General features: G+C 38.9%; 2 protein-coding genes across 4 annotated transcripts; both read left to right on the top strand.

The window, feature by feature from the left end:
- The first annotated feature begins 25,570 nt into the window (after positions 1-25,570).
- Positions 25,571-57,501, top strand: SCEL (sciellin). The gene is made up of 9 exons (XM_049815666.1): positions 25,571-25,647; positions 28,341-28,458; positions 29,103-29,165; positions 29,479-29,550; positions 34,966-35,034; positions 36,866-36,931; positions 41,585-41,656; positions 41,875-41,949; positions 57,384-57,501. The coding sequence occupies exons 1-9, from the start codon at positions 25,605-25,607 to the stop codon at positions 57,499-57,501; spliced, it is 696 nt and encodes a 231-aa protein (XP_049671623.1). The 5' UTR covers positions 25,571-25,604.
- Positions 57,502-78,397: 20,896 nt separating this feature from the next.
- On the top strand, positions 78,398-132,211 carry SLAIN1 (SLAIN motif family member 1). Of its 3 annotated transcripts, XM_049815923.1 has the most exons (8): positions 78,398-78,979; positions 82,230-82,369; positions 109,741-109,890; positions 111,815-111,964; positions 114,209-114,547; positions 124,686-124,850; positions 126,778-127,078; positions 131,164-132,211. In XM_049815923.1, exons 1-8 carry the CDS (start codon positions 78,471-78,473, stop codon positions 131,237-131,239), a joined length of 1,830 nt encoding a protein of 609 aa, XP_049671880.1. In that variant the 5' UTR covers positions 78,398-78,470; the 3' UTR covers positions 131,240-132,211. The 3 variants fall into 3 exon arrangements, with proteins under 3 accessions (XP_049671880.1, XP_049671881.1, XP_049671882.1); XM_049815924.1 differs by lacking the exon at positions 109,741-109,890; XM_049815925.1 differs by lacking the exons at positions 78,398-78,979; positions 82,230-82,369; positions 109,741-109,890 and adding an exon at positions 110,598-110,685.
- The last annotated feature ends 11,968 nt before the right edge of the window (positions 132,212-144,179 follow it).

The following is a 144,179-nucleotide window of genomic DNA, read 5'->3' as shown; positions in this document are numbered from 1 at the left end:
CAGAAAGCAGCCTCTGAGGAGGATAGGGTCTCTCCGTGGGGTCTATGGGAAAGTCCCACCCATCTTGGAACAGCTACTCTTGCTTGGATCATGGTAAGGTCAGGGGCTATTCTATTCTCTGCAGTTGCCTCATCAGATGAAGACTGTCTGAGTCTTTATATTAGTTCAGGCAGAGTGGGACCGAGACAGTGTCCTTCCAAGGGAATGGAAGGCAGGACTTTGTTACAGGAGAAGAAAAGTACTGACAGTATCTAAACCCAACTATAAATTAGTGCAACCAGAATAAATGATTTTTTGAAAGTATGTGAAGCCTCAAGATTACCTGATATAATTAAAATTAGTACATTCACCTCTAAGTAATTATTTGTAATAATACGTGTAGTTTTTCTTACCCTGTCGTCCTTCGAGGAACTGCTCTTGGCAAAATAAAAACATATTTCCTTGGAGGATTGTATTTATGTAAATACTTAATAGATTGTGATTAAATTAAATTAGCACCATGTATCCTCTTCAGACTCGTGTATACTGTCCTGTTCTGTGATCTTTGGGCTAATGAGTAGCTGGATGAAAATATTTGTTTTTTGAGAGAGTGTGGAAAATTAAATCAATTATTACAGTTAAAAGTGAGGGGGAACCTGACTTTGATATTTGTAACATTTCAATGCCAATATCATATTTTGAATCACTCTTTTCTATTGCAAAGGTTGGTAAGAAAGAAGGGCACTTTTGCTTTAAATGCTTTCCATTATAGAGTTATGGACACACTGGATTACACCTACATCCAGGCCAGTTAATTTTTTCTGAGAGAGACCAGAGCCGGATGCCTCAGAGGAAGGTGCAAGGACCTGCAGGCAGAAGTAAGGGCACTGCTCACCCTCTAGCATGGAGATAATAAAGCTGTTCATGCAGCTTGAGCAGCCTCCTGAAGATTCATCTTGTTCTGCCAGAAATAATTAATAAACCTTCACAGATATTTCTGTCTATTGTACTGAATGATTCTGAAATACAGCAGAAGCTCTCAAGCCTGATTCTTCCTTGAAGCTTCAGCGTAACAAAATGTAATAGCCGCTGTGACGTGGAGGCACTGCGTGGGGCTGGGAGGCAGAGACAGCAATAGCTACGGCAGACCCCAGCCCAAGACCCGTAACAGTTCATACCTGGACTCGCCTAAGCAGGTCTACTGAAAATCCCCATCTACTGATAGAAGTAAGCAGATACTTGTGTCTGTTACAAGGGAGTAATCTAACCCGGTGCATTTGGTGCTGTTTTGTGAGCGTTTCAGAACCTGCATCTGTCCTTAGTCCCAACTTTCTCCCTGGACTTACGGGGAGAATTTATAGAGGTCTCAACAAGAACGTTTGAGCAGTTCAGGGAAGGTCAGACATAGCCAGAGGATGCAGTGAGGTGTCTGCCACTTACACTGGCATGCAAAGCTCTGAGTCAGGTCATCCCTGCCTGCCTTAAATGGTGCAGGGAGTCAGAGACCCCTGAATATGGAGTCACCTGAAATTCCCTTTCCCTTTGCGCAGTCGCCCAGGAGTGGTCAATACAACAATACTGAGGGCAGGGGATGGATGTCTTACATCTGGTTTGCAGGTGCCTTATTCTGAGCTCTATCCCTCTGGAATCAGAAACAGATGGGCATCTGCCATTGTTACTTCGAAATACTGACTAAGGACCACTCCATTAAACACAAATTGAGGAGAAAGTAACACAAGGGACATGTGGCCACCTTGTGTTCAGACACGTGCATTAGCAGCCCAGGGGCCAAAGCTGGGATGACTCCTGTTTGTATGACACACTGCTCATGACAACTATAAGAGAAAGCTTGTCATCTGGAACATTAATTTTGTACATGACCATATTTAAGCTCAGTAAACTAATATTTATTTTTTACAAACATAAAATTTACTCTGGAATTAAAATATATAAGGTAGTCATTAAAGTTTCCCTCATCTGTACACTATCTATGATGTCTGCTTCTACTGTGTGGTCATATATTTGCCTGAATGCATATTCTGTGCCTTGTTGAATAAATCAAAGCTGTTATGTATTTTACCTTTCATAGTACTACTGCTTATGAAACACTGTGCCTGTGTATTCAGATTCGCTTGGATGTTCATCACAGAGCAACACCTTTACTACTTACATAAAACTGCAAGTGATTAAATACTCTTTGCCTCAGTAGGAGCATTGCAATAGAATATGCCTCTTTATTACGTTCATCTCCTTTGCTTCTAATACAAATTTATATTTACATTTCAACAGCCTCCTGTATATGAATTTCAGTTTTGGGGCTTATACTATTCTTTCTTTCGCAAACTTTTTAATAGACATCTCTGTTGCAACAGAAGAATGAAAATAAATCAGTACATTTTAGTAATTACAATAAATTAATTAGAAGGCAGAAGCTGAGATAGTTTACATTTCATTGACTTTATAATTATAGAGTTGCCAATGTATGGATGATTACCTCCTTCCTTCTTGTTCATTATTAAACGAAGAGTTCAAGGAAGTCCTTAATCTTTTCTACCTACCATGGTTGTCAGAGACAAGATGCGGCAAGGATGGAAGAAAAAGAGGAAGGAAACAGGTTAGCGCTGTCCCACGAAGAAAAGATGCACCTAATTACAGAGTGAGCATGGGCTGCTTTTCAGAGTTATTAATTCTGACTTCGTCTTCCCTTTGGGGAAGGAGCAATTTATATAGTATACATACAGCTTGGGGAGAAAAGAAACTGTCATTCATCACAAGACGAAGGAAGGTCTATGCCTTAGATGGTTGAAGCTGCTAGTGATGTATCCCAGGGCTTAATACTGAGGCCAGTACTGTTCACCATCTTCATTAATGACCTGGACGAAAGAGCAGAGTGCACTTTCAGCAGGTTCACGGATGACACAAAACTGTGCAGACCGGTTGATGTATCAGCTGGCTGTGCAGCCATTCAGAGGGACCTTGACAAGCTGGAGAACAGGGCAGAGAGGAATCTCATCAACTTCAACAAGGATAAAGGCAAAGTCTTACATCTGGGGAGGAATAACCCCAGGCATCGGTGCATGCTGGGGGCCCACTGGCTTTAAGGTGGCTTTGCTGAGAAGGTCCTTGGAGTGGAAGATATCCAGGAGGTGAACAACAAGATGACCATGAGCCAGCAATGCACCCTTATGGCAAAAAAAGCCAGCAGCCTCCTGGGCTATGTTAGTAAGAGCATTGCCAGCAGGTCAAGGGGGGTGATCCTTCTTCTCTTCAGCATTACTGAGACCGCATGTAGAGTACTGTGTCCAGTTCTGGACTACCCAGTACAAGAAAGATACGGACTTACTGGAGCAAGTCCAGCGCAGGGTCACAAAGATGATTAAGGGACAGGAGCACTTTTCATAACAGGAGAGGCTGAGAGAGCTCAGCCTGGAGAAGAGAAGGGTCAGGCGGATCTCATCAAGGGAGGGAATGAAGAAGAGGCAGCCAGATTTTTCTCAGTAGTGCCCACTGACAGGAAAAGAGGCAATGGACACGAATTAAGAATAATGAAATTCCATCTGAACACAAAAAGCCACTTCTTTATGGTGGGGTGGTCAAGCACTGAAACAGGTTGTCCAGAGAGGTTGTGGAGTCTCCATTCTTGTAGATATTCAAAGCCCAACCGGACATCATCCTGGGCAACATACTCTAGCTGATCGTTCTTGAGCAGGGGCGTTGGACTACATGATCTTAAGAAGTCCCTTCCAACCTCATAAATTCTGTGATTCTGTGATTCTATGAATTGATCCTACTATTTGATTAAAGTCTGTGTTGTAGGTTAACCCCAGTATGCATCTAAAAAGCACGTAGTCACTTGCCTACTCCTCCCATGGTGGAATGGGGGAGAGAATCTGAAGGGTAAAAGTGAGAAACCTCATGGATTGAGACAAATACAGTTTAATAGGTAAAGCAAAAGCTGCGTGCACAAGCAAAGCGAAACAAGGAATTCATTCACCACTTCCCATGGGCAGGCAGGTGTTCAGCCATCTCCAGGGAAGCAGGGCTCCATCACGTGTAACGGTTACTTCGGGAGACAAACCCTGTCCCTCTGAACATCCCCCATTCCTTCTTCTTCCCCCAGCTTTATATAATGAGCATGATATCATATGGTCTGGGATATCCCTTTGGTCAGTTGGGGTCAGCTGTCCCGGCTGTGTCCCTTCCCAACCTCTTGTGCCCCCCCAGCCTCCTCGCTGGTGGGATGGGGGGAGGAGCAGAAAAGGCCTTGGCTCTGTGTAAGCCCAGCTCAGCAGTAACGAAAACATCCCTGTGTTATCAACACTTTTTTCAGCACAAATCCAAAACACAGCCCCATGCTAGGTGCTGTGAAGGAAATTTACTCTCTCCCAGGCAAAACTAGTACAGTCTGTCTTCAAGGGTAGTGGTGGAGAAACATAAAAAAGTACCTCTTTTTATCTTTTGAGTTGTTGACTACTTTGGAGATCAGATTAATTCCTTAACATGTAAAGTGATAATGATTCCTGGCACTCAAATCCCATCCTCAAGTTTTGCCCTTCCCAGTAATGACTGAAAGATATTAAAGACCACTAATATGAAAAAAAGTGTTGAGATCATAAGAAGTTCTTCCATACAGAAAAGAAGATATATGGGTAATAATTGGCAAATTACCCACATCACCCAATTATGTTTTTAATAGCTTTTCCAATATATGTATGTGTAGAGATTTGTGCAATGTGTGATTTGTAGATGAGGGGAGAGTTAATGCAGTACTTGAGTAACTTAGGACATACTCTGAAAGGCCATAGTTGGTTGCTTCTGTGTGTTGGCAAGTCCTTTCAATTGAAATCCTGGGGACACTTCTCTTGTATTAAAAAATCTATAGCTGTTAGGACAGGGAGAATACTCTAGTGAAGGGATGTCACTAGTAACAATAAGACTGAATTTACAGAGAAGTTAAAATATTGATTTTGAGGTGTGAACTGTCACTTTGTTTCAGTAGTTGCTAAATCAAGATGCTAGCTTTAAGAGCAGTTTTCCTGACTGGCGTAAACCGCCTAACAGCACACTACAGCTACAGGGTGGTCTTGCCCTACCCTGTGTCTTTCTTTTTTGCTGTATGCTTTGCTTCAGTTCTTTTGATTGTGAGACTTGCGGTGAATAGGATCAGTTTATTGACCTGACTGAGGCAGTCTAAGGGACTGGTGGGAGGACACAGAAAAGGGCAGGACAGGGAAAGCAGAAGCGTTCCTTTTGGTGGGAATGTGGTAATAAATCGGTTTAAACCGATAATGAAACCGCGCCCTTGCTGTTCCTGCAAAACCTATTGTCAACATCCATTTACTGGATCACTGCACTGTACAGTGACAAAGATACTGATTCGTGACAATGTTTGTGGTGTTTTGTGAACGGGTAGTCTCTGCAGTTACACCTGTGACTGTTTAGCAGGCTGACTTTACAAAACCCTGAGAAAAATTGTAGTAAGACCTTACAGCTGAACTTGGCCTTCTGCATGAACCTCCGATGGTTGCTTTTTTGTGGCATTTTCGTCGAATCTCTCAGCTCCCTTGTTTGCAGCTGACCAACATCCTTCCTCGTCCTGTGCCTTTGCCTTTATTTGTTCATTTTGCAGCATAATTCAGATGTTAATCTGTCCCAGTCACAAGCCACGTGGAAGGAATAGTTGACATGCCACACATTGTTCATGACACGGTTCTCATGCAACATCACTGCTCATCCTGTCTCTCTTCATTTGATTGCAGTTTTTCTAAAATGTAAGATTTCTGGGGAAAAAGCTGTTCTATTTTTAATATAAACACTTCTATCATTGCTGTAAAAAAAATAGGAAACATTAATCTTCATATGCAAGGATACAATTCTCAAAACTCTTCAGGAACACATCTCCGCAGGATTTGCATTGTCAATATACGAGATTAGACTTATCCTTGACCTTCTAGATCCTTTTCTGCTTGCTTCCATTTTCTCTTTGACACCTTCCTACATCATTTTGCTTTCAGTTCCTCTTCAGTACTTTGCTACCTACTTCCAAATTTCAGTTGCCATCTGCTCTGCTTCTTCCAAATAGTGGCATTTGCAAGTCACATTCCCTCTCTGCTCTTTCCAAGAACTAAGTTTTGGTCTAGCTAACAATGATTTTTGTGTGTGTCATAGTGCTCTCTCATTACCTTTGGAAGGGGGAATTTAAAAGATGTGTTTCCTCAAATAACTAAACATTAGACCTTTTGGTGCTGAATGTTTCTATTATACAGAATGTCAGATAGCGCTGTAAGCACTGTAGTGTAAACATAGAATCATAGAATGATTTAGGTTGGAAAAGACCTTCAAGATCATCAAGTCCAACTGTCGACCATGCCCACTAAACCATGTCCTGAAGTGCCTTGTCTATGCGCTTTTTGAATACCTCCAGGGATGGTGACTCAACCACTTCCCTGGGCAGCCTGTTGCAATGTCTGACAACCCTTTCAGTAACTAAATTTTTCCTAATATCCAACATAACCTGCCTTGCCACAACTTGAGGCCATTTCCTCATGTCCTATCTCCACCCACCTGACAGAAGAGACCAGCACCCACCTCACTACAACCCCCTTTCATGGGAGAGATCTAAAATCTAACATATTTACCAGCTGAGGGTAAAAAAGTGATTTAAAAAAGTTCCCTAGAGAGGGAGGTTGAATCCTTCCAAACAAAGACTTCAACGTTATTTGCAATAATGGCAGGCTGAAGTTTGTCTATACATTGTGCTCTGCTAATTCTATTCTCCTATACTAAGCAAGGGATTGAAATGGATATTCCAGTCATCCCTTGTGAAATCCATATAAGAAAGATTAATCTCATTTTCAGTTGGAATTATCCTTAGTTCCAGTAGGATACCCAGGAGAAAATACCCAGTAGTTCTCCAAGGCTCAAAGGCAATGCTGTGTATATAAAAGATTAAAAATTATGTCCATTCTTCCTGTAAAACTTCTGAGAAACAAGAAAATTCAGGTTCAAAATCATGTGACTTTTGCCGAGGTTCCTGGAAGCTTGCAGTCTAGACTTTGGACTGGCGTATTTCAGACCTTAAAGTGGTGGCTTCAGGAATACTAGCAAATAACGTCTGTACCTCTCTGACTGAAGAAATAGTTTGATTCAAGTGTTCCTTGTCCTCACCTCTCTATTCTTACAGAAAACCATAAGATTTTACTTGATGGCATGTGATTTCTGCTCTCCAAGGAGTGCGAAGAACAGCAGTCCTGGCAGTTTCATTTCTTGACTAATGGCAAAAAAAAGAAAATAAGACAGAGAGAGCAACCAGTGTGACACATAACTGTTACACTGGATTTTGTGGTATCACTTAAAGAAAGAGGCAGGGTGCAGCTCAGCTGTTTGTAACCACAGAAACAGAAAATGTTATTTGGAAGGCAGGAGGAAGTACACCAAACCTGCTATGTCTCAAACCTGACAGTGTCTCTTTAAAATGTTCTTAAACCTGTTTAACACACCCGTACTTTTCACCACTCCCTGGGAACATGCACCTCTTATAGCAACTTGTAAATCAAGAAAAACCAAACCCAGCAATTTACTCTCCAGTGTGTGGTGGCTATTTTCACACACCCAACCTGGCCGTATAAATAGACTACAACATAGCTCGCTGACTTGGAGCTTTCTGCTTCAACCTAAAATGAGTTTAGCACTATGAGTTTAAAAGTTTCAAATATTCTGGAGCAGAATCGTGTATTTCAAAATGAAAATTAAGAAAAGATAAAGAAATAAAAGGTTGTGATTTAAGCACAGTATTATGGAGGTTCTGCTCACAGGTTCATAGAAGATGCCAAACCTAATTTATACTGGTTTGTCTGCAGTTACCTACAAGTAAAGCAACTAAACCCCAAAATTCAAGCCTTACTGTTGCTATAGCTAGAGGGTTCAAATCCAGAAAGATCTGACATATTTCTTCTAAAAATAGAAGGAATATTTCTTTTGCACCCCTGAATGAAAGGGACAGAACTGTCAGGAAAGCACAATGATTTTTTTGTTTTCTCTCTCTCCTCTCGTCTTGCAATTTCTCTGTGGGTCAGGCTCCCACATGGCCAGATTATTGTCACACTTTTTGTGTAAGTGGCCACAGTGCAGTAGGGAAGCTGTTTTCTACAGTGCATCACAGGACAAGCAGTTTGCTTGAGAATGAGCCAAATTTTGATGTAGTATAGATGCAGTACTGCTGAGGCTGCAGAATGAGCTTTCTGACTGGAATTTTGGCCAGACACAGAGAAAAAAAAAAATCTGCATGCTTTTTTCCTCTTCCTTTTAATTTGGCAAGGAGTCATTGCCTTCTGCAAGAGCAAAAATTTTATTTGAAATCCTTCCATTACATGGGACTCATCTGACATGTTTAGGTGTTTACAGTGTAGATGCCTACATCTGACTTGTCATTTTAGGCTCCCTTTCAAGACAGTGGAGAGAAATAGTAATTTCTAGAGCCCCATGCTCTGACCTACTTTAGTCATCTACATTAGAGTGAGATTACATTAGGGGTGTCTTGAGTGACAAATGTAGAGGTAGGAGCCTAGCTTTTGATGTAGCCTAGCTTTTTTGTTAAATAGGGCCTGTGATGGAAAGTCTCGCCCAGCTCTGAGGAAGCAAGTGTTTGAAAATAGCTGCCACTAGTTTGGCTTCTCCTTTAATTGAGTAGAATTCAGGTTATTTACTTAGACATTAATTGGCATTTAGTTTTCTCAGGCTAATAGCCTGCATGAGGATCCAGAGCAGCCCACGCTTGAAATTACTGGGTTCTTCACCCTATGCTCCTATAGCACCGTGGCAGGATCTGGAACTTCAGGAACTGATCTGGGACTCCATGATTACATCCAGATAATTGTAATAATTCTGTTCTGACTCTCTCCCTTGTAATATCACCCAAATTAATTTAAAATCATCCTGTTTTAAAGCCCAGCTTTGTTTTCATTGCACTTAACAACAGCAGCAACAAAAACAAATGAAAAACCTGCAGGTCAATTCTTTGTGTATTGAACATTAAAACTCCTGTAAAAGATTGCTTCTGCCAACATTCTTTCCAAAGTACTCAGAGTTTTGAAAACAATTATTCAAAAGAATATAATTTACTCAGAAAAAAAGGGAAGGAGAAGTTGATACTTAAAATGTACTAACTTACCATTGTAATAGTCTATTGGCCAGTTTATATCAAAGGACAAGTGTTTTGTAAAGGCAAGAAGAAAGCTCAGTTGTATCATCAGCTTAGCCCATGAAGCCCTACTTGCAGATGTATTAATTTAGGAAAGGTATTCTCCTTTCTTTCACATAGTTCTGTTTGTGATTGAAATGTACACCTGAAATTTTTTTCTTGTAATATTCTTGGAAATGCTATTAATCCTTCTACTTCTGTGGATAAGGGAGGACAATGAGACAGCTGAATTCTTCTCCAGAGAAGCTGGGAGGGGAACGTGGAGGGAAGATGCCACTTCTGTGATACCATTTTCTATTTTCTTCCTGCAGATGACCTACATTTCAACACATGTCATGAATCTGCCTTGCAATTTTACCTGTTATTTGAACAGATAAGCAATTTTATTTAACTGCAAAGGTATTGATGAGTAAGGAAAGGGTCTTAAATGTGTGCTAACAAAACACAGTGCTCTCCATATTTGCATATATACATACTCTCCACATTTGTCATGTAACTAGAGTAGAAATTCAGCCTGAAGAGACTAAAATGATGATGCTGAATGACTCTCAGCTGAGGGGCTGAATGACAGCCCTTCACGAAGAAGACTGGCTTATTTTAATACCTAAAGCATCAACATTCTATAAAAATTTGGTATCATCTTGATTGTATTGCTAATTGTTTACATCAACATCAAAGAATTGGGAAATAATTTTAATGCAATTTTAGTTATGTGCCTTATACAAATTTTGACCATAGGGGCATAACATAGGAGTGGCAGTCCTTGGTCAGCCTAAATGTCTATTTAGCCCAATATTCTGTCTCCAACAGTGGCCAAACACAGATCCTCAGGGAAGAGTGGAAGAGCAGGGGAAGCATGTGAGTTGCTTTCCCTAAGTGTCCTTACAGTCTCTATCAGTTTGCATGTTAGGCTCTTAGCTAAATGTAGTTTCTGTTTACCTAGTAACCATCAATGGATTTCTCTTCCACAAGCTTGTCTTGTTTCTCATTGAACTGTTTTATGTATGGGTACACCCACACACATATATAAGTATTTATGCACATACATGCATACACACACACAAACACAAGTACAGATATACACATGTATAAATAAACTGTTGCATTTCATAAAATATTGGAAACACGGCTTCCTGCAGCAAGACCGCTTACAGACATATTGTAGGAAGAAACACCTCTTTTTCTTTCTTTTTTTTTTTCTTTTCTTTTTCTTTTTTTTCTTCCTGTTAGCTTAATTTTGATGCTGAATAGCTCTTGTATTGGGGGAGAATTAAAATACACCCTTGCCATAGTGTTTGTGATTTTTTTTAGACCACTTACACCTCCTTTCAGACAACCCTTCACCACACTAAAAGGGTCTTAGCTGATGCATTTGTTCCTTGTATGGAGAAGTAATTTTGTATCTTTGGTCATCTTTTTTTGTCCTTCTCTGAACCCTTTTAAGTTCAACTCCATTCTTCCCGATTCCCATTTTTGGCTTTTGTCTTATTTCTGCAGTTACTGATTTTGGAACAAATTTTCTAACAACTCTTCTACAGGAAGCCATTCTGTGCTAACTGTACCACAGCCAGCATCTTCCAGGAATGGGGAAAAACCTAACTTTCTTCCATGCTTATATTCAGCTTTGATGTGGATAGAGAACAGGATCACAATCTGTTACACTTGGCTGGCATGCATAGCAGTTATGTGTGCTGATAATACTAGTGTGGAACCTACCTGTCAAATGAAGATTTCATTGAATAGGTGGGATATTGGTTCACTGGGTTTTTTTGATTGGTGTAAAATTTCCATATAGGTTTCCAAATGACAATCAAGTTCTCAATCAACTAATTTAATCCAAATAGTAAAAGAAAGAATCATCATTACAAGAGAAAAAGCTGCTTAGCCCTAGCAGATAATCCCAATGCAATACCAGGAAAAGGAGGGGAAACCCAATCTATCAGATAAGTGTAATTTAAAGTTCCTCACATGGATATTTTATGGGGCAGATACATCTCCTTATCTGCACCATAAAAACAACAGCCTGGAGGGGGTGTCTCCTATGTATTTGCAGTGCTCATGACCAAATAATTGCTATAAGAATGTTTCAGATAGGGAGCAGAAAGAAACTTTCCTCCCCTTAACTTCTTATCTTCTAACATCTTCTAACAAGATGGCTTTCTCTGAGAGAAGCGCTGTTCGTTCTTTCCCACACCTCTTTCTCAGTGGGGATTTTTAGGGGATAGGGATATTATAAAGTCTTTCTTATTCTTTAATGAAAAAAGGATGTCTAATTGTAATTCTCACACTCCCACTACTATTGGTCAGAATCTGATTTTCATTCCTTTAGTCAGCTATATGAATGTTCTTTGTTAATTCAGATGATGGTAACACATTAACAAATAAGCTATTTATCAATAACAAGCTACAAAACTGGTTACAGCCATTCAGCTGGTAGCACCACACAGGTGTCATTTGACCTAGCCAGATTTTCAGCACAATTTTTCTTAGAGAACTGATTTTATCAGTAACTCTTTGTGTTCTTTAGCTAAGGTAGTAATGGCAGTGGTGCAAGATCAAGATACACAAGTTTAGCATGCTATGGACTAGACTTTCAGGGACTTCTGCAAGATATTTCACGCATTTGCAGAGTAGAGAGGTATTCAAATTGTGGGAAAATCAGGCCCACTAACACTGAAGATTGTGTATCTCCATGAAATGTGCTGGCACCTGCTATGATTAGTATTTTTCTATGCCAAGCAATTTTAAAGGAAAACAGAAGACACTGCTCAGCCATTTTCTGTGGCAATTAGAAGCAGTGAAAAGGTTTAGACATTTCGCATACTATTTAAAGCAATTTTTTCTTCCTTCTTTAGTTTATGAACTTTGCCACACCTTTTGGGAGAACAATGGGCTGCCAAGTACATCTGCATTGTCACTAGGGTTTTCTTGGCATTTAAAAAATGCATATGAAAAAGCTCTGACAGTGCTCCTTCCTGTACAGAGGAAGGTGTGGTTAAACAACCAGACTCCATACCTTGCTTTAACCAGCTGAAAGGTCTTCCCCAGGAATGGCATCCTGCAATAACAATAGGAAATGTAAGCTGGGTGGGCAAAAGTTAATCCATAAAACACAACATCCCTGGTGCATTCTCACTTTAATGGTAACATAATCTAGTGAAAGTGGCTTTAAGTTGTTCTGCCTCTGAACAACAACAGTTGCTATATGATATTACAAAATTACTCTTTTCTCTACCTATTTTAATCACCCATGTGATAAAATTCTGAAAAATGCAACATAAAAAGAAAAGGGAGACTTCCATATATAACATCCACACATTCATTTAGACAGTGGTGAGACTAATATCTGTATGTCATAGCAAAAGCTCTGTAGCGCTATTGTCTCTCCAGTGAATATTTAAATTTCAGGGAGGTAGAAAAACTATGGTAATTGTGTTCCCTCCTATGAAAAATATCTTATAACTCAGTGGTCAAGGTAGTCTGCTGGTAAAAATGGGCTGCTTTCAAAAGGAAGAATGATTTGAACTTGGGTTTAGCCATAGGCTAAGTGACTTTTCCAGTTGGTAGGCTGTTGCTTTCTCGTCCTGTTCTTTGACAGGGTTAGGCATGCTTGGAGATGAGCCTTACATGAGGAGGAGGCAGAGGAATGCTGACTTTCTGAGCACCAAGGGGGGAACAAAGTTCCCAGGTGCTTGGCACTGCCAGTAGTTGCCCTTTGCAAGCCTGCCCAGGACATTGCTTATCTACCTTTAAAACCCACATCTTAGTATGAGCTAGGATGTCCATGGAGAAAGGGGGTTTCCATCTCACATCAGATCAGTAGTTTAATTTATTTTGAGATGTCTGTCTAAGAACAGGAGGACCAGAATCTTCAGGGGAAAGTTACAGAAATCCCGTGGGAGTCTAATGATAGAATAAAATGCCCACAGAAAAAAATCATGCTCCTTATTTCTCCCTCTCCTCTCTGTTGCAGTCATGAACACTGCTGAGATTCACACAACTATTTCTAGCCTGGTTCTGAGTCATGCATACCTCTTGGTAAGGGTGTACCCATAGGCAATACGTTCTCTTGGTTAATTATTTTGACCAGGGGTGAAAAGTACCTCTGTACGTAGAGGTAGCACAAGTGCCAAGCATCCCCTTATTTTATGTAGGGCTGGACTGGGTATTAAGGGAGGAACAGTCCTTGTGTTAGTCACCTTCAAGAGGAAGGTGTCACCCTATGCATGAGCACCACTTCCTTCTCTGTAATAAGTAGTGTTATATTTGCTGCACTGGGTTAGTTTTTCCCTAGATGACCCTTCCCCTTTTGACTGTTAGAACTGCTGCCTACATATACAGGTGATTTTAGACCAAGCTTAAGCAAGAAAAATGTATGGGTAGCACAGATGTGCAACCCACCTCCCAGATGAAGGTTACATTAACTAGCTGTGTCTGCCTGCTAAATGCTGCCTGGCAGCTGGCCATCATCCACTGCCAACACTTATCTATATGTTTTAGAGTGTTTAGTTTTAGTCATCTTTTGACACGAGTTATGTTGAACACAATTCACTTCAGAAAAATCAAGTCCAATGAGTAGGACCACACTAGTTAACTAAGTAGGGGTAGGACACGGTCCTTACCATTATCATGCATACTCCTTGACATAGTTTTGTTCCTGCCAATTAGCTATCTCTGAAAAAAACCTTGGGCATGGATCTCTAGTACAAGCCCCGCGCTGCTTCAATAGGAGCATGGATGAGGCCACACAGTTCTTTTTGGAAAGCAAGTTTAGCCATTTAGATACAAACCATGTTGTGTCACTTGTCCTCAGGCCAGAGACTGGGCTTTGGTATGTTTTACTTAATAGGATAATGTAGCTGGTCTACCTGTCTTGAAACTAAAAAATTTGAACAGCACTTGCTAGAATGTCTTTAAATCTTTTGGACACACCAATAATAATAATAATAGCATCTTATAACCCAGAACACAATAGTTTACTAATCCTACTTGGAAAGTCTGAAGTATTAAAGGACTTTTCTTTTGGAGGACTGCGTGTATGAAAAAAATGTATTCAGTAGTGTATTCCTCCCTTTTTGGGAGGAGTCACAGAATGGTATTTGTCCAAAAACTTGCCTACTGAGTCATTGCTCATGCCCATCTCTGTCTTGTAAATCTACCTAAAAGCTCAATAAATCAAGGCTACATTATGCTATTTTCATATGACGGCCATCCTATAAACATTAATAAGGATGTGGAGTTAGACAAATATTTTGCTGTATGTTTTCTACTTAAAAATGGAAACTCAACAAAAATTGACAAGAAAATCATGTAGAGAAAATGCATCTTACTAGCCATCAAGGAACATAGACTTTGTAGAAAAGTATTAACTAAAGCTAAGTACACAGAATACAACCATCTTGTTCAGAGAGAGGTGGGAATTGGGAAGTACAATAGTTTATTGCCACTGTAGGGTGCTACATGCATTTGACTTTAAAAACACTAAGCCATTCAAGTTTAAATGATGGCATTTGTGAACTAGTTCTGTTCACTTGCCTGCCAGTGCTACTCCATTTTAAAAGTCAACATCCCCTACTGGCAGTTTCTTATGAGGCATTTTAAGAATTCTTTGGATGACGAATAAGCCTAAGCCTCCATTGTTGATGAGGTATTTAAAATGAGCTTGCTAGAAATGGCCTCCAAAATATGCTAGCAGCCTAAGCAGCAAGACATAGTGCCCTCTGATTACTAATCAGCAATGTGTCCCTATTGCTTGTTATTGATAAATTAAAAAGAGGAGTTAATGTTGGGAGAAATTCTAAGACATTTCTTGCTTTCCTTCATAAATCATGTCAGGCCATGCACTCTGCTGATGTAAATCAAGCTATCAGAATTATTTTGGTGGAGTTATATCCCATTATATCAGCTGAGGATGTGACCGTTTATGTATCTATTTTTCAGAGAAGTTCCTCTTTTTTCTTGCAAGAATGGCAAGCGAAAGCAGAGTATTTACCTAACTCCCAACAAGCAGATTACATAGATATGAAATTAGTTACTGACATCACCAAAACACTTTACTGTTTGAACTAAAAGAAATTCCTTCAACTCTGATAAATCAATAGTAAGGCATGGCCCAATGTGGTGAACTAGTAGATTAGGTAAATTACATCCTTTGATTAAAAGTCATTGGTGGACAATACAGAGGCATATATGTGCTTGTATTTTTTGCATTGTTCTTTTTTGACATTGCTGAAAAATCTGTGTCCAGAATGCTATCTCTTTGTGCTACAACTGGGGAATTTTCTTGCGAGCAAGAAAGGGAATAAGGGAGACATAATTCAAATTCTGATATAGTTTGAGCAATTAAATTTCACTGTATCTGTATTTCTGTCCCTCCTTCAATTAAATAAGGACCTTAAACTAAAGAATGAAAAAACCCCTGTTCTCTAAACCTGACTGCAGAACAGTTCACACAATCTGGGGATGACTGGATTTGTTGTACAAATTATTTGCTATACTGAGATCCAGAAGCAAAGTTTGAGTTCCTCTGAATTTCTGAAAGCTGAATTTCTTCAGAGTACGGGAAGCTTGTTCATGGAAAATAGTTATGGGTCACTTTCACAGTACACTTATGCTGAAAATGTTCAATTCCTGATACATGGCACTGCATCATATATTGTTTATAAACCACGTACAATACTTGTATGTGATTACCATAGAGAAAATCGGAATGATTAGCAGTAAGTCAGATTTTCTTTAATCTGAAAAAAATGTTGCAGTTTTTTAAATTATTTTTTCCAGCTTTGAAAAATTAATTAATCAGCATAGCTAAGATCAAAAATTCACCATCCATTGAATTTACTGGTTGTTGCAGGTCAGTCAATAAAAGATAGCTGGTCTGCTTTATTCTCAAGCTAAGGTCAGTACCATTGCTGGAATTTCTTATACGTATGTATTTTCCTGTAGAGGGTCTATTCCATCGTGCCAGCTGCTAAAGACTTAGCAAGGACTGTCTTAGAATAAGCCTCTGGCTTATTTTAGGTAGCTGAACTGGCTTGCTGTGCCCCATAGTTTCTTCTCCATGTTAAAAGGTTATAAATACAGGAAAATGTCAATTTAATTTCTCCAGACTGTATTAGTTGCACCTGTATTTGTGTTTCTCAAATGTTTTGGCTAAAGAAGGAAGCACTGTGAGACAAGTTAAGCTTATCTCTGATTTACAAGCAGAACTTTTCTGGTTGAACGTAAAATTATAACAAATTAATATAATCTAGCACCTGGTTTGTGAGTGAAAAATGCTTAAAAACAAAAAGATATTCCTAGTCTCAAGTGTTATTATTATAAATGAAAGCTATATGTCCATTTCAACTCAAAGCGTATGCAGATTTATTTTTTTTTAGCTAATTCCCATTGTGCATTGCTTATGAGGAAAGACATTTGTTTCATTTGGGAGGCATGTGTGTTAAAATTGTAAAATCATAATATGTCTGTAAGGAGATTAATTTGTAAAATTTTCTTCTTGATTGTAAAAATATCAACATATAGCACAGTGTACCTGAATATGCCAGGACTGCTATAAGTATTTTTCACTTTCAGAAACCCAGAAGATGAGATGTATGAAGTTCAGAAAGGTTTGCTTGTTTGTATTCATTAATTCTGAAACTTGTGGTAGTTAGTAGTTTATACTTGGTAATTTCCTGTCTGCTGCTCTGCTTCATCAGCTGTATTTCATCAGATATAACCAATGTTTAGACAATAACTTCATGCTACTAAGCAGCAAGCCTGTGAAGAGGTAACCATCAGCAAAAATAAGGACCAGAAATGTGACTAAGGAGACATTTACTAAGTTAATTTGTGTCAGAGTTGCGCTTTTTTGTGTTGAAAGAAATTCTTAATTTTCAAAAAAACCAATAGGACTAAAGGTTACTCCGAATCTTGTATAACCACATCTTACATATTTCATTACAAAAGCTCTCCAAATATAAAATAAGTGTGGGCTTGTATAAGATACTTTTAAAACAATCTCTGTATCTTAAACAGAGCCATAGGGTTGTATAAAGCATTCCTATAAGGAAGTTTATATTCCTTGCTACTGTATTTAATAGTAAGAAAGTTCTTAGCCTACAGAGAAACATGTTGCAGCCATTGTAAAAGAAAAAAAGGTAATGAAGGCAGTCTCTTCTCTCCTTTCTATTTATTATTGGCTCTACTGAAGGAGAATGCAAATATGCAAAGATAAGAGGGACTTTCAAGATCTCTTCTAGGAGGGTTTTCCCCCACAGCTCTTTTGCCTCTGCCCACGTACTCAGAAAGCACAAATACTTAATGCATATCAGATTGCAGTGTGTGTTCCCCACATAACATTTTTGCAGAATTTTCCTTTGATGAGATATGGTGTTTCTTCATGTTCACCTGTGTAAATACCTGAAACCCTCTAGCTGAGAGGCAGCCCTATATCTCTGCAATGTATTTTTCTGTGGAAAACCCAAATGAGCATAGCACATTTTTTTCCAAATAGTAATTGATTGGTTTTCTGTTTCAAGGTCTGTAAAAGCATTTCATTTTGTGAAACCCAGCCCTACTGCACTTGAAAAGTACAGCAAGTACAGAAGTATAACAAGTCACCGGTACTTTTAATTGATCTGGTATTTCTACAAGGTGCCACCCTTTTCCACACCTCCTACCTCCTCCTGAGGTGACTCAGCCTCTGAAGGAGAAGTCTCTTGACTTTTCAGACAGCTGGATGGGGAACGACAGTTCAGCTCTCCTTTTGCTTTGATTGTACCTCACTTCCAGATATCTCCAGGTTGACTTACCACACTGAGCCACGCTAGGACACTAACTTCTACCATATCTAGGTAAGGGCATTTACTTTTCTGGTTTTATATACTATGTATTGAAAGTCCTACATTTTCAGATGTTCTGTGATTTCTTAATGTCTAACTAAGGATCCCACTTCAAAGGATCTGATTTTCAAGAAGTGTGAAGAACTTGACTATGAAAATTCAGCTCTTAAAGTGTCTTAGTTTAGGTGTTCAAATTCCCTGGACCTTTCTGAAATGTTCTCTTGGCCATACTGTCTTAATTACTTCATTACATACATTATATTGTTAATTGTAGTTTACTTCAGTGCTATTTCTCTCATGACAAACTCACTGTTCAGACCACTTTTCCCAAACGGCTGTTTTAATGTCATTTTTGCTCTTTGGTTTGCTTTACTGTTTCTTTATTCTTTCCTGGGAATTTTTATCTAAAATTAAAAACTCATTTACTTGTATTTGTTTCAAGTGTATGATTTTGAAAAAAATTTAGCCACAGTTTACTTTTTAAGAACAAGCTACTTGTGAAGTATCCAGAAATCATTTCCACCCTTGCTGAAGGTATAGCAAAAATGCCTATTCTTTGTATCTGTTTTGATACAATGACTTATCTACAGCATGAATGGAACCCATGTATAAACAGGAAGCATTCTTCATTAGAAATATAGCAAAGTGAAAGGAACGAGTTGAAAAAAAAATCTAAAATTATCGCCCCCCCCTCCCCCTCTATACTCTATTAAAAAAAGCATGCCATTTAAAAACGATTATATAGTCCTAACTTGAAAACACATACAGATTTGGGTTCTGACTTAGCAGCTGATTTTACATTAGTGACAGTTCCAAAGCTTAATTTCTTTCAAAACAGAATCTCCTCCGCCCACGTCCTGAAAAACCAGTTTTGAGAGCTCTTTCTGCTACAAATAGATGAATGATCTCTGCTGTACATTCGCGTGTTCTCTAGTCCTACTTTGCCTGTTCCAACCTTGCCTGTTTTCTCTTTTACACACATACACATGTTATTCCTGTTCTCTGTGAGGGTTATCAATTCTGTGGCCTAAACTGTATAGTAAAATACTTATTTAAACAGAATGTATTATTTCCAGAAGTTTACAAATGTATTATATGGCTATCGCTCTGATGTGTAACTCTTGAAAAAAAATTCACTCTAGGAACATGTTTTTGTTGTTCCTTAATGTCTGTAAAATAAATATAGTTCTTTTTACATGTAGTTTTCAGAAAAAAGGACAAAAAGACTAATTGCCAAATAAAGAGAATCATGTTACTTATAATTTTGAAGCATATACATGATACCCCAGTGTTTATTTATTAAGCTCTGAGTACACACTTGGTACTGTGCTGAATTAGCAGCACCATTGTTCTTTTACTTTATGTCCTGACCTACAGTCTTGAGCTACAACAGTGGATGCTGGTGACAATTTTGAACGGAAGAAAGTGCAGCATCAGTTATACATACAGATCTGCACCTGACAGAGTGGGCCTTTAAGGCTGTTTAGGAGGTCGTATGCTTGACTGAAATAGCGAGTTTAGAAATGTGAAGGGTGGTACAACTTTGAGTGGCTCTAGACGGTGATTTGAAAAACAGCCTTTACCTACTATGGTGAAGAGAAGCCATGTTTAGAAATACAAGTATTATAGTTGAAGTATAGGTAGCCAGATCTGACATAACAATCACAGCAATTCTGATATTTGAGGGGAGAAATGATGGATATAGAAAACAGCAAAATTGGTATTAACTTCCGAACCAGAAAGATTTCATGTCACACAATTATGGACGTCTATCTAGAAGAACAACTGTAATGACATGTCTCCCCAGTGCCTTATCTCTAAGGCTTGGAGATCTTTATCTTGTATCAAGTCAGAATTATTTTAGTCAGTTGCTTGCTCACACATCTAGGTCTTACTATATTCAAGAGAAATGATGGAGAAAACAACAAAGTTTGCTGACCTGACATAAAAGTCATTAACTAAGGCTTTGTCATTAACTGGTGTGCTTTGAAACTGATTAAGTAGGATCAAATGCACTTTTGTTTAAAATGTCGTATTCTCCACATTCATCTCATATAAATGAAAGATAAGCCATGCAGTATAGAATTAACATTAACAGTTCCAATGGCAAAAAAAGAAACAAAAAGTAAAGCTGAAGTAAGCCTTCATTTTTTTCTCTCACCAACAGTTATTCTATCCAAAATTTCTCTTGGACTGCAGTGAAAGCAAGCAAATGGGTTAAAACACAAAGGATGTGGAAAATCCATTTCCTAACCTTTTATTAGATTTCTAATGGAATAATTCTAAAATTTTGAGCTTTGAGTACTTGCAAGACACTGAATGTTCAGCTTACTTCAGAGCAGAATAGTCCTTCAAGAAGATGAAATTTTGGTGGAAAGTTTAATATTTGGGATAAAGAAAGAACAAAGTATATATTTATTTTCTTTTTCATATGACAGATACTGAACATTTTTGAAAAGCTGGAACTTTAAGGATGCATTGAAAACAGTAGTCAGCAAGCTGTGGCCATGTATAAGAACAGTAGAGCCATGTATAAGAAACCTGTTTGTTCCAGCTGGCTTTTATGTGGGCATGCCAAACACAGTGGCTTCTCTACAATCCAGGCTGCTTTGGCAATGCAGCATGAGAAGCTGGAAGACAGGAAAATTCTGAAACTTTTCTGTTTTAAACTAGTTGTTTATCTAAAACTTTTTGTATCACCCAGTTCATTAATAATAGTAGGAAGTTTGATATTTTAGGCGTTCACATTTGGCAATGCTTCAGTATAAAAACAAATGTTTTGACTTTTAAGAGAAGAAGGTGTACCTCCCCCAACACTCCTTCAACATCTACTGTATTGAATTACTTATTACACAGTGTGATGATATGTGGCACCTCTAAGCTGTGGAAAGAAATATTAAAAGCAAAATACATATAAATTGAATATTTATAAATAAGGTCTTAATCACTGTCATAGCTAGAAGCCAAAGAACAAAGACTTTTTTGGTTGTAACTAGTTCAGTTTGATGTGGAAAACATGATTCTTACAGGAAATGTTTGTATTATTCTTATGTATTTTTTTAAATATGGCAATGCATGTATGTGAAACCTAATTATGTAGAAAGCTACAGCCAAAAACAGAAGGAAGGCAAGAGGACTCTGTGTTGGAAGAATGGGTGTGTTCAGACCAGCTGAAAACTAGAAGGTCTAGCTTTGAGAATTTAAGGCAGACCTGAGATCTTCTGCTGACCAATCACTGCAGGATGTGGAAAGGAGATGTAGAAGTGTGGCTATTTGTGATAAAAACGAAACTGGAGAGCTGTGCTGCTTTCTGAATAACTGGCTACCAGCTTCGAGGAGCATTTGACTTTTCCTGAAGTCATGTCTGAAGCTTTTTCTGGGTTTCTTCAGGATTGTATTTGGATTTCCCCAAAAACGGGGGAGGGTCTGAATCCAGGATTGGCATGTCTTAAAACTCTTTGGGAACTGCTTATTGGACTGGCTGGGGCAGTTTTAATTTTCTTCTAAAGTTTCCTGATGCTGTTTTTAAATTCAAATTACACTGGAGCTGCATTCCTGTTTGTTTTTGTTTTGCATTCCAGCTGAGTTGTTTTGCTTCAGTGGTTGAGATCTTATTAAGAATGCCTAAACATAATTTACTCCTATACTATACTATAGAAGCCTATAACTTCTCTTTCTCACAATTTCATTTACAAAGTTAAAAACTTCTTTTTTATCTCCCTTGAACTATGGGCTCAAGATAAGCAGTTCACTGACCTGTGTGAATAATGTGATGGTTCCAGATCTTTATGAGCTGAAGTTTTTAAACTAATGTGATCCTCACAATCTTCTGTCCATTCCCCTTTCCACATGCACAGACACAAACACACTTAGTTCACAATAGTAAAGACCAAGAAAAAAATGCTTTGATGGATTGTATTCTGCCTCTTTACACAAGATTTTCATTTCTAAGATCTTGAAATTTAAATCTTACTCTGATGATTCTTGATTGTCTGTGCAAGAGATTAAAGTAGGATTTTCTTTTTTAATTTGCATTTTAAATTTTAATTGATTAATCTTTGATATACAACTTGAAAGTTTGGAAGCAAGAAGTAAACCTTGAGGACAATATGGCAGTATTCTGTAAGACTAAAATGCTTGGGTTTAAAATTTCAGAATACCTGGCACATTTTCAGCGCTGACTGTGAAAGGGAGTATGCCTGTTTCTTACATTCATTTATGCATACTACTTTCCGGCTGGGAGGCTAGGTAGTAGTTTATTCTGGATGCTGTACACATATGCAACAGAAATATTGTTTTGCCCTAAAAACATTTAAAAATGAATATAGGAAAGAGAAAAAACAGTTTTAATTAAATGATGGAGGATGAAAGAAACACTCCTGCAGGATTTTCTTTTGTCATGCATGGATACAAGAGGAAGTTGCAAACCTGCTTTCCAGCTGCTTTTCAGGGTGTCAGTGTCATTAATGCATTTGTAGTTATTCTGTAGATTTCAAAGACAAGGCTCAAAATGTATGGATTTTTTGCTTTGGTGATAATTTATATTTCAGAACACATCTGAAGTGTTCTTGTTTTTTTTTAAACAAAGGTGTATGATACTTCCTTGCTAGTTATGTGAGAAATTTCAGTTTCCATCATTAATCTATGGAAAGGAAGTGTATAGTATAACATGAAGTCTACATAGCGGTTTCCTGTCATTAGTGAGAAATATTTAAATCGCAAAATGAGTATTTTAACAAGATAGTCTAAGCCTTAGAATGACCACATTTGGTTTAATTTCCAAAAAAAGACTCAATTTTCAAAGTTTTATGATTCACTTCTGTTAGAAATGGCTTTAAAAGTCTGTATTAGAAAATAAATCCAAGTTCCTTCAATACAAACTACAGCTTCTTCTCCCAATGAAGAAATGCAAGCACTCAATGCTTGTGAAATATACTGAAACGTCAAACTTCCTATTATCCCAGGACTGACTGAAATAAAAACTTCAGATGTCCAGCTGTTGCTATGCTGAAAACATAAAAAAATCAGAGTCCTCTCTATGATTTTGTGACAGTTCAGGAAAACTCATAGCAAGATTGATTATTATCTAACACCGATTGCTTGATAACCTACCTGAACAGTATCTAGGAAGTTCAGTGCATATCTGCTTAAAACTTTATATCAGTAATTTTGAAAGACATTTTGTAACTTGTTGCAAAATAAATAAGGCTCACCACAGCCCTGAGCATATTTTTATTGGGTGGGAACCAGATCCAGCACTCACATGTTTTCTACACGCACTGTGCCAATGCATGCTTGATACCAACAACTAAGGTTAAAAGAAAGTAGTGTAGGTCAGAGCCTTCCAATCAACATGCCAGAATTTTAAATGCTTATAAACATCTGCAATTTCACAACTGGATAAGATATATGTAGACTTTTGGACTTCAATATTATTTTTGTATTTATATTCTTTGTAAAAAGATCTGTATTTGTATACATCCAGATTTTGGGTTCCCGCTTTCTTTTCTTGGTAATCATAAGCTTGTTTAGTAATTGGCAGTAAAAACACACAAAAGAAAAATCTGCTCTAAGGATAATTGTGGCATCCACTAGTTTTATATGTTTTATTGTCAGTATTACTTTTAGTATTTTTGCTAAGCTTTTGCCAAAATTCAACATCTTCTTCACCTGCCATCAGTAAAGAAACAGCCACAGGCTCCAGTCTCTCAATCCACTCTATCTTAGGTGAGTGAGCAATGCACTCTACATCTGCAAAAAAATCCAGGACAACTGTGTCACCCAGAGAACCAGGAATGTTTCTAAATTTTAATGACAGCTTCTGTCACAAAAACTGTCTTCTGGTGCTTCTGTAAATTTTAGCAGCCTGACCCATGGAGCTGGCTGTGATCTTTCCAGCTTAACACTGTTTTCTTGGAAGTTGCTGCTTTTCAAAAAGGAATCCATTTGCTAAAGAGGGTCAGTTTTGTCCACACTCAAAGTCAAAGTTAGGATTGTTGTTTTGCTTTTTTTTTACTTAAGGGGGAATTTTTTGTTGTTGAAATGTCATTATGTTCTGCTTGATGCTTTCTCTAGGAAAGCTGATATTCAAAGTCCAGTTTCAAAGCATAACATGAAATCTTTAGTGGCTCAACTCCCAGATAATTATTATTTTTTTTAAAATCAGCACTCTTGGAGGCTCATTTTTTCACCTGATTTGAGATAAGGGGGGAAGTCAGTGACTGGAAAACTGCTGCAGGGCAGAAGAACCGCCTCTGTCCTGGACCCCGGCGTTAGCTGCAGGCCACTGAAGCTGAGACCCGTCAGCGGGGCTGGGTGAGCCCTCGTGCACTCGAGGCGCCACTCTGAGCCACAGGCCGATACCATCTTCCCATTAGGCTAATCACCTCGCCCCGTTCTTCATTACTCTGTCTTGCCCTCCAAAGGCTCTCACCACCCAACATGTTCTCAGAGAAGGAGCTCCCAACAAGGAGAAAGGGGGACAGTGTGACAGGCAGAGACACAGGGCAAGGATACTGTTTTGGATTTTTGTGGTGGAGTTTTTGGTAGCGCAGGTCTGGCTGCTGCTGGAAGCTGCTGGAAGCTTTCCCAGCTGGGAGCCGGAGCCGCCTCTGGGAGAACAGATTCCAGAGGGGAAACCTGCCGGGAGTTGGGGGATCGGGATGGGAGAGGAACCCCTGTGCAGATCCCGAGGGCAGGGAGGAAGGAGGGGATGCCCCTGCAGCCTGTGGGGAGACCAGGTGGCAGGCTGTGTGTCCCCAGCCCACAGAGGGCAGCAGGGGAGTGGAGGGGCCCCAAGATGGCCGCCATTCCATGGAAAAGCCTGTGCTGGAGCAGTCTGGGACTGAAGGACTGCGGCCTGCGGGAGGGACTCACTTTGGAGAAGTTCATGGAGATCTGTCTCCCATGGGAGGGACCCCACGCTGGAGCAGGGGAGGAGTGTGGAGTCCTCCTCCCTCTGAGGAGGAAGGAGCGGCAGAGACAATGTGTGGAGAATTGACCCCAACCCCCATCCCCTGTTCCCCTGCGCCACCAGGGGGAGGAGGGAGAGAGAACTGGGAGTGGGGTTGAGGTGGGAAAGGAGGGAGGGGTGGGGGGAAGGTGTTCCAGGGTTTGGTTTTACTCCTCATTATCCATGTTTTGATTTGATTTGTAGTAAATTAAATAGATTTTGGGTTTTCCCCAAGTTGAGCCTGTCTTTTGCCCATGAGCATAAGTTGTAAGTGATAGCTCCCTGTCCTTGTCTCCACCCATGAGCGTTTCTTTATATTTTCTCTGCACCCCATCGGGGCTGGAGGGGAGGAGTGAGTGAGTGGATTCATGGTGCTTTGTTACCGGCTGGGCTTAAACCATGACAGATACACATAGTCATCACCAGGGAGGGAAAAGCCACTGCCATGCCTGAGCACGTTCAAAGAGGGCTGCAGCTAGCACTCAGTCATTTTACCCTATCAGACTAAACTTGTGAGAGGAGGTGATCAAAGTGGCAAATGAACTTAAACTATCTTTGGGGCTGATTCCTAATCTCACTGCCAACTCCCTCTTCTTTTTTTTTCATGTTTTCTTTTAGATTCCCATAGAAGGACACCCTACTGAAAAAAATGTCAGCTTTCAGCATAAGGAAACAGTCTCCTCATCAAAGCGGTAACATTGAATCTCCTTCATTTTCTGCTCTCAGGGCACTTAGAGGTTGAGGCATGGCCTCCCTCATTTCTAAGCATCGCCATGCCCATCGCACAGCTCCCTCACAGGGCACGCCACCACTCTTTGGTGGTGACAGGCTGGTTGTTAGATTCACAGTAGGACCTGCTTCAGCTGCAAAGCTAGCAGTGTTGTGCATAAGCTTTTGCTGGCAAAGATTCAGGCCAAACCACCACATTGGGCAGTGTAGTGTGGTGTCGGGGAGCCAGGCTGTGTGGTGCAAGATGGCGGTTCCCCCTGCTGAGGCCTGTGGTTGCTGTGGCAACCCCACAGGAACATGGTGACTGGGAAGGTGGTGGGCAGACAGGGCCTCCATCAATCTCAGCACTGTCTCTTTGACTCGCTCAGGGGAAACGAGGAGAAATTGAGGAAAATTAGAATGGGGGGAGGGGAGAGAAAAGCTATTTAATAATTGTCAGATGGGATTTTTTGTTCCTCTGGAGGGATGAAATTTGAGGAGGGCTGGAGTTCGCTTTCTGTGCAGAGAAATGACCAGAGCCAAACTGGAAACACAATGAAACTTTCCATTTCCCCAGAACATACAAAATACTTTGAAAGACTGAAGCGTTTTGAGGCACATGAGGATTGGTTTGGGTGGGATGTGCCAGGCCTAAGTACACCAAAATGGGTACAGCCATGGTGGGGAACAGCTTGGCCTACGGTATTAAGGACATAAAATTTTTATTGCCAAAATAAGAAGGGGATAAGCTCCATCTGCCTGTGCTCATGTGACCTGAACTGTCGTATCAGATCTATATTTAATTTTTTAATTGAAACTGGGAGACAATTCATTAGACCAGAAATGAGTACTCTTCAGCAAACTCAAGGCCTTATGCATTAGCAAACTGCTTGTGATGTTTCTTGAAAAGAAAACACAATATATATTCCTTGGCTACTGCCTTTACAGGAGATTTCCCAAAATCTTGTTTGCACTAAGCAATTAAGAAAGCCATGATTTCTGTGCAATCCAAGTGATCCAATTTTTGGATAGGTGATAACAGTTTTCCTACAATGCTATTGGAAAAAAGCCAATGTTGCACATGCAAGTTTAATTTTAATAGCTGGATATGTACTGAGTACTTCTCGAATATATATGTATTTAAAAAATCAGTCTTGGCAATTGTCACTTAAAATAAATATTTTGCTGCTTTATTATGATTTAGTCTTCCACTCACTGTAGCTATTTGTCATTTTTCATGTTACTGCTACAACTGAAGTTCTTGTATTAAAAGCAGGAACTACATTTTCTTACAGATCACAGCAAAATGAGAAAACACAGCTCTGCCAAATGACGTAATACTGACTGTATGTGTTTTCTGTGAAATGTGGTCTTTCTATACACAGTCTTTACGGTCAGATGTCCTCACTGAACACCAAATAGTGATGTCTCCTGAAATCTGGTGGTGTTGAACTCCTTTTGCATGGATGGTCAGAAAGTGAGGAATTTATGGAGAAAATCATGAAAGTCTCTAAAGGAAAACCCGAGAAACTCAGTATTCTTCATCAGTCAGTTTTTTGATTAATTGGATGCTATTGACAAAGATTTTCCGTATTTAATTTTTCACCTTCTCTTGTCTGGGAAAGTTTGGGGCAAATATCACAATTTAAAAAAGGAATTTCTATTTGGGCTTAACTTCTAGTCTTGCATTTTAAAGGGGAATGTTACACTGGCACAACAATATTGCACCTCACCTCAAACAGGATGATGATATGAAACTTAGGTGGGAACAAAAAGAACTGAGAATACTCGACAATAGTCATTGAATATTTTTGCTTGCTTCTGGGCCAAACTCCTCATAAAGGGAAACCAAAGGAGATAAACATCAGCTTTCTAATACAGTGAGGAACATATATTCTCACAAATCAAGTGAACATCATATTGTTAGTTCCTCAATATACTAAATCTCAGCGTTGCTGGGCTAAGATATTTTAAGTTGTTTTCATAAGTAAATAAGGCTTCCATGTTCACCCAGTGTGTGAGTGTGCATGTCTGTCTGTTCCTCCCAATAACCTTTGAAACCATATACCAATTTTAGTTAAATTTGATGGAAAGTTATAGATCTTAAAGGTATTGTTTTTATTAAAAGTTCAATAAAACTAGGTAGCTGGTTAGAAAAGAGACTGTTCATTCAGCCACTGAGGAAAAAGCTTCAGAGGGAGTCTGACCCTTTTGAGAAACCTGGAAATCCACACATGTTGGGCTGGATATAGGTGGAAGACTATGTGATCATCTCAAGATTAGCTTTCATTTGAAACTCGCATCCTGTCACACATCTACGAATACAAAAATCACGGACAACACCCCAGGAAACAGGATTCATTCCTGGAATTACTGTTGTATGTATATTTCATAATTCCTTTATCAGATCTGTGATATTTGTTTACATTAAAAATATATGAAGCTGTTTCATATTAAGGGTGAAACTAAATTTAGCTTGGTAAACTGGGCTTCTGCAGTCCCTTGAAGGGATTAAGCCACAAATATTTCAATGAAATGGTCTGCACCAAACAGGAGTGATAGCTGAAGGTTCAATCTGTACTAAACTTCTACATATTTCAGCCTTTCTAATAGTACTTTAAGTTTCCAAAGTTATCCCATACATTCATTTTCAAGACATGTTTCTCTGCCTTTGCAGATAACAAGAGCCCCTCTGTTGCAATTAAAAGCAGACAACAGGCTACTCATGATATTAATAAACGACGGACCCTTTTGCAAGATAACAGCTGGATAAAGAAGAGGCCTGAAGAGGAAAGGTAAGAAAGATATGAAATACATTTCTTCTGTATACCATGTACATTTTCTTAGAGGGTCTACTTTTTCATGAATGGTATCAACCAGAATTACATGAATTTCATCAAATAACTATTATTTGCTTATCTTTATGAGGTATTGATCGCCTTTTGGAAGTATTAGTTTGCTGGACTTTTACTAATTATGTCTTTCATTGGGACTTTTGAGCACTGAGCTTTTAATGAGATGTCTGGCTTCTGCTCTACAAGAAAAATTGCACATTTCATATACTTAGGTTGCAAGAATATGATCTGAATTTTTCTTTTCTGCAAGCATGAAGATTATAAGTCTTGGCAAGTTCTTTTAAACATCGTAAGTCAGAATCAGTTGAAATTTACTGTAATGCAAACTAGGACTTGTATTACAGTAGAAAGTCTATCTTGAGACCAGGCCCTCATTATATGGTTCATGAACAGCATGTAGGAAGAGCTAATTCTTACTCCAACATGTCTGGAGTCATCTAATGCAGAGATATGTAGCTGGTGTGGTTACGGTGGCAGTGGACAGCTATGAAATCTGATAGAGGACAGAAATCTTTCACCAAGAAACAATTTTCTATTTTTAATATTCAAATTTTAACTAACCACTCTCTTTCTTTTGCTTGAAGTGCTGATGAAAACTATGGAAGGGCTGTGCTTAATCAGTACAAATCCCAAGACAGCCTACACAGGTACAGTAGAGTATATGAACACCTTTCTAATGATATTGCCAAAGAAAACTGAGTATCCTTTTAGTATATCCTGTTTATGGCAAGAGATTGCTTTGTTCAGTTTCAGTCTATACTTGTTTACACTGTAAATCTGACTTTGAAGTCAAGAAATAAGTTGATCATTGCAATGGATGCAGGGTTGGATCTGTTGACACCTGGGTGGTCTGAAATCCTATATGATACCTTAATTTGAGATTTATATAATGTTTTATTGGTAATGAGTTGTTTAATAAAAACAGTGACCAAAATGGCATTTCTAATGTTTTTTTTATAGCAGTAGCACAAATGAAAAGGAAGATCAGAAAGCTGTACTTGGACGATACAGGTCTGATACTACCTTGGACAGGTAGGACTTTTTTCTGTATGTATTTCTCATACCTATGAGAGGTCTTAAAAATGAAAGCATGAATGGAAACAGTGCGGTTTTATAATTTTGTTGTTTATTAAGTGTCTAAGTAGAAGACTTTGAATGATTTTTGCATGAATTATCAATGAGACAAATGGAAATGTGATTTGAGAAAAGGTTCTTTTGACATCTTGCTCTTTTTCTGTATCAATTTCTGTGTATTCTTGTCCTCATAAATGTAAGTATCTCTACAAAGATAACCACTCCTTCAAAATTTTCTGGTTTTAAACTATAAATCAAAGTCCTATCTCCAATAGTTAAGCACAACACGGGTAAGCCCCTAGTTTTTGCAGATCCTTGCTGCCATTTCATACCATGATCAGTACAAATATCAGAATCATATGCTTGTCATACAGGTCCTTAATTTGAATGTCCTCTTCAGCCTTGACCTCTGTTAAGACATGCCCATGCTTGTGTTTGCAGATTGTTTCCACGTTGCATCTTCAAAATTCAGCCCTCATTAACAGCTGGTATCCACAACGTGCTGAGGCTATGAATACCAGCACAAATGCACACTGTGGAAAAAGTGCACTTGTTTGCTTGGATCTTAGCACTGTGTTATTTTGTTTGATGATCCTTACTTGTGTTGTAAGAAATTATGAAAAATTGTTACGTAAAATTTACCTTCTCCATATAAGTCTGGAACAGAACAGGCTACAGAGCTGTGTGAAATCACCCATCTGTCAATTCTTCTGCAAGCCAGTGAATACTGCTGTATTTGTACACCAATCACAAGGAAGCCATTCTATAACTTCAATTTACCTATTGCTCTTCTCTGTATCTTTTCTATTTCCATAGCAGTCTTTTTGATCTGGGGGTCCAAATCTCCATGCAGGTATTTAAGATGGGCGCACACCTTGTATAGATAGAGTATAACAGCGGCTTCTGGTTCACTTGCTATTCCTTCCCTCATACTTCATAATACTGAATTTGCTCTTTTGAGTACTGCTGAGAATTGAGCTTTGATTTTCATAACATTACCTATATAATTCCAAGACCTGTTTCCTGAGTAATAATAGCTGGTTCAGAGATCAATTGATTTTCTTGGCAGGCATTACTTTGCATCTAAGAAAAGTGAATGTCATCTGCCATTTTAGAAATCTGATATGTTAGCAGACAACTTCTGAAAGCCTTGCCAGTCGGCATTTGCTTTGACTACCATGAGTTAATGTCATTGGCAAGCAACATAATCTCATTCTCCCCCTTTTCCAGATAATTTGTGAACATAAGGAAAAACACAGGTCTTGTACAGATCCCTCCTTCTGAAAAATTGTTGTTTATTCCAAACCTTTGTTTCCTGTTTTTCAAGCAGTTATTTATGCACGAAAGGACCTTCTCTATTGCCATATAGGAGATCAGTTTATTTAAGAGCCCTTAAAGCAAATTTCTGTGAAGCTCTGGAAATTCAAGTAGAATATATCAGCTGTCACTCTTATCCACATGCTCATTGACTTCAAAACAATTTTTAAGGCTTGATCTCCATGCATAGAAGCCCTGATTACTAATTTAGAAGTCATAGGACAATTCCATTTTCTACAGCGTCTCCGAACAGCATTGCCTCTTTGTAGTCTATCTGTGCCTTTTTGCTTTATGCTGACATATTAAGATGTCTGAATTATTTTAGGTTGTAAGCTGACTGTCTTTTGTTTTTATATGTACAAATATCTAATGTAAAGGGTTCTTAACATGCAACAGATGGCAGAGAATACAAAGAAAGGATTATAGGTATGAATATACACTTTTGATAACTAATGCAGAATATGTCCATAAATTGAGTGAATAATGATGGTTCTACCATGAAATGATTACAATGAGGAAGCTGCAGCCAAGTCGTTTATTTTTCCTCAGTGATCACTGGTCTTCTCAAAACTGTGGAATATAGCCATTCCAGGATTAATGTGTGCACACCCATTGCCAGCAGGCACTTCTGTAAGGGATGACCACGTGTTCTGCATATCCTCAAACTTGCAACCTAAGGCATAAAAGGGTGTGGTGTTGTATTTTCTCTTAGCACCTTTTTGTAGCCTGCAGACAAATTTGGTACTCCTGCTTCCTCTATGAATGATGTTCTCCACCAGGTACAATTCCCTTATTTTCTTATAAATTATTTCTGGCAAGCATAACCGTAGTACAGAAGTCTCCAAGCTTAGAACAGACCAGTTTGCAGAACAGCTATATTGCTTAGTAGCCTCTGTGAAAAAGAAGCATTCATTGTTTTTTCCTGTTCAAAACTAAAAGGCAGAGTTGAAAATGGAGCATGTTCCTGGAATACAGTCTAAAGGACTGCTCCTAGTAGACAGTTCTTGAGAAGAATTACCTTGGTATTGGAGATCTCTGAGCTGTTTACAGAATTATTGTAAGTCACGTTGTCTGTATGGAAAATATTTTTTGTCTGGCTAAGACACTGTATAAAACGGTAGTCTTCTATCCTGCAAAAGGTCTTTAGGAGTTATCTGTTTTCAAGCTAGATATTGGAACATCTTTCTACAATTCTGCGTTGCATCTCTTCTGGCCATGACTGTAATATTCCAAAAGCCAAGGATTAAAAGAATCTGGATCTATCTGGATGAATGTCTCTTCAATAGCTAGTTTTCAAAATGACAAAATAGTAATTGAATTCTGATTTTAAAAAAAAGGTCCAAAATAAAATGTTTTAAGAGTATAGGAGTAATTTTGAGTTCTTCACTGCATGTGTAAATGCAACAGTGAAAACATATCTAAAAGCCATATTAAGTACAGCTTTTTGCTTCCTGGATACTGCCATATCCATGTTCAAAGAAAGCATTGTTTGATATGAATTTTGCCTAACCCAATATCTACAAAATCTGAACATCAGTTTCAGTATTAAGGACCTAGGAAAGATGTTGCAGATGATTACATGCAATTGCACCACTGGCTGGAAGCACAAGAAAATACCAAACACTGCTGTTAACAGAAATCCATAGCTTGATGGCAGTAGGTGCACATGTACTTGTACTGGCATGTAGATCTACACATCATAACTCAGACAACAATTGCATTGTGCAGATGATCACAGACAGCCTTTCTGGATGGGAGGCAAAATTTTATTTATCCTTTTATTTCTCTCTTATTATTAGCAACTAACTAAATATTTCACAAAAGATGGGACAAAAATTAAAGAACAGATAGTGATGATGAAAATTACATTACATTATTTTTCCACATACTAAATGCTACTAAGTCCAGAATAGCTTCCAGGAGGAATAAATCCTAACTGCATTTATAGCAATTAGGTCTGAAGAGATGGGACTTAAGCAAACAAGACATTTCCATTGTCCGCTTTATTAATAATCAAATCCTTTGGAATGGTAGAAATTATTAGAAAAGGAACTGAGAGCAATCCAGAAACCACTGTTCAGTTGTGGTACGAACCTGTTTTGCACATCTTGAACGCTGCATGCAGCATTTCACTTAAGTGAAGAAACTACAATAGAACCAGAAAAAAATAAAGAGGAAGGTGAGAAATAGTGATCACAGGGAGGGAGTAGCTTTCATATGTGGAATATCTGAAGAGACAAAGATTCCTCAGCTTGGAATGATATAGACAATGTAAGTAAGGAAGAAATATTTTCTGTTTGTTCCACTGTAAGAATGAGGAGATACTCTACAAAATGTTTAAGTAATGATTTAAAGAAAGAAAAAAGAAAGAGAGAAAGAAAAACAAAGAAAGAAAAGGAAAGAAAGAAAGAAGAACATTTGTTTTTCCCTTAACACATGTATTAATTGTAGGAGTCACCACCACAGGATATTGTGGAGGCCAGAAATTTAAATTGGTTCAGAAGAACATTGGATGGATAAATGGAATGTTGATCCAAAGGTGTCTGTTGGAGACAGCATTCTGGGTGCAAACAGAGGATATTCTTCAACCACTGCTAAACAGAAGCTGAAAAGTTTTACAAGGAGACGTTAACTTTATACTTACTGTTCTTCTTTCACTTTTTTCAAAGCTTCTGCTACATTGGGCAGCAGCAGAGTAGGGTGCCAGATGGACCCTTGAAATCTTTAAAATGAGCAAATACAGAACTACTTAGAGCGTTGTGCTGAAATTTTGAAAATACGAATAGAAACGTGAAAGAAATGCTGGTTCATTGGATAGTTGTGAACTAGCAGAAACGCTTGTGTTTGCACCCGCAGTGATGCTAGCAAGTTCTGTGAGACCTCTAGCGATCTTCTGCGTAACTGTAACTGCCGCTCACCGTGGCAAGCTGCCTGTGACATGAGATAGTTTTTTTGCACAATTAAATTTATGATTTGAGAAAGGCAAAAAGGCAGAGAGCACATGGTGGTGCAGATTGTGTCCCAGAGCTCTCTTGAAGGCTTTTCATTAAATGCAACAGTATTCTGTGATACTTGGCTTAAGGCAGTATACAAAATGTTTTGTATATTACATTAGATTAATAGTTCTAGGATTATTTATTTTGAATCTATAGCTTCAGTTTATAGATGGGCATAGATAACTAAAATTAAGTAATTTCTGTATGTAAATAAGTTGTAGCTCAAAATGTGTTTCAGCTGTTTTGGCCAAATATTTAAGATAACCCCCTCAACTTAGTATTTGTAATCTATTTCAATGTACATCACGTTACATTTGAGCTTTTCAGAGTCCCACTGTTCTTATTAAAGGATATTCCATATATGGGAAGAAAGTTGAAATAAAATAAGTGCTTAAACTGTTTCAACTCTAGTGGCTACAATGTGCTTTCTGTGAAAATTCGGAAGGGTTTTAAGCAACAACTAGAATTCATAAAGGGCTTGAAAATCATGTGGTTACTTCTTGGTGTAAATTTCATGGCTTAATAAAATCAATTCCAGCACAAATAATCTAACTTCTTTGATAGATGTTATTCCTGTAAGTCACTACCATGCTTTATCTGGGATCTTACACCAGGGTATTTTCAAATCACATTGATCTCTAAAAGCTGTAAAGAAAATTAGATTGTTACATCTCTCAAGGGATGGCGAGGGAGAGGGAAAGGGGGTAGTTTATGTACTGCTTGACTGAACATTGCTTTCTTTTTAGTATTCTGACCTAATTCAAAGGGGTTGTAATAAATGAACTGTTAACAACACTGAGGCTTGATACAATATATCAATTAGAGTTTGAACACAACCTTTTAAAACATTTTTTTTCAGTGAGCTACTTAGACTCTTCAGATATTAATACACTAATGATATATTAATACAGCTTCTGTTCTATACCTATTTTGATACTGGGGAATTTTTAATCTGTACACAGGGCAAAGTGATACTCTATCTTTTAACTTCACTGAAAGTGGTTTTTTTTAAAAAAAGATCTAGAGTGTGTATTATAAATACTTTCTGTGTTTCTGACAGAATTCCAGCCAGAAGTGATACTGATAAAATAAATAAGTCCCCAACGCTGAATAATAAGCAAAGCAACAGGTATGAGTTTTGAGAACTTTGTCATCTAAGTATTATGTATTATAATGTATCTTGTATCATTTATCATACATTATCATCTAAGTATTATATATATTATTATAGCTTTTGATTACATGTACATACCAAGAATATATAGAGAAATTATTTGTATGGCATATGGCCTAATAGTAGGCTTCATTTCACCACCTGAGATCTGCAGTGCAGACATCTATATCTAGGTTTTCATAGACTCTTTCTACAGGCAGTGAGGAGAAAAAGGGTCTTTTGGTGGACAGTTCATCTGATGTCACTCAGGTATTTTCTTTAGAATAAGAGGAACTTTCCTTAAAAATGCCTATTTCTCCACATAGGTTAAGAGAGACACCAACTCAGATTACACATTTACTCAGCATAGCAATTATTTAAGAAACACCATATTTTAAATACAAAAAAGAAAGAATGAGAACGTTTTGAAAACAGTTCAGTGCGGGTATATTCTAGAACTCTACATTTCTCTGCATGAATTATACCAAATACAGTATGTATTTCTGAGGAAAGACTACATGAAAAAATTCTAATGAAGGTTTTCAGTGGAAAATGTCATTGAACATTGCCGGTGGAAAACTTGACTACCAAAACATACAAAATACTATTTTGGTAGACAGGCTAACTGATTTTTCCAGTGGAAAGCTTTTCTTTTGTCGGAAGATCAGTCTTTTGTTTAAAACAGGTAGAAACTAATTTTAAATTTAAAATAAATTAACACAAAATTTTTGTTGTTATTAAAAAGTTGTTATGATTCAGAGGTGGCCACTTCATATATGTAATATGACTACACAACACTGAAAGTTTATTTTCTAAAGAACTTACAGCTCTTACCTAATTGAAATTTTTATTTAAAAAATGAAAGTCAGAAGAGCTCAGCCACCATACTTATAAATGTAAAGGGACAAATATATTGCTTTGTGCCTTCATCAGTGCCAGTAGCATTCTATCAGTAACAAGTTACACTGAGTATAGTTGCTAGTGAAGACTGAGCACAGCCATTAAATGTCATCTTGAAAAGTGTTGAGATATTACTCTGAAGAGCAAATGAGTATCTCTGGCATTTAAAGTTCAAGTTAGGTCATTTTTTAAATTATGGTTTTGCACCATTATGTTGTAAATCATGGTGATGATGACACATGAAATATCATATAAATTAGATTTTATGTTATTTTGTCTGGAGATGATTTTTTAATAGACCTGCCATGAATTCTAAAGCGGGACTCAAGCGAGACTTAAACAGTATATACCTTTTCCTGCTAGAGAGCAATAAAATGATTTGTAAAGCTCTGTTCTTCAGTTATTCTCATTACATTAAGTATTGCACAGGACAAGACAATGACTTTTTGATAAACTTTATGAGAAAAATCACTGACTTGGAACTCATATAGTTAGGAGTATGAGGGATACTGGCTCCTTTTACAGGCATATCATAAAATAGAGCAGCATTGACATAATTGAATAAAAACCATAAAACTTAAAGTATGAAAAATAAGGATATTAATATTTTAGTAGTTGAAGACTGAAGTGTAGGTACAGAAGTCAAGATTTTAAGAAGTCAAAAATCACTTTTTATATCAGGTAAAAACACATCTGTTCTCTAAGCATCAGAATCTCTTAAGGTGTCAAATCTTGTATCCTTTGAGGTATTTCCAAAATTTCAGTTGACGTATATAAATATAGTCATACCATTTACCATGCACAGTTGGTTCATTTTGATAGTAGAAATATGATTTCTTATATTGTTTTTTAATTTAAAATTATACATTTATTGAAGGTTAATTAATTAAGTATATTTCCTTAACAGACAGTCTTGGACTCCTAATGCAGCATCCACAAACACTGCTGCAACTTCTCCAATCAAGAAAAAAAGGTATTCATTACCTTCATTGCTTGGTTGCCAGAGGACATATAGCACTATTAAACCTCAGTAATGTATTACAATTACCTAAAAAAATTTACCAACTTTCTCCCCTAGCATGCTCTAACTCCTCAGCAAGCTTCAAGAAATAAACTTTAGCATGCTCTGACTTTTTCCATGGGAGAACTGCATTGCAAGTTCGTCTCTGTAGAGCCAGTTTTGTGAGCCCAGTGGACATACCACAACAGATGCTGTAGCGTATGCCTTTTTAGTGTCTAAGATTAAAGCATTATAGCTCACTGTAATTGCGACCAGTTGAAATCTCTGATGCCGAATTTGACTCTGTGCTGTTGCAGTACATATGAACCACAGAGTTTTCTGCATGATACACAGCTAGCTTTAAAAATCTGGATGTCAGATAGTATTATGTGAGCAAGACTAAAAACAGGGTGTAGAACACAGAACTACATTTTTAATTTAAAATTTACTGCTGGTGATAGCCATATTTTTATGCATCCTTCCCAGCTGCAGATTCTGTCCGTTTGTGATTTTTCTCTTCCATATTTCATGCATAAAAATCTTGATCAGTAGAATTATGAAAGTAGAAATTAAAATGTCATCATTTTCATATTAACAACGCTGCTTGTTCACTGGAAGTTTATGGTGTTTTCAGCCCAGTAGTTCTCTTCAGGCTCTCTGAAGATGTGAAAGGCCATCACTGAATTGCACTGTTTATGGTGCAATTGCTTTTCCCTCACAAACAATTGCTGGATTCATAGTTTTGAGGGGAAAAAAACCAACCAAAAAAAAAGAACTGAAAGTGCTTGTGATGTTTATGTGACCTCTAATACCAGCCTGAATGTGTTTCTTGGGTTGATACTTGACACCCTTTCCTTTGTGCATTTTCTCTGGTTGTCCTTCCCATGAATCATCCATTTATTTGTACCATTCAGGTTGCAGAAAAGACTACCTAGAGTCAGAGAACACGTTTTTCACAACAGTAATTAAAATTATTATTTTCAATTCCATTCAGTTGTCTGGAAAAAAAAAAAAGTTCTAAAAAGTATCTGCATGCAGTATTTCAAAACACTAATAATTTAAGAGAAGTTCCAGGTATTTCTACATCACTTCTGACATTCTAGCATTCATAGTATGCTGTTCAACTGCACAGCATTAAGCTAATACTAAAAAATTTATTTAACACTGACAGGCAATCTTGGATGCCTCCCCTGGTTTCAAGTAGTAAGCCCACAACAGAAACTGTGGAAACTAAACAGTAAGTACTGATGATTGCTAGTTATTTCCTAATTCTTGGGTAAAGCTGATTCTGGGAGTGAGGCAACAGAGCAATTCTTTGAGGGACTGAGTTTGATGAGTGAGATGGCATGGGAAGAGAAAGCATCCCATACCTAAATACTTGTTTGGGCTCCTAGCAGCTTGATGCCCAGCATTGACTAAGGTCTGGGTATATGAAGTGCCAGTGACTTGAGGTTACATAAGTCCTCCCAAAATTTTTCTACAATACTTGTATGCTTTCTTCATGGTTTTGCTCTCCACAAGACAAATCTGCTATAAAGCGACTAGCCGTTAAGGGCAGGAATCTATTGGTGCCGTTTGGTCTGACAGCCAGGGCTAACCCTGGGCCCTTTTGGTTAAGTGTGGACAAAACCTCAAGATCTGCTTAGTCAGCTCTCAGTATGGTGTCCAAGAAATAGTTTAGAAGAAAAGCTCAGGCTAAAGTTTCTTGCAGTTGAATGTTTAATGTTTATTTCTAAACTTGTGGTTGCTTTCTGGCAGACCAGAAAGAGAACAGAGAACATTTCTTATGCTCTCATCTAAAAGCAGAATATGGATGGTTTAAAATATTAATGAATGAACTTTTGTGATATTCTTTGCTTAGGTCCCCTATTGGCTGCATCATGGCCTTGTGCTTCCCTAGTCTTAATCTGGGAAACTTCCAACATGAGTCTTATGCATATCAGTGATGAAAATTAATGAAACAGAAATGAATGGATACATTGTCTTGTTAGGTATAATTCCTTGGTAGACCATTGCCTAGGGAGTTTATGACATCTCTGTCACTGGAAGACTTTAAGATTAATCCTTAAAAACAAGTTTAGCAATTATTTTTAATCTTATTCTGTGTTTACTACTGTCCATCTGTTTAGCCAAGATTCAAAAAGTCACTCACCACCCAGCAGGATAGCTCCTAGATGCTAAAGTTTTTTTGGTTTAAGTCAATGCTTACTAGATATTTTTAATATGTCAACTGTGATGAATTTATCTGGCTTCATTTCAATGTCTCACTATAATCATGGTAATTTTGAAAGCATAGGATAGGATGCATCCTCTATATGGCATCTGCCCAGCTTCCAACAAAAACCTGGGATTCCTGTGTCCTTCTCAACACCAATTATCCAGTTACTCCTCTACTCTCATAGTTCAGAGAAGACCGAAATACAGACATATTCTTTCTGAAGCTTTCATGACTCTTCCTGGATCATCTAGTCACCAAGGACAGTTGGTTAAACAGTGACGGGCATTAAATGATTAATTTGTTTATCATCTAAAAGTGCTTTGAAGATGTGAAAGCTATTTCAAATTGTGAATATCACTACAACTAATAATAGTCACCAAAGGAAAGTCTTTTACTCTCCTGTGAGTTTCAAGTAATAAAGTGCTATGTATAGATGCTAATAACCACAGTTTTAAAAGGTCACTATCAGTCTTAATGATAGGTGGAGTAAAGAGCTGTGTCTTCTTCAAATATGAAAATGATAGATTGTTCTGCTGTCCTCAGGAAGGGAGTTCAGCAATCACGGTTTTGTGGGGGTTTTTTTGGTCAAGGTTTATTATTTACTTACCTTTTCTGATTCTGAGACCTGATTCTAGCCTTCTATAGTCAAGCATGGCATGTAAACTTCCAGAGTGCTTTGCCTCAGTTCCAAGCTGATTAAGCACACTTTACAGAACACTTAAAAGAAATTGCAATTGAAGCTAAGAATATAAGCAGCTCACTGTAATTGAGTTTTTTGGTTGTGAATTGTGTGCTGAAAACAAAACACTATTGATCAGAGTGATTGACTGGAGGATGTTAACTGAAGAATGATTGTCTTAGTAACGTATAAGAATATGATTAGAATTTAGTATTATGCTACTTGAGTTAAAAAAGTTATGTTCCACATTAAGAAACAAAGAAAAATACCATCTTGGAAGGAAGAAAAAATAAAATTAATTGCTGTTGATTGATTTAAAATCTTGCAAAGTTCTTCAATACTAGCATTTTGCTACTTTGTTTCTGAAATGTTTACTCTTTTCTTTCTCTAGGACCACTTCAGAAAATTCAGAGGCTCCAAAGATGTATGTCTTTTTTACTTTGCTTCTTAGCAGATTTAGAAATGAAACACACTCCTGTGCACAACCCTTGATTATTATTTTACATTTATTTATAATACAAAGACTGTATAATCTACCTGGGAGGGTTCCTCCATAGTCAGTGTCACAGAAGCACATGAAGAAGACTTCCTTCCTTGCAGAAATGTAATTATTTTCACATCGCTTAGAACATTTCATTGGATATTTATTCAAATTGAAAAACCAACTGTAACTGCATAAAAAATTAAAAACTGCTTCACAAATTTAGTTCCACAGTTATATATGTTGTTAGGGCAAATAGTCCTTTATATTAAACTGATGGTCTAAAGAGGGAGTGAAAAAGAGAGTGTGAGCAAAGTGAAGGAAAAAAAGTGGTAAATTAAAAACCTGTGCACATGCAAAGGCTTGTAGTAGAAGGCATTAACATAAGATGAATTAATGTAAAGTACTCTAAACTTATTTGAGTATCTGCAAAGGTTGCTCTAATTTTTGAATATAAATTTATTAAATTAATTAATTAATTAAATGTGCATTTCATATGGTCTAAATTAGGAAAAGATCACTTAACCAACCTGTAATTTCATGGCAGCTACACAACTTGTCATGGTTTATTTTGCCATCCTAACAGAAAGATTCTCTAAAGCACATAACTCTATTTCCAACTGTATTGGCCACCTCCTCCCTTTCTTATAATTTCTTATAATTTTAGTATTCCTGTAGTGGCCAATCTGACTGTTAACACAAATAAGAAAAATAGGACATTGTAATTGTTTACTTATTTAATTTTTTAAAAATCAGTACTTTGCTAAACAAGTAAAATGCTAGTCTTTACTAAATAAGTAAAATTTATTTAGCAGGTAGGAAATGGTAGAAGGTAGAGAAGTATTTAAAAGTTCCTTTATTACTGAAATAATTTTGACACAGTAAAGAAACTCTGCTTTATTAGTGTATCCACGCTAGAAAAACAGCTAGTCTTAGAATAGTAATTTTTCAAAAAGCTCAGTGGATGCAGTAATCCAGTGAACTAAAGCATTACATAGCTCTTTATACATGTATCCTTTACATATATATAATATACGTATTTATATATATTATGTATATTTATATCAAATATATATATATGATATTTAAAGAAAAAAAACCAAAAAAGTTTCCCAAAGAAAATCCGATCTCACTGTGGTTACAGTTGTAAGAAATACTACATCTGCAATGATAGCCCATTTCAATGATACAATGTGTTTCCAAATATCTTCCTGTGCCTTAAGTATGTTTTCACCACTCCTATTGCAGGGCTGCCTTTTCATCAGATCAGGTTACCCCTCAGAAATCAAAGACTGATGTGGATGATCAAGCTACAGCAAGGTAACATAAGCAGATATAATGAAAACAGTGCTTTGATAAACATTGATAAATGTGATATTAAGTACTCTGATTTCCATATTTGATAGCTCATTTGGACACGGTGTGTGATAAATGCAGCATTTACCTAGTCCTAACAATTAGCCCAGAAGTACAAACTATGAATTCCTTCTTATTGACTTGATAAGTTATCTCTGATGTTTAATTTTTTATTCTTTCAGTCTGTCTAGCCTGAATCTTAAAGAGCAGCATATAGATAGTTGCTGCAAATGTTTGGAAACAGATGAATTGAAGTGGTATGGATTATACAGTATATTTTCTTTGGTCTTCAATAAATTGTGGGAGAGGTAATATCTACACACTACTATGTATATAAACAAAAAAACAACTTGTGCATTGTAGTGTTAACATTTTAAATAGTAAAACCCCAACATATACCATTTAGTGTGACAAAATTAGTACATTTGAACAGATGGACTTCTTCTTGTAGTATGAGTTAGATGGCATATGTACTAATGTATCTTGGAAAGTGTACAGAATACCATGAAAACTATTGGTGGAAAAGACAGAGAAATTTTATTATATTTTTTTTTACTGAAGTTTCAGCAAATCATATGGTTCTCTACTGATGGAGATGTTACATTTTTCAAAACAATCAGCAATAACCATGCAAAAAATACGACGCTCTGACCTTGACCAGAATAAAATGCCTGAATATGCGATTAAAAAGTGAGTGAATTAGAAATAGATTTCCAGATATTCACTGAGAATTACAGTAGCTCATTTTGCAGTGTTTACCTGGAAATATTAAATACTGCAGACACTAAAATCAGTTTAAATTAGATAATTTTATTTAATTTGATTCATAAAGTACAGTTTTCTGGGGTCTGAAGCCACATTCTATATTATTTTGAATCATGCTCCCCTCTCCCAAAGCCTCCAGTATGTAAAAACAGTACAAAATAATTAAGAAAGACATCCAAAAGATGTCTGATAGTGTAATCCCTAGGAAAAAAGCAATGTTTCAGTGAAATATTTTCCTGCCAACAAATGTGGGTGATCTTAGAAAATTAAATATGCCACTGTATTAACTAGGGAAGTCACGGCCATTCTTCACTCCTAAAGGCTTGTTAAGGTCTTACTTAATCCTCACCCTCAATCAGTTCACATTCATCATCCCCCGGTGGCTTTCATTACCATATCAAGCTTTGTATTCCTGTCCCTCCATTGGTGGAGAGATGAAGGAATATTTTACTGGTCTGCAAGTTTCTATGGTAACATTGTGCTGCTACAGCTATTTGTGTCACTATATAAACTATAAGTAGCCTGTAATCTTAGTAGGCAAAATTCAGCCCCCTCTACTCCTGCTACAATTCCTTTACATTTGGCTTGTGCTTCAGATGTCATCCATCTGCTGCTGCTGTGTTAGCTTCATAAAACTACAGATTTTTGTTAAATTTACGCTAACCAAAAATGCATTAAGCAGCTGTCAGCAGAAGTGCTTTTTTTCTATTAAAGATGTCATATAAATACTACACTTCTGGCAAAAAATGGTTGTGCCACACAGGGGAAGTAAATGGTAACACCAGCATTTATTAAAACAATATTTTATATTACATATTTTAATTTCCTATATTTTTACTTAGAATGGAAAGATTTTCAGGTCATGCTTTTTAAAGTCATACTTAATTGATTATTTGTCTTTCACTCAGGATTCTGATAGGGATATTAAAGGAATAATGAATTAATTTCAGCGTAAAATAAGTAGAAAATGGCAATTGTTTTCTATCAAACTGGTCAGCAATACACAGAAAATCTTTTGGAAGGGATTTACCTGGAAAGGATGTCAGATACTATCTCTTTTGGCTAAAAGTGTAAGCTTCATTGTGCACTGTTCCATGCAAGGCCTAACACTGATTCTGTTAACATAAAAAGCAATTTTTGCATTGTTTTCAAGTACAACAGTTAGATGTGGCATCCATCTTAAAACACAGAGTATACAATAATATATATAGCATATCTGGAGGCATGGACATACGGACCTCCACCTCATGGATATGATTAACAGAATGGAGTAGGCATCTCATGATTAGTTAAGGCATTTATAGGTACACTAGACAACATAAGTAGGCTAGGATCCAGAAAAAATAAAGATAACCACTGTCTAATAATTGTGTGTTTTTCAGAGCATAATAGGTCATCCTCAAATCAGGTCTCTTGGTATCTTACAAATGCAGTAGCGTATGAGCACTGCAATGGATACATTACAGAAACTTTTTTCTGATTTACTCAATGGGTCTTTTATTCATTGCTTATCAAGTTCTTTTTGTGTTTTGTTTCCACTTCAGTGAAGATCCAAGATTCTCACTCTGTGTTTTTCCATTACAGAATTGTTGCAACCATTAACTGCAGGTGTTTAAAAAAAAGCATGTTTTAAAGAACCATGTTCTGTAGGTAATACTGTTAAACCACTTCAAATATCCCAAGGGTGTTTAACAGCTTTAGTTGATCTTTCCTTAATGATTATAGTTAGGATCAAAAATGTGTATTTCTATAAACTGCTTTTATATGGTGTTCACTTGTATTCAACTACGCTGCTTGCTTGCACGTGATCTATACAGAAAGTAACAGTATTTAGCACAGTGGGCCACATTTACCAGTGCAGTAACAAAGGTATTACTACCAAAAGATGCAGAATAATCAAAAAGCCGTATTTCCAAGAATTCATAAATTGTAGAAGTAATGAATTTATCTTTTCTTTTGCATAGGTATATCAGAATTTGTGTTGGACGTATGTGAGGAGAAGCTTTTGAAGTGATAGTAACAGGGGCTATATAAGAACTTAGACATCTCACTCAGCTCTTAAAGCATCCTTGGTGAGATTGTCTGCTACCAGTGAATGACTCTTAGTCTGCAGGGGCACAGGGCATATTGTAGAAATTTTACAGAAACATGCCTTTTTGGTATGCCATCAACAGCAGAGCTAGCTTGAAGAAAATGTTGCAGCTGTATATTTGTATGTATGTGGGTAAGAGAGGCAATTTCTAGAGAAAAGAAACAAGGAACTAGAATATTTTTCTGACATAATTAAGCAGATAGTATGTTCTTGGCTCTTTATCATTTTATTTTCTATAAATTACCATACATTGAATATTAGTTCTGTACCAGTTTTTCTTATATGGTACAGGATAATTAACTATAATCACTCCTGTTAGATAGTAGCAAATTTAGACAATGCTGTAAATATGTTTGTATTATGCTCCTTTTTAATGATATTCCTCTTTGACTCGACATGTGTTGCCAGTTTTCATTATAAAAGACCATGAAAGAACACATTAATTACCTGTGCTTAAACTACCTCTTGTAACAAGGACACATTTTTCTGTGTCTATCAACATCTGGCAACTCTGAAGAGTGGAAAAAATAAGATTCAGGTTTTTTTGAAATTATTTTAAAAAATTGAGTAAATTGGTATCAACTTGGAATTTTTCAAACCAATGGAATTAAAACCATCATGTCAGGTCTCCTAAGTGAACATTTATTGATAAAACTTTTATTGTTCTAAAGCTGCAAAGAGCGCAAACCTGAAAGAACACATAGGTGCATTTTGAAGCATTGGCCAATTATGTGTTCCCATTACATGAAAGAGAGAAATCTGTTCTATGGAGAGAGACAGGCAATTCCAAACAGCCACTGGAAACATCCTAGAGAATTATCTTAGGTTCGGCTAAAGTTCAGATGACCAAAATTAGAAGGCATGACTCCCACACAGGTATTCCTGTGTGACTTTTCCATTGTGATGTCTTTTTTGTTTGCTTTCACTTTTTAGTGAGACCTTCAGGAGACCTCTAAAATGTTCTGGAGGACACTTACGTCACTCAAAATGTTGGAAACAAGGATACTAAAACAGAACTCACGTAGGCATATCCATAATTCAGTAGTTGTAACTGCAGCCAGATATTGCTTTGGCTACAATGACAATTTTTTCTTTATGGTAAAGTGAAGTGGCTTTACACTTTCTAAATTGTTTTTGATAGTACAAATTAATACAGTCATTTTTGATGATACATCTTTGCATTTCAGCAGAAGGCATTTTCTAGTGACAGGGACCTTCTGCCTCCCAATTCTGACAGATCAGGCATTCAGTGGAATGTCAGTTTACAGCTTTTCTGCATGTTGATATAAATGATTTCCTGTTGCAGAGCTTATGTGAAGAGATCCAAGCCCATTATTCCTAACTGAAAAGTTAATATAGTGTTTACAGGGTCATACATATCCTCCAAGCAAAACTGAATAAGTTGTTTTCCTTTTTTCAGTGATCTTTCCCAGTCCACTTCCTATAAAACATTCTGATCAACAGCTTCTTCCTCTGTATTTAACTCCAAAATCCTCTGGGTGAAGCATTACACTGGTTTTGGCACAGTATAAATTGGCTTTCACAGTTGACTGCAGACCTCTTCTGTTCCCTCATCCTCGGCTGTTACTGATGAAAGGGCTGAATGAGGGCTCCTGGCACTGATTAGTCAGCATAGTGGTGTGGAAGGAAATGCACCCTGCTTCAGAATAAATGCCACTCTTTTCTCAAAGAACTTCTTTATTCATTCTCAGTTATACTAATGATAAAATATGATATAGGGACAGTAAAGAAGCTACGGATGGCAGATCAAAATTCAGCTGGGCCCATGATGTTAAGCTTTATCCAGTGAGATGCCTGACATACTTAACGTACTCTAGACCAACTCTTTTAGTTCAGATTTGGAAGGTCCAGTTGGCAATCGGTTGGTTTTGTCTTCTTTTGTGCTGACATGACTAGGTCAGAAATGCCCTTAAGGTTCTAGCGAGACTTGGTTAGTGTGGTCTTTGCATATTCCATCATGTCAGAAGAAGAAACTGTTGATCGGAATGCTTTGTGGGAGGTCAACCGGGAGAGATCACTGAAGAAAGGACAACAGATGCAGCTTGTTTGGTATCATATTTAGAAATATTATATATCTCTTATAATATCATCTATTAGAAAGAGGGAGTCACCTCAGTAGATTTATTATCCTGCTCAGGGCTTTTAATCAGAAAACAGATGGAGATCTATTAAAAATACTGTGTATGACTCCTTTAATAGATCTGCCTCTGGCCTCACTGAGTGTCCAGGGATTTGACATGAAGTGCCGCACTGATTAAAGACATTACGGCAAGTCTTGTGAAACTTGTGTGGTCCTTCAGTTTTCTGGTCCATAAAACAACACCTACAATATTGGTGCTTGGGTATTTTGTGGACTGTTTGTGTATCAGCAAAGAGGGATGATGAAATCCTAGGTAACAAGGCAAGAATGCCTTCAGGAATTAGGGAACAGCTGGAACTAGAAATGGGCTTAGCAAGACTTTTACAGGTTAAGTAAGCATTCACTGAATGACTAGGGAGTTGTGGTCACATACTTTCCTGTCTGATACTTAAGGTTTAAGAGCATGGTTTGGGCCTGTTTAAAATTTTGTTTCTCACTCTTTCCCACACATGTCCGGGTTCAACCTCAGTTTGGCCTTAGCATAAGGACAGTCAGAAAATGTGACCAAACTTTTTAAAATCTATTTTTGTTGACTGTTTTCTTCATTGCCTTCCCAATTTGCAAATACAAACATTAGAAAGGTTTTCGTTGCTTTCATCAAATAACTAATGACATCACTAAAGCTCTGTAGGCATGGTTCATGTTTCCTGTTTCTATGCCATTTGAAACTTTACCTGAATGTTTTCAAGATTAAAAAAAAAAACAAAACCAAAACCCCCAAACCAAACCAAAAAAACTTTTAGCTGTGCTTGAATGTCTGGATGGGATTAATTTGTGTTTTCCTTCTTGATGGTGATCTGACTTGTCACCAGTTAAACCAGAATTACAGAACTATTATCCACTGAAATAAATGAGATTCACAAACAGATCTCACAGAGCAGAAGGACTGAAAAGTATTAGATCATTATCTCAAGTGAACTGAGTTAGAAATCAAATGCAGACTGAAAGGCAAAGCAAAATGTAGACAACTCAATTTATCTAAGTTTTTAATACAGAGCATAAGAGGGAAAAAATCATACTTTGTGATTGCATCATACATTCATTTTTATAACTTTAAAGATTACTTACTGAACATGTCCATAGGTCTTTTGCACATTAAATCAAGGAAGACATTAGATACCCAACATTAATAAAATGAGATAACACAAAAGACATTTGTTCTGTAAATGAAGGAACATTTGCTGATATTGTTTCAGGGTCAGAGATATTAAGCTTTTGAAATTTAGCTAATTTCTGGAGAGCTTATCACACAAACCCTAAATAATTTCCCTTCTTGTTTGGGTCTGAGAGGCATAGGGGTCCAAGATATGGCAGAACAGGAGTGTCTGGTTAAACTAAGCCATAAATTTTGCATGCAGTGTGCCTTGACAGCTTTTTTTAAACCTATTTTACTTATCTTCTTTGCTAGCCTTTTATTCTGCTGGACTCTCTTCATTAGTTGTCAAATTTCTAATCCTATTTTACACAGGCAGCTAGAGGCAAAATAGCAGACAGCAGCAGCAAAATTCATGGTTAACAAGTTTATAGCATGAAGCCCATAGTGGCCCAGTTGCACACAGGTTTTTCTGGCCTTGAGAGTGGGGCTTTCTTGTAGATGCATAGTGCTATTTTAAGCATTTTTGTGCAAGGGGATGTTAAAGGCAGAATAGACTTTTTTTTCTGGAAGTGGTCCCTTACAAAGGAAAAAGTAAATGAAGTAATAGAATTATCTTCCATACTTCAGTGATGCTAACAAACACACCTAGGTCTTGTTCTAAGTCTTAACATTTTTATTTTATAATAAATTCATTGTTTTTTTCAATACTGGATCCTTTGGTACAAAATGTGATACAAAATCCTCTGTACTGCTGTTCCAAGTATTTTTATGCAGAATAAAAAAGTATATATTTGTTTTCCTGAGTTAGGTGCTCCTAAAAAAATTCCAATCATGTCCTATGGGGGTATTAAAATATTTCATCTTCTTGAATTTACGAGCAAACTATATATTCTTCTCCTGGCAGGCTGTCTGACCTACCTCATTCTCATCCATTTTGAAAAATACGCACTCTAGGCAGAATGTTCACAGTGATGTAATGTCTGTCTCTGAAAATACTATGCTTGGAGGTGGCATCCTTTGGAATGGCCCATGAAAAATGTCAGCATCTATTACAAGCCACCTACCATATTTGAAAGATATTTCCCCAAGTTTGTCTAAACTGCTTTGTGTAGAAGTTTTATGCTGCTGTTTTCCATCATCATCTATATTTTTTAAAATTGTTGACATATTTAAGAAATAGGAATTCAATTCAGCCATCCTTGGACATTGAAATAGTTTATTTTTTCAAATGACAGTTATATCTGCAACTGGAAAACCTTCTCCACAACAGCCTTTCACTGCATCTGATATTCTGATATTCAAGGAGCTTCTTTAATGTATGAATATATGTTAGTCTCTTCTCCACTTTAATACTTGACATCTCTTTTAGAAGTATTAGAAAAGGTATACATTGTATTGCTGATTTTTAGCATCTAACAACTCTCAGATGAAACCTAAACTGAAATTCTGTTTAGGCTCTGTATTGCACATCCACTCTAATTTTTAATGTGAGACTGGGTTATGTGGTGATGTCAACACTGATACCCACTGTGTGCTATTGCTAAAGTAAATGTAGCTTTGCTAACAACGAGACATTAAAAAACTCAGCAAAAGTATGCCCTGAACCTAATCAGATAAGTTCTGACCTATCCACTATGTCCTGCAGCTTGCCCTGCTTTACATCTTATCCTTTTATAAACAACAGCTTTCAAACTTTAACTTCAGTTGCTAATAACCCGAACTATGCTTGAACCAGCAGTTGAAGTTGCGTATCGTATGACCTCTCCTTTGCACTAGCCAGCCACCTCAAGGCAAAGAACTTGCAAGATGTCAGCCCTGATTACTTGCTGCAGTCATGTCAAGCAGATGTTTCATGAGGGTGAAAGTTTGAGAAATGTTACCAGTGCAATAAATTAATTTCTTCTAACGGTTATGTTTTACAGAAGTTTTGTTCCATAGGAACCATAAAGCATAGCTGAACAGGTCAGTCAGCATGTATTTTTGTGCTGTAATCTGCAGCTGCAACTGTTTCTGTTCACTTTTTAGCACTCTTCAGTGTTGGTGTTCTATAAATCAGGCTGCAAGTTGACAAGGAGTGCACATGCAGTCTAGACTTTTATTACTTTTGTTACTATCCCTTTGGACAGTAAGTAAAATCTTCCTTGCAAGCCATTGGGATACTCAAAGCACTGAAAATAATGTATGAGGAAGTAAAAAAATGCTGTTGGCTGCAAAGTCTGCAGAAGGGAACTAGCTCATCTATCCCTTGAGTTGCACCAAGGATTAATATGGGTCAGTACACACATTTCTGAATGAATGATTCTTAAATTATTGAAGTTTGTAAATCTTCCCCTACCCCCCACCCCCACAATGATTTCCAAACAGGTAATAGGTCAAGGCTGAACTATTTTAGATAACTCCTCTTTTTTTTGTTTGAAAACCCTGTGCAAAGTCAACAGAGCAATTTAAGGTGAAGCAAATCTGAAGTTATCCGGGAAAAGTGTTAAAATACATGTGAAAACTTAAAAAGATTGTGTTTTAAAGCCAGAATCTTTCCTGCTGATCTACAGGAGTTTCTTCCTTCCCTGTCAACAGAAAAATGTTACCTACAAGAAGAACAAGTATATAAGTGATATAACACATTCCCAGTGTTCTACAATCAATTTCTATAGTGTTATTAATTCAATTGTGTAGCATTTGATAAAAAACCACTAAGATATTTTAACATTTCTTTCAAAGGTTAACACAAGAAGTTCTAGTGGTGGGAACATATTTTACCTACACTGTATTTGCTTATTTTTATAGGAAGGTGTCTTCAGTAAATTTATCTGATTCTGAAGGAAGAACCCCCAGGAATTATTAAAAAATATGAAATTGAAAATTGTAAAAAAGTTAATACAATATTTTATATCTATACCATGAGTAAAAATTTCAAACATATCTGTTCTACTGAGTTAAGTCTCATAAAAAATGTATTGGAATTTGATTCTGCAAATGCTTATATTCCTTTGAAAATCCGACATAGAAGGATACTGGCCTGCAGGGCACAGCTTTGCTACTGTCACAGCCTTTCTGTTGCTCCACACTGTGAAAGTCAGCAGAAGTAAGCAGAAAGGCTACTGATAACCCTGCTGAGTAAACTGCATATAATCCTATGATTGCAACCAGAATGAACAGGAGGCCCAACTCTCTTGCTTTCTGTGCTTTGGGTGAATGTGCAACACTGAGGCTGACACATATGTGAGGGTTGCATAGCACATAAAGATCATAATTGAGGTAGCTGCAATTGCAAAGCTTCAGTAGGCTTTATAGAAGACTTGACATGCATATTTTAAAATACCTCTAAGAACATAAAGGAATGGAGAATACAGCAGACAAGAATAATAATGTATATTTTACTCAAGCCAGACACATACACAGCTGGAGGTTTTTTCTTAATACAAATAGCAAAAATATAAGCCAACAAAGTAACTATCTGTGGACTTATTAGACTTATTATCATTTTAGTGTTGCTACCTCCAAGTACTGAGGAAGCAATTTGCCATCCAGTTTGTAAAGGAAAGGATAATTTTGGATAACCACAAGACTCTGGCTTCTGAAGGAAAACTCTGAAAAGTGTGAAATCTGTGATAATATAAAGAGAATTTACAAAAATATATAATATGTAGATTTATTAGACTGGTATGGAATTCTTGTTAAGTGGCAGTAGACTCTCCTTGCGTTGAACTGGTTTTGTTTCATTCCTAAGCAAACGGAGGTCTTGATAATCTCATCAAAGAGAGACCCAAAGCTGGCAAACATGACCAAGAAGAAATCTGAAAAGGCTGTCTTTATCTTTCACTGAGATGCTGTTTCATGATAGAACTGTTCAGAATGAAATGTCAGTAATGAGACTGTATGGAACACTGTTGACTACCAGGTTACAGAACAGGTCCTACAGCTGGCGGACTGTCATGCCATCATGGGCATCACTCTTTTCCCATTGCTTTCTTTTGAAGAGTAAATTTTTCAATTTTTTTTTGTAGTGAGTTAAGGTTACTAGATAGTAACTTTTTAGGTAAAGTTGCTGAAAGTTCTTCAGGAGAGGAGATTGCAGTTGGAAAATGCATTTTCATCAAAATGAAGTGTTTTATAGAAATGTTAACATCAGCGCAACCCTTTGAAGGGAAATAAAGGCAGTCAAAGCAACACCCCATGTTTTGACTTGATACTACTAAATGTTCCATTCAAAGAGTACAAAAGACATTAAAGACATTGATTTATATTTCTAATAGTTACATTACATTAATATATATTACCTGTTTAATGTTAGTATATTGAAAAAGAAAATTAATTAACCAACAAGATCTAATTCAAGGAAGATTTTTTTTCCCCCTTATATCAGATAATAATAGTAAATCACATCCTATTTCTTTTATGGAAGTTCAAGGATCAGTGGATGTAACTAGTTCTCAGCATTGCTCAGTTTCAACATGAAATTTCTTATGACAAGGGAGAGTTTAACTGGGAAGGAGCTGGTCTAGATAGCCTACCAAATAGACTAATGGACTTTTTGCTGATTTATCCAGAAAGACTTAGTCCATAATTACTTTTTAGCTAAGAAAGTGTTCATGCACATATCAGAAATACTTGGCTAATTGTATTTTCTGGTAAAGATTTTTGTTATATCATAGCATATTAAAAGGGAGGTACTCTTTGAAGTTGTCCATGATGGATGTTCAGCAGGAATTATACTTTTTGACATAAGTATTAGTTATAACTTGTTGTTTCCAAAACATAATTTGGTCCTCTTGTTCCAGAAGAGTGTGTGCTTATGTGCATATGGTGGGCATATGGCTGTGTCTATGAATATCTTTGAATTACTAAAATGATGTATGCTTTGAACTTTTCATCAGTTTAATTTTGTCTTTCATAAAGAATGTGTCAATTATAATTTCTTTTTAAGTGAGTGTTTAATTTGGCTAATTGACAGCTGGCTATACTAATTGTGATTTGATCTGGGTTTTGTTCTGTCTTTAAAGGAACCAAGATCTCGATAACCTCACCAAAGTAAATCCAAGTTCTTTCACAAGTGATAAGGAGTAAGTCTTCAAAGTTTCTCAGGCCCTGCTTTTCTAAGGCAGTGAGTAGTTTGTAACTGTGAGAATGTCAGGAAAGGTAATGTTGCAAATCTGTAAAAAGTTTAAAGATTAATAAGTAGCATTCCTTATACAGAATGATGAGTATAAAAGTACAGATTAATTAACTGACATGCACGCTATCAGCTGAACAAGAAATATCTATGGCAAGCTTCCATACATGCCTTATATGCTTCCTCACTAAAATTATTAAAGAAATATTTTAATATAGTTAGAGAAGGGGCATTAAACAAAATATTGCAGAACTCATGGATGATAAGTGTTGCCCCAACAGGGTGTAACAAAGCGTTTCATTCAGCAAGGGCAGTGATCCGTAAAGAACAGCTTGAACTTACATTTCCGAACAGCACATCAGTTCAGTGTGTTTCAGGCAAAGTATCTTGTGGTCCGTAAGCAGCCCTTCAGCATATGGAAAGGGAGGATCTGCCAGTATACAGTGCTAGTAAGAACGATGTAATATTTGTCACACCTAACACTGAAATTCTACAGATAACTTCAAGAATGATGTTCTAAACAGTAGCAGCACATAAATGTTGCTAATGTGATTATCTATTTTACAGCAGACAATCTCACATATATGTATACATACATACATATGTATTTGTCCACTTAGCACTAACCTGTAAGTTGAGTCTGATTTTTTTGCAAATTTTAATTCACAGAGAATTTATTAGGGTAGAGTCCAATACTTTGAGACACTACTGAATTTTAGGAGACATCCAAAGTTTTAAGATTAATAAGCCTATAATGGATTGAAGTGAGCAAGTTAGCAGCTTCACAAAGCTTAGTCTTTTCCTTTTGCTCCCTACTTCTACCTAAAGGGGATCAGGGTTTTTTACATTAGTTAGAGTGCTTTTCATAGGTCATACCATTCTCTAATTTGCTGAACCATTTTAAAATAATTTTTAAAAATTCCAGAGGAAAAACTAACCACTAGTGTAATTGTATTTATGAAATTAAAAAAAAAGGTGTTTCCTTCTATGTAAACTTTGTGAGTCTTTGGATGCTTACTTTTTCAGTATAAGTACATACATAATCAATGCTTTAAGTGTTAACTGTGATGACACATGGAGGTAATTTCTTATCATTCCAAAAGCAAAAATATGTGGACATTTGGACATATTTTTAGGTGTCGTCTTAAGAAGTAGAAGTTTCTTAGTTTAAATAAAAACATATTTTTTTGCAAATTAATGATGCAAACAAGCATTAAGCTGCCGGGAGCCTGTAAATGAATACTAAGTTCTTTGAAAGTTCATGTTTCTCCTTCACTGTCTTGACTGGCAAAGAACAGTCTTAAACTACTGCATTGATACAATTAAACAAAGCCTTTTTATTTTCTTGGCTGTACTAGATAATATTTTTTATTTAATTGTACAGAACTTTACCCTGTTACTGAAAAAATGTAAACATATTTTCTTATTATGGTCAAACCCATAAGTATTTTCAAATTTTGAACATAAACTTAACTAACGATTTACTTTTTTTCCCTTTAAATGTGTTCATAAATATATTTCTTTCTTTTACTACACTTTACCTCTTCCCAGATAGGGGGAATATTTTAACAGTTGTATTTGTTTGTTGTTTCAGAGGAAAAGACCTTGAGGATTTTACTGAAATAAATACTGCTGGTCAGAAAAATAAGAGGCAAGGCTGTCATAATCTTTCCCTTATATACTTATAAAATGTTTGTGGTTGCTTGGATATTAGTATTAGCTCTGTTCTGTAAAGATCATTAGAGGAATCAAAATTAATATTTTTATTTCATTTAAACCATAGAATTTTAACTTTTTAAAATTCTTAATTGAATACAGGCTAGTAAATACAAATAATTCAGTGTGGAAGAAATGCAGGTAGTACTTGACTTTATCTTATTGCAACTCTAAACAGTCAGTGCATGACCACCAAAGTTCTTTAAATAAATGTGAAATGCTTCATCAAACTAAAAATTGTCCTTTAAATACAAAAGAGGAGTATCATAAATAAATTAAAACCCCCTCTTTTTTCTTATTATCATTATTCATTTTCAAATGAGAATCAATGTGGCCTTTTTTTTCATCTTAAACAATTCTTCAATAGATAACATTTTTATTTTTAATTACAGGCCATTTATTATAAAATATTAATGTAAAATTATATTAATATATTATATAGATGCCATATATTAATAAGTGCATTTATTATATAAAATCAGTTATTTCACAGCCAGTGATTTATGAGTTACTAGTATAAATGTGGTCATATGGTCCTAAAGATTGTATACAACCCTAGATAATAGTAGTTGCAACAGGAACCTGGGCCGGATGTAACGTCACAGCAAACACACTTTGGCAGCCATTTCCATAGCTCATGGTGCTGGTGCCTGAATGAAATTATATTATCAAGTTAAAATGATAGAGCCATAGTCAGTTTAAGAAGATGTAGGCGAGCCCATCACCTGTGGCATGGCAACACAATGCGACACAGCAGTCATAAATTGAAACAAGAGAGATTCAGACTGGATAGAAGGAGGACTGTCCAGCAGTGGAGCAGGTTGCATGGAGAGTTGTGTCATCTCTGTCCTTGCAGTTTTTCAAGACCCAACTAGAAAAAACCCTGAGCAACCTGGTCTGAGGTCCCTGAATTCCAGCCTGAATTATCCTACAATACTGTAATGAACTTAGCATTTTTGAGTAGTTTGCCATTCTTTTGTAGTGTCACACTGGAAAGAAACTGAAAAATATTGAAGTTTGAACTGATAATGCTTACTTCATAACTAACTAAACACTTATGTTATGAAACAATTGTGATACATACTCAATGTAGTCAGGAATCTTCCTTGTGAGATGCATATAATTATTTTCTCCTTCAACATAAGTAATTCAACTCATTTAATATGTTTAGGTTTAATAAAATAATTTGATTAATTCTGAGGTCTTTCTCACTCTCACAGAGCTGAGGACCTTGGTGATCACACTGAAGTAAAGTCTGCTGATGACCAAAAAAAAAAGCGGTGAGACTCAATCCATAGTTCTCTAAAATTTAAACAGCCAATATCAAGAGTTATAGCTGTTTAGTGTGGTACTAGAAAATGTGAATTCCTTATACAAGCAAGCAGAACTTGCATAACTTGAGTAATATATCTGTATTATTTCTGGAATGTGCCTGATTAATCAAATATAACAATATAGCTGCATGTATTTTGATGACAAGCAATGACTCAAACCTAGTCTTGTAGTGAATGAAAATGCCTAGTGATAACATTTTCATAAATATTTTTGTGTTTATCTAGGTATTTTGTGAACTCAGCTGTTAGCATCTCAAAGCGTTATAAGTAAATGCATTCCTAGTTTAAAAGTTTCACTGCTACTAGGTTTCATTATTTGCAAAAACTAAGAACCATTTTGGTCAATTAAAGTGAAGTTAGTATTATGGTTTTAGGTACCATTCTGATGGTGTCTTTTTGAGTCTTCCATTTAGTTGTATATCTAAATGAAGAGGAAGAGCAACTATCTGTATACATAAGCAGTTTTGCTATTTTTTAATATAAAATATTTTTATCCTAGCAGTCCCACTTGACAGTCTGACCAGAGAAGCACACACTGAGTATCTACGGTGAATGAGTTTCTTTTTTAGTTCTGAAAGGGGGCCTGTCAGATTACCAGTCAAGCACAATAAAGGGTGCTGCTTCATGCAGCATGCTATGCATATAAAACAGTGACCAGCACTGAGCGAGGTTCATTTAGCAAAGCTTCAGACCTTGGCAAGCTCACTGAAATGAATCAAGCTGCAGCCCAAACATCCAGAGTTAAGGCTTATAATCATCAAGTTGTTTCAGAATATAACCTTTGGCAGAACCAAACAAGAGCAGCCTTTGTCTGAGCTGCTTTGTAAAATCATCAAAAACATTATTAGCACTTATTCCTTAAATCCTATAATTTGTCTGAAAGGGTTTATTTTTATGTTTGGTTGCATGTCATGTTTGTGGCAGGGAAAACTGCAGGAGACAGGGTTTTGCTGGAATTGTAATCCTGCTTTTTGAAATAAGAGTCTACATATCTGTTTAGCTGGTCATTTCAAATAAAAACATAACTAGGAACTAAAATACAGCAAAAACAAGAATAAAACATTACAGAATACTGCCAAGAAAATGCAGAATGCTATCAACCACTGAGACTTTACTGCACAGTTGAAAACCTCAGTGGGCACTTCGAGGAAACTAGAGTTCTATTAAAGTTAGATGAAGTTTCTGATATGAATATATCTATGAGCATAAACTAGAGGATTTATAATTTTAGATCAATGATTCCATTATTTTTCACAAGCAACAATTTAACAACAGTAAGAAAAAGATAAATTTCTTTTACCTACTGTTTCTAGCCCAAGCTTCTATATTTATGTCTGTAAGCGTAACTAAAAGTTGGGTAGCTGAAAATTATTTCTAAAAAGTGTTTATTTTCTTGTTGTGTGGTTTCTTGTTTTAGGATAACTGAGCAAGCATACGCAAATCCTTCAAGGGCTCCAAATAATCTCCCAGAAACAAACTACTCCAGTGACAGTGAAAGAAAGACCAGGTACTGTGGACAATTAAATGAACCATAACATCTAAAGTGCCATTTCTTGCAAAAAACTGAAGAGAAACTATCTTTATGCAAGAAATTTCAGGGGTGTTTAGAAACCTCACACTGGTCTCTGGAATCATACTAGTGCCCTTCCAAACTCTGCTTCCAGGATCCCACCCATAGAAGCCCACAAAACATAGCTGTAATGCACAGAGTGGGGAGCACGAGACATACCCTGTGTAGCTCTAGAGATGTAGCTGAGGCATGGAATTTAGGAGAGCAGTTAAACCAGAATTCTTATATAATCAATAGAGGAAAGGCTTCTCCTGCTTGTTAGGTACACCATGCTCTCAGGGAGCTTATTTCTTTCCGAGGCTGTAAGGAAAACATTGCACTCTTCACTCAAGTGCCTTGTTAAGTTTCTAAAACTATATGGGATGAATCTGACCCATGTATCGTCTCCAACACCAATCACTGAAACTGCAACATGGGTTTCTGACTTTTTGACCAGGTACAAACTTTTAAAAACCATTTATCTTGCAATACTCTTACTCTAGCTGGATTCTGCCTCTACAAGTAAATGTATTGCAAATCTGAATAAAAAATGTGGTGTAGGGATATTTAATAGAACTAAATAAATACCAGGTCTATTGGTAACAGGAAACTATTGAAACAAAGGAAACAATATTTTTTTTCTTCACTGTCAAAATGTATTTTCAAGAAACATGACAACAAAAAATATAATATGTAATTCCTGAATGAAAGGCCTTTTCGGATTAGGAAAACCTCTCTTCAGTACCAACCCACCCATCTATGTGGATTAATTAAATATTAATGTAGATGGCTGTATAGTGGTCGCGAACTGCCTGAATCAAGGCTGATGACTTGGAAGGGAGAGGAGAAATCTTCTAATAGGGAAATAGACTTACTAATAGGGTAAATAGCAGTCACAGTCTGGTACTTTATGGGAACTATGGCCAATGTCCTAATCCTTAAGCTTATGCACACCCGAGCCTTGGTGTGGGTATGACTGGGCACAGAGCCTCTGATCTCTCATTTTCTTACATTTGCTTTAGGAGGTTGGAGTGTGGTTGAAACTTGGGTATTCTAAAACTTCTGCATGGCCTTGAAGGCCAAGGCCATGAAGTGGTGGAGAAGAAAAGAAAATCCAAACAGCATACAATTTTAAGACTCAAAATGAATATTCAGTACAAAAATTAATTAACATTTTGCAGCATTTTGTAGACATACAGTGTCTGAGGTGTAATGTTCTGATTATCTTTGAAAATTAAAATAGAGTACAATAATACAGGAATGGCAGGACAAAGAATGCGCTTCAATATGCAGTGTTAACTTACACTTGACAAAATGTATGCCCCCTACCTGAAGCTCTAATCCTAATTTAATTCATGAAAGCTTACTAAATGAATGGTCTTTCAGGTTATTCTTTCAGGGTTTATGCAATAGGTTCTACAGAGTATTTATTTTTGAGTAGTTTGCTGTATAAACAAGTCACATAATAGCAAGTAAAGGAGTGGGTGATATGAACTGAAAGAAGGGACTTGATCAAATACGCAGTTCTCGGGCTGCATTGTGGCTCAGTTTTAACTTAGTGTCTTGTCAAGCTGTCAGACTATGCATTTATTTGAAAAGGTTCTGGGTTTCCTCACACTTTCAGTTGGCAAGACTAGAAACTGATGCTTCAGGAATATTTTTGCTGTAGCTTTGTGGTTTTGTTCTATAGAGTATAATATTTTTTTTAAAGATGTGGTATCTATGTTTGTGTATTTCAACTGTAATACTCTAGCTAGTTATTAAAATCCAATGGACTCTGTTCTCTACACTAGGACACTTGAGGAAAGTATTTTTCTCTATACAATGTTCTGTAAGATAAACAGTGTTATTTTCAGGCATGCTACATCTAAATACCCCCATTATGTTGAGTGTGCAATGCACAGTACTCACTTTGCCCTGATCTTAACCCTGATTTAACTAGATCATTTGAAATGTCAGCCTGACTCAGCACTAAGATTCTGCAGCTAAATACAATGAGTTAAATGGAAGATTCGGGAAAAATAAGCTTAACAAAAAGAAGCACACACAGGCCCATACTTTATAGGAATAGACAGGTGATATTCCTATGCCACTTTTCACTATAGCAAGGGACTTCAGGCACCATCAACATACTCCAACCTGTGACATGTGTTGTGCACCTGCCTAGCTTGGACAGGGCAAAAGTAGCCAGAGAAACTCTTTCAAAAGGTGATCACTTAGCTTCAGTCTGCTTTCCTACTTAGTTAGCTTACTTTCATCTTGCCTGAAATGTAAATGGAGCACTGGGTGTTCATCTGAGGAGATTCTCTGTGGTGAGCAAACCCAGGTTTGCTACATTACTATTAAATAAAAGCATATTGCTATGTTCTATGAAACATAAATAAAACATTTCTCATTTAAGCTTGTACAATTTTAATACATTTCTGGTGTTGAATAGAAATCTAGTAAGATATATACACATTGTAAAAGGCCGGTATGTAGAAAAGTGTATCTGGGCTGTGTAACATGTTACATATGCATGTTACCAGTCTCTTATACTTTCCCTTTAAAAAAGACATGTTCTGCAGATACATATGATTATAAAAAATTGTTGCTAACATTGCTAAACATTATTCAAGAGCGATACGAAACATTTAATAAACACCATATACCTTATGAATTTCTGGAGGAATAGGATAATTAAATCAGTTCAGAACTGTTCAAAACATATAGCACATGACTTCTTCAGCTGTCACATACGTGCTCATCCCTTCCATGCAAACAAAACTGACAGTTAAGTAACTAGAACTGGGACTGTTAAAAAAGGAAGATTTGACTTCCCTTATAGTTAAATTCAGTATATTCCTTCCTACTCTGCTAGAAGGAACAATACAGTTACTGTAGTAAACACATATCACACATTGAACAGCCTGTATTATAAAGACTCTCACTCTGCTTCCAGGGACATGTAATTTTGTTTGGCTGTTTGACAGCTTTTTGAGGACTAGTGAAAGAAGCGGGGGGGGGGAAGAAAAAAATGCAGTGTGTTACCATTTCCTGATATGTATCATTTAGGCTGGGATATCAGCACAGGCACACCCAATACCGTGATGTAGATTTTCTTCAATGGGCTTGTGGATTTCATTTTGAAATGTTGAAGAATCATTCAACAACAGAACACAGTCTAAAGACACTATATTTCTAGTTCATGCTTTTTTTGTTTGATATATTTTTCTTAATGGTTGTGAAAATACAGAAAAAGAACTCATCACCAAGTATGATGATTTTTTCAAAAGCTTGTTACATTAGTTTAATTTGCATATTATCATCAGTGTAGTGAAGCCTTTAAAAATAAAAAGTACTGTTTAGTGATTGCTATGCACTCACTGCTTCACAGCAAATCATCATACGGTGCCTATGAAGAAAATATAACTGGAAATACTATCAAAACTGTTTACTCTACTTCTGATCGGTAAGTACACATTAATAACATTGTAGAGTATCAAAGGACACAGACATTTTGCATAAGCGTTCCAGTGTTCAGACAAAAGAGAGCCATGGAAGTCACTATTAGGCTCGTCAGACAGCTTTTCATACAGAGCTCCCTTTCAGTGGGATCTTGCCATCAAATCATTAACACAGTTCAGCAGCCTAATATTACATTAGGCTTGTCACAGCTGACATTTTAAAATATCTATAGAAACAATAGCCAATGCCTTAAGTGATAGAGTTGGCTCTGCAAAATTTCCTTCCTTTGTGAGAATGGTGTCTGTAATGACCAACTTTATGTACAGATGTGGAGGAATAGGTTCACATGACAATGCTGTTAAAAACTCTTATGTTTTCACACCAGTTAAGATATTCCCAAATATAAGGATATTTGCTCAATCAGTAATATCTTACCTCATGGGAAAAAAAAAAAAATTACACATACCCGATATTTTCAGTTCAGATAATTTGGACAGTCCCATTACTTGGAAATACCAAATCAGAAAAACTTGTATCCTTTCCAACATAATTATAAGGAACTCTGGGAATGATTAAGTATTAGTACAGTAGATTTATCATCGAGTAGAAAGGAGCAAGACCAGTTCATTTTGTAGTGCAAAACCAACACCAACAGCTGTAGCTAGAGGAAGTACAGATTGATGTCACATAAGAATGAAAAAAAATCTGAGAAAATTGTTAAAAATACTGTTGTTATGAATACTAGGTAGGCTGTTCTATACATGTGTTCACTATAACTGCCATGAAGGTAGGACTTCTGTCTGCAGTGCAGAAAATTAAAAATGTTTTCAGGCACTTCTGCAACATAGAGGGGAATTCTTTTATCAGACTGATCAAATGATAGCAGTTTAAATTCAACTACTAATTTACTTTTGTGATTAAAACATTAAAATCATTACCCTCCACTTCATCCCCATTTAGTATACATGCTCCCAGACATTCAGCAGTTTAATACAGTCTCATTTACTGTTTGAAATCATTCAGTTCACCAGAGAAGAGCATTCTTTCTATCAAGGTATTTTTGCTACTTGACAATTATGCTCAGCAATTTGCCCATCACAGGAGCATGTATATTACACCTGTCAACTAGAATGGAGGGAATATACATATGACATTTTTCCATTTATGGCCATTGTACAGTATACAAATGTCTTTCCCACGTAGTGCACTAAGCTTATCAATTTTCTCCTTGAGATTTCAATGGTAGGTATTTTTCTGACAGCTGATGTTATATTATATACACAGGAGTATAATTGGAAAAGATATATGTACATACTGCAGGAAGCCCTTGGGTATAGATGCCAAAATGATCTTAGATGCCTTGCAAATTTGCTGTCATTCGACTTGCTTCAAGGTAAGAAGATTTCACCTGCTACTAAGAAATATAATTTGAATGTAATACCTGCATTATATTACACATACAATAAGCAAATATTTAGGCCTCAGGCCTTCTCCACCTGGGAGAAGAGGAAGGCTTGCACACTGGAGGAGAAGATTAATGTAGGAAATACTAGTCTCTCTCTCTCTCTCCCCTAGATAATTCCTTCTTCTTTCTTTCCATCTCTCTCTCTCTTCCTCTATTCTCCCTCTCCCTGCCTCTCCTCTCTTGCAACGACAAAGAAGATAAAGGATGCAGTGGAACGTATCCTGAATGTCCTACACATTTATAAGCTTTCATTAAACATTCTTCCAGTCTGATATAGTGAATTATATCCTACTTACACTTTCTTCAAACTGTAAAATTTTGTGCTATTTCTTTTTTATGAGGTTTTGTAGATGTTCTTCAGTAAGTGACATCTAAAACCATGACTTGTGCAGAAGCCACACTTAAAGGCATTAGTAAGAGGTATTTAAGCCATAGAGGTGAAATAATTTTACCCACTGGCATCAAAGATTTGGTTAAAATTTGGGTCTTATGGATAGTTTCTGCTGTAGGATAAAATAGTGTTGAAATTTAATATGTCTTTGCCTCAGTTTTATTTATTAAAAATTATGTAATTTTTTTTTCCTGTTTCCAAGAAGAATGAAAGCACAGAAGACATTTTTTTTGCTTGTCATTCCAAAGCCTAAGCCTCAGCCTAAAACTCACTCTTAAACTTTTCTCAGAGTACACCTACCAGTGCTCAGCCCTCTGATCTGTTTTCTTTATGCCTCATTTGTCTTAATTCTGCTTGCATCTCCACACATAGTTTGTTGTTCTAACAAACAATACTTGGCAAAATCATCACATTAGCATAGCTCATTTTTCTGCCCAGTATTGCATAGTTTTTACTTCTGCTTCTGACAGCAGTTCATTTACCTAGTTTACCTAGTTACTGCATGAAAAGTAACCCAAAGCAGAATACAGCAGTAAAGTTGTACTTAATGTGTAGGAAGTTACGTATGCTTTTTGTCTCACATGGACTTCGTGAGCTCTGTGAGTACTAGAATGCAATTTATTCCATGGAAATCACTATGTAACACCTCCTCAATACTGTTATTGCAAGTAAATACAAGCTCTGGTTTGTTCCCATTCTTTTTAGATAGACCAACCCCCATAGAGAGGAATGGGCTTTTTATGCAGTTAGAGTATTAACATGTAGGTATTGGCTGAACTATCTGTTAAATATTTAAGCTTATTTTTTAAATTACATTCTTTTTGCTACCTATTCCCAAGTAGGGACCTGTCTGGCCAGCAAAATTCAGCTTAAGTTTTGTGTAACTACACATTTATGAAAGCACTGGCAAAAAAATTAAACAACTAATGTAGGTCTGTGGTTCATGCTTGTAGTTATGTATTTAGCTAAGTAGTGCAGTTTCTCATCATCAATATTCATTTAGCTCCTTACAAATACCCTATAACCATTAGAGATTTGCATGTAGCTGACAGCAGTATAAAGTCTTTGTTTCCTTGTAAAGTTATATACCAAAAGTTTCCTTGTAAAGTTATATACCTACAATCCAAATTGTAGGTTTTTTCTCTGTATAAAAAATGCTAGCTAATCTTGATGAACAAAGTTTTGAAAACATGTCCTTCCTTTTGCTGATTTATGCAAGGAAACATAAAATGAGTGAAAAGAGCAGACTCTTTTATTAGTACCTTAATACTAACAGCTTATGTAGAAAATATATAGAAAAAACATAGTTCTGTAAAACTGGTGTGTGTGTGTGTCTCTAGTACTCTAACATGTTATACTTAACACTGAGTGCTCAGTTGCAATTTCATACTAGCCCTAGTGAGCATGTGTAACAAGGGAATTGCATATTGTCTGGATCCTGGATCTAATAATTCACACTACCTTTAAATCCATGGTGTTGACATCACACAGTTTCTTTATTCATTTAGCTGCAAAGGGGTGTTCTGGGTAAGACTGTTAATTTTTAATTTTAATAAAGATTTTCAGTCCAAATTTATCTGAATAGACAGCCATTGTGAAAATTATGGAAAGACTTACAGCCTTTCTGGAATGGCTGTCAATTCAGTTACTGAATTGCACTGTAAAAGTAATGCTGATTTTTCACTTATCAGAGGATAAAATATCCAAAGAAACCAGAATTTGCTATTCTTTTATTAGATTGCAAAAGAGATGATGCGGGGTGTCAAGAGTCTGGTTTATAGATCAAATTACATTGCTCCTTGATCCACTGTAGGCTGTCCTTGTGATCTTGGGAAGTCAACCTCTGTGTGTATCTGTGTGTTTTCATATGTGAAATATGGGAGATGCTTCTCTCTCTCAAAAATTAGCTTATTAAGACATTTATGAAAGCAGTGTCCAGATTCTGCAATAACAGCAGACATAGTTAAGATAAAGTATCATAAAAGATTTTGAAATAAGCAGGTTTAGATTCTTTAAGACCTACTCTGAGTTGGATGATTAAGTCTGATCTTGTTTGCTGTACTCAATGAAGAAACAAAAGGATCTCAAAAGAGTGATTAATCTTATTTGAGAATAAATTTCTAAGCTAAGGCAGAGAAAGTACCCTTTGGAAATGTCTGGGGGTAGAAAGGGGTTGGTAAGTATAATAAGAACCTAGAGAAACAGTTGAGACTTAGATATCTGATTTTTAGATGTCTAAAGGTGAGCTGTTTAATTTACTGTTCATTAAAACTACTCTTTCAGAGTTCAGATTTGATGATATTGCAGTACTCATAACCTCTATTCTGGTCTGGTATTGCTTACTTCCTGAAAGACAGTATGCTGGGAATGAATATTAGAGAAGGATTTAATTTTAATTTTTCTTGTTATTTTGCTTGTGTGTTGAAGTGTGAAGTATGTAAAAGACCACTGGAAGATCTGAAAGCAGGAGACAGCATCTGGATTTACAGACAAACTGTGCATTGTGAGCCTTGCTATTCCAAAGTTAAAGGTAAGATTCAAGATGTATTTTACTGAACATCCGAAAAACAATGTAGAGAGCTTCATTCAAATAACTTCAATATATTACAACACCGCTATTGCTTTTGCTCATTTCTGTATACTTAAACCTTTCCAAAGTATTTCATTCAGTAAGACTGGGTTGCCTAGGATGATATGCAACCACAGGTTCCAGACACAATAATTATTCTGTACCTGTGGGGGAAATCTCTTAAGGTCTCATTGTAATCTGTAGAGTCCTACCTGTGCGGTCAATAGAGACACCTATAGTGAGGCAAGGGCATCTCGCCCTGAAAGTGACAAGAATAAATTGAAAGGCCATCTGAGAATCAGGTTGTTCTATTGAAATGAGTAAGCCAGGGTTCAGAGGTATTTTCACATAATATAGTCATTGTGAACAATAAAGAGAAAATACAAAATCTATTAAATCATAATAAAAATATTATACTGTGACTACCATTCTTACCTTTGTGAGGAGCACAGTGGTTAAACAAATGTGCAAGGCAGTGAAGAATGCAGCTTTTGTTTTATTAATTTTTCTAGAAGTTGCTAGATTTTAAGTCTTCTATGTTCACAGCAACTATCAATTCATAATACTATAAATCTGTACCTCTGTACCAAATAAAGACAAATGGAAATGTAGATTAAATGTTCTGATAAACTGGTGTTCACCTATGTACTTCTGAGATAAGATCATGTTAACTACAATTATATTAATCAATTTGTTTTGTTAAAATACTTTGTGGTATTATTCTGCTGCAAAATTTGATGGAAAGAGTGAATTTTACAATTAATCAGATTATAAAATTAATAAGGCACTATGACAGTTATAAAACTGTAGAAAGACATACCAATGATCCGTATATTAAGCATTATAAAATGACATATACTATTTCAGCAAATGACAAGATGGGACAGTCAGACTTCAGCAGACTTTCTAAAAAAATAAATTGATCTAAAATTTCCTTGTATGACATTTAGAGAATACTGATTTTCTTGGCATATCTGATCAATCTTTTCTCTCTTGCAGAAAAATGGATCTACTAATTCTGACATACAGAAAGCATGATAAAGAAGTTCCACTAGCATTTAGCTAAGTGTATTGGCCTGTTAATTCAAACTACTATGGGAAATGATTCATTTTTATTGCTAGGAACAAATACTCTAAATGCAGTCCTACTGCATGGTTTCCAAAGGAATTAATTTCATGAGAATTTAGATGCCTTTTCATACATGCATTCCAGGATACAAAACAAGATATTGTTCAATATATTCATCAGATCTGTGAAACTGCTAAACTGTATGCAAAACTAATGATAATTTATTGAAATTTTCTGAACAGCTGGACATACCTGCACATATGTTTTGAAGGGGCTATATTCTCTTTACTGAAAACACATCTCCTCAGGTATAAAGATCTGTTATCTTTGAATAGCATGAATGGGATTAATCTCATCAAAGATTTAGTAACTTAAAAGGCAGCTATTCAGTTTAAACTACTATTTTCACACAGAGTAAGGTGGGTTCACTCTGCACCTTTGAGGAGAGAGATCAATCTCCAGAGGAAGATTCTTCCCAAGTAACTTAAATGGTAACTTTAAGATGGAACAAATAATCTTTGGAAAATGCATCTCTATTACTGCAGAGGGATTCTAGGCAAAAATCATTAGAGCATTTTAATTAACACTCCATGTTTGTAATTCTGGTAACTATTGTATTATCTTTTTTTTTCCCCCAGAAGTGCACACTTAATAGTTGCCATGAATCATGAAATACATACTTTGCATGACATTATGTTGTTATATTTATCTTTCCTACTTTATTAAACTGACTAGTATCTAAACACCTTGGATGGATTCATCTTGCCTAAATTTAAACATCTACAGTGTAGACACCTACTTCTAAGTTACTTGATCTATTCTGTCTTTACAGTCATATAGAGAAGTAGACATTTTTAGGAAGTGATTCAATTGGTCAGATTGCAAACATCTATTTTAGCATGATGTTAAGCATGCTCTGAATGTACGTCTTACTTTCCATGGTTTGCAAAGTAACCTGGAGTGAATAGTTCAGGCTTCTAGACATCTATATTAGGCCAGATGATAGATAAACTCCTTCCTTTGAGACTACAGTGAAAGCATTTTTTTTTTTCCTTTTGGACAGCATATGTGTATTAAAGTATACAAACTGAAAGAAGAGTTCATGCTTTGTTATAATATGTTTCCACAACACTCAATATTTACCTGCCATATTTGCCTAAAATAATAAACAGTTCAGTAGTTTACTGCACAAAAAAAAGATGTTGACTACTAGTCTCTGCCATCAGATGTTTTAGATCATGGTTATTCAGAACTGATTTTATTCCCTGACATCTCAGCTTAAAAGGACTTCCTGGATATGACCATGACAGAGTTACAGTGGTTGGAGGCTGCAGGACCTGAGCAAGAGTTTAGAAAAGTGAAAAGTGCCAAAGCCATAAATTAATATTAGACTGTTGAATGGCTGGCTGTCCCAGCCAAACTTGCTCTCCTCATCTGCACATTCAATAGTGGAGACAGGAGGTATGGCTGTCTGTGTAATTTAAACCATTGGGCCTGTAGCTGAATAATGATGTAATCTGTCTTGCCTGGCTTAAAAGATGTTCAGACTGATATGCAAAGGAGACGTGAAATAGTAGATAGTTTGTTTTGTTAGTTTTATGAAAAATTCTTATGAATTAATGGTAGTAGCTTTAATAAACCTGTTATTATAGATACTTTTCCTGGTATGTGTCTCTTGTTGATGACATATTCTAGTTAAACTATACTTGTTATTACCCTGTGCTTCACTGGGAAACAATGAGACTTGCACAACAGGTGGAGAGATGTACTGGTGAAATTTTAATGTTTGGGTCACAAATTTGGTCCTGTTCAGAAGCCAACAGTTATTGCTAAGGCTCAGTTACAATGGAAGATGTTAGATGTTCACCTGAGCCAGCACATTAGAATCCAGGACTTCCTAGTGTCTGAGGGAATGAGATGTTTTAGTTCACTCCACTAGAGACCAGGAGCAAACCCCGGATCCAAATATCTGCTAGTTAAATTTTCACTGACAGAGAAGTAGCAATAAAAACCAATAAATAATAATTCTGTGCTCCTTAATTCATCCTTGCTGAACAGCTCTGGTAATTTTGCCATGTGTTTTTTTGTTATTTTTTTTTATTATACGTTGTAAGTTTGCTGAAAAGAAACACCGGGTTTGTGATGCTTGATATTTACCATATAAAAGCCAGCATGGCAGTACTCATTAAAAAAAATCATATTAACATCTCAATACCAATGTATCAAAACTTAATTGGTTTTTGTCCTTTTTGCATATCATTAGCATGTGGTGTTTTATTTGTCTTTGACTAGTGCTTCCATGAAACAATCCAAATGAACAGTTTGCTGGCAGCTGGTTTAATGAACATGTTATCTTCAATAATGCACTAAATTAGACTGGAAAGCTGTATTGAGAGATGATGTACTAAATTATGTGGGGTTTTGTGATTCATGAGGCCCATTTTTTCAGTGTGTAATGGATACTTTATTTTACAAAGCTGGGGCATAGCTCTACAGGGGGGAGAATCAAGCGATAAGAGGAAAGGAGTGAAATAATGCATATAATACATATTGATGCATTTAAATATGTAGATGGCTTCAAAGCTACTGGTATATACAAGAACAAGGAATGTCACAAGAACAGCTTTGCTGTTTTAATATATTCTGTTGTATCCTGTGTAGGTTCTCATTGAATGCTCAGCCTGAGCATCCCCCCGCCCCAGCAGTGCTTGACACAAGGTGACAAACATCTGTAACATTTTCCTCTCATTCTCTTCCTCTTGAAATAAGTATCTCTGTGAGTTTGACAGGACATGCTTTCCCTTACTCCTTGGTATGGAGATCCATGTCGTGTTGGAATAGTTTCATGTGTTCAGTTTATTTACTCAGAATATATATAGGTCAGAACTCTGCTACTCTGCTTGCCTTCCTTGATATTTTAACCTAACCCTGTTGTTTAGAATGAAGTATCCACTTTCCAGGTTGGTTTTGCTTTCTGATCATACTTGCATGTTGCTCACTGTAGCTACTCTGTTACACCAGGAGGTGGTTTTAGCTTCCAGTCAAGTTGGTATCAGGCTATGAGAGAGAAATGTAGCCTTCTTTTCTCCCTTCTGCTGCACTAAAACACCTCGTTTTTCTTCACAGACATCCTTCATTCCATAAAGACAAAGGGTAAAGACACTTAATACTTAGGTAGGTTTGACGTGCCGAAGTCTGAAATTGCTGACCAAAATAGCTCTGTTTAGCTGCTTAACGGATGCAGAATCACTGAGGTCTTAAACTCATGAGATATTTCCTTCTTTGAGTTCAAAGGCCTACTGTCCTGTTTTGTGCTTTGCTTGATCTGAGCAACTCAGCTCTAATCTCCTACAGCAATAAAACTGTGACTTAGAAACATTCCTTGCATTTCAGGGAGGAGAATCTGCAGATACTCTCAAAACATGTTTGGCACACACTTCTAAGATCAGACCTCCTCAAAAACCCTCTGATAACTACTGCCTTTTAAAATCATGGAGGTGGTGTTCTCCTCTTTGAACAGATCAATGGCCCAGAAAGTGGGAGGGCCAAGTTCAATTTCCACCCCAATGTACCTGTGTTTTAACCAAGGCGTGTGACACAGCGGAACAGGCTGGTGTGTGGAATAAACTAGATGTTCCCATTAATGTTTTTGCCAAGTTCCCTGACCTGTGCAGGGTGGATCCTTACGGCCCATGGCCCACAGGATAGCTGCACTGCCTGCACGTTCACTATGTGCCTGTTGGCCCCTCAGGAATGACTGCAGATTAGAAAATATAGAGACAGTCCTGGAGCAAAGACCAGGTCCCAGAGTTTCTCCATCTCATCTGAGTGGTCTAATCCATAATTAAAAGCAGTCTGAATGATTCTCTGTTTATCTCTGTGAATGCTGTGTTCCTTTCTAGCAACATTAGAGGAGTTGTCTGCACTCAAGATTTGGCTGGAGTAGGATGGTGAGGGAGTGGAATTTGGGGGCTTTTCATGTGAGACTACTAGAAATGTCTTCATATGATGATCTCTTCTAGGCCACTGTATCTTCTTTGCCTTTCCAGTCTCTGAGCTCTTTTGGACAGGAACTAATTACTTCTCTTTGTGCAGTGCCCAGCACAGTACTGGCCTCTGGGTGGTACTGCTGCACCTGTGTAAGTGGCTCAAGAAAAATTCAGATTTCACCTCCCTTTCCAAGCAAGCTGCTTGTAAATGTACTATTTTTGTGGAGTTTTTGTAACTGTGTCAGTTATAAATTGACAGCTACAGTCTCATAGCCTGTGCCAAGACCTAAAACTGGTTGGTTTTGTCCTATTAGAGTCAATATCTGAGTATAATCATGCCAAAAGCACTTGTCTGAGTCTTGGCATTGCTGTGCAGTCATCAGACATCTGCTTAGGGAGCTTAGACAGCTATTGGGGCCAAAATAATGGGGAGCCAACATTTTAAAACTACCTACTCAGGGGGAAAAAAAAGGAAAGAGAGAGAGAATCATTTCTGGAAAGAAAATGCAAGGTTTTTCTGGCATTCAAGCCATTTTTCCTAATGGGGCAAAAAAATAGTGTTCGCATGTCAAAATACCCCAAAGAAGCAGAAAAAGGAGAAAAGATTAAGAAACGGATGAAAGCATTATGCAAAGAAGCCAATTAAGGGCAAGTAGAATCAGTGATTTTGAAAACTGGGGATAGGAATTTAAAAAGTAATAGTGTTGCCATAAATAATGGTGCCATTGAAATCAATAGTCAAACTTGACTGTAAGATGAATATTCCAGAAAACGTTGGTCTGTCTTTACATCTTCTGGTTCCTCTAGGGAGTTTGCACCCATGGAACTTTGAATTATGTTATCCCTGTATGTAGTTTAAACCTTGGAATTAAGAATGAGAATCCAGCTAACCATACTTGTAGCATTATAATCTCAAACAGCCAAATATTTAAAATACTAATATTTGGAAAATCTACAGAAGTATACGATTGATAATGCGTTTGAACACTGTTTTTATCTGTTTATACAATTGATAATGCACTTGAACATTGCTTTTATCTGTTTACAAAAGTAACAGATAAGTAAAAGTAACTGTAAAGCCTTTTGTAGTAAAATACCAGTTTTCTCATGACCTAATTCTCCATGGGAGCACGCGTACCATTTTTGACATGAATGACATCTGAGGAAAGCTGAAGGAGGAAAGCAAGGAAGGAGCGCTATTTTTTCTGCCTCTTCTAGTGTAAGACATCCCAGATACTCAGAGGAGAGCACATGCTTTGAGAACTCCAGTTTCTGTTTTTTAACTCAGAGATCACCAGGACTGTTTAAAAACTCCCCTGCCTTCTAATTCAGAATCAGGATCTCCCCAGTAGGAACATAAATGAAACAGGGGAGTGGAGCTTAACAGGGACTTTGCTTCTCATAATGAAATTGGAAAAAAACACAAGGAAAAGATCTAGCTAAGAAGAACATGCTCTTTTTGTAACACCACAATTCATACACCCTTCATCAATCCAGTGAGAGTACTTGAGAAATGTCTTCGCTGCACTGCATTTCTTCTATTTCCAGATTGTCTCGGAATGGGCTGATTGTATTGCAGCTCTCCTCCAGCCTTGGAGGTGTGTCTGGCACTGACTGTACACCTCCAGAATGGACAAAAGGGACCCAGAGGCAGAAAGATTGATAGATCCATCACTACCCCGACCCAGGAGACCTGGCATGGCAAGAGGAATGGCAAAGGTTTTTATGCTGGTCTAATGATCCGTTGCAGGAAAGATCTCAAGTACTCTGCAAGTTCTATAGTATATGAAAGAGAGGGTCTGGAAAACGAGTTTGGATTTAGGTTTTCTAACTGTACCTAAATTCGCCTTTAGGTATCTTTGCCATTTATTGGATCTTTTGTGACTGAGTGGGTCATAGATAGTGCAAGGACAGGTTTTTGCATGCTAGGCTTTTTTTTTTTTTTTATCCCATCTGATGGGAAAAAAGAAATCACAAAAATAAATTACATGGGCATTTCTGGATATTCGGCAAAGATTTTTGCTTGATCAAACTGAACTTGGATGAAAGTTCAGACACTTATTTTTTGAAACCATTCCCCATCTGAAAATTTAACACACCCACTTTGACACAAGAAAAACCTTCCAAGCAACTGCAAACTTTCCATGATCTTTTGACATGGTATCAGTGCCGCTTAGATGTGCCTTTCCAAAAAACATATTTACTGCTGGACTGAGGGGGGTTTGTAATATTTATTTTTTCTGAGATATGTCACATAACCAATGCTAAGCATATTGTTGCTTAGTTTTTTAACATGGTAACTTCTAAACCATTTTACAGTATCATAAAGCTTTCAGTCTGTTGGCGTATACTTACTAAAATTTTACAAACTGTAAAAATCACTTAGTTATCCATATGATGGAGTTGCTAACATGGATAGTAATTTTTTTCCACTTTATTGCAAAGCTGCTGAATTTCTTCAATATGCTTCTCCAACTATATGCAGATAGACAAAATTAAAGATGACAGAAGACAGGAAAAAAAAAAAAAAAAGGAGAAAAAAAGAGCTAGAATTAGTTGAACCCTCCAGAATATTAATGTCATCATGAAATAAGGCATTTTTCCTGTGTCAGTGGCCACTGTTTCTTGAAGACAAATCAAGCTGAAATCTGGATTCTGGCAAAATGTGTGTCATGGATTTTTAGCTTCCTGGAGAGAAGCTGTACTTGTGTCATGATCTTCAGCATTTTACACTTAAACATCTTATCTGCTGTTTCAAAACCTTTACTCTAACATTATCAGCTCATTTATTAACAACCTTGAACTCCACATCTTCCCCTCTACCTTCTCCTTCTTATTCATCAGCGGTAAGGTTCTGTGAACCAAATTACACTTTCCAATATACTTGTATGCTGAAGACAATGCAAATGCTCAAGCTTCTTTGAAAGCATAATTAGTCTTTGTTTTTGATGAAGACTCATTAGAAAGAAACAACCCATCCTGACTTGCAAGATTCAGGTTGTTGCTTTCTGTCTATAAGGAAAGGAAAGGAAGAGAAGGGAAGGGATTAATGCATTTGAAAGCCAGAGTGATTTGATATGGAACTGATGAGTCAAAATAAAATAACAAACCATTACATTAGAGCTGTCACGGATAGTTGTGTCTAGCTGGATCTACAAACTAGCAGACCCTAAGCTTAATGAACAGACAATATCTTTGGATACCATAAATGCTGGTTTTCTGGAGCAACTGGGGCTCACAGAAAATGATGCAGTTTTGAATTTGACCTATGGAAAATGAATTCTAATCATGATTACAATGTACTTCAGTTTAATATTAATTCAATAAGGAAAGAGCCAGAAAGAATCATGGCAGTTTCAAAAAGGAAACCGTATAATAAAGAGAAAGTCAATTAGCAGGAAATTAGCAACAGCTAGGGAGTCAAAATGTTTGCAGGAGACATTGAGAATAAAGAATCTGTGCTACAACTCTGGGAAAATGTTTAATTGCTCAAGCATTTTAGGGCAAATTTATAAATTTAACAATAACAAATTGCTAGGACCAGGTAGTATCTATGCAAAAACTCTACAGGAGCTCAAGTGTGACATTGTTGAACTTCTCACAGACATTTACCCCATCATTCAAAGCAGGCTTGGTGCCAAACAAATTGGAAGCATCAGCTGGGACATCAGTCTTGAAAAAAACACGAAAGCTGCTCTGGGGAACCACATTTCAGTTAGTCTGATTTTCTATCAAACCAATTTGTACAAATTATAATAAATAACAGAATATAGAGGCATCTGGATATGTACGATATATTGGAGGAGAGTCCATAGAGCTTTTTTAAAGCAAGGTATACTCGTGATATATGAGTGTTTCTGAAGGAGCCAATATGCTTTTGGTTAAGCCGATTTCTTTAAATGAGTATATTTGGATTTACAAGAATTTTTTGTCAGAGTCTTTCCCTAAGCTATCATGACATATGAAAACATGGAGTATTAATAGAAAGGAAACAATGGGTTAGAAAATTCAGTTTTCATTATGGAAGGAGACAGAAAACAATGGGAGGTTCAGCCTGATTTCTGTGGGGGCAAGGCTAAATAAATTAGGGCTTGTCAGCTTGGAAGAGAAGTGACTGAGTTTTCTATAGTCATGAATGACAAAGAGAAGCTGAATAGAGAATGATTAATCATTCTGTCTTTCTCAGAAAACCAGAACTAAGGGACACCCAATTAAATTACTAGGCAGCAGATTTAAAGTAGATAATAGGAAGTAGTTTTTCTTACAATACATAATTAAATTGCAGCGCTAATTGCCACAGGGTGTTGTAGAGTCCTAATGTTTAAATGGTTTAAAAATGGGGCTCAGCAAATATAACATTATTACACAGGTAGTTATCAAAAATAAACGGTCCAGATGTCCCGATTCGGCAACTTCTGAAAGCTGGAGAAAATCCCTCTATATTTTTCTTGTTTCTGAGATATTTTCCTTACAAAGCTACCACCAGCCTTTGTTAAAGACAGAATACTTACTGGATTAGATGGTGGACTTCTGCTGGCATGGTAGTGGCTCTATATTTATTTATAAAACTACTTTCACAGTCATTTTTCAGACTGGAACTGCACTTTAAAATAACCTCCCCAGACTTGGAGTTTACTGTCCATGCTCTGACCTTATTGTAAAACATCTTTTGTATAGCCCAGACGGGATTACCTCAATTAATTCTTTACTGGCTTGCCTGAAAGGCAGGTCCTGCCTGCAGCTATTGCAGCATAAAGCAACAGGCTTATTATCAGAGAAGAGCAGATGGGATTTGTAGACTTCCTGCTTCTTTGTTCTCTGCATTGGGAGCCTATTAGTAACTATACTGATTCAAAAATTTCTACTATAGGATACCACGTAAGTAGCATCCTATAGTAGAACTCTACTGATTTAGGGCATATAATTTCTCAGGTCCAGGAATAACAGGTTCCATGGGCACATTTGGATGTTTGGGGTCAGTGTTAAACACATTTTATCAACGCCTTAAAAAAAGAAACGGAACCATCAGGTCTTCATTGTGGTTTGTAAAGAGCTTATGAAGTTCTGGGTTGATCAAAACTCATCAGCTAGCGTTGGGATATCAAATGGAGCTCATTAACAATTTATTAGTAACATCAATATTGGGAGGAAAATATTTTGTGTTTTAAAAACGAAACAATTAGGTCAAATATTTTCATGACTAAGAAGTTCAAACCATCTTTGCAGAAGACTAGCAGGCCAGCATGAAGACCATGAGTGAGTGTGTTCATGAACACACATTTTACCTGCCAGCACCTCTACATGAACCTACGCTGTCAGTGAAATGACATGTTAGTGAAATTAGATGTACATTTAAAATACAGCAAAAAATACAACACAGCAAAATGCATTTTTATGCTTTACTAGATCCACCCGTCCGGGAAATGCCTGGGAAAAAGACAGGGTCTCTCACACTGACTGTGAGCATGGTGTGAAGCGTGCACAAGTTTAAGCTGTTTTCTACCCATACTGCTGGATGGAAATTAGGCTCAAAGCAGTCTCACTCAAGGAAAAGCCAACCTGGACCTTTTTCTTGGGGATGAGATGTAATGAGCCTGATCCTGCCTGTGATCAATTCATCCGAACTGCCAGGAAGAACTTTTGTACCCATGCTAGGGCACTACGCTCAGTCCTAAGCTTTTTCTCCTCAGGAACTCAGTTCCGAAACAAGTGTCTGCATGCAACATTTATGTAGGCGACGCAAACAGTAGAAGGCAGCTGAAAATTTGCAACTACTTTTACTCATAACTGAGGACGAGCATTTCCATGGCGACTCTTAAGATCCTGCGCCATGATGCTACATGCTCTAGCGTGTCTCCAAAAGCATCTCCTGATGTATCTCCAAACTGTTGTCTGCGTTCGTTAGATTTTTATTTTTTTTAACAATGCAATATCCTGACCACACAGTCACGTTCCTGTTCTAGCAATTGAAAAAAATCAGATACCCGTTTCCTGTTTTTTTTGCTGGCCCACTAAGTAACTTTGCTTGCCTGGTTCAAAGAGAAAAAGTGATTCCTCCATTTTGAATCTCTTTTGAGTATTTCCTCTCCCTCCTTGCATCACCCAGCACTGATATTATCATAACCTTCTTCTTGGCTTTTTTCATTGTATATTACTGCTGTCTAATAAACTCGATATTACATACACTGCTAATTATCTTTTTTAGGACTTTACAGTCTTACTGGATTAGCATACGCGTTTCTAAGAATTAAGGCTAGTACCATTATTAGTGATAAGAACCTGAGAGATATGCCTTTTGCCTGGGGCTAAACATGTAGAAACTCAATTCTTTTACTTACGGGAATAAAGATTACAGCTATATGTAGTAGTGAAAACTGGATTATGTTACTCACTCTGATGACGCGTGGCAGAACTGGGGCCAGATGGTTTTTACACTCTCATTTTTCCACTTCTTTCTTCCAAAGGGACAGAGGACACCAAACAAAAGTTTTGGATTAAGCCCTATCTGGTTGCAATGTAGTATACTGGGGGCTGTACTTGCCCCCTTCTTTGATAAAAGTTAGGTTATCTGGAAGCCAATGCTTTGTGCCCTGCTCTATCTTCCTTTCCAGTCATTCCTGTAGTTCCAGTTGTTATTATTTGCACTGTAAGAGTGCCTAAAAGACTGACAAACATTAGTGCCATTGTCCCGTGCACCTGCAGAAGAAAGTTTTCAGGCTAGAAACAAAAGAGAGAATACTGTGACAGGCTGGATGATTTCAAAGTTGACTTATGCCCTGAACGGAGAATTAGCGTCCGTTCCTCCTCACCTAGGAAACCTGAGACAGCGACGCAGCACCGTGGAGGCAGCGGTAGCTGTTACGGCTACTCCGCTGCCCGAAGCTGATGCTCCAGAATTGGGTAGCGACCGACTGACAGCAATTATTAGCGGGGCCTGAGCAACTTCCATGCTTCCTGGAGATTTGTTCTCCATTTCATATCAGAGCTTTAGGAGACTTCAGGAGAGCAACTCGGGAGGTTGTCCCCTGCAGCTGCAGCTAGGGGCAATGAACCCGATGAGGTCTGTGTGATGGCTGGGCTACCTTGGGCAACGCTGAATCTCTGCTCACCTGCTAGGTGGGAGGAAGGGACACGAGCTATGGTTCCTTCCAATACCGGGCAACGAAGGACAACGTAAAACACGACCATGTCCGAGCGTCTTTCATCCCTCCCTCAAAGACCGGAGCGTTACAAACCCATCTACGTATCTGGACTGTGTTAAAAAAGTCGTTTCGATGCGAGGGCATCTTTCACCTCAGGGGTTCTCCTGTCCATAAAGTAAGTAGTTACGCGGGTTTCTGCTGCGCTGGGTTCAGTATTCCCGCTTCACCAGCAACGCACCTTCAAGAATACGTCGCCTCCCTCGCTGTGAACCCCAACTCCTAGAATCAGCACGTTTCTAACCCACAAATGCCTGCTTCGGCCTGAAGTCGTTCCTTTCAAACCCAACAAAGCCTCTATTCGTGATTCCCATTCCCATCACACTTTCGATCTGCATAATTACAACCCTGACACCACCAGGCTCTAATTACGCGAGAGGAGCGGCGTCCTGGGCCACATCCAGCACGCGGGGGTGGGGGAAGCACCTTTGTTTCCTAGACCGGCGCTGAGGCGGCCGCCGCCGCCGCCGCCGCCGCCCCCGGGGGTTACCCGCGGGGGTCCCCGCCGAGGCGGCCGCCGCCCGTCCCCGGGGCCGATGGCGGGGGAGCCGGGCGGCCCTTTGTTCCCGCCGCCTGCGTGTGCGCGGCGCTCCGGCTGCCGGAGTGGGAGGGGATCCCACCCGCGTCCTCGCCGCCGCTGACGGGAGGCGCGGGAGCGGGCAGCGCGGCGCAGGGCCGGGCCGGGCCGGGCCCCCAGCGCGGCGAGCGGCGCTCCCGCCTCCCCCGGGGGGGGCGTGGGGGTGTGTGGGGGGGCGGGCGCTGCCCTCCGGCGGCGCGGCGGAGCAGGTGCCGGCGGCGGCGGCGGCGGCGGCGGCGGGCCGGCAGGATGGAGGCTGCCTTGCTGAAGCCGGCGATGATGGCGGAGGTGAAGGGGAGCGGCGCCGGCCCCGCCGTCAGCGCCGAGCTGGAGGTGAAGAAGCTGCAGGAGCTGGTGCGGAAGCTGGAGAAGCAAAACGAGCAGCTCCGGAGCCGCGCCGCCGCCGCCGCCGCCGCCGCGGTCGCCACCGGCCCGCCCGGCCCGCACCTGCTGCTGGCCCCGCCGGCGGCCCCCGCCGGGCTGCGCCCCGCCAGCCCCCCCTCCGCGGCGGGCGGCGGGGCCGCGCCCTGCTTGCCCAGCCCGGTGCCCACCCTGCTGTGCGCCGCCGCCCTGGGCCCCCCGGAGCCCCTCGCCTATTTCAAGCCCTCGCCCGGCCTGCCGGCGGCTGGCGGCGGCCAGGAAGCCGGCGGTGGCGGTCCGGGGGCGGCCGCCGCCGCCGCCGCCCCCGCCACGGTGCTGGACGAGGTGGCGGTGCTGGAGCTGGAGGACGGCTGCTGCGGACAGGACGACGATACATGGTACGTGCGGCCCGGGCCGGCCCCGGCCCGCCGGTGCCCCCCGGGGCCCCCGCCGCCTCCCGCAGCGCCCGCCCCGCTGGTGCTGCCCGGGCTCTCGCTAGTCTTACCCCCCCCCCCCTCCCCAATCCACTTGATCTCGTTCTGCTTAAACTTAAATCTGCCTTTTTTTCCTCCCCCAAAACGTGCCATCGGTGCGGTTAACCCGCCCGGCGGAGGGGGCCGTGACCGGGTGGCGTTCAGGTGGGGGCTTTGCCCCCCGTCTCGCCCGCGCCCTCGGCGGGAGACCTGCGGTCGTGGTCCCCGTCGAGGACGGCAGTCTGTCCTTAATTTCGGGTCTCAGCCTAGTTTCGGCCTCCTCTTTACAGAAGGCATTAAAAATAGCGGAATCGTTCCGGGAAAGCCGTTACCCGAGCAGCGCTGCCTCCCCATCCTAAAACCTGTGCCCAATTGTCTCCCATCTTCAGGGATTTGGGAGGGCTTTTGTCTTTTAGACATTGATCTAAATGCTTGGCTGTGTATCTGCAGAATACACAGCCTGTGTAGCTCCAGAAGGCACGGCTGGGCGCCGGAAAATTGAATTAAAAGCAGAAATGAATAGCGAATGAATATAGTGGAAAATAAAATCGACCTAGAGGAATGATAACGCTCACTTAAAAAGAAGTAGAAGGGGAAATTAGGCTAGGGAGGTAAATAAATAAATAAGTAAGCCTGGTGCCTCAAAACTTGTCTCGGCAACGTGGACAAACGTTGTAGGGACGCTGCTGGAATACTATGGAAGTCGCTGGCTGCGTTTAACCACGTTAAACGTAATTGATGCTCAGTTGTCTTAAAGTGTCAGTAATAAAAAATGTATTATTTATATTTAATTAACTCTTATGTACCTGTCAAAGTTTCAGTGTGGTTTTTTTATGTGGCTAGCTTTTAAATCGAGCTGAGGTTTTACATCAGCTAAGAATAAAATACAGTATACTGCAGCTGAGATGCATGTAAACATCCTTATTTTTGGTAGCAGAGAAAGGATTTAAAAATTAATCCAAATATCCTAAATATGTCTTGAATGATGGTTGTGTGTACTTCGTGGCACAAAAAAATACCGTGCTGCAGTTTCTGAAAACTGCTTTTGAGAATCATCAACAAATTGTATGGAAATTTTTGTCAGTGTTGTTTCATTGTGTGTACCATTAGTCTGCGCGGGGCTGTTTTGAGGTTGTTGATCCTGACGTGAATCAAAGTTTACCTCGGTCCTAACCTCTAACTTTCCTTCACATTAAGGAATACTGAATTTGTTTGATCCCGTCCTGTTAAGCAAAATGTTTTCCCTGTTTATATTTCAGTGCAATACAAAGTCAGTCTTTTTTGATGTGCCTCGGTAGAGTTTCCTATTTGATTTGCCCTCTGGAAGCGATCCTAAATGCTTTTGGGGGGCCAAAACTTACCTTCATGACACACACATACGTGTCTGCAGGAAGAATTTGGTGACAGGGGTTTGTTAACAAATTTATCCTACTAAGAGTGAGTTGTTTTAGCTGTTGAATGTTTTTAGTTCAAGGCTAAATCTCCCTCGTTGTCCATGAAAGGTCAGCTGTGTGATGCCAGCTGCTTGGGGCTTTTTTGTAATGTCAGTCTTGAAAGCAAACTGCTATCTGGAAAGCCAAAGACCAATGTGTATCCTAGTTGTTGATTAGTAATTTTAGGCCTTCAATACATTTGCTTTTTTTTTTTTTAACTGCAGTTACAAAAAAAATGTAGAAAAATTAGCATCGTTGCAGACAAGTCAAACCTCTTTTTTGCTGTTCAGCTTTTTACACAAACGTCTGATCATCAGTCAGATACTTAGCTTCTGAAGCACTTCTGCTTTTTTTTTATTATTTTTTTTTTTTCATTTTTATTTTTTTCCGGTATCATTTTTTAAATGTGTAGCCAGGCACCCCAGGAAGTCAGGGGAAATGAGTCCTCTCCTCAGAGAAATTCAATAGTTCATCTCTGCTGGGATTGCCAAGAGAGATAGCAATCGCAGCGAGGATATTTATTCCTTGTGAGCTGGATAGAGAGTGCTGATTGACTTCAAAGGAGAAAAAAAAAAAAAAAACAAACAACATAGAGCAGACATGGGAGAACAGTTGCTCTCGGGGGACTTGGGTAGCTGGTGAGCCAAAACCCTGAAGGTGAAAGGCTGCTACCTGTTAGCGGTCCCCTGAGGCGCTCAGTCTTTTTTCTTTTTTTTTTTTCTTTTTTTTTTCTTTTTTTTTTTTTTTTATCTTGGTCTTGCCTTTTGCATCCGCTGTGTGCAGGCCAGATTCTTTTGCAGCCCGTGGAGTGTTTTGCTGGTGCCTGAGAATCTGCCTCTTGACTGTCCGCGTGGATCAGACGTGGTCAGGCCAGAGAGCCGCGAGCTGTCTCCAGCGGCCCGGAATAGCTCCTTTCCCTTCCCGGGAGATTTGCAGTCTGTCAGGTGAACCGGCGTCTGCTGGTGTACGCTAATCTGCAAGGGCGACGGCAGCAACGCAGGTCCCAGCTTCAAGAATTTCCCCATGAAATCTGCTTTGATACCTGGCTTCCTAATGTGCTGGACCATCTGATTAGTTGCCTGCTCTTGTCTGAGAATAACGTGTATACGCTAGCTTGTCTTGCCTATTTCTTTTTTTCCTGCTGGAATTGAATATTGAAATTGGATTTTCATTGTTTCTCAGCACATGTTTTCTAATCTTTAAAAATCTGACTTGTACAACATTGGGTTCATCTGGGGGAAGATACTGTGTATGAAAATTAAATTATAATCAGCGCTCTGACAAGCAGATTAAATTGTTGTAGGTAAAAGAGTGAAATAAATAACAGTGAAATTGTGATTTAAATGTAAAATCAAATACTGAAATTATCTGATCTCCACTAAAGATAAATATAAAAGGGAAAACTGGTAGGACCTTTGGCGTGTGTACAGCACCTAATGAATTTGGACTTTGGACAGTGCTGTAATTCAGACAGTGGTAATGACGAGATGGAAGTTTTTTATGAGAAAATTACTTGAACTTTGTTTTGATGTGCCAGACCTGTATTTCTCCACGTACTTTTCCGAGGAGGGAAGAAGAAAACTAAAGTAAACTCTTCTACTTCGGAATATATTTTGTTATTAGATATCATATTGCAAGGCTTTGCACTGTTATAAATTATTAGTGGGCAGGAAAGTGAGAATACAAAAGTAAACTTTTAAGTATTGCATATCTTGCTGATATTTGTGTGTATTTTGGTTAAGGTTGTACGTCTTGCCTACCAAGACTCTCACTTCTCAAGAGAAATCACTGAGTCCTCTGCAGTGGTGCAGGCGTGTTCTGGATCATCCAAGTCCTGAGATAGAGGCTGCAAAACGTTCCCTATGCTTTAGGTTGGAACAAGGTAATCCTATTCTTCGAATTTCTTCACTAGTAAGTTGGTGGGTTTGGTCTGGCATTTCACTTGTGTTTGGTGTTTTTCACAATTTAGCAAGCTTTACAAATGGCAGACTTGCAGGTTTTTTCCTGTGTCTGCAAGTCTTCCTTCACTACATAAATGCTAACAGTTGTTTGATTTTTTTAATTTTCTTTTCTGATCATGCGGTTCTTCAAGTGTTCTCCTCCTTTGCTATCCTTTTCTTCCACTGCATAACTTGTATCTTTTAAACTTCACAGTTTTCATCCATTGCTTAAAATAGTGGATATCTTGGCAAGAAAACTTTGATGCTAACTTTACTATTGGTACCTCTTGAGATTTGAAAACAGTGGTTTTGGCTTTTTGTAAAGTCAGAAGTATCCCGGTGCTATAAATTTTTAAAGGCATATTTGTCCACATCTAAGGTAGTATCAGGACTTTGCTAAGTATAGGACAGACCAAGAAAAGCTGTAACTTGACTGCTAGCGCTACTTTGGTGGGCTCTCGGTAGTCTCAAGTACTGGGATCAATCTGGTGGCTGTTTGGTACCATTATTTTTGCTTTTTTACCATCTGGGGTCCCATTAAGATTGTAGTAAGTGTTGTTGAAGAAAGTGATTAAGGTGTGATATTATCTTCAGGTTTATAACTTACTTGGAAAGAAGCAGCAAATGAACGATATAGGAAGATGACAGGAGAAGGAAATAAAGCTAATGACAATACGAGCATATGGTTGTACAGCTGTCGTTAAGAGAGATTGAGCATGCTCCTCTATGCTTTGGAGGATATGGGTAGCTGTGGATTAGTCTTATCCAAAATCAGGCATTCAACTGAGTCGGTCTCTGAAGGCATCTGTCTCTTTGCATTCACTATAAGAGATCCTACAATGATTATTGTCCTAGCAATATTTAGTTGAGCTCATTTGCCTGCAGTTCGGTGGGCCGAACTGTGGTGCCTATGTTGGTAATCATCCCACCCAGCTTTAGGGTGGAATTTGGCTCGTGATTTGGCCACCGGAGTTGGGGTGTCTGCAGTGTGAGCTGGGTGTCTGTGCTTGGCAGTCAACGGGAGTTTTGTCCGTCGAGTCGGAGGAATCTGGGGAGCTGCCCAGATGATGCGGTGTAGGTGTTGGCCTTGGGACGAAGTCAGTAGCTCTCCTGAGCCCACTCACAGTAACGGGCACTTGGCCCTCAGCGCCCGCCTGGTGACCTGAAGGTATGTATGTCTGCGCGGTGTAGGGCGTCCCGGTCAGGAGCCGAGTCCCCGTGTAGAAGCTCCGTTTAGATTGTCCCACGCAGGCGTCTAGTGCCGTTTGAGATGGCCTCGGTTACCCTGGCTGACCTCCAGCTTCCACTCAGGTTGGGGACAGACCGTCCGCAGGTCCTGTGCCTTACCTGCTGTTCCTTTGATGGTATCTTGGCCTCCCAAGGGCCTCCCAGGTGGCCCAATGCATCTAGGCATGGGCAACTGAATCAGGTCCATAATGCACCTGTGGAAACAAGCCGGAGGAGTCTGTGACCTCTTTTTCCCCTTACAAGGTATTATTTAAATTTAATAGGCAATAAAGACACTAGAAAAGCACGTTTATCATTTCAAATTTAAGTCACTCTATGGTTTTTGGTTCAATCTCTCTCTGTGCAGAAGCCGCAGCGAGAGATACATGTCATGTAAGGTTACGTTGAGTTGCTTTGATCCATATGTTCTAGTCATGATGATGGGTTCACGAATTTCCTGGGGTCTGAAAAAAGTTTCTGAGAAATTACATGCCATGTGTAAAACCCATTATGGGAGCAGTATGTTCAAGGAGGGAATGGACTCGAGTTTCTGCTGCAGCAGTTCTATGCTAAAATTGTTTCAATTAATAATTCAGTCAGACTTGATTAATACTCATATTTCTAAAGATTTTATCACCTATACCTTTACAAATAATATGTAATATGCAAATGCCATGTTTCTTACCCTCACTTTGTAGAAGTTGGTTTCACGGTATTTATTTCTTCTTCAGTTTTGAAACCAGATGTGAGATTGTTGTAAGTATCTAATAATTCTGTTTTAAAGTACAACAAATTTCTGTAATTTGACTTTCCTGTTTTTTGTTTTGCAGTGCACTCTATCAGTAAGTACATGTTTATAAATATGTACACAGAATTTTATCCTAATTTTAAAAGTGACTCAGTAAGAATGCCATTCTTCTTTTCTGGTACTGAAGTTTCAAACTTCATACTTGTAAGTTGAACAGTGTTTTCCCCTTTTAGCCATATGCTTTGAAAGGGCATTTTAGAGGGATTTTTGAAATCTCATTGTGCCTCTTCTGTTTGGCACTGAGTCAACAGTAACACTAATGTACTTGAGAATTATTAAATGTGCAGTCAAAAAACTTTTGTAATATACCAGTCTGTGATTTCTGAAACGGCTTATAGGTAGAATTCGCTTAGTACTTTTGTCCATGGTGCATTAGCCAAAAATTAATCCACTTTAGATTGTCATAGCTCTTTAGGCACTATAGTGTGCATTGAAATAAAAAGCAGTAAAAATTGATTTTTGTCTGCAAAGTCAGCATATCTGAGTAAGTGCACACAGAGAGAGGAGCCGTGAGCCAAAAGAAGTAAAATTTCGCCAGGCTGTTTTTCTGAGTTCTAATTCCTGTTATCTTCTTATGATTTTTCAATCTGTGCTCATTTATTCCTGCTCATGTAATTTTTCCATATTACATTATATCCTGATTTTCATAAAAGTTTTCATTTGTTGTTTGAAACATCCCAGCATTAGGATAGCTCAAAAGAAGGCTAAAGGTCTTGTGAGAGACTTCTGCCAAAGCGATCCTAGGCGATGAAATAATACAGGCTGGAGAGTTACTTGGATGATGCTAGTTAACTTTTCACCTTGTTGTGCTCACCAGCCTGTTTCGTTTCTGATGAAAATGTTTGGTTTAAGTATTTCACGGTGGAAGTAAGATTTCATCTTGGCATAAATCTTTAAGGGTGTAAGCACAGTGGTGGTCTCTAGCAGGTTGTTCTGCTGTGAAGCACTTTGAGAACTTGGACAAGCTTCACAATGTTCCTCTGGTCTACCACTAAGTAGGTAAAGCTTATATTTAGTTTATAATGAACTAGGCTTGTTAAAAGCCCTGTTTCTGTGGATTAAGTATGCTAGCTTTAAGAAGGATGAAAGTTAAATGTAACCTCCTATGGTAAGATGTCTGCTTAGCTTTTTCCTGTTTTCCATGAGTAATTCTAGTGTTGAGGTAGTATTTGTGGTTTGTTTTTGTTTTTTTTATTAAATCTGTGACCTGACCTGGACCAATTCTTTCTTTTTCTTCTTCTTCAATCATCTTTTGTTTGAAACCTTTCTAGTTTGTTTTGTTAACAGCAGTTCTCTATCTACTGTAGGGTCAGCTCCCCCTCCCTTTCTTTTTTAATATTGCTGTCTATTTTAGTTCTTTAGATTCATTCAAATCAACAGGACCACGTCACAGTCGTAATGGTGTGGTGGAGCTTCTTCTGTATTTTCTTGGTAATACTGGGAGATGTTGGGACATGTCAGTATTAAGCCCAGCGAGCACAGAGATGGCGATGTGTAAACTTCCTAGCTGGTGCAGAAGGGTATAACTGCTCTGAAATTGATGAGAAGGTGTTGATTGACACCCTGGCTGTAGATACCTTATATAGCTTCAATTCTGTAAAATGCTGTGGAGTGGGTGGGTGGATAAACTGCAGAGTTAAGAGGCTTAGCAAGGAGTCGGTCTGTAGGAGCTCAGCTTTTATGCAGGCCTTCAAAGCGCATCTCATCCAATTCAGCCTTCCAGACAGAAAACTCCTCTTTCCTGGAGAATATGAAGTATTGGCTAGATTCAGAGTTTGGCTTTGAGTTCTTACTCAGAAATACTGCTTCAGATGTTTAAAAAGAGTAGGCAACGGAAGTCTGTAGGTTTTGCAATTGGCTGCAGTAATTTATAGTCTTAAGATTAAATTCTGCTTCATTTCTTAAAATGAGTAATGTGCTTCGGGATGAATCCTGTTATGTCATCAGTGGACAGTAAGGTATGTTGTGAAACAGAACCATTGTAGTTTTCTCTCCAATATCTTATGATTTCACAAACCCCAAGAATCTCATCAGTGAAATTTTAGCTTTTATTGTACTGGATCCCAATGTCACATGTCAGTTAAGTTTGATATCCAAACATATATCCAGAAGAAAAACTACGGGGGGAGATTTAATTTGACAGTACTACATTCTTTTTACCTGTTTAAAAAAAAAAAAAAAAAAAAAAATTACAGCTAAAAGGGCCCCAGAAAGTTTTACCTGAATGTGAAACTTGTTATACAGAAAGAGGTAAGGTTCTGTCCCATTGTCCTAAATTCTTTTCCACTTCCCAAGGGTTTATAGTGAAGTCATTTAGTTTGGAGTCTTTAAGATATAAAGTACATTTCATCAACTGTTAAGAATTGCTGTAATAGTGAACTTTAAGCCTGTACTCTGTTAACAGCAGAAGCAAACAGAAAATACTGTAAATGGATGAAAGCTTTTATTTTGTATGCTTGAGCTGGATCTAGTTCTGCACCCAGTGCAGGGTGGGATTTTTTTTATTATTCTAAAATAGGTTTATTTGCTGTCCACTGATGCATCAGAGATGTATGTTCTAGCACTCAGGATGGGATTAATAAGATTTAATACAGCTTTCTCATCCTTATTTTTCATATGTAACGGAGATTAAAGTTCCATGTAAAATGCTTTTGGGGTAGCAAATGATAATGTGCTGAAGCTTGCAGATGATTGGATTGTTGTTTCCATCATAAACAATAAAATTTATAAAGCTCTAGAAGGAACGAAAGAAGTGGCACAACTGATTTCGTTCCTTTTTGTGTATGTTTCTGATAATAAAAGGTGATGAGCAGCTGTAACTCCTATCAGCATCTGAGCACCTTGCAGGGAATGTGACATCTCAGAGGACGGGATGCATAGCAGTCTTCTGCTGCAGTACAAGCTTAGTGCTCAGAGCACACATAGACACGCAGAGGAGTTATTTCCTATTAGATTGCATTTATTTGAAGTAACCTGTTGTAACAGCTGGATAATTCCAGGCACTTCTTAGAGGTTTTGCAAATGCTGATACCGCTGGATTTTTTAACACAGCTGCTGAGGATGATTCGTATAGTTCAATTGGGAAAAACTCAGGTTTGATATTCTACTTAGAAGCGCGTGCTTGCATTTCACACAGAGTATTTCTCTCTAGCACCGGAACATTTCTACTCTGCAAGTACACTTCAGGGCAGAAGTGTCTCCTTGAAAACCCTTACGGCAACAAGTGCATAGAAGATCAGACACTTTGTATTCACTTCACAGATATCCCTTGCCTTTCTAATCTGGCTCTTAAATATGACTTCTACTTTTTATTAAATTATAATATGCATACTATTTAAGAATTTCATTTCATATTTGAGGATTGATTGTTGTGTGGCTTATAATTAAATATTTTCCTAGAATTGATTTCTGGTTGTTATTAGAAGATGATGCTGAATTCTGAAGTCTATGTAAAGGGTGGTAGAGAGGTGGTGTTGGATCTGACTTCAGTTGAGAAGATACCCATCCTGCTTAGAATATAAGTGTTCTATTAATCCATGCTAGCTACTGAACTAGGATTATCAACTCATCAGGAGTAGTTAAACAGCTAGAAATACTGTCAAATTTTATGTGAGGATTTTAGTAGGCTTATTTAAGATAAGAATAATTTGTGCTTGTAATGTAGGCTCAAATGCAGCATATGTCTAAAAGCAATAGTAGTAGCATCAACACTGACAGTTACACTAAAAATACAGGCACAATTAGTGTTATCCAGCAGAGTTCTGGTCACTGTTTTTGTTTCCAAAGTACATGACTACTTTCCTGGATAGGAATTAAAAGGAAACGTAGGTTTTATTAATGGACCTGCGAGCACTTGAAAGCTTATCCACTGAAGATATTTTTTCTATGGGGTGTTCTGGAAGCTGTCATTTCATTTTTGCTCCTGATAGTCTGCGTGTCTTGCTCATTGTTTGCTGGTCCCCAAATTATTGTTACAGCTTTTTTCTTTACATTCTGGCTTTCTTTCACTGCCTATTTTTGATGTCTGCAGAAGAGAGCTGGGAGTAACATTTCAGAATGTAGACGAGCTTCCCCCATGTGGTATATAGAGGTAGCACTACTTCTTTACTAAAATGTTTATTTCTGTATTTTCACTTTAGGGAGCACTTTGGTTCTTGTCTTCATAGCACTGCATCTTTTGGGAAGCTTTTGTTCAGATTGTTTTATTCCATGACCCCTAAGTATCTTTTGAGAGTTGTTTATTTCTGGGATATAGTCCACAGTCCTGTAAATATGCTGTACAGTCTTTGCCCTTAGCAGGTGACCTCGCGTTTTAATACATTAGAAAGAAGTCGATTATCTGCACTTGCTTTACCAAGTGTTCCACATTCAGCATATCTCTGTTTATATTTTGTGGAAATACAACGTTTATACCAGTAATTCCCTTTTACTTAGGGATCATGCAAAAGTTCTTGTAATACAATAAAACTTTTTTGACTTTACCTGATAATGAAATGTAGTCACTAAGCTCTAATCTGAGTATTTGTGAGGCCTGGGCATTCACAGGTATGCTTGATCTTTTTTCTGGTGCAAGACAGAGGATAAGTTAGTATGAAAGATAGAGACATAGGGGTTTATAAAAACCAAATTTGCGAGTATTTGATATAATTTTCCCTTGTGAAGCTCCCCTAAAATATTATTTTCTTAATTTTACTTCTAGATGGGATATATTTGTAAAATTTACAATTGCAGAAGAAGGGTTTTTTTTGTGGAATATTCACTTTTGGGGGGGTTACTAAGCCATTCTTAAAAGTCTTTGAATGTGGCTTGATTGCACACTGTAATTGAATACTTAATTAAAAGCTTCACACTTCTGAGAAGACTGGGGGAGAAAAGTAGTGTAAGTCTGCCTGCAAGACTAAAAATTGCTTTTCTCAGGGAAAAAAAAAAAGAAAAGCTGAAACCTACGTAATTCTTGTTTTGAAAAGCACTTGCAGCAGTATAAAGATGAAATTTTTACTAATTTTAAAGAATCCTTAGACAATAAATGACAAAACAGACTGCAATGTGTTCTTGAATATTTTATTTTACAATCGAAGTATTTGACTATGAGATGTTACGGAAAACTGATATGGAGTAACAATTTTAAAGTGACATTGAACTGATAGCTTAGGCATTATTTATTTATTTTGTTGTTTTATTTATTTTATTGTTTTACCACAATTAAAAGGTCATGTAAACCAAGACATGAGGTGAATTTGGACCACCATTACCACTTCTACAATGTAAAGTACCTGAAAACTGATTGTACCTTTCTGGCTGAGCTGAGATTGTACCCACCTTGTAACACCAGAGAAATTGGTATGGTAACACCATTTGGGGATAGCTTTTTCTTGAAAGCAGAAGCACAGCTGAACATACTCAACCCTGTGTGCTCCCCATGCTGCAGAGGGGCATTGCAAATGCATAGTAACTTGGAACAAATAAGTTTTCCCACCTCTGGAAAGAAAGCCAGCTTTTGGATTCATTTGTCTTCTTTACGTAGTACCAGTGTTGATCTTGCTAACTGTGTTATATTAATTCAGGGTGAGATGACTTGTACCTGAAGTGTGCATTTCTAAAATGGTTACACATAGAGGTAGAGGTGCCTAACTTTGATGAAGTTGCCGTCATGTAGGCAGATAAATTCCACTATAAGAGTTGATGAGTTGTATCCTGTGCTGCATAGGAGAGAAGATCTGTTAATTTCTTTTCTCGCTTAGTTTTTTCTGTGGCTGCTGGAGGACAGATTGTTTCTGACTAAGTAGGGTAAGCATTAGTAACTAGGGAGTTCTTGTAATGTTGGTACTAAAAGTTATGATTAATTTAATCTAACTTTAATTACTAAAGTTAGATACCTAGAAAAAACTAGTTGTCTGTTGACTTTGAAGAAGCCAAAGGGCAATTCATCCAACCTGTCTCACTCCATTCTTAAGCAAATTGTCTGAACTGAGTCTGGAGATAGTAATTTCTCTCCACTCATTAGAAAAAAAACCTTGGGTAGTACTTAACATTGGAAGGGATTAGATGACAGTATTCCTTCATACTTTTAACAAGTCTTGAATAGCCTCTGCATTTTGCAAGAATAGCCCTGATGCCTTTCATTCTGAGGTTTTTCATTGTCTCCTTTTTTCTTCAGTCATGGCACTTCAGACCTTGCTCATAATCATTTGTTTAGATGCCTAAGTTCATTCTCCAGAATGGGGACAGACAGGACACTTGGGGGGTTTTGTGTGTGTTTTCACATACTTAGTAGCTGATGTGAATCTTTCTGTGGTAGGTAGGCACAACAGTTTTGTGGCAGAGTCCATGCAGTGGTGAAGTAGTTGATGTAAAAGCTATCGTATGTGTCTGCTGGTCTGAGCTGACATACACGGGGTATTGCTTTGTGTTACATGTGAATCACAGAGGAAAATCTGGGTGATTGAATCTCCCCTGGAAAGACTTTTTTTGTGTCTCAGTTACTAGAGCCAGACATGGAGCTGTTTCTGTTGTATCTCACTGTAAGTACCTTGTCCTTGGGTCCCAAGCATTTAATATGTGGATTCATAGAACATGATATGGCCCAGATTTATTCCACCTAATTTTAGGCGTCTGGTATACCTAATTCAATAGCACAGTCACTTTGGCCATGATTTACTTATCTTAACAAAGGTGCTAAGTGTAATTTGACATGCTCTTGGGTCCTTGAGATATACAGATGGGGCATATGGGTACGATACAGGAGCCGCATAACAATCTCGCTCATCTGGACCAGCTGGAGCACCTTAAATGCCATTACATTCTGGTTTTAGACAACTGAATCATGCCCTTGCTGTTTTGGGCCAAAGAGTGGGCTCTGCTCCAGACTCTAGGGACTCAAATGAAGCACTGCTGACCTTTCAGGACTCTGCCCCCAAAGATCCCTGGTGCTCTCCTTCAGCTGCCTGTGATGTTCAGCTGTTTCTCATGGAACACCCCTCATCCCCCCATGAGACCCAGCCATCCCTTGTGGTGGGGTCCATCACTTTTGGCACCTTCACAGCCTGTTCTTTATGTTGAACAACGTCTTGTGTCCAGTCCTGTAGTTCCTCATGTTGCATCTGGTTACCTTCACCTCGAGCCAAGGAGGACAAGCCATCTCCTGGCATACCTTCACACAGCCAGTATTTAAATTCCCATTATAGCCAACAGAAAGACAGGGCTAGGTTTGGTTGTCCATATACATGGCACTGATGCCTTTGAAATGCCCTGACCAATTGTCTAAATGGCATGAGATGCTTAACTGTAGGCAGTTGAATTGACTGTAATTAGAGCTTATATGCGAAACTTACTTGTGGATGTTGTAGATGCTCAGAGGAAAGGTCTGGGACGTAGCAATGAATGCGTGAAACAATCCTACAAGAGAAGGTTGTTTTCTTTTTCTTCTTAGGGATATATGTGTTAGCGTGTTAATTTTTTTAATAAACTTTGGTTTTATCATTAACAAAACTAATCTCTTCAACAATACATGTATTGACATTGCAGGTGACTTTAATATGTAACATGTTAATTTGATGGAATTACTCTAAGAGTTTTAGAAGGAAAAATGGTAATTCTTTTCTAATTAATTCTGGATGTAGCTTCAGGCTATAGCTTTTAAATTATTAGCGTGTTGGCATATGGCTCCCAAGGTTTTTCATGCGTCATACAGCAGTATGTATTCATTATTTTGCCTTTTCCATTTAGAATTGCTTTTTACATATGAAGAAATTCAGCGTGCGCTTTATATTGATGCTATCGTCAATGAAAACTTATCAGCACACAAGAAAATAAGCTGTGCAAGATAACTTGCATATTTTTAGCATGTGAACAGACTTTAAGTAGCATTAACTGCTTGCCACTTCTTTTAAAGTCACTTGAAAGCCATGTAAAGATTTGTGTCAGAAATGAAAGCAAGCTGTTAGGGCTAGGGGCTGTCATTTGTTTTATCCTTCAGGAGTGGCTCATATAATGTAATTCCAATTTCATTGAGCTGAAGGTACTACCACAGTATAGCCTTAGTAAAAGCGTGGGATTGAGTATTAAGTCTTAAGAATTTGCATCTGACTGGTAGCATATCTTTTTTTTAATTTTAGAGTTATTTGGCACTTGATGTATTTGTGATTTTTGGCTTCAAGCAATTTTTTCTTTATAACATGTCTTAAGTCTTTTATCGCTGCAGGGAAGGATTTTGTGGCCTGTAGTGTGTGGGTGGTAGCAACTTAGTCATCTGTTGTGGTTTTGCCTGCAAATACAGAGGACTGGGCGCAGCATCCTAATGCCTTAAGGTTCTTTCTTCCTAGAATTCCACCATGTCCCTCAGGTAGCTCTGTGAAACACTAGCAAACCTTCTCAATGTTCTTTGTTCCTCCTTCCCAACCCATAGGAAAGGCAGGGGAGAGAGCGATTTGTAGGCCAGCACAAAATAGGGCAGGATGGAGTGATGGAGGGAATCATTGCTTCAGCCTGTTCCTCCATGGTGTCACCAGTTTTCTTTCTTGTCATTTCTGCTTCATGTGTTGCAGTTAAATAGCCAACGTTTTGAGTGCCTAATGGTTGTTTCTTAACGTCTTTTGAAATAGTGGGTGTGAAATATTCACTGTAATCACAAATGCATCTTTATTTATAAATAAAAAAATAAATTTCAGTTTGTAAGTAGGCACATATGTTCTTCTTGTGATGGACTTAGTCCAAAAAAGATTTTGTTATTTTTGGCCTATGTGGGCGCTGGTAAATCTGAGATAATTACTTGGAAGAAACAAAATGGTTTTTATGGAGAAGCTTGAAGGAAAATCTTAAACTTTTGATGTCCAAGCCCATTTCTGCTTACTGTGGACGTGGCAAGTTCTGGCAGTGGAAACGCTTAAAAGATACTGTAGAGTGCCTTTTATCCTAAAAAGTAAGGTGTGGGCAGAAGGATGTTGCAGCAGTGTAGCAGTTGTATCGAGGGTGCTTCTGCAACTTGTGCTCTTTGACTCTCGCCTCTTGTGCCATCCTCATGCTTTCCCTGTTGTACTGTACTCTTGGTTGATAACATTATACTCCTCTCTCCTTCTCTGTCAGCTTATACCTACGGGTTTGCGAGGAGCAAGGATTGCCTCATTATTAAATGCTTGTACAATTCTTGCTGCAGTGTAGGTACTTCTGGGAGGTACTCGCAAGGCAAAGTTTACTGAGGGAGTCTCTCTTGAGATGTCTGAAATCATCCCAAGGGTGCTTAAATCTAGGAATGTGCTCTGAGTTAGTGCCAGGAGAAATCAGTCTTTCTCTAGGGAGTCTGAAGAGAGAAATCTGCTTAGGCTAAAAATTGTCGTTGCAGAAGCCCTGATCCCCATGACAGTAATGATAATGGTAATAGTATCTATAGCAAACATCTATGTCATTTTACCCCTCTTCCTGGAAGTAACTATGGTTATTGACTCTAGGTTGGTGCTGAACCTTAATTCTACATGAGGATATGTATTCTGAATACTTTTATTATTTTTGGCAGTCACTTAAACCTCTACCAGAACTTTTCTTAATCCTAAAATGTCATCATTTTTTTCCCGTTTGGTGTTTTAGAAGTATGAAAAACCTATTTACAGTATATTTTATTTTTGAAGGGTTTTGTATCTCTTCTCTGCTTTGGGTAATAGTGTTAACACTTTCTCATAATAAGCACGTAACTGTGACACCTGCTATATTTATCCAAAAGCCACAGGGGACCTGGAGGGTAAGTGCTGCTTTTGACCTTGATTTGAACCTAACTTTTAGCTTTTCCAGTCTGATTCAATTTTGGCAGCAGCTATACTTGTGCAAAGAAAAAGGAGTGTGGCATCTTGGAACAGGGTGTCAAGAGTCAGAAACTGTAGACAGAGAAGCTCTCTTGCAAAACCCTCCTGTCAGAGGTTTAACCTGTGAATAACGATGGCAAGTGGATCCAGTCGTAGGGAGAACTATAATGTGTTTATGGGTGTTTCTTGGACGCAGTGAAAATTCAGGACTAACTAATAAGGTTAGAAAACACATAGTTTAGGGTTAATGTGTGAATTATTTTTTTGTGTGTGTTATGATAAATGATCACGAGAGTTATATCCCAACAGACACATGTATTTGAATTCCGCTTGGTATGTAATTATTATCCTATACTGTTAGGAGAAGGATGGGAAGCTGTCCTTCTGTGAGACTGTTACTTACCGAATGGATCCCTTAGTCTTTATGCGTACCTCCCTTGCAGATGGTAATGTTACCAAAAAAAAAAAAAAAAAATTATGTATGCTACCAGAAATTTTAAATTTAGGAAATGTAATTAGCTATATTTTTCCTCCAGCCACCTGTTCTCCTGAGCAAAAATTTACATCTTTGATTCAAATTTTTGTTAGCATATCTGGTTAGCAGTATAGTACATGTCCACTTAGGAGAACTGTCGTACATCCTGTGTGGCATGTGGAAATGAAGTTCTCTTTTATTAACTGGAGCAAAACCCTAGCTAACTTCTCTGAAGTAGTGCACTAACCACTAGATAATAGTATTTTTGTTTTACCTCTAGTCCAATGAATAGACTAAAGGAATAGGGTGTCTTCAGCAGGAGAGCATGAGAGCACCTTGTGTAGTAGCTGAGCTCTGATCTGCAAGGGGAGTTGAGCTAATACCTGTTCTTTAAATCGAGCAGAGAAGGGATAAGTATCCTTGTTCCTCATCCTGGAGGAATCCCTTAAGTGTGGACTTACAGCGTGAAAGGGCAAAGGCACCCTTCATCTTCCTCCATTTTGTGAATGGCAGCTGAGCTTTTCTTCAAATCTATATTAAAAAATCTGTTTTATTCTCTAAAATAATCCTTTCAACATTTTTCTTTTTTAAAATAAATTTGTTTACGCAGTGGTTGAAAGTTTGCCCTAATTGTTACGTATTTGTGAAGAGTTTTAGTTGATGTGATTTTATTTTAAATTTTTTTTCTGGAATGGCACTTTTACTACTGTCACCTCCCATCTTTTTTTCAATTCCTGAGACCAAAGCTGCAGAAAGGGAGCCAGTCCAACAGAGTTCTGTGGGACTGCTGTGATTGTAATGACTCAGCTCCTGTTCTGAATGCACAGGAAGATAAATACGATGGCACTGACGATCTTAGACCTACCAGTACAAAGACACAAAGACTCAAAAGATCACAAAGCAGCTGTTGTTTTCTAAGGGATGAAAACAGCACTTCCAAAAGAGCGGAGGCACTGCTATCATTGGGGTGTTGAAACTGCTTTTGGCTGATTGAACTGGAGACGTCTAAAGTACAGTTGCAAGAGATTAGGGAGATTTATTTCTGCTACAAAAAAAGCCCTGTTAGGTTAACTGGTTTTGAAAACAGGCCTCCTCCTCAGACTGAAGTTAAGAAAATACATGAGTTCTGTATTTTTTTGCTATGTAGAAAGCAGCTTGCTGACAAGATCAAAGCTTCTCCTGTTCTTAGTAGCCTTGAAGGGTATGCTTGTATATAGAGCATATACAGGCACACAGAAGACCTCACCCTTCCTGTGTTATCAAAATGTAAGTAGACCCTAAGAGTTGATCCTGTCAATGCATACAAACTGTCTATACCACGCAGAGATGCCACGCAGCCTAGCTCCAATGCATCCACACTGCAGCACAGTGCTGCATGGATAATATACATTGGTATAGCTGTCACTTGGATCCAACTTGAATGAATGTCATGATATTCTTTGTATTTCAACTTTTAGGTTGTGTCTTCTCTAGCTACCGTACGTGTCTCTCTTTCTGTGTGTTAAACATGCTATAAGTGCTTCCAAGATAAGGTTCGTACTACTTTATTTTAGCCATCTTAAACTTCAGGCTTGAAATCAGGGACTAGTTAAAAAAACAGAGCTATTTCCAGAGCATGCGATCTGTCTGCCTCCGGTGACAGGGAGGGACAGAGAGGAGCATAGTTGGTTAGGTATGACTGGAGGCAAAATTTGAACATTGAAAACTAGTGGAGGTGAATACAGCCCACAGAGTTTATTAAAGGCAGAGGACATGCTGCATTTTGCAGAATGTTCTTCCTCTACCTTTCCCCTCCTGTGTGGCTAAAATCCAGATTGGCTTCCATACCATAGCTTTTGTAAGAATTTTTAGTCATCAAACAAAATTAATTTTCAGCGTCTACTTATGCTGTGGCAAACTGGAATTAATTCTGTTGAAAGCAGGCCTTCCACCACTGTAAAATTAACCTGAGACAGGAATCAAGTGAAATGTCTCCAGTCTTATGGTAGAAGGGGAGGTAACTAAATAAATAGTATTAAAAAAATTATCTTTTGTAATTACATCTCATGTACTAGATAGAAGTAGTAGAAAACTTATAGTAGTAGAAATGTAGTCGGAAAAATACCATGTTGATCCAAAACCTATTGAAATCACTGGAAGTCTCTACCTGTCTTTCTCATGGTTTGTGCATTGTCCTTATGTTAGTTCCTTAAGGAACTATTTCGCCTACTAATTGTATGCTTTTTGGGATGAATGTCAAATAACTTTGAGAGGAGTATTCTGCTTTATGTTTGAGGTTAAAAATATGATAAGCTGAGATTTGGTATTTATTGGTACCCACGTGACTGAAAATACAGTAAGTTCATGCTCATGATTTGGCTGGGAGTGATCAGTACAAACTGTTTAAAACTCTGGAGCTTGATTCCCCATAGTTGGAAATTTTCCGTGAGGGGGACTTTGCAAAGCTTGCCTAGACGCCATGGGGTTCTTCTGACGCACATTACAGAGCTACACGTGGTATTCTTGCCATTGTACAAGTGTCAGGAAGGTCAGGTCTGTGCTGGAGACCTGAATGCAGCATAGTTTTGTTCATCGAGAATGTGAAAAGATGTGAATCCATGACCTGCTTTGGCAGAAGTCCCTGGTATATACGTATGTTTGTTCTGGAAATTTTTCCTTGTATTGTTACAACTTCTTTAGTTCATGGCAATGCTTGTAGAGTGTTGGCATAAAGAACAGCTTACCTCAGTGGCATAAGAGTCATTTATAGGTCCTATTATACTGTATTGGCAGAATACCCCTGCACCAACAGGCTTACTTGGTCTTTAAGTAATTCAAGATGTGTGGAGTTGACTGGTTTGGGGAAACAAGTATCTCTGAGCTACAAGAGAGATGCCCAAGAAAAGCGTCATTAGCATAGGTACGAGTTCAAGGAGTGATCTGACAGTGAACTGTCCAAAAATGAATTTAGCTTTACCAGCTTTTACTGCAGCTGAAAAAGAATATCATTGCACCTACATGACTTGTACAAGGGTGGATGAAGCCCCTCTGTGAATAGGGGACATGAAACTACTTCTCTGTCCCCTTGGACGCTGAGGCAAACTCCACACATAAGGGTAGCCCCAAGGGACAGAGCTGTGTGGCTGGGGAAGAGGAGAACCTGTAACAACAGTCACATCCCTGGTATGTGTACCAGATGGATTAGCAGCTTGAAAGACTGCTCCTGCATAATAGATAACCATGTCCAAACTGGCAGGCCAGTTTTCTCTAAGTCAACTTTACCACCAGATACTTTTTAGGATGATGAAGTGCTTACTTGAGTGCACAGATTGATGATTATGGGCCCATATTACAAGCAACCCCCTCACTCCAACATGCATTATTCAGCTTATATATGATACTAGGTTTCTCTCTTCATTGATCCAGAATCTCGGCTAGTGAGAGTGGTGAGTTAGAGGGTTCAGCACGGCCCCGGGGACACGCCTGGGAAGGTTTGTAAAGCTGCAGCTCCCCAGCTCCTTTCTGTAAAGTGGTTTGCAGTCTCTCAAACCAGGAACTCTGGTAACTACTCTCCATCTCAAAGCGGAATGACCCGTCCTTGTGATGGGTCACAAGGAATTTCTGCCTTCTCTCCTGATTGAGGCAGTTGTTAATTAACATTTTTGTTGAATATCTTGATTAGATTATGGGCCTGGCTTTAGACTTTAAACTTTATTTGTTTCTTTACAGCAGACCTGAAAATTAGTGACATAACACATTTTACACAGAAATTGGAAATACTAACTGTATATTCTTAGCTGTATATAACCTTTGCACAGGGACAACTGTAAAATACAAACCCTACAAGCAACCTGATTTCAGGTGGGGTTGTCAAGACCGCACCTCCTTCCCCCTCCACGAGCATATGTCATTGATCCCATTATAGTTAAAGGCACCTCTCTGAGAGATGATGGCAGTATGGCAGTTTTGAGTTGGAGAAAACAGATTTAGGTCCTCCTTCTATTTTTTATAATGCCATGCTCCACAAAACCATGGCGTTAATAATCTAGCACCGTAGCTATCAAACTGCTGGTCATCAATGCTTTACTGTGCAAGAGCTGCATCCTGGGCAAGCATCTCTGATGAGGATGCTGCAAGTGTTGAATTATGGAGGCTGTGGAGGTGACTCCTGCAGCCGCATACTCCTCACTGCTGCTTATCTGCAGACGTTCCCTTCGCTCCTTCAGACCTAGAGAGAACATGTCACACTGGTCTGTGGTGCAAACGTCCACTGGATTGAAAAGGTATGAGTTATATGGGCAGACAAAGGTTGCCAGGGCTCTGCAAGCAGTAGGCAGTGAAGACATGTCCTGAGACCCAGGCACGCCATTTCTCAGACCTGGGAGATGCTTCAGATCCGAAAGCCAGCATTTAAAGAAAAGGACAAAAAGATTGTTTTCTGTTAAAAATTTAGTTGGGTTTTACTATTTGTGGAGTATTGTGGCAAACAGAGCATTTAAAGCAGTGCCAAGCGATTGCAAAATATGCTTCCCACAGTACTCTGTGGGATTTTGCTGTATCACTCTGTCACTGAAATACAGACAAAGTAGTTACCAAAGGTAATGAATTCAAGAAGGAAAAAAAGGTTGTAATGAGTTTCACAATGCTTATGCGATGAGCATGAGAGTTCCGATTTTGCTTGCGATGACGTTAGAGAATACAAATGTCTCTTTCACATCAGTAACGTTGGAGCGTGTGTAATCAATAGACCTACGTTTTATAAAGGAAAATGTAAGCTATTTCACAAATTGTCAACCACAATTGTTTTCCCTTTGGATTAACAGGCAGTGAGTAAAATGTGATTCACGCTGATCATGATGCTCAGATGACATTAAAGTGGCAGATGTGTCATGACTTCTGACACAGCTCTGCTTAAATCTAATGCTTTGCCATGCCGTAGACTGCAGTAGCAATGTCTGTGTGAAGACACCTGTTTCACATTAGAAGAGTGAAGCCACCACTCATAAATCAGCATGGTGTGGAGCGTTCTGGAAGGTTATTTGAACCATTTGAAACCAGATTAGTTACAACCACCAGGCTGGGTGCAGTCTGCTAGTGAAGGTATGTTGGTTGTGGAAGAGACGTTAGTTTCTTGCCACAGTCCTAGCTTTCTCTAGGTAGATGCACCAGCTACCTCAGAGCTTCTTCAGGGCTCCCGGGCACTCTGCTCTACTGTATGGTGTAAACAAAACTAAAAGTCTCTTGTGGATCCACTACATTTGGAATAAGATTATCTTAGACTGCTGTGGTTGAGTCTTCCTCTCATCCCTTTACAGAGGAACGTAACCCGCTTTCTCTTTGGCAGGGTTATATGTCCTGTTCTGACTTCATTTGTGCCTGCAGGAATTGGTGCCCCTTCAGATCTACTAGCTGAGATGATTAGATGACGGCTTCCTTGCCCGTTTCAGTCGGTACGTGCTGGGTGAGCCTAACCAAAGAGGCAGTAATGTACAGCCAGACCCAGCAGAGGCAGGAGGTCTATGCAGCTGGCGCAGCAGGAGCTGGAGGAAGGTGTTTCTGTAGCTTTATGGGCATTGTCAGTGCGTCATGGGGATAGATCTTTACCCTTTGAGTGACATTGTAAGGCGGTTACTATTTTGCTCCCTTTTTTGTTGCTAATTGTTAAAATACAATGAAAGTGCCGTTGTTTTGCTCTGCACTGTACGTGTAAGCAAACCCTCAGCGTCAGACATGGAATTCATCTCACCTGCCTTTACGCACATCATGGAGGCTGTTCTCTGACAAGCGTTTCTTCTGGAGGCAATGTTGGCTTCAGCAGCCCCACCTTCCTGCTGCTGTTTTCTGCTTCTCCATCGCTCCCTTAAATGCCCTGGTACAACTGGGGTCCATCTTCCCGGTAAAGGGGATTGAGGAACTCTTCCTTGTTTAAAAAACTAAATTAATGAAGAGGTCTTTTTAGTGCAGATTGGGTAATTGATCTGTTTTAGCCTGAAGTCTTGCAAGGATGGTTGTACTTGCTGGTACAGTGTACTAGTACAGCCGAGAGGGTGGGATGGGGAGGACTGGGGTAAAGCGTTAGCCTGGAGGAAGGTAGCAAGGGCTTCCTTTTCAACTGGAACTGCTGCCAGCAAAGATATTCAACATCTTTAATTGGATATCTACAGCTGTTTCAGTAGGATGGATGCAAGCATTGCAACGCTTTAGTGCTGCAGAAGAGTTGTCTTTATCAGTTGCTTAGAAAAAGGGAAAACTGAGTGCCGCCTCTGAAATCTGTTTTTAAGCTCTGTTTATTGTTCTCTGTAATGAATGCTGTCAGAGTGAGTTTTGTTTGAATATATGCAGAGATCTGTATCGGAGCCAGTCACACTGGGCTGCCTTTGTAGGCAGTGCAGACAAACAGGCACAGCTCACGTCCTTTTAAAGTGGAGGTGAGTTGAATCGTGCCCCGTCCTTTCTCTTGGAGTGTATTGTGTCCTGTGGTGACGAGGTCAGCCATCAATGTCTATACATAAGTGTATCTTCATTGTGTCTGTGACACAGGATCCCGTGTCCAAAAGCCCCATCAATAGATACTGGAAGAGTGTGAGAATACCAGGAAATAGTTTACACCCTCCCAGCTGTATTTCCAGTTCAGAGACTGACTGAACCAGACGCAAACTGATTTAGGTGTGATTTATTACCCTTTGGTGGATTCCTCTTCTGTGAATTTGTGTAGTCTTCCCATGTAAATTTTTGCATTCACAGTGCCCTCTAGTAAGAATTCCTTACTTTAGAAGGCTCCTAATTCCTTATTTGAAGGCTTCTAAAATTAAATGGGGTAAACGCTCTCCTCAATGAATGGAAATGCTAATACTTTGGCAGAAGAATCTGGGGCTGTATATTTTGTTCTGGGTTACCTTATGTAGTAGTACATGAGAATGAGTATTCTGCTTAGAAAGGTATATCTTATTTCAAACTAGCTGAAATGTGAGAGCTTGTATGCTCGTGGGTTCTGGTTAAGCATCCACCCAACGGAATGAAAATGCATCAGACTGGCAGTTTATAAAAAACAGCACTTGCTGAGTATGGGAGCTGGGGAGGGAACAGACATTTGAGCCCTAGGTCATGCCTAGGGCTTAATACTTCAGCATAATATTTGGCCAATTTCTTGAAAAAGGGAAGCTGGGAAGCCAAGTTTGGCTGTTACCTCTGCTCAGAAAATTTGCTTTTGCACCTGTGTGTGCAGGGAGAGTTGTACACCCAGAAGGAAGATGAATGCTGAGACAACTAGATTTTTCACAAAGCCTCTGTGCTTGTCTGTTTATATAGCTTGTTCGGTAAAAAGTTTGCCTTAAAAAAAGGATGCAAGTCAAAAAAAAAAAAAAAAAAAGACAACAAAAAAACCAAACCCTCCAAAGCACATAGCTAAGGTGCAGTATCCTTTTTTTGCAGTTTTGTAGGAGGTAGCTCATACCTCTCAATTCAGTTTCCTTTGTAGACTTTTGAATACTTTGATGTCGTAAAATAATTTTTATGACAAAGTTGGATCGGAGAATGGTGGCTAGAATGTCCCTGCTGTTCAGCACGCTGCAGCTGGAAGGCAGTGTGGTCATTTTTCCAGTACGTAATGTGTCTGAAGACAATTTTCAGGTCAGCCTTTCACTGAATTATGTTGAAATACAGTAGTTGTGCATCTGTCTCAGAAAATATATAAAGCTTCCCTGCTCACATTGGTAGGTAATCATTGGCACAACTGGAATATGTCAGACAAACTGTGTCAGTCCTGAATCTTACTTAGCTTTACATTTTTGTCACCAATTGCAGTATGCCAAACACCACTGCTGATTGCAGTGCTTTGCTGTGCTAGCTGAAAGTCCTAGAAACTACTGCAATTTAGGTAGGCTTTCCGACTGTACCTTTAAAAGAGGTCTATGACTATGCTATTTTTGCTGGGGCAGCTCTTGAGGTATATGAATTATTGCAATTCTATATACAGACAGTTGCATACTGATACATACCAACTGAACTGCTTTCTCATTCTACACTAATATTAGAACCTTTTATATCATTTTTTCAAAAAGGACTTGCTTTATGTGAATGAATTAGGAAACAAACTTTTTCAGGTACTCCCAGTTCTCACATACTCTTAAAACTGACATTCTTTTTCAGTTTTCCTAGGCTTAGAGGAAAGTGGGCAATCTTGATTAATTTTCTCTGGTCCTCCTAATCTATCACTGTGTAGTCCATGTGGTGGGTTGACCCTGGCTGGATGCCAGGTGCCCACCAAAGCTGCTCTATCGCTCCCCTCCTCAGCTGGACAGGGGGGAGAAAATATAACAAAAGGCTCGTGGGTTGAGATAAGGACAGGGAGAGATCACTCATCAATTACCATCATGGGGAAAACAGACTTGACTTGGGGAAAATGAATTTAATTTATTGCCAGTCAAAATCAGAGTAGGATAATAAGAAATAAAACTAAATCTTAAAACACCTTTCCCCCACCTCTCCCTCCTTCCTGGGCTCAGCTCCACTCCCAAATTCTCTACCTCCTACCCCTCTAGCAGCACAGGGGGACAGGGACAGTTGTTTTCATTAGACATTCGAAGCTGAGCTTGATTTGCTTTTTATTATTTTAAAGTAGCATGAGATGAGTATTTAATCTCTTTTTTACTTTACATGGCAATCCTGTATACTGACTACTAAAACCACTGTGAAAACTTAGAATTTTGTAGAGAAATCCCATTTGTGCAAAAGACGATGAAATAAAGCCATTTCATTGCTATTTAGTTTCTCTCTAGCTGACCTATGTTAAGAGCTTGAGAAGCCATAGGATTTAGTGTAGAAAACCAAAACCAAAGAGAAATGCTGGCATATATTTGTTCAGTTATTGTAGTCTAATTATGGAGGTTGAAGGTTCAAGGGTAAGGATGTACACTAAGCTGTATTTTGGAGACCCCTATTTACTGACTCCTGAAAGGAGTCCCCTTGTGCAGTCTACATTTAGGGAGTTTCTCTCTGTTACCGTTGCAGCTGGGGAAGAGAGAGGGTGCTTTACCTCTCTTGACCAAGAAATCAAGGGATAGAAACAACATACAAGCCCCATGAGCGTTTTGTGAGCTGTGTGTGGCAGCAGGGAAACGGTTTTGGGCAACGAGAGATTCGGTGTGACTGAAAATGTGAATTAAGCGTATGAAGTGTGGCTCTCTGCTGATGGCAAAGTTTCCAGAGCTACAGCTGTGGTTAGGAAACCATACGTGCTGTAACAAGCTGTTGAGATGACCATGGCCCATGGCTGTGGGAGACTGGAACTAGGAGTGTGCTGCTTGAAAAGTCAGCAAGTTCACTGTACAGTAACATTCAACAAGATGGGAACAGGTACCTGCCCCAGGCTAACTTCCAGTTTTACAGGTACAACTGTAAAAGTCAAGAAGTTCACTGTACAGTGACACTCAACAAAATGGGAACAGGTACCTGCCCCAGGCTAACTTCCAGTTTTACAGGTACAACTCAATACTCTTACTCACAGTTACTAGAGCTGAAAGCATTGCTGTCTTGGACCTGGAACTTGTGATCTTGTAACTAATAAAACCACATTTTTTTCAAAAAAGTAAGTTTTTAGGACTTGTAGTTGCAAAGGAAAGCTTTGAAGCACTGGGTTCAAATAAACCCTGGAAGATGTTACAGTCCTTCTCTTTTGAGCACAGAAACTGGACGCCTCACCCCATGAAGTAGACCTAAGGGTTGTACATACTTCTAAGGTCCATGTATTGGAGAGCTACTGAGGTACTTGAAAGACAATATCTACTTAGGCTTTGGTTTGAAAACTTAACTACCTGAAGATCCCTTCCTGGGTGGGGACACCACGAAGTTGGGTGCAGTTGAGTATCTAGCACCGCTCTTCTACCTCAGACTGCTTCAAGTTCTTGCAGGAGCTCTGGGTTTTCCAGGGACCTGAGTAAATCTCTTCGGGCTGGTGACTAGTAGGAGCCCACATTTCTCACGTCTTGAGGAAGTGTCCCAACAACGGCACTGTTAAACGAGTAGTGGGAGCTACCTTCATCTCTTCTTCCTCTGGCTGTCTTTTCAAGCACGTTAGATACTTACCTGTTCCCAGATGTACATCTGACTGCAGAAGTAGTTTTCAGACTCTGAATTGCTGTTTTACAGGGACCAAAACCAAAGGTTAAAGACCTGTCTTTGGGAGGAAGGTGTTAGATACGCCTCACTGAGGTGATACCTCTTGGCTCGTTTAGACATTCTTATCTACAGTAAGGAGAGAGATTTGAATTCCCTTCTAGCACTCTTGAATTTCTCCAGTGATTAACAAAATACTTCTGTTTCCCATGCAGGACTTTGCATTTCACTCCTGAGAGAGAGATTTTGCTTTTAAGCGTGGCTGCTGTGCAACCATGCCTATGCAGAATGCACCAGGGAAGTGGTTTGGGTTTCCTGCTCTAAAGAAAGTATGTCAGCAGGAAAGTGCTGTGGGTTTAAAACTTGCAGTTTTGAACTTGCTGGATTGACAGTATTGTAAATATTCCTCCAATGTTGGCTCAAAAGGGGGTTTGTTCAGGCTGTGTAATTAGTACCCGTATTCAAATGTCTGCATATATGCAATTTAATGTAATTTTAGCTTGAGCTTAAAAAAGTATTTTTTACTCTGGCCTGAAGGCCTATATAAAACTTAAACTAATTGAGTGGAAAACAAGCTAGATAACGCCTCAGGTAATTTAGTATGTTTAGTCAGTAGTACAACACAATTATTTATGACTTTATTGTTTTCTGTCTTTATAGCAAAGAAGTACTTTTTATTTGTGTTGCTTAGAGGTGAAAGTAAGTTCCTGTTCTGGCAAACTGAGTTCACAGAGTTTCATAATGGAGTTACGAGAATAGAAGGTGTTTTAAAAGTTCATGTACTTCTTTTGGTTTTTGGGAAACCCTGGTATCCTTAGCTAATATAACCTCCTAGGTATATCTGATTCATCAAGTAGAGGACCTGTACTTGATCTATCCCTGTTCACATTAGTGTAACCTCATCAAATTAAAACAATGTAATGAGACCCTATGCTGGTTTTTACTGCGTGTCCCAGCTTATGAATGTTCCCATTAATTTGAACAGCAAATTTTGCCTTCACTTTCAAAACCACACTTCTATATATATTTAGAAATTACCTACCTTATGTAGCTTAAATGAAAATCTGCTTTCAGTAGAGCAATTGCTTTAGATACTGTACAGCATGCTGTGGTTTTGCAGGGTGCTCTGTTCCTTTTGAGCCATTCAATTCTGTAGATGTTTACTTGTTCAGGATTTCATGTGAAATTTTCCATCGGTTCTTATCAAATGCTGATTATTCACAGGAGTGTGGTTAATATTTGTGTTTATGTAGTTGCTCATATTTTTCTATGTGAGTTACTATTCCTGTCTATTTTAGCATTTTGATATCTCCAGGGAAGTTATAAAAATAGGGTCTTAATTTTTAAACCTTTAGTTATGTTAGTAAATATTTTAAAGTTACAAACAGGCTACTTGTTGCTGATTTTATTTTTTAAAGGAAAGGTTTTGCTTGATTGCTCATGTAGTCATTTTGACAAGTCCTTTTTTAAAATATTAGAGTAGACATTGTGTAATGCAGTACGTTATCAGCAGTCTAGTTGCAAAGAATTGATCAAAACCACGGAAATCATACCTGAAAAGTTAGACACTTCCAATCTAACTGTAGACTTTGACTGGGACAATTTGTGCTTATTGTATTATAGAATATTAGGTTCAACAGTTTCATGCTTCAATAAGTCAAATTGTTAATGTGTTTAACTCTCTGCCGTCAATATATCAAATGGATTTTTTTGGCTTCTTTTCTCTTGATGGTTCTTCAGATGCCCCTGCTCTCCTTTCCGTGGCTGATACTCTTTATTCCTCCAGTGCAGCTTCAGTATAAGGTACTCAGAGCAGGATTGTTCATGTTTCTATTCAACTGCAAAGGTTAGAAACTTCCTTTTGTTTTTAAAGGGTACCTGAGTTTCTTATTCATCTGTGAGCGACTGGAGTTGGGGCTTTAAGAAGAAGCTACAAATATTGTAAAATTCAGAGCTTAACAGCTGGGCTTTTAAACTTAAAATAAAGGTCTTAACAACATTGTCTCGTCCATGCATACCATAGTGGTGTTTTATCATGCTAACCAGGGCAGTCTCAGAATCAGTCTGGAGCAAAACAACTAACCTAAAATGACTATCCATTGCACAATTTTGGGATTTTACAAATTACACCTTAACTTACATATTTGCCTAGATGTCTGTAGCACTTGCTTCCTACACACCTTTTTACGTTTTTGGCATTAGCACAAGACTTCAGTAAGTCTAATTTTGCTGTCTTTGTTAATGCTGTACTCAATATGTACTTTGATATTTCCATTTGCAACTTAATGAAAACAGTTTTCTATATTTGATCCTAAACAGTGGAGTTAATCATATGCCTAAAAAGTGTCAATCCTTTGCTGACACTTAAACACTATGAAGTTTTATTTTAGGCAACATGGCAGAAGTTCTAGAATTGGGGATATTTTACATTGGTATATCTAGAGATTTAGCATATAGGGAGGTGAGTGTAAATAGAGTTTCTTGGCTTCTTCGTCTATTTTTCCTTGAGAACACATACTATTTGAAAGAGGAGTTTGAAATCTGGTTTGCCATAAATACTAATTGTATTCTTCATGTGGGTTCTTGCTTTCATAGTCACGATAACTGTTGCTTTGTGCTTAGTGGGTCAGCTCACAGCAGTTATTGTAGAGAATAATGAATGATGTTTATTTGTGCTGTATAGTTGACCACATCTGGGGGTGAGAACACGCTGGCAGCTAATTGTCCTGGCAAGTGATCAGGCTGCTACAAAACACGATCTTGTGTTAGGCAGAAAAATAAAATCTCAAGGAACTGTCATCCTTTGGTCCTTACTGATGGTTTCTAGTGGAAATGACAAACATTAGCTGTGGATATGATATTGAGATCTACTCTATCGCCTGCATTTCTTTCAATGAATGCCTCAAATCAATTTGCAGTTATTGGTGAGTTAATCTCATCCCTAGCGATTTGTGTTAATTACTAGTTTACAGAGTTGTGTCCATCTGTGTTTGCTTCCCTTTTTGTCCGGAACACTTGTGTGCTTGAGTTCTGAACTGATCCCGTTGGTGAAAGTTAAGGACAAATAGCCCTGCCAGGAGGTCTGTGTCGCGTTGCTTGGCATCGAGCCATTTCCTAGAAGTGGTGCTGATGCTGCTCCTAGTTAGGATCTCGGACCTTTAGGTTTCTTTCAGCTCGGAGGAACTAGGATCATCAAAAATGAGGGAATTGCAATAATTCTTTGATGAGCGGACAGCAAAGATCACAATTTGAATTTTTGTATCTTACCAATGTGTAGTTTAGCTCCCTCCCACAGGGACTGAGCCCTGCAGGTACTTGCCTTCCCCGGCAGACCGCTCGGTGCCGGTGCTGGAACCAGGTGGTTGCCTTCGCTCCAAGCTTAGTAGCGCTAGTGGGGAGAGTAGAAAAGGTTGCTTATTCCTTACAAACCCAGAAGTATCTCTGAGTGGGTCAAAGCAAAAGGAGTAGAGCGGAAATAGCATCTTTTGGGCTGACGTTGAACCGATTACTCCAAAAGGTTGCAAGGATGTGATTGACAGCTCACCAATGAGATACGCTTCCCTGCTGTTCCGTGGCTTCTCCTTGTTGATGTTAGCAAGGAGGAATAAAGTTCCTATGTCCTGCTAAATCATTTTGGTGGCAGTGAGGTTTTAAAATAGAGAGAGCCTGAATATTTGAATATGTGTGTTTAAAACGACAGGTCCAGATAACATGGCAGATTTGTGGTATTAACTAGCCACGTGATGGAGAGTAGCTTTTGAGGGCTTTGGGGCCCTTCTAGTTATGAAAACCGGTTTGCGGCATCTTACATCGCAAAGTACACCTGCTAAGCGTCAAGGTTATGCCGTTGATTTCTAAGCTGGGTGTAGATACGTTCCTAGCTCCCTCCCTTGTGGCACTGTACATGACACATGTCAGGACAAAATAGATTCTAACAAATAAACATGCGATACTATCATTTGTTTTTCATCTGTACAAACTTTGCTTGTATCTGAATGGGTTCTCTGAAATTTACATTTTTTTAATTTTGCCTTTTCCTTCTACTTAAAACAACTTTATCTCTAATATTTATTTATTTTCTGAAGAGCACGTGGATATTGTTTATTTTGCCTTTTGAACGCATGTTAAAAAATAGGCCAACCAAAGGACAGTTGGATTCATATTTTACTGGATGAGCTAAAAAATGTAAATTAAATAAACCTTTCTCTTTTTTTGCCTATTCTGAGCTGTTTCTGATGTTACTGAGCAGACCAGATGCCTTGCAAGCTTATTGTAAGCAATATGTAGAAAAAGAGGTGCCCTGTTTTATTATTTGGTTGATCCTCCAAAAACACTTGAAAAAAAATTTTCATGCTTATGTAATCAGGAATTTGATGCTGTAAAAAAAGAAGGGGAAATATGGTAGCTTAAAAGCTTGCTATGGGATTACAGTTGTTTTTAGCACTTGATGGTTAAGCGTCTTTTACTGCTGTGTCTCTGAACTCCCATAACTGCTAATTTAACTGCTAATTCAGTTGTGTGATGATTGATTGCCATGAACAATTCCTTGAAAAACACTAGAAATTTCATCTGTGTTTCTCTATTAACTGTAGTGGTTTTTATTTCCTCTGTTACTTTACTTTGTGTGTTGGCACCCAGTGATATACGTGATGAATAGATACCAAAATGGTGTATGCATAGAAAATGGTAAACAAGACATATTTGCTAGAAAACTTTCTGGAGCATACTTTTACATCTAGAAGGCTCAGAAGGCTGATCCTGGTTTGCTGCTGAACTTGGGCCATTATTTTCCTTTTGCCATAAGTAAAAAATGTATAGTGAACAGATTAAGATGAGATTATTTTTCTCTCTAACAGCACTATTCTATTTATAACTATAAATCTTTTTTTTCCCCCCCCTCCTCCCTTGCATCTGTAACAGCTAGCCGATGGCGGAACCTCTTCTCTACACCTGTCTCCTTGGCTTTTCCCTATAGTCCTGTTGCAAGACTCACCCCATATACCAATGGCTTTAATAGTCCCAGCTTCTCTAAAACCTCCAATAAAGCAATACTAACACCTGAACGGACAGGTAATGCTTATCTTTTTATTGATTTGCGGTGCTTACAGAATTGCTTAATTTAATCTAATCTTGCTAGCATTTAACAGCAATACACTGTTTGGATGATTGTATAAAGACTCTAATCTCAGAGGGAGATTTTTTAAAAATTACCTAAAATGTGGCAATTAACTAGTAGTGTAGTTTATCTTCTGTGTTACACAGCATGTTATAGGAAAGTGATGGTAGTAAACAGAGCCTATTTCTCAGCAATGGTATACCTGAGAGTATCAGTTGCAACTGTGTCAGCTTAAACAGTCCCCAGCTTTGTCTGCCCTTTATTGCTCATTTGTGCCCCACTGTGCCCCTTCCTTATGTCTACAGAAACATCTGTGCAGCTGTGTAATGAAGTTGCAGGGAGAATTTCTCTATAGTAAAAATAGCCAGAAGAATCATGGCATTCTGGCATTATCAAGCTGGCATTATCGCTGCTATCCAAGATTTATTTTGTTTGGCACTGATTTTCAGGGGACATAGGAGTTTCAGGAAAAAATGCAAACTTTCTTCTATAGGCTGTAAATTGCAAAGAGTTGCATTTTTCCTTCTTTGCTGCAGGAGTTGGGAGTCAATTTATATTGTGACTTCTCTTAAGCTGCAGTGGCGGTAGAGAAAATAATCTTCTGGGGAAGAAGCATTAACGTTTTATTGCTGGCAGGAGCAGGTGTGGTCTAAGGAAGTTAGCATCAGTGTCACACTGATCTGTGCACAATTTTCTTTACAACATGTGAAATCATTGTAGAAAGCCCTGTTAGGGATATGGCACTGCAGGTGAGATACAGCTCCAGACTGAATGCCTGGTGTACGTGTCTGTGCGAGCAAGATGTCTAAGCTCCCCTATTCAGTGGGATGTAGTTTAGTCCCTAATGAAGGCATCTCACGCTATTTGAGATACCCTCAGGTATCTCATCTAGCTTCCCACTGCTGCTCCAATAGGGCACAGCTGTTACTACCTCTGCAAAACCTCAGGGACCATTATAACTTGCAAATTTTAAAAAGCAAACACATTACCCCTTGCCATCCTTCCAAACCAAAGTAATCCTCTGTGCGTCCTTTGCTGTTGGAGCTATTATTAGGGGGCAGCTGAATTTAGGATGAATTTTAGGTGACTGCTTTTAGCAGTGCTAGAGGATACAAACGCATCTGTGGTACAAGCGCAGCTGAGCCATACTCGCAGCCGTTCTTGCCCTGCAGGCTGTGGGCCTCTGGTGGTCCAGAGGATATTAGAAAGTGATTTACTGTTTTATTTGAATAATTTTTCTTTAAAGTTTGGTAACACCTAGCTTATGCAAGTAATCGCAGTTTAGTTTGTATTTTACTGTCATGGATGGTAAAAGTAGAATCCAGAGCTCTTTCCAAAAGGTAGGTCTGTGAGGGAGGCAATGCTTTCTCTCTTGTTGCACAATGTTCAGTCTTAATTGTTATTGTCATTGATTTATCTGATGATTATAAACAATTTAAAAAAAACCAAGTAAAATTTATGTAAATGGCTCTGATATGGTATCTGAGTACTGAGCAGAAGTTGGTGACATACACACTTCCTTTTCAGAACAGAGTAGGGAGAACCACAGTCCCATAAGGATTCAAATGCAGATGTGTTTAGACTATGCTAACTAATCTGAGCTGTATCAGAACTGTATTGGGGAAATTATTCATTGTCTGGGCTATGTGATGCTATTTTGGGAACAGGCAGAGGAATTCCTGATCCATTACTACACTTACTACTTCTCACGAGTATCAAAGCCCTTTGCTGATGGTTAGTGGATTGCACTACAGTTCTGGAAGTTTTTAACTGGTATACAGAAAAAAATTTAAGTTACTGTAACGTAAAGGGCTGATAGTCATGAATGAAAGACATCCAGATGTATTCACAGACTAAAGGTTATGTTTTCTTACATAGGTTACATTTCTAGGAGTTCCCCTTTGAGCCCACAGTCATCAATAGACAGCGAACTGAGCACCTCAGAGCTGGAGGATGATTCCATCTCCATGGGATACAAGCTGCAGGACCTCACCGACGTTCAGATCATGGCTCGTCTACAGGAGGAGAGTAGGTGGCTTTTTTTTTCATTTTTCAAAATAGTCTGAGAAAGATTTCCTGTAACAGTCAAAACTGCTCCAGTCTGGTCTCAGTCAAGTGGATCTTTCTCAAACAGTGTCACCTCTTGAGTGGCAGGTGGAAAAACACCTCACCTGCATGGAGAAGGTGAGCATGTTGTTGGGTTCAGGTAAATGGTACTGGATCTTTCAAAGCTTGATGCTTACATTTTTCTGAATCCCAATTGATAGCTCCATACCTGTTGAGTACCTGTTGAGTAGATTTATAATGTCTTACCATATTAATTAATTAAAATAATTTTATTTCTGTGGAAGGAAGAGGCAAAAGCATTTTTCTCATGCATACGTTTCATGAGAAAGGTAAAAATAAGCAGCGTTTGTGGATTTCTTTGCCTCTACTTTGATCTTCTTAATTGTCAGATGAATTTTGAGATTAGTTCCCCTTTAAATCCTGAATTGGGGCATTTGAATTTAACATTTTGGTTTCAGAGTAGTGATTATGCACAAATCTGAGCCCAAAAGCTTGTTTGATATAGATTATAGTTTGGCTTGATAGTAATTTTAGGAAAATGTCTTTATTCATAAATAAAGGGCATTTGACTTAGAAGTCACTCTTTAAGTGCAGTATCTTTCTCACTTCCTATTAGTACCAAGTGAGATATCAAGGAGGACATGATGAGATGAAAACCAAGAGAAATTCAGAGGTGGTGACTGAAGGAAAATGCTAAGTAATAAGTGATTAAATAAAATAAAAAGTGAAGAAAAAATTAGAGCTGCAATCTGCCTGCAGCAACCAGACTGAGCAGGCTGGAGTGATCGCTCGTCAGCAGTCGAACTTGCTGAACGTCTGGTAGCGCTTGTTATGTTCAGCAGGGAGATTAGCAAGTGTGAGACTTTCCGAGATAGCTGAATTCTCAGCTAGCAAATGTGTGTGGTCACAGCTCCGAAAATTTCTGATATTATGTGAAAGTTGCAATAATTTAAGAAAAAAAAATTATTAATATCAAAGAACCAAAGGATTGCATTGCTTAAATGACAGCTATGCTCATCTCCCTCAGAGTGAGGTTTAAAAAAAGACAAAAGACTTCAGGTACTTAGCTCTTTAAGGAATCAGGTCATTGGTAAACTGGAGGGGAAAACACTGTTTTTCTTCTAATCTATGTCAGGTGTAATAGTTGTATCTCATCCTTGCAGTAGCAGCTGGTACAGAATGTTTGAGCACGTGACGGTTGTTGTCCACTTAATCCCGTGGAAAGTGACAGTATTATACGTGCATGCAGGCACGCTCTCTTCACGGCCACGAATAGAAACTCCCCTCAAGGAGGGGCGGGAAAGCATGTTAAGAAGTTTCCATTATGAAGCAAAGACATCTGCCAAAGCTGAGGGCTTTTTGTAAATCCAGGAAAGTTGTTATCCGCAGCTGTTGGTGGAGTTACTCGGCTCCTGGAAATGCGATGTACATCCCCTTTTTCCCTGGCTACTGCGCAGCTGGAAAAAGGGGGGATATACAAGGGACGTGAATGTTTCCTTCTCTCGCTTGACCCGGAGCAAACATGCTTTTCTGGGGCAGTGCTAACAGTGGGGTAGTTTTCAAAACCTGGTGTTCTGAGAGGGGGGTGGTAGGATGTGTACCTGTCTAAAACACAGCTGTGTTACCACTAAGCCTTGCCCGTGAGGTCGGCTGCTAGCAGGAGCTAATTCTGGTTCAGGGAGGTTGGAGAGCCAGAATATATACATGGGTTATTAGTTCAGGAACGGAAGTTGTCAGCATTTTCGTTGCGTGTATATAAAAGTTTAATAGCAATAACTTGGAAAACTAATAGAGTGAGTGTTAATTCCTCTAATTAAAGGTGTTTAAAAGTTAAAAACTTGATACTCATGTAGTCTTTCTATTGGCAGAGAAATAGGTGCCTCCTGAAGGCAATTCATCTTATGTTAAGAGTGGCGTCTTAAGACATCTCACAGGTACTGCATTTTGGAGATGCCTGTGTTCTTTTTTTTATTTTTTATTAAAAATGGATCTCGAGGAAAATAATTCAGGCTCAGATGCTGAAAGATAGACAGCGAAAGTTAGATCAGATGAATCCTACCTCAGCTCTTCAGCCTGGTGACACTGTAAATCCAATTCTTGCTGTAAAATCGTGTCTACTTACCTGCTTAGTTTTCAAGACTGAAGTGCATATTAAGAGTTAATCACTTAGCAGAAGCCAAATCATCCTCTTTTTGGAATTTACAGGCCTTAGGCAAGATTATGCTTCGACTTCAGCATCTGTGTCAAGGCACAGCTCAAGCGTCTCTCTGCATGCGGGAAAGAAAGGGACATGCGGTGACCAGGAATACGATCGCTATAGTCTTGAGGACGAGGAAGAGTTTGACCACCTCCCACCTCCACAGCCACGGCTGACTCGCTGCTCCCCCTTCCAGAGGGGAATTCCTCACTCACAGACTTTCTCCAGTATCCGGGACTGCAGGAGGAGCCCTACCTCCCCACACTTCCCTTCAAATACTTATCAGCAGCCCTACTACTCTCCGCAAGCCCAAACTCCAGAGCAGCAACCAAATAGGATTAACGGAGGTGGGTTGCATGCTTTTCTGAGAAGTGGTCTTTTCTCTGTGCAAAGTGCCAGTGCCATGTTAAAGATCAAGTTATGTCAACAGAGTGAAGTGTGTTTAGTGTGTGATGGCTAGATCAGTCTGTGAATTGTGACAAGCAATTTAAGCCTGTGCGAATGATTGAGGTATGTTATTGTTAAGTAATTTCCTACAAAATGTAATCTGTGACCTGGTCATGAAAGTTGTTGCTTTAGTCTGTTTTGAAGTGCTGCAAGGATGACCACAAGTGAAGAAAGAAGAAAAAGGAAAGAAGAGCATCTTTTAGCAGGCTAATAGTTGGTTAGAAGAACTGATTGGGCTTTCGAGCTTGGCCTAGGCATGTCCATTGTGGATACAGTAAAATACAAAATAGGGTTGTCAGATTTTCAATCCTTTTCTTGTTCCTGACTTTGCTGTTAATGCAGCTATGCTGTGAATCCGCAATGAGTGCTTATGGCAGGGGTCAACACTCTGCTCCTGTTCCAGGTCTGGTAGGGCAGACTGTTGAAGTAGTGGGAGATAATGTCACTCCCAAACTATCTTGAGCCATTGCTCCTTTTTGCACTGCATCTGAGATGTATTCCAGAGTCTCTGGAATATTTGTGTCTCAGTGCTTATTCAAAACTTAAGTTTCCCTCCATTGTTGCTGTTACCTTCCTTTCATTCCTTATTATGATCACAATTTTCTTCCTCCTGCTGCATCTTACTTTCCTATTCCTTCAGTCTTTTCCCCAAGCTAATTCAAAACAGTTTTCAGTCAGGGACTTGTTCGTAACATTACAGGTTACAGCTCAGCCTTGGGCAAGAAAATAAATGTGTTTTTCAAAACAACACAAAGTTGCTATTTATAGAGCACTACAGGTATGCATGTTGCTTTCCTGACACATAAGACATGACAGGTTGGTGCCAAAAGCACTTGCATTCAAAGTAAGACGTGGTGTGGAAGTATAATCGACAAGTGGCAGTACATAAAGAAAGCTGACGTTAACAGAGGGTAGGGCAATGTGGGTGTTTGTTGGTACAGCATATGTGCCATATCAATTTCAACGTTATTTTTTCTTCCTGGTGAGGTACAAGAATGGGACAGCACTGATGGGCTTGCAGAAATGTTGGGGAGATAGAAAGGAAGGTTATGGGGCATTTTTGATTCAGGAATAAGGGCAGGATGTGGTGTGGCGATCTTTTCGTATGGTCCCCAAATGCTTTCTCAACTATGTTTTCGTATTCCATGTCAGTGGAACTTAAGTATTAGATTCCCACATAGAAACCTCAGGAAGTATTTACAGGGCACTGAAAACACTAGACTCCTAGTTTATTAACTAGAAAGTGTATAAATGTAAAAGGCCACCAATTACCACCCGGTTGCCTTTTTCTCAAAAACTTTGATGTGTTGGATAACCTGTTCGGTGTTGCTCAAAAGATGGACACACATGACTTCAGTTACCTGTTTGCTGGGATGGCAGACAATCCTATAATAGCCAGTACCACTATCATTAGAGGGGAATTATCTTTTCAGCTTCTGCACCTTCAGCCTCTGACTCATGCAGCACTGATCCACATAGGTGGCAAATACTGATGTTTACAAACGTTTTACTTTGGCTGTGTTCTGTTGGCAGACAAGGAGTCAAGTGTTCACTGTACTGAGTATGTGTTCACTGTATTGAGTGTGTCTGAGTAGTATTACAACATCTAATCAGCGCTTCTCACCATCTTGGCAACAGTTCCATTGTCTTTCAGGAACTCCTACACATTGAAATGGAGGTAGACTGCAAAATAAGAATTTGTCTTCAGCTCAATATGATGGATGATGTGTTCCACACTGTTAAAGTTTACCAAGGCAAATGAGAAAGCGGGGTGTGATAGATGGAAGGGCTAAACTGTTTAGTTACTGCTTTCAATGTATGTGGAAAGCATCATCCATAATTAATCAAAATCGCACATACCACATGCTGTGCTGCTCTCGGCCATTCCAACAGTCTTCCCAAATCTCTCTTCCTTTTTCCCCAAAGAGATCACTTCTGCTCTTGTATGTGCAGTCAACAGTCTGGTCCCTGGTTCATCTGATTATTCACAGAGCTCTCCATAAGAGAAGAGTAAGTGGGAAGTAACTGTTGAACTTTGGCACTCAGTCTGGAGTGAAAAAACCAGTGTTTAGCTTTGACTCAATGTCTCCCCAAAACTAGGCTATGTGTTTAGCTCGAGTACAATTTTTTGCCTTTAGGAACAAATGGTATGAGGGATGCTGTCCTACCTGCCTTTAGTGACGTTTGTTTAGTATGGTACACAAGTTGAGGTACTTACTCTAACTTAACTACCTGTACTGTAACAAATATGCTGAAGGTGTGATAAACTTGGAAAACTTCAAGAATTCTTCTAAGAGTATAATATTGGTTGCCTGATGAGGAGCGCCTACGTTTACATGCTGCAGTGTGGGTCTCCACATGTGGCTGAAGGGCCCAATTCAGCTGCCCAGGTACAAGCACTTAGTGCTGTACGAGGTACTTTGATGCACCCTTCTTGGCTTCGCCATCGCCATGTGTCAGTGCTGTTTAGATGCTGTAGACACGCCAGGGCCTCTCAAATGGCGCGAGGTACCTGTACGTAGGCGCTGACTTGCACACTAGGTGTCTAGTCTCTCGCTATAACCGATGGTCTCCTTGTTCTCCATCCACAAGATTGCATTTTAGGTAGCAGAGAGGTCGTCTGGGCTTTCTGGCACCCTTGTAATCTTCTGCCTGTGCTTGGGGTGAGAATACTCTCGCAGATGTTGTCCAGCTGTGTTGGAGGCCATAATTTTGAACTCGCACATTGTTCTTGCCAGCGTATTGCAGCAAAGTGCTGCCCTGCTGTGATTTTGACGCTCTGCCCTGTTTTAAATTGCTGGATACCTATTTCAAAATAAAATACCATACATCTGTTTTGAAATACCACACCATCTAGCCCCGACTCTCAGGTCCAGGTTCTTTCTCTTGCCTTATCCCACCCATGTCTGAGTGAATGGTACCAGTCCCGTTTACTGCCAGTCCCCGACAGCTTGCTGTACTGAAAGGCTCCTGGTGAACACTAGCATAAAGAGGCAGATGCGTGCAAATGTAAATACATTGAGACGTGAAGTTTGTTAAGGTGTGTTTAAGGTGTATTTGGGGCCACTTGTAGAATAGGCTGTAGGCATACCTGTTACCTCTTAAACAACATTTTTGCAGCCATCACCTGTAGTCTGTGTATGTTATCTTTGCTTTCTACTAAGTTTTATTTCCAATTCTGGCAAGAATACACTAATAGAAAAGCTTTGCATGAAATCTGCTTTTTTTTTTTTCCTTATTTAATTACACCCTCTCCGAAATCAGCTGAATTGTCTGTAACGACGAGTTACATTAGAAAAATTCCATCTCTGAACTTTTTAAGGAATTCTGGTTTTCAGGGACTTTGTAATTGGTTAGTGGAAATAGATCATTTAAAGAAGATCTGAGAGACAGGAGGTGAATAGCTTTTGAATACCTGTTGCAGTTAGCTAAAGTGAGTCCATCTAGTTAGTGCGTGTGTTATAATTTAACACAGCTTTTAATGTGTTGGTAATGGAAACATTTATGTTTATACCTCTCTCCCCTTTCCTCTAATTTGAAGAAGTTCATGGTTAACAACTTAAAATGTTGCTAACTGTTAATATCAAAAATACTTTAGTAATTTTTATATAAGAAATACCACCGAATTTCATAAAACAAAGCTGTTTTCTGCTTTATGTTGTCCATAAATGTACACTTTTTTTTTTAACTGTGACACGTAAGTAATCTCTTTCATTTTAACATCTTAAAAGATATTTTTTATTTCTGTTTGGTCACTTTATTCTTTTTTGAATAGATGTTAACTATGCCCTTTATTACTTCTGATTTTCTGAAAACATAAGTAACAGAACTATAGTGCTGTGAAATCATCCAGGATAGACAAGATGCTGAAAGTGGGATTGATTTCCTTGTGTTCAGGCCCACTTTCCAGCTCTTGAGATAAGCTTACTCATAAAGTTTTATCCTGGCACACCTTGCTTCATGTGGATTTTAAAGTGTCCATTTTTATAATACCTGAAAATTGGAAACTTTGTATTTTGGATTAATTATTCCAGCTAAAGGAGGAATTTATTACAATGCAGTAAGAAGGGGCAGATAAAAAATACATCCTTCATTGAGTAGCAGTGCATGCAAGCTGGTTCATTTCAATGTATATTTTCCATTACATTTTCATGTTGATTTTTAAGTTTTTAACTTGGTTGATACCTTCATAAACAGGCCACAGATACCATTCACTTGAAAAGTTTTGCTTTTATTTTCCAGAAATTACTGGTTATGAGTTACTTTATTGCATATCCTTCTGGGGAATAACTTTTCTCAGACAAAATATTATGAACATTGTTGGCTGTTGCAACACCCTTGCCTCATTTGGAAAGCTGCAGGTGTGGGTTTTGTTTGTTGTTTGTGGTTGCTTTTTTTTTTTTTTTTTTTTTTTTTTTTTTTTTTTAGCAAACTCCAGGCAGATACAGAAAAGCAGCATTTCAGGGGCAGTAGGTTGGTTTTTAGAGATCAGTTCAGTATAGACTAACATTGATTTGTGTGTTTGGAGAGGTAGGAAAAGGTCTGTCCTTACTGATTTGGTGATTTACAGAGTGTTATTCTGCTCATAACCTTGCTCAGTAAGGAAGAAAGAATTCACTGTAGGAAACTGTTGCAGACTTTAATAAAGAAAAGGAGGAAAAAATTTTACTTTGTCACCTTTGAAATTATATTGAGAATAGTCATCAATGGGGAGAAGTCATAGAAGGATAATGGAAAAATCTTTAATTTGCTATAACAATCTGTGGTGGTAGACTTATGCCTGTGAAGCCAGGGCGAGATGAAGTAATAGTTCTTAATAAAATGGAAGTGTTCAACATTAGCAAAATGTAGGTATTGACAGTCATGAAGAATGGTATCTCCCACTTAACTGAAAGACATGCTTTTAGTTCTTAACCTGTATTTGTGTTTTTACACACTGATGTCTCTGTTGTATCAACTGACGATTCCACAGACGTTTAACTAGACCCTGGTGTATTTGTGATGTCATAAATGTTATTATCATAACAAATGTAATGCAGATACTGAACTCAGGTCTTAAAAGATGAGGAAAACAAATTAATCCCTTAAGGTGAAGTATTTGTGTCTACAAGTTTGGTAAGGATTTCAGAACAAACTGAATATCTGCGTAATATAGAACATAATATTTAAAATGGGAAAGCACAGATTTTTTTTCCTTATGGTTTCTCCCCAACTTATTTGTGCATACAATACAGATAAGACAAAGTTGAATTTGCAGGGTTTGTGTAAAGGATTTAAATATGAGTAAGAAACTGCTAATGTAGCTTAAACGGTGATACAGATTTCTCTGAGACTAATAATTCATTGTATCACATTTCTTAACGATAGTGCACTTTTGGCGAGGCTTGTGAGTCCTTTTGTTCAAATAAAACATTGACAACACTTGCAGAGAATAACAGTGAATGAATAAATGTGTTTATTCATAATAATAATAATAAATAATTCATAATAAACCCTGTAGAGTCAACCTAAGCCCTTCTTGCAAGGAAAGCCTCACTGGATGAGGCGTTTTGCAGAGAGAAGATGATACTGACCAAGAACCACTACAGAACTCTCAGTCTGGCAGCCCACCAAGAGCGCACCTCTTCTGGGGCAGCTTTGCTCCGAGGGCAAGGTCTGTTTGCGTGCTACATGGACATTAATCTTCAGCCGGTGATAGTATTAGGTCAGGGAAGGCAAAAAAAACCCAGAAGCGGTGGAATGGGGACGGCCACCAGCGGTGTTGGGACCAGAAGACAGAAGGCAGGTGCTGCCTGTTCTGGTGTCCTGCCAGAAGGAACCTGGGCCACCGATCCCAGGCTTCATAGAAGAAACGGCATCGGGGGAAGAACTTCCTGGAAAAAAACAGAACTGAAGCAGCTGGGTAAGAGGCAAACTGCTGCCTTTACTGTAATTTTGTGGAATGTTTGACAAAATAAGGGACACTTTTGCCTGCTTTTTGACCCGTTTCTCACCAGTAGTGAATATGATGCGTGCTGTGAGTCGGTCTTTTCATGCACATTTTCAGTTGAGGGCAGAGGACCCTGTATTTCACGATTCCCAGTTTTTCCTGTGCTGTAGGCAACAGGCAATTCAGCGTGGATGCCACATGGGAAAAAGTGTAACATGCAGTAGGTGGTTTCTGGTGTACCGTTCTGCTTCAGATATGTGAAACAAGGGCAACGTGTCCCATCTATAGAACACTCATGAAGTGACAAGCACGTGTGTATATGCATGAACTATTCTGGTGGTAATAACCAGGAACTGATTATTAAATCACTTGCATGACCTGTTCTTGCATTTTCTTCACACTTTCAAATTTCTCAATAATACAATGTCTGTAGGTCATGCTATTACATCTCAAAGAAGGCTGGGAAAGGCAAAGATACATCTGTGATGCTTTATATGGCTGCATCCTTCTTAGACATCATATTTGTTTATATTTGTTTATAGTTGAGTAGACTCAGTAGTGGGTTGCAATAACTATGGATGCTGTAGAAAGTGCAGGTCCTTTGGAGTTCCTTGCTGGTGTTAATATCTACATCTTCCTAACAGAACAAACTGTAAACAACCTATGATTTTTTTAGGCTTGCCACTGAACGAGATTAGTGCAGAAGAGGTCGCAGAAACTGTAGCAAATTTCAGCATTCGTCATAAACAGGATTATTTGGGCAAATTACTTCTCACCTGAGAATACATCTCAGCTCTACTCCTTCAATCCTCCTCTCTGTTAATTTTCTCATCAGTCTTAGGAGAGCAAAGAGCTCTAGAAAGTGAAGGTTTGCTACTTGTGGCTTGGAAAAATATTTTTGTTTTCTTCTCATATATTTCCAGCAAGTTCATACCTAGTCACGTCTTACCGGCCTGAAATATTACAATCACGTAACTCCCACCTTCTGCTTCCGTATATCAAGCTTACAAGAGCCAGCGTTTCATTTACAAACAAAACGTCTGTAAGACCCTTTCCACTGTTCTTAGGAGGCGAACAGGTGACAGAACAAACTTCAAGAAAGAGATGAAAGAGGATGCATCATCCAAGGAGATGAAAGCTGCAAAAATGCCATCAAGATGAACGTTTCTGGGTTTTCCCCAAACACAAAACTGACCTGCTATTTTCATTGCTTTTCAGGGCCATTTGTCTCAGCAGACACAAGGACCCATCAAAGAAGTAACACAGATGCTCGATGGATGAGAATTTTCAGGTGCAGCAGGAACCTGCTGCCTGAGGACTGAAAGAATGAGCAGCAGAGCAGACTGCTGGAATGAGAAGGGACTAATGAACAGGAGTCAAAAGACGTGGCCACCCGTGACACAGAAGAAATCCAAGCTACTCGTGTACCTGTTTTTCCTGCTATTGTAGCTGCATCCACTGGACAGTTCAAGGCTCAAATCATGCCTGTGGTGGCTGATGCAGTCCCTGAGTGGAAGAGCATGTAGACTCCAAGGAGTTCTGCTTATACAACATGATACGTGGACAGTCTTAGAAAAGCTATTTTATGCAGTGCTGTCTTCCCTACCGCCATCCTGCTGCTCAAACCTTTTTTGCCAAGTGCTGTAATGTTGACCTAGGATTTCAGAAGCTAGGATTTTAAAGGGTAGGCTAGGGCTCCAAAATTAACAGTAGCTGCAGACTTCCCATATTCATGAATTTCTGCCACTCTGGGCCAAGGATTGCATCGTAGAAAGACAGTTGCCTTTCCAGTTTTCAAAATCATGAGTATTTCAGAAATAGGGACATACGGTAGCTGTATAGATGCCATTGTCTGCATCCCCAGGACCGCTTTAGAAGCCTAATAACTATTTTGTCATTGTTATATCGGTGATATTAATACTTACCACGTGATTGAACCAAGTGGTAATCCCTTTGCTAATGTTCATTGGTGTACCGCTGACAGTTTTAGCCTGCCAGCATCAGTGGTGAGTCGCTGAAGCACAACTCTAACTCTTTGATGAAGGATTACCCTGAAACTGGTTCTTTATTAGGATTTGGTTGTACTCTAGTTTCCAGGAACTCAAACCTTGCATTTCCTTTTCCTGCACTGAACTCCTCTCTATCTTACCTTCCATACCTACTGTTTGATTTTAAAAATATGAAAATGTAGTTTATTTAATTCACGGGAATATTTAAACTATTTCCTGGACAGCAATGGTTTTCTATGTCAGACCATCTGTGGTAACTGAAAGTCAGCCTTAGTTGAGGTGGAAGATAAGGTGGTCTCATCGTTACCTGGCCAGTGTGCATGATATAGTGTCAAGGGCAGGTAGGCACTAGTAATTGGGACTCGGGACATAATGATATTAGAAATGTTGGACCTTTGAAGTACAAGGATGTTTTTGACTATTTGCAGGATACTCTACCAGTTCTTACCATGAGGACCAGTCATAAAAAAACAGCTGGAGTGGTAGCCTTGCTGTGACTCAGTTTCCTGGAGTTACATAGGCATCCTATACATTGAAGTTACTGTTAGTGACGACTAATACCTTGTATAGATAGAACTGTACTGTCACTTCTTATTACTCGACAGTTGTTAGCAGCTTTAAGGATTAGAGGAGCTCATGATGGTGCTAAATAGGCTATGTATTTATGTGGACTGATAAACAGAGATTCCCAAGTCACATTTGTTGTTTCTGTGGACTGAACTTGCCCAGCGTGAGCTAGGAGGTCGACCCAAACCAGCAGTTCCAAGCTGTGTGTGATGTGTCGTTCTTGTGCATAAATCCAAAATGTCGATCTTGAAATGCCCTGCTTGCTGTTGGAGCTGCCTATTCGAAGACAGGGAGACCCTGCTTTCTGTTGCAGCGTGAGAACTGGAGGCAGACATCTGCCAGGCACTGGAACCTACGGCAGGGGCAGGAGCTGGTGGCCTCCCTGCTGACCACGGTACCAGGAGAAACATAGCCGCCTCAGCCAGGCACAGCACATGTGCTCCAGAACCTGGCCAGGAGGCCAGCGTTGGCGGTGTTGTCAATGACAATTTAAGAAATGACCCATTACTTGCCCACAGCAGTGCTTCACTGAAGTCTGCCGCATCACAGGAGGCAATTCAGACCAGGTCATTCAGTGCGTGCCTTTCTGCCCCTGCCAGCCTCTTCGGATTATACAGGACAGAGTCATCTCCCTTTGGCCCTGCGGCAGAAGAGACCAAAAGAGCTTCACCTTAGATTACCTAATGCTGTTGTGGTTGGCAAGTCTTCTTGAGATGTCAGGCTTGGTCTCAGTGTCTCTCCCTAAATCAGCTAGCATGAGTGGGGTTGCAGACATCTTCTGGCCTCCTGGACACATGTCTTAGGTGTTGAACGTGCCTCCAAAACGTTTGGGGCATTTGCAGCTTGCTTTTCCTCAAAGACCCTACGGGCCTGTTCTGAAAATGCCCACCAAATCGGGCACCACAAGAGGGGTAGGAGGGAGAACCATCAGATTTGAAAATCCTGATATCAACCCAGGGCCCCAAGCAGCTGAACAGCATCGACTTAACAGGTTTTGTGCATGGCCACCTGCAGAAACAACATGCTAATAAGGTTAGGTACCAAATGGAATTTTTTAGCATCTCATTGGCACCTGAAGGCAAGACCTTAGTCACTTAGGATGGATTCGTCTCACCTGTCTTTAGACATCCACGGTGTAGATACCTGTGTCTGACTGTGTCACTGCAGCCTTGCTTTGTATTCACTGCAAAGAAACAGGCACAATTAGGGCATGATTCATCTGACCTACTTTACACATTTACGTGAAATTCATCCTTATCATGACACTTTAGTGTTTAAATCTTTGCGATTCTGAACATGTACTGCCTATTCGTGTCTAAAATTATTTGTTAATAATCATGCTGTTACAGTAGTCAGAAGGGTTCAATTAGTAGGCTGTCAATAACATATTCATATTCTTCTGGCAGAGCAAAACCTTTCTTTGTGTTGAAGTAATTTGTTTTCATTTTTATCTTCTACAGAAATTATTCAGAGACCACTCATGTTTGTTGCAAATTCTGACATGACTATGGATGTTACCTTCTTTTGCTTCAGATAAACTTCGAAGAAGCATGCCTAACCTCACTCGGATGCCAAGTACCCCCACCATTAACAGTAATGCTGGCTTTGCTAGTTCTCCGGTCACTGTGAGGAACAGTCAAAGCTTTGACTCCAATTTGCATGGAGCGAGTAATGGGATTTCAAGGATGCAGTCGTGTAGTAAGTACCTGTGTTCTTTGGCTGTGTGCAAAGAATCGATAGAGTGGTAAAATACGCGTCCCAGTCACTGATCCTCTGCTTTATGAAAAATTAAAAGCAGACTGTGTTCCTTTTGCACCGTATTTTAATATAGCACAGGATTTTCAAAGTTTCTATTTTGGAAAGCAAATTCTGCCAATCTTGTTACGCTGTATTGAGAGTTTCATCACCTCCTTTTGGTTTTTTTCTTTGGCCGTTCATTTTGTGCCAACTTTAAAACTAAAATTATAGTTAGTAGCAGTAGTATTGTAGAAGCACCAATAATGCAATTAATTCATATAAGCTTACATTTTTAGTTTTGATATTAGAATTGAAAAGTGCTTTTCTTGGTAATTTGTACAATACTGGTTTTACAGTACACTGTATAAATACTACTTTAAAATTCATGGCCTCTCTCCTACTGAAGCTGAGCCACTTTCTTCTGAGCAAATGTGGTAAACAAGAGGGTTATATCCTCAACTATAATATACTTGTTGAGTGGGGGAATTAAAATGACTAGTTAGTTAAATTTAGGTGACTTCTTGATGGGGGGGATGAAGGGAGTATTGATCTAGTGGATGTTGAATTATTAATGTGGAGTGGGAATGAGAAAGATTGAGATCCAAACCCATCTTTTCTAGCACAGTGGTTGAGGTACTCTGAGAGGAAATGGAAAAAGTGGTTTTTGCTGGACACAGGCAGGAGAAAGTATTTAACTTATACCTCCCATGTGAGATTTTGGAGGGAGAAGTTGGCAAAACCTTTTCCTGTGGGTGTTTTCTTTCAAATTTGAGCAGAATTTACAAATGTCACCAAAAGTACTAAATGGCATATTTTCTGGAAAATGTACTCGACTGCTGGATTTATTTTCTTTTATTTTTGTCCTGTTTGAATAGGAGAATCAAAGTAGTTGTTCAGGTTCCCACCTGAATTTGCATGGTAGTGCATTGAGAGTTTAATTTTAGAAATGCCTATTTCTGTGTGTGTTTATGTATGTGTGTATATATATATATGTGCGTGTATAAAATGTGATTTTTCTGAAATAATTTTTTTGAGAACATTTCTAATAAGTGGCTGTGCTGGGGTATTTAAGGAGCTGTGTTACAATAATAGTTCCATAGCAATATATTGTCAGTATTGTTTAATTGAATCACACATCTGTATTTTGTCCTGTGTCTCTAAATGATCTTAAGATGTCCTTTTCCAGAGACTTGAAAAAGGATTAGCCTGTATGTGGTATGTTAGTTTATGTGCTTCAGGCTTTTGACAGTTTGCTTTGATATGTGGACTCTGAAACAGATGCGTGTTTGATGTACACCAGAGGGCAGGATTGTGTAGAAAGTCTCTCTATAAAGCTTCTGAAACCCATAGCATTGATTTAAAATTATAGTTTACATAACATCAGCCTTGAAATATGCTGTTATATTCAAGACCTTTTTATAGCCTTTTTATTGTTTTTATACATAAAGTGTAGACATCTGCAACCTTCTATGCTTTAATGCAATGTTCCTTAAACAAGATGGGGCTATTGCAAGCAACCTTACAGAAATCTAAATAATCTGACAGTAATTAATTTATACCTTCAGCAGTTTCTCTTGCTTAAAGCTCTAATTGCATAGCTGGAATTAGTGTGCTTGTAATGGCTAATGAAACCTCTTTGAGGAGAAAAAGAAGGATGAATATGGGGTGGGATTTTTGTTCAGGATGGGGATGGAACAGGGTATTTTAGTTCAGTGCAGTGTTACTGGATACAGTATTGGATCCAAGAGGTTTTTCAGCAGTTTATAATTAGCAAGTAAATTGTATAATGATGTGTTTATCCCAATTTAGATCTATCTAGAAATCAGCATTACTATCTGGCCTCATCTGTTGCATACTGACCTTGTTACTTTTCCACCACTCTTTACAGTTCCATCCCCAGGACAGCTTCAACACAGAGTTCACAGTGTGGGACATTTTCCCGTGTCTGTCAGACAGCCTCTCAAAGCTACTGCCTACGTAAGCCCAACTGTACAAGGTAGTACTAGTAGTAGTAGTAGCAGCAGTATTCCAATATCCAACAATTTACAGTTATATTCTAACACTGGGATCCCAATGCCAAACAAGACTGCCAGTCAAGGAATTGTAGGGCGCAGTGCTCTTCCAAGACCATCGCTGGCTATCAACGGGAGTGGCATACCCAGAAGTAAAATTGCACAGCCAGTTCGAAGGTAAGAGTTAAAACAGGCCTCTTTCCCTATGTGGATGGCTTTGGCTTAGATTGTGGTGTTGGTTTCTGGGGGTTTTTTCTGAGTACAAAGCTGGGCTATGAAAGAGAAGCGTTTCTAGCTCCTAATGTAAAGTCACTGAATGGGTGAAGATTTCTTTCCAGAAACAGCTTTGGACAATGCCTGCTGGTAGTTCCTAGTAAACTCTAATATTGATAGAATGTAATCACATATAAATAAGAATGGATTGCCATCTATCAATAAGTAATCAAAACAAATGGAAATCTCATATCATTGACATATGTGGCTTGCCTTCTTCTTGACTTGTGCCAACTGCTATTTCAATGTCACAGGATGAGCAAATCTTAGAGTACCCAAACAGAAAGTTATGTCCCTGTCGTTGTAAATGGCAGTAGACTGTAAAAATGCAACCTGTGACATTACAGCATTGTGAGGAAGGAAATGTCCTGGATAGTACAGTCTTGGGTTGAACCAGTGTCTTTTCAGTTCCAGCTGGGAGGCAATGGGCAAAAAGGGAATCGTGGGGTATCACATACTTGCAATGAGCTACATGTTAGGCAAATGCATTTTTCCAAGAGAATTTCGTCTCCAAATGATTTATTTATTATTTTTTTTAAGGGAAGCAGTAAAATAAGCTTGAGGAAAGAGACTGTGTTTTAATCACCTTATCACAGCTGGGAGTTAAACTCTTAGCTGTGTGTTCTCTGATTAATAGGTGGTGATCAACTTTTGTCAACTCTTCCAACTCTTTCTTCCCATTGCAGGCATCCTCCTCTTGCGAGGGCCTGCTGCGTGACCACCTGGTTGTCTGTTGGATGAATTGTCACTGTTTAGCTCTCCCCATTTTTATGCTTTTCACTAGATACTGGCTAGATCCAGAATAAGGTCAATTGCTCACATTCTCTCTTTGGTTGAGTTTCTTGGGGATTACACCAATGTGACTGACAACAGATTTTGACCAGCTGCAGTGAAACTTTGATAAAGAGCTGTCAGGTTTCTTCTTTGATGAAGACTGTACCATGAGATTTCTCTTATAACCTCCTTTGCTCTCTGCTGGAACTATCTGTGTTAGAGTTCTTTATAGTAGAGGGTTTTCTTTCTTTTTTTTTTTTTTTCTTTTTTTCCTTTCCTCAATTTCATGGTCTTCTGCAGACCTCTTAAATCTTTCATAGCAGCGTGTGAAAAAGACAGAGGCTTTCTGGGCCGCAAAGACCAGTCCCTTGCTATTTTGTAATTTTTCATATAACAAGCAATATTAAGGAAAAACAAAATTAAGAGGTTTCAGTGGGAGGGTGAGACACTGTACTCTCTGTTTTTATTAGAAACTGTTTCAAATCAGTAACAAAGCTATTTATAGTCCAGAAAGTCTGGGCTTCTGTCTTCGCACCATCAAATGTACCTTAACAGCATCATATGTTGCCGTAGAGCCAAACCAATGGTCCTTGAACATAGATGGTCTTTGCACTGTGGAAATGACAAGTTTATAGGACTCTAAAAGCACAGACAGATTGGAGCTCAGCCTACAGTTCTTAGAGACCCTTGTTTCATTTTATTTGTTCATGTGGAAAATAAGGGCGGTTTCAGTTCGTGTGGAATTTTCTTGGAAAGAATTCAGCCATCAGCGGCAGATTTTCTCACTGTTGATTTTTGTCACTGTGGTCATTTCAAAGGAATGGTATTTAAGTTTAAGAGTTTAGCGTCTGCTAGTATAATGAAAATTAAAGTGGTTTTAGTCATAACCTGATTAAAAGTACAAAAGGTCTTCTGTTTTGTTTTGGGTTTTTTAAATCTATCAGATCTTCAGGAAGAAGTGCACATTCAGAGCAAAGCTGTGCCTTCATGCCTATGGCCAGACTGTTACATAGCCAAGTTAGTGGCTTAAAATAGGTTGTTAGACATTTTATATAGGGCCTGCATTAGGGAACTTCGGTATTTACTGCATAGGATCAAGCATGTGAGGGACTGCTTTTGATAATTTGTAAAATAAAATTATAATAGCCAAGATAACCGACTTAGCTAAATATTAACTGATTTTCTCCTTGCCATCAGAGATCCATGCGTACAAAAGCAATGTAAAGAAATTTTAACGGTATAGTCCATCTCTACTTAGCCTTACAAGCGAAGCAGCACTTTTTTCTTGTTTGTTCCTGTTGAATGGGTCCACACAACCCTCAGCCCTCTCCAACTCTGTGCTCAGGGCTTCTGGCAGGCCCCTACCTTCCAGTCCTCCGCTTTCTATCCTTACACAATGTGAGGGGCAGCGGGGGCAGCTTCCCGCAGGGCAAGGTGAGCCAGGAGCTGAGTGGGACAACCAGGCTGCCCCGCAGTGCCCAACCAAGAGCAGCATGGATGGTGACCAGGGTCAGGCAACACTCCCAGCCTCCAGACAGGTCCACAGTGATGAGGCAGGTCCCACCTAAAGCCAGGAAGTCCATCAGAAGCTCAGGGTCTGGATCATCCCAGGTACCAGGCGCAGGCATGGCAGCAGCGTAAGCAGAGCTCCGGAGCCAAGGTGGGAGGCTCGCTTGTGTTTGCTGCTTTGTGCTGGAGCCAGTCACGGCAATCCAGCTGGTGATGGAAGAGTGGACTTAAGACCCTCCAGAAGCTCTGTTACCTCAAAACCGCGTGGCATCATACTGGCAGCTCGTGCTTCTTTGAAACGGTTTTCAACACTGGCGCATTTCCCTGTTCACTGCCCTGTAGCAGAGATTCGGCTCTGGATACGTAGCAGTATGCTTACAGTTGTTTTAAGCTTAGTCAATTATTCTTTACTTTTGCCCTCTCCGTTTTTTCTTCAGGACTGTTAAACATACTTTCCTCTTTTTATTTATGGAAAAAAAGAAATGAAAGTGGCAGTTGCAGAAAATGGCAGAGGCAGGTCTTTTTATGCCTCAAGTTAACTGGATTTATATCAAAGATGAGTGATCCTGCAACAATGTGGAGCTGCACAAAAGCAGCTTGGCTGAACCTGAGTTTAACGAGCTTTTTTTTCTTAAGTGCAAAGTTTTTGCCACTAAAAAAATCGGTTGTAGCAGAGAGGCAAGAAGCTGCTCTAATGACTGCTTTTAACTTACTGACTCTGCCTGCCCTTACAACATACCTCTGCCTTTTTCCAGCCAAGAGCATTTGGAAGGGAGAGGAAGCATCAGTAACTCACAGAAAAAGCAGAGAAGTGTGAGAACAAGGCTTTGGACCTGGTTTTATAAGAAACAGTTTCACAGAACTGAGACATTTTATTTTCAGCAAATTCTGGTGTAACTAAAATATAGTTGCAACAAATGAGAGATAGCCTGCCTTGTCACCAGTGAGTTGCCAGTCGGATCAAGTCAGATGGTTGTTTTTCCCTTTTTTTATCTTACTTGAAACAGTTACCTCGGTAGTACCTGGAGTGTTTGGAAGATGGTCAACAAGCATTTTATACTAAGTCCTCGATTAGTGAGAGACACGGCCCTGGTGTGAGGGTGGGGGCCTGGAGGATGGCAAGTTCCCTGCAGGACTGGTGGTTCTGGGACTGGCGGCTCTCTGAGTTCAGCTGTGGGATGGAAACACATCGCCGCATGTCTTGGATAAGAGCATCTGGAGCAGGCTTTGTAGAGTTCTTTGACCGATAAGATGCCAAAATTCTTTAGTGCCTGCATAGTGCTTTTATAAAGTGCTGTTTTTTTCATGAGCGCGCTGAGCACAACAGCTTTTTGGAGAATATCTCCCATTAGGTCTTTGCTGTCCGTAGTGACAAAAATAGGGTTTTATCATCTTTAGCCCTGAAAAAACAAATCTTCCCATTTAGAGGGGTCTCGCGCATCATGACAATTATTCACCAAATTCATTTTTACAAACCTTTTACCCTGTTAAGACTAGTAACAGTAATGGGGTCTCATTGAAAGTGGCCTTAATTTCACCATAGATGTTTACATTTGCATTAGCATGGAGCCAGAAATATGCTAGAGTGCTGTCTCCAAGCAAGCCACAAAGCCAGTGTCACTGCAGAAGTAAATGATGTTTGTTACCTTGATCTTTCACATGAAATATGACTTCCTTTCCCTTTTTTTGTCATTTGGTTAATACAGTTTCCTTCAGCCTCCAAAGCCACTTTCGTCACTCAGCACGATGCGGGATGGGAACTGGAGAGATGGCTGCTATTGATGAAAGATGCCCATCAACAGTGGAAAACAAATAATGCGGATTTCATTACCCAGCTGGCTGGGTAACAATGATTTGGGAGAGGAGAGTCATACGGTATTATTTCCCCTGGGATTTTAATATGTAACCACCCATAATACAATGTCATTTTTAAAAAATGAACATCTTATCAAATACTAAATATTGCACTTAATCAGTTACCTGAACAGCTGCATTGTTATCAGACTAACAATGGCAGTGTTGGCATTTGGAACTGAAGAAAGTATTATATATGTGCAACATACCAGAATATTTCCTTGGAAAGAACTAGGAGATAATGCTTTCGGGCAGCTTTGCCATACTGAAATTCTAAGACAATTTATTCAGTGTAAAGGCATCATGCATTTTACTTTCAATTTGGGGGGACTTATGTATGTGCTTGAATTTTTTTCTAGTGTTTCCAGTACATTTTATTTTGTATACTTAAGTTCATTTAAACTTGCCTGAACCTTGAACAACAGAGAGATAATTTAACTTTTCTGTGCCATAAATAATATTTTTGGGGTAATGTACTTTTTTAGCGCTAGGAACATATCTTACAAAATCGTACCATTGGCAATACAAAGCAGTATATTTATGTTGCAGAAGCACAAAAAAAAGTAGCATTCACTGGAAATTGCCATCCAGCTGGGTCAGCATGGTTTTGTTGGTCTTTCACCTTTTGTTCAATTGTTAATTTATTGTCATAGTGTTTTGTATTTAAAATGGCAGCATAAGTCACATTGCACTTACAAAGATACAGTGATCTCTAAAACTACAGTTGGTTTTCAGTACTTTATTACAAAGAGTAAAATTGTAATGTTTTATTAACAGTTGCTTATGGAAAATGAGTTTTAATGCGAATCTTTTTGATAGATCTTTTACAAAATCCAATTGCACTAATCAATGCTTTCTTATAATGGCATATGACTTAATATTTGATTACAACTGTGTATACTGCTGTTTTGGAATGTTTCAGAAATAAAGAATCTATTTCAGCAATAATGTTGTTCTTGAGTGTGCAATGTAAACATTGTCAGAATTTAGCAACTGACATCTACTTAGCTCCTGCAGTTTTTATTGCTTGGCATTTATAAAGATTATGCTGGATTTTTGCAAATAGTAACTAAGTTCATCTGAAATTTTCTGATTTTTTTTCAATTGTGTTATAAAGCTATAGTATGCATAGAAGACAAATATGTATTGTTTTATAATCAAATCATTATGATCTTATATGATCTTAAGTTTTTTTTTTTCAATTTAATGTTCAGATTTTGCAAGCGCAAATGTGGCTTGCAATGGGAAACGGAGATTGTGTACCAAGTGAGTCTTTCACCATGCTCTGAATTTGCTGTCAGTTTTGCTCTGAATTAGCTTGAGGACCTGCTTTTCTTAAAAGGGCAAGCTAAAATAAAAAAGCATTTAGTGGTGAGTAAAACCTTAGTTACGTTGAGAAATGATTGTATAGCAGTGCAGTAGTATCCCTGCACAACGTAAAATTGTTTAACAGAGATAGATAATTCATTTTTCACACTTTAGTTCTTTTAATGCAGTCAGAATCCATTTTTCAAAAAAAAAGCAGAACTGTTGCAGAGGGTATCAAGAAATATTCCAACAAGGAAATGACCTCTGCACAGGTAAGTATTTCAGCAGGAGTGTGCCAAACCCATCTTGTTTCTAAGAAGCTTTAATTGGAAGAAATTACTGCTTGTTACTGCAGTCAGTCATTTGTGGACTATCTCTGTTGTTTTGAATGGTTTATCTCACTTACAGACTGATTGTGGCAGGGGTGCAGAGCCAGCTTGGGGGTGCTTTGCTATTTGCCTGTGACAAGGAGGGCTGCAGAACCTCCCAAATTAATAAGCTCTCCTGGCTTCTGGCGCTAGGGAACCAGAGCGACCTTTTTCATAAAAGATGGCTGGAGACCAGTGGCAATGATGAGTTTCTGCTCATTGCTGGCCATACCAGCCCTGGGCCGAGCTGTCTCTTCACTCTGTTCCCTAGTGCTGGGATTTTATCCCTGTTCTGCCATTATCTGGGACACCACAGCCTCACATTACTGTCAATTTTTTTAAATAGGTTGCAACTGTTGGCAGTAATACTGAGTTGTACACTGGAGGGCAGTATACCCTTCGAAAATGTTTTCTTTGTAGTAGCTAAAACTCTTCTATTTTCCAGGCTCTTGGCTTGAACCCAGTGCATATGTCTTTTCCCAGTGTTGTTTATATATGATGACAACATGTTAAAGGAAGGTGCCCAAGTGTTTGTGATTTGCGTTTTTAAATGTCTTACTACAAAATGTGTCATGAACCGGAGAGCCAAGCATTTTGGATATAATGATCTCCACACCTCACTCCTCACACTACCATCTCTTTGACCTGGTAGTGTCTTTAGCATGTGAGATCTGTCCAAACTAAAATAAGATAATTTTCCTGTCCTCCTGCTTTGACCAAGTCACTTCTTTGACCACTTGTGTATTGCTACTAATTTCCTCCTCTCTGTGGATTCCCACCTTTCTTGTGACCTCTGTCAGTGGTTATGCGTGCTTTTGTGGCTGGTGCGGTTCCTGACCATCCACCTGCAGATCCCACGGTGGTGGGTTGACCCTGGCTGGATGCCGGGTGCCCACCAAAGCTGCTCTATTGGTGCCCTTCTCAGCTGGACAGGAGGGAGAAAATATAACAAAAGGCTCGTGGGTCGAGATAAGGACAGGGAGAGATCACTCGCCAATTACTGTCACAAGCAAAACAGACTTGACTTGGGGAAAAATTAATTTATTACCAATCAAATCAGAGCAGGATAATGAGAAGTAAAACCACATCTTAGAACACCTTCCCCCCACCCCTCCCTCCTTCCCGGCTCACCCCCACTCCCAGTTCTTTCTCCCTCCTCCCCCCGGTGGCGCAGGGGGACGGGGAATGGGGGTTGGGGTCAGTCCGTCATACCTCGTCTCTGCCGCTCCTTCCTCCTCCGGGGGGAGGAGGACTCCGCACTCCTCCCTTGCTCCGCCGGGGGGTCCCTCCCATGGGAGACAGTCCTTCAGGAACTTCTCCAGCGTGACTCCTTCCCATGGGCTGCAGTCCTTCAGGCACAGACTGCTCCAGTGTGGGTCCCCCACGGGGTCACAGGTCCTGCCAGGAGCCTGCTCCAGCGTGGGGTTCCCACGGGGTCACAGCCTCCTTTGGGCATCTACCTGCTCCGGCGTGGGGTCCTCCACGGGCTGCAGGTGGAGATCTGCTCCACCGTGGACCTCCCTGGGCTGCAGGGGGACAGCCTGCCTCACCAGGGTCTTCACCACAGGCTGCAGGGGAGTCTCTAGCCTTGGCCTGCAGCAAGTCCATCTTGGAGCTGGCTGGCATTGGCTCTCAGACATAGGGGAAGCTTCTAGGAGCTTCTCACAGAAGCCATCCCTGTAGCTCCCCCAGCTACCACAACCTTGTCATGCAAACCCAATCCACCCACTCGGCTATTCTGCTCACTCACCAGCCTGGGGCTCAGGCCATCAGTGCATCTTCTGTCTCCATTGTTGGGACTTTCAGCTGTTACCTGGCCAGGTAAGCAGTTATACTTAATCTGAATTAATGACAGGGGAAAGGAAGTTTAAGGCATGAAGAGATGCTTCAAACTTTCTGGAGAGAAATACTTAATCTCTTAATGTCTTTTATTGACAATCCATCTCGACTTTGTAGAGGTGGAGAGAAGCTTGATATCTAACACACTCAGAAGACGTGCACTATTCCCAGATGCAACTACAAAAATTTTATGAAACTACAGGTAGACAGACAATAAATAACTTTCACAGACCATAAAGCAACTCTAACTTGAAGAAAACATGGCAAACACACAAAATGAAGGCAACTTTCACTGCCATCACTCTCTCATTGGCTATTTGGTGACGCGCTATTGAATTCAGCCATCTTAACGTAGAGGGGTTGGACATCTGAAACTGATTGAGCCACCTAAGTTGTTGTGGCTGGGCAGAAAAGAAACCTCGCGGCTCCTGCGCACAGCGTAGATTTGGCCACACAGTGTGGAACTGCAGTGCGCATCCAGCGCTCTGCGGCAGCAGCCCCGGCAGCGCCTGCTGCGCGCGTGGTACCCCGACGCACGGCCATCGCTGACCACCACCCGCTGCGGAGGGACCAGAGAGCGGACGGTCCTTTGCTTGCTAAGTTGCAGTGCTTAAAAGAGGCTCATTACTGGGGCAGGATCCAACTAGACGATGATACTCAAATGTGTTGGTTTTGTCCTGCGAGCACAGCCAAAAGATAATGTTTTGCCTTTTCAGACACGATCTTTCTGCTCTGTAGAGCTCTTTCCCTATGCTTGTGCATTTAGTATTATATTTTTCTGTTGTGACTCTTTTTTGAGTTAAAAGAATGAAAATAGTCTTTCTTCTTTGTTAAAAAATTAAGATAATATTTATTCTCTGTTTCTGTTCGCTTCACTCCTTGCCCCTGAGATTTCTATTGTTCCCCTAGAAAAATAAAATATTATTCCTTTGTCCTTGTGGCCAGACCTATAGAAGGAATGAGCCTCCAGCCAAATTCCCAAACTGAGCTCTAGCAATCTAACCAACGTTCATAACTTGGCAGTCTGCACGCAGATGTTACTAAACAAGGTATATTATCTCTCTCCAAGACTGAACTTTTCAACAGTAGAAGCAGCAGAAAATGTGATGTGGATGTCAACTACAATACACCTAAACTGGACTATTTAGAACCTTTTTTTTTTTTTGCAATAATAGAAAATAGAAAAGATACCAATATGTTTCTACAACTTTGCTTTTCAACCCTTCCTACAGGAGGTTATAATAGCTTTATCTTTGGATACGCTTGATAAGCGATTTCTACTTTCTGATTATGAATTTCACTGAGCCAGTAAAAATGCATTGAATTCATTTTCAGCAAAATGTTTAGTGTCTACTCTCCTCTTTAGGAGACTTCTACTGGTTCTAAAACTGAGATATTCCAATGCTAGCATCAGGATATAATCCATTTTCTTTACATAATGTTGCTAATATACCGTTCAGTTCCTTTAAAATGTAAATAATTGAAGTAAAAGTTCAGAAGAAAAATCAATTTAGAAGAAGGGAATTTTTTTTTTAAGCCAAAGAAAATCATAAAAATGTGTTTTGATTTAATCCATGTTTTTCTAGGCAGTCACTGACTGCACTGAATTATGCAGCTCTGGTTATGTATACATATACAACAGGAAGGATTTTTCTGTGTATGAGAGAAGGAAAGAAGCATCAGACAAAATGATATTGCTGTATCAAGGGCTTGCTATTCACTGGATCAGAATTAAATAATTAATTAAATGACCTGCCTCCAAAAAAGGAACACTTAGCACCTGATCTTTTTCAATCAAAGTGAAATAGCTTTGACAAAATTGGCCCTTACCCCCTTAATTTACAGATCCAGCTACTTGGATGGGTGCAGATGGGCTCAACTCCTTTTAGGTGTGCTCTCGTCTGGTTGGTGTAAGTGAAGTCTGATCCAGAAGCTATGCGGAGTGTTCCTGGAACTTATCTTGTTTCTCACCATATCTTATTACTTTGGCTACAGTCTCATGCAGATGGAGATCTGTGGTTGGGTAGAAGCAGATTGTGCATCTGCCTTACCTAGTTGAGTACTATCAGCCTGGTAGCTGATAGCTGATAACAAATCTGTGGCTTTGTTAGCCAGCCCTACGGTTTGTAAGTGAACTACGGAGTTGTGCTCTTTGATGAAGAGCCAAATGTAATTATGCACAATCTTACAATAGGGCATGTTTTTCTGAAGCGCTGAGTACATGCAGCTCCCATTGCATCTGGCTCAAGTAGTAAGACTTAGCACCTCTGAAATGAGACACTGGGCAAATTTTATCTTCCTGATATTCTCTTACTAAAGTCCCATTTGTATTTTCACAGGGCAGTATCTTAAAGTCTATTTCAGAAAGCAGTTTATAAAATGGCATTGAGTGAAAATGGCTTGGAATAAAACTCACTGTCCAGACATGGATATGCTGTATTTTTGTGGAATTCCAAACTCAGTGCACAGAACATTCCATTAAAAATAATGTTTTAGAGTGTTTTGCATTGTCGATGATAAGTTTTCCAAAGGAAACAGGAAGAAAAGCGCTATTTATTTGACAAGCTATTCCAGACAATCGGAATAATAGTTTTCCCTGGCACCCAATTGCTTTATACAGAATTGAGTGCAAATGCCAGTAGTCATTAGGAAGTGTCAGGTACTCATAAAAGTCCCAGTTAACTATATAATGCAGCACAGCAAAAACTACACCCAAGGGGCATTTACGTAATGGAGGACTCCATCGTGGTAAGTCCTAGCAGTATTCCCAAGAGTAGGCTTACCGCCTCCATATAGACTAAACCAACGGTTTGCTCGAGAAATCCATGTCTTGCTTCAAAATATAAATCACAGGTGCTTGTCGGGTTTTCATAAGCACAAGTATACTTCCAAGAAAGAAACAGAGATGTGGAAATCTTGGAGCGTTTCAGCAGTGTTTCGGAACACAAACTGCTGAAAAGAGCTTTGTTTCCTTCTGCATCGTTTTGTAGCCTCACTCAATATCCTGTCTACTTTATATCCTCACTGTGAACAATATATGATAAGATGAAAGGCAGTTTACATAAAAGCAGGCCATCTCCTTGAAGAGAACTTATAAAGTACATCTCCTGTATATTCCTTTAATCCTTTGTGAAGCAGTAAACTACAGTTTTGCCCTCTGTTTTGAAACTTTTCCTTAGTTCCACAGAGCAGATAAGTTTGTTGTGAAATAGCTTTTTTTCCCCCCCTTTCCTCTGGGAGAAAAAAAGATACAGGAAAAACTGTCTCATGGCATGCGTTAGCCTGCTGACAAAATCACAAAGCGGTGAAAATGAACACGTTTTCTAAAAACCTTAGTAGTACCAGAAAACCGGCCTGACATGCCCGCACTTGTGTAACAGGATTAAATGTTTGTGCTGTGGTAGTGTCTGTGGGCTGGAAGCAAGTTGGACTTGATGCGATAAAACCAAAAAGCCCTGTCTGAAGCAGCCTGGCAGTCTAGGTGAAGGAATGGCCTGAGCTCTGTTTGTGCACCTTGTTGTATGAATAAAGCTCTTCCAGCTGCAAGAGAATTGCAGAACCGATTCTGAGACAGGAGCAAACAGGCAGGACGGTAAACTGGAAATCAGAAAACCTGGGTTGTTTTCCCCAAACATCTTCTGTAGGGCTGATCGTTTTTATGTTCTTTCCTAATTGAGTCTCTGCTTAAACAGTCCTTGCTTTAATGCAGCATTACTACGCACTCACGGAGCCTAGCATAACGTATGCTATTGAACACAGGTAACTATTTAGCGATGAAGAAAAGCAGCGGAATAGTAGAACTTTCTCATTCAAATTTCAAAACAAATTCCTGTACGGATATATACTGTGATGGGATTATTTTGTGTTATCGATGCATTTAGTTGATGAGTAAAGGCTCTGGAGCAAGTTTAGGTATCCATAAGGAAATAACTGTGTGCAGCTTGTTTTGTTCTGTATTCTGTAGGCTGATGAAGGTTTCAAACCTTCATGTCATGGAACAAAACAGGACAAACACAAGTGGAAGGAAAGGGGAGAAAGAGAATCAGAAATAAAGTTAACTGATGGGAATAGTACGCGTTTGAAGACAAGGAGGCTTCCATAGCAGGTACTGATCCATCATGTGCACTAACAGTCTGCATTTTCCTCACTAGCTTCAAATCCCAGCACAAGAAAGTGTTTAAAGCAACCCCGCTCTTTGTTCTTTCACCTTTCCAGGCCTGTATGTTTTTATGTTGTTGGGTTAAGCGCATGTTTCTGAGAAGAAATGGCTTTTCAGTGTTCTGTAGCAACTTCGTAGCTGCCAAAGTAGTTTTGTACAGGAGGAAAGTTAAAATTCTCCTTATCGCTATTCCCTGAACAGTGAGAACCAGTACAGATGGGGCAGGTACTTGATTTTTTTTAACCTCGGAAGCCATATTTTGGGCTAGCTTGGCTTTTGCATTTTGTTGTTTTAAAATCTAATAGAAAAGCGGCAACTGTGAGCCAGTTTATTTGCCGTATGCCGTTTCCTTTGAGCTGTAAATGGAGAGCTATCTTAAACGATCTCCAGAGACTTTAAAAGCACTATAAATGGTACTACAGATCTCATCCTTATCTCACACATACTGATTCTTAAGCCAAAGGAGAGTGGACTTCCCTGGAATGTTCCAGAGACAAGATGATATAGGTATGACCAGAATTGAGGTAGCAGAAATTTTTTTGTCTAAAATGAGGAAAAATTAGTGTCCTTTAGTGTCAACTCTTATATGTGCCAGCTGCTAATCCAGCTGTCAAGATTGAGGGAAGGAGAGAGGATGGTAGAAAACTGAGGGAATTGTGGTTCATCTGTATTCATTATTATATTACATCATATTAAGGTGGTTCACAAGTGTAGTAGTAAGCCAGAGCATCTGGGCTAGGACACTTAATGTTCCGATGGTATATATTGGTTATGCATGCACTTTCCTTTCCATCACAAACCAAACACTTTAGTATTTTTGTGTGTGGTCTTCCAATGACTATAAACAAAATTACCATTGTGTTTTCTGATGTTTGGTGCAATGTTACTGCAGAATCAGGCCTGTTGTTCAGCTGCTGTGCACATGGCTTTGGTAAGGAGGTAAAATTAGATCAAATCAAGAATAAGCCCCTGTCTTGAAGAGCTTAAGAGTCTGAAATTAAGGAAAAAAACCAACACAATACTAAACAAAACAAAGTGTGTGTACTTTTATAGAGCAGTTCTGATATGTTTTAGATTGTATGTACTTGAAAGGGAAATGTCTCTGGCGACTTTCTTTGGCATCTGGATTTACCACAGAAGTTGGACTTGAAGTATGAGCTCTGAGAACAAGGACTGTGAGAGTCGGCAACCACACAACTGTGGTCATCCCTGAGCTGGTGTTGACCCCTTAAAAGGGGAAGAAAGAGCAAGAGCGATAGCATCTACAATGACTTGAAAAACAGCAAAGGAAAAGGCGTATGATGCTGTTATTTAATGTTTAAAAATCTTGTGACGTGCTCTTTTTCCTAGCATGTGAGCTTCTGTCCTGCCTGGGCTTTTAACCACTTCTAACCAGTTCCAACCAGGAAGCTTCTGTTCTTCGTCTAAATTTGCATCAGCAGAGACTGCATGAGCAGAGATTAATTCTAAGCCTGGTGAAAACCCATAAAAGAAAAACTCCCCAAAAAGGAGGTTTGGGGCAGATCTGGTAGTGGAAGTGGGTGCCTACACAGTACGAAATGTGTTGCCTACCTTTAACGTTCCCGTCCCCCTTGGAGGTAGTCCAAACTCCTGAATAAAATGAGGAAGCGTCCTAATTGCCGAAGGAGAGAGAAACACCGCAGAGGAGTGCTCCCATTAAGGCTAGCTAATAAAAAATGCTAATTAAATCCTTCCCTTTTCTAGATTGTAGGTGCTTGAATTAAGGCTGCAACAGGGATGACTCTGCTCACTTGGGTTTCACAACCACAAATCCTCTAATGAGGTTCGACACCCACATATGTTCTTTGAAGCTATGTTTATGCTGCTAATTAAAAAGGGGCTGTGAGCCAATCTCTGACCTCAAAGCCAAACGGCACAAACTGGCTCATGGCTACACAGCTGAGGGGTAGCTCCCTTTGGAACAAAATTTATCTTGGAGAGAGTTACCTGAAGCAGCCCAAAGGGGAGCCAGGGTGTGCACTAACATTTAAATGCTCTGGATGACTTGTGGGCTTGCTGCTTAACCTAAATTCCTGGCTGTCATAAAGATGTAAAAATGTAAAGATGTGCCTTGTAAGAACTGGGCAGGACTATCAGCCTTAAAAGATAGCCTCCAAGATAGCAACCTTCTATATAGCTATTGATAGTTGTAATGCTTCCTTGAAGAAGCGGCAGATCTGGTTTCTAGGATGTCCCAGCTTGTGTCCCAAAGGAGGGCCACTGCCATGAGGTTCCCTCAAGCTCTCCTATTAAAGTGGACAGAAGAGACGTACCAGAAACTTCAGGCCAGAGACAGAACACAAGTTGCTGCATAACTTCGAATACTAGTGGTTAAGGGAAAGGAAACACTGTGTTGGTTTGGTTTTGTTTGCTTGTTTGTTTTTCTCCTGGGACTATTTCCATGCTTTAGATTCAACAGGTCTTAAATACAGGAATTGCCATGTAGTTTAAATGCCTACAGTTTCTTTTATTGGCTCTATTTCTAAAAAAAACAAGCTTGGGAAAATCACCAAGTATGCTACTGTAAAGCAGTAATGACAAATGTAGGTACAAGATGCGTACAAGCTGTGGATGCAGGCCGTGTATATTATCACAGAAAGGATCATGTTCTGCAGGAGGATCTGAAAAGCATCTGTTGTAATAGGCTTTTTGACTGCTACTTTCCTGGAAGTGGCTGCAGCTGTTAGATGTACTCAGCATAGTAAACCTTTATGCAGATGTTAGTAACTAACATCAGCAGACAGAACCTGTGGTTTCTGTCTGGGTTCTTTTTCTGGACATCGCTTACAAGAGTTGTAAATATTCTTTCAAAATGTGACCAGAAGAGGGAAGATCAGGGAAGGGAATATTAGCAGTCTTAAACCCTAGTATTAATTGCCTCAGTATTTTGTTGCTATACTTAAAGCCATATGCCAAACGAACATGTTCCTTTCTATTGCTCTGCAGATGAAAACTGGAATGTAATAGCCAAGGGCAAATACATTCATCCACAAATATTTTGCAAATACATTTATGGAGTACTTTGTTAAAAAGGTTGTGCTCAGTTTTCAGAGGCTTTCGGTGTGCACTGGTTTTGAAGAGTTTCCAGGGAAAAAAATGTCTGCAGTTTCTGTGTCGTGGAAGAAATCAGGGAGCATTTTACTACCTGAAATGATGTAGAGCCACCTCCGGATCCGAATCAGGCCTAATGTAACCGAGCTGTTGCTGATCACCGGTTTGTCATCTAGCATGATCCCAGTTCTCTCTTCTGAACAGAGAGGTGTGTCAGCCAAAATACCGGTTAAATGTTTCAACAGCCAAAAGAATAAGGGAACTGAAAAGGTTTTCTTTTTGTTCTCCGTGGTTCTGACACCACCAGCAGCAGGCACTGTTAGGACATCAGGAAATTTTCTGTTTCTGAAAAGTAGAAGTTCACAAGTAGAAGAACTTGGAATGAATGTTGCAACTTAAAACGGTATGCTGTGCAATATCATTCCTCAGTTTCTAGGGAATTCCTATTAGAATTAGAAAAATAGAAACTGTATCTACATTCCCTACCATCCTAGAGCCTCCGGTGTCTGAGGTATCTTTCATAACCGGCTCAGTCTCTTCCCTCCAGGGCAGGACTTTACGTACCGCGCAACATCACTGGAGCGACAGTTACAGAGGTGGTTGCGGAAGGGCACTTCTGCCCAGTAGAGTCCTCCAATTCAACTGATAGCATACAATATTGGTTTAAGCATCTTTATAGCAGGAGTACGACTCTAGTTTTGTTCATTTGGCTTGGCTTACTTTGTCTGGATTTTATGACTCCATGATGATTAAAATCTTTCCTGTTTTCTACAAGTTTACCCACTTACCTCACCATTGACCTCTGTGTTTAGCTGAATCTCTGGGAAGTCATGCAGTCATAATTCGAAGTGCTTAGGACAGAGAAGGATATAAAAACTCTTCCCTGATAAAGTTTTCTTTTGCTAATAGCCCTCCTCACTGGTAAAAATATATGCTTTGCTTCTCACTTCCAGTAATGTAAAAGTCATTGACCATCATCTTGATCATTTAGGAAAAATAGTTCAGGGAGTTTTCTATCCCATGTTAGTAATAAAGACAAGTTAATAAAAATCCTCAGGCTTACCAAGAAAGGTAGAAGGCAAAAGTTTGGAAATTGACTGTAAATGCCAGTCACTGGAAAGATGAAGAAAATGGGTGTCCAGCTCGATGTATTTGAATAGATTTTCTCAGTGGCAAGAACTGGTAAACTAGGAGCATTGTGAGTTGCTCTGTTTGTCATGTGGCATGTCCTAGCAACATCAAACATTCTTTGCAGTATTAAACATCTGTAGCTCAAACCATTTTATCAGACACGCGCAAACTAGATTTGCCAGTAACGCAGGAAACTACCCTAAGGATATGGTTTTGAACATTTATTCAAGATGTATTTTGAATGCTGTTTCAGCTTTCATTCTTAGATATTGGCAGAAATATTATTGCTTTTGCTGCAGATGAGCAAGGCTCTTTAATCACTCCAGATGCCAGGGAAATGAACGCTGGGAAAATACAGTTGCAAAAATAGTTTAGAGAGCTTGTACTCTGTGAAATGAACATTGAGTAGATATTGTTTCACTACACACAAGGGACATGAAGTTCTGTTCTGAAGCCTCAGAAATGGCCCTACCTATCTGATTCTTGTAATAATAACTGCAGCTGGAACCTTACTGAGAAAGCTTTTAAACAACACTGGTATCACTCCTATTCAGGAAAGCATGAAAATAGGTGCCTAGCATTAATTACAATGTATATTTAATTAAGAAGCCCTTAATTGCCATCTCTGGATGGGCTGTTCTGAATCTGAAGAGCCAAAGAGCTCATGCGTTAATTTCCAGTTCTCAAATGTTTTAAAAATGCTACTTCTTAAAAACTGCAGACCGTATCTTTTACAGAGATACCTCCAATTAGTTCAGCACACTTCAATGAAGCTGCTGTTCTGAGGATCTCGTTCTGAGTGCCTTAGTAGTCCTAAAATAAAATTTCATTTTCTAAGATGGAATTGGGACTCTGCATTAAGATACCTCTTTTTCTATGGTTTTCTGGCCCAGAGAGCCAAATAATCCTGCTGTGAGAGAGCCTCAGTGTGCTTCATTAACAGTGATTAGTTAAGCTTTTTAGCAGCCATGCAAGGGAGAACAGTGGCGGT

This window comes from Accipiter gentilis, chromosome 13 (assembly GCF_929443795.1).
Source record: "Accipiter gentilis chromosome 13, bAccGen1.1, whole genome shotgun sequence".
Taxonomy (NCBI): Eukaryota; Metazoa; Chordata; class Aves; order Accipitriformes; family Accipitridae; genus Astur; species Astur gentilis.
This window is presented reverse-complemented; position numbering and strand designations above follow the sequence as displayed.

Bases quoted from the DNA above. Each gene is read 5' to 3' on its own strand.
- SCEL (XM_049815666.1), top strand. From the start codon at position 25,605: ATGTCAGCTTTCAGCATAAGGAAACAGTCTCCTCATCAAAGCG. The intron at 25,648-28,340 runs GTAACATTGAAT...CTGCCTTTGCAG, and splicing joins ACAGTCTCCTCATCAAAGCG to ATAACAAGAGCCCCTCTGTT. The intron at 35,035-36,865 runs GTATGAGTTTTG...TTTCCTTAACAG, and splicing joins AATAATAAGCAAAGCAACAG to ACAGTCTTGGACTCCTAATG.
- SLAIN1 (XM_049815923.1), top strand. From the start codon at position 78,471: ATGGAGGCTGCCTTGCTGAAGCCGGCGATGATGGCGGAGGTGAAGGGG. The intron at 78,980-82,229 runs GTACGTGCGGCC...ATTTTGGTTAAG, and splicing joins GGACAGGACGACGATACATG to GTTGTACGTCTTGCCTACCA. The intron at 127,079-131,163 runs GTAAGAGTTAAA...TGGTTAATACAG, and splicing joins ATTGCACAGCCAGTTCGAAG to TTTCCTTCAGCCTCCAAAGC.